Source organism: Vanessa tameamea, chromosome 16, assembly GCF_037043105.1.
Source record: "Vanessa tameamea isolate UH-Manoa-2023 chromosome 16, ilVanTame1 primary haplotype, whole genome shotgun sequence".
NCBI classification, from domain to species: domain Eukaryota; kingdom Metazoa; phylum Arthropoda; class Insecta; order Lepidoptera; family Nymphalidae; genus Vanessa; species Vanessa tameamea.
This window is the reverse complement of record NC_087324.1, coordinates 7,246,995-7,386,757: the sequence shown is the minus strand read 5'-3', so window position 1 is coordinate 7,386,757 and position 139,763 is coordinate 7,246,995. Positions and strand designations below refer to the sequence as shown.

Genomic DNA, 139,763 nt, shown 5'->3' with positions numbered 1-139,763 from the left:
ATTATTATAAGTGAAATATGACGTTCAACATTATTATTTCAGTACCTATGTTGGTAAGATTGACGGCTTAATGTTTTGCGATTGGCAATGGATTACTAGAATTGTTTTGACTTAGAAATATGTGATTTATTTCTGTTTATAAAAGTCCTCTCTTTTATCTCTTTAAACCAATAATAAATTGATTCTGTGGTCATTTGGGTCTTTGTATCTCTGTTTTGTGTTTGGGTTATCTGAGATTTTTTACGTAATCATTACAGTTAATATATACCTATGTTAGTTTTTTAAATCTGTCACTGGTATTTCATTTACTTTTATTTTCTCTTATTCCGTGTGAAATTTATACTTTTTGACGGTACCTACGTATAAATATTATTTCCATATTTGGTCATTTTCTATATTATTATTTTATTGCATGATAATTTATACTAATTATTTATGAATTAATAATATTAGAATGTAAAAAAAAAATCATTGACGCTTAAATTTAAGATATCGAATTAGATTGGTTACGTGCGAGTATGCAAAATCGGTAACATGTTTTAATTAGTAAATGATTACGTGAAATATATGTTACAGCCAAAGTAATAAATCCGGATATTATGATACTATCCAACCATAATAAAGAACAGTGACACGTTTAAAAAAAATAATTTTATAAATATTTTGGGTAGGTACGTTAAAAGGTACTTAAGTTAAAAAATATATACACGCTTCACTTTTATGTAGGTCAACAACAACAACAGTGAAGACGTAAACAAATAAAGGAAGTCGATTTATACTACTTTTAAATATCGTAAGATTTGAAAGTACTCAAATAAACGTAATTCAAATGACAGTATAATTAATAAGTTCTATCTAGCAGGCCTGAGGGAACTGGTAAAGGGGGTTATTAAAATACTTCAATGCATTTCTTAAGACTTCGAGTTTGGGCTCATTTGGTACGTTTTGCTGAGTCCAAGAACACAATTTATTATTTACCTATTTAACCATTGAAAATTTATTTTAACAAATCTGTTATAAATGGATTCCCTTTCATCGATTCTTTAAATTCAACACTAAGAAACACATAAAAGACTTTTTAAGATGTTTCGTAATTTCTGTAAAACATTGATTTAAAATATTTTTGTTACTTTCATTCTTTATTTCAGTAGTCTCATAAGATCAATTTTAAGTCTTCATGATACAGTATTGAATACAATACATATCTAATGGGAAATATGTAAGTCATATGTATTACATATGTAATTATGAAGTCGTATACATATATCCCCATAGTCCTTTCTCTCGTCCGTGCCATACTGACCCGACCGTGTTCTGCTAGTCACTATAATTCATTCCCAGAGTAGTATACTGCACATTTTTATTTTTCTTATATGTTAAATAGTACTAAATAACGTTATCTTAATAAGGTTAATTCATGTAATTAATTTAAGTACTTAACGCAATTTACATGTATAATAAAAACGGTATTTATAATACACATTTAACTCGGTAGCATAATGACTACGTGACTGATATCTTATAGAGATAAAACAGTTTGTATTACTTATAGAGATGCTCGCGGTATTGTAGAAACACCTATATTTGAAGTTTGACTTAGTTTTACATATTTACAAGGTCACTAGCGGCTTCTACTGGTAAAAAAAATCTTACCGCTTATGTAGCGAAACGATTATATAACACACACACACACTAACAAGGCCAAGATTAATAGTGATTTTGTTAATAATTGTACCCCTTCCCACATTTATTTTAGAACCAGTCCTTTGCCCAAAGGTTGTCTGGAAGAGATCGATGCTTTAGTGATAAGACCACATGTTGCACCTTATGCGACTTTTCTTTCAATCCAATTACAAATTTAGTTTTAAGTCTTTATCTGCAATAATAAGTAAATAAATAAATAGCCTATATATAATAAATTTTAAGCAAATGCATTCCATGTTAGACGGCGTCAGCACTTACCATAAGTTAAGATTACCATAAGTTCTAGTATCTAACCCTTCTGCAAATAATAAAAAAAATAACACAACGACCTTATTCCACGACAATTATACTCACAAATTAAGTATATTACAGTAGGTAATCCTCCCTCGCGTGCTTTGTTTTTGAAAGCGCAATCTTCTGTCAAGATTAACATGTTCTAACTACTGCGCATAGATATATCGATGTAGATGCATCGAACAAATTTGATTAAAACACTGATTATGTATTAATTGTAATGTAGTTCTGAGTACAATACAAATTAAAAATAATTATATTCAAATTGGACTGATGATGTGTATCCAATATTATATGTATTGGATCTTAAGGATTTCTAACGTCACTAGAATTATAATATGGTGGAAATGTGTTACATGACTTATATCTGGAGATAAAAAAATGACAACTTACAAGACTAGCATAGAAAACTATCTAAGCAATTAGCATTTCATCGTCAACAAAATAAAGGAGCACTATAAATTAAATATTTTTTTTTAATTTAATATACTGTAAAACGTATCTGATTTAATCATAATAATTACACACTCTTACCTTTTATGAAAATTACCGAAATAACTGTTTTGACCAGTAGCCTAGATAGATAGTATTAGATTCTTACAAAGAGCGTTCATGTAAGTAAGCCATTGTTATTTTTAAAGTATTATAATAGCTTATCTTTTCTATTTTATTACTATAAATATATTATGTCTGTTAAATTGTATAAATTAAATATTTTTGTAATTGACCAGACATATACCAAACAATCCAAACTTGCAATTGGATTCATTCATACCTAAATATTCCATATGCTAAGAGGATGATATTAGAATTTTTACTGTATCTTGTCGAAGATAATAGATAGAAGAACTGCTTAAGAACCGTGGTTACAGTTATTAACGCCTTGACTACGAAAAGCTTCGTATGAGATGCCTGTGTAGATGAGAAGCTGGTAAGGTACGTCTTATTTCAATCATATTGCTCAAAAGTAGGTAACTATGTATATAATTAAACAGCTTTTATTTCCTTAATAATAATGAAATAATCAAACAAAGAAACGATTTTCAACTGCCAATTAACAAGCGGCGGAATTTTTTATCGACACTATAATTATTATTGTATTCGAATATTACTGAGATATAACAATTTAATTATGACCTCTTTCATTTCTTTGTACAAAAATAGCAAAAGTGTATAACCGTTATGTATATTTTACGTTAAAGATAAGCGATACCGTAAGATTACATAGTATGGAATTATTTAAGAGGCGCAATTCATTATATTTAATTTATTTATTTCTGGAAAGCAGAAGAGCAAATCGACCACCTTATGGTAAGTATAGATCATTGCCGAGACTCTAGAACTGTGTATAAACAACACATAGTTACGATACCGTTAATGTGACGCGACTGTGGAAGAGGATGATTGATTTTAGGAAGATATGGAAAACAATTTAATATTTAAAGAAAGCTGATTTACACCTAACTGAAAAGACAATAGTTAACACTAAGCGGCGTATGATTTAACCACAAGTACCTTTTAAATTTTCCAATAATGTTTCATTTTATACATTATATTTCAAAATTTCTAACACAAAGCAATTATATGAAACAATATCAATAGCTTTAGTATGTAGGTCATTGCTGTGTAGTGGGCGTCAGGAAACTAGCCATAGGTATTACGTTAACTACCGGGTGAGTCCGTAAGAGTTAGACATTAGATCCCGCATGCTCCACTTGTAACACAATTAGCGGACTTGCCATTTGTGACAAATAGTGCAAAGATATTATGAGTATTGCCCTGTTATCTGACATATTATTGTAAAATATATGTATTATTATAAGTCACAACTCGAAGCCAGACAACTTTGCATTTAAGTATAGGTCGTAGCCGTGCTACGATATCATAAATTACGAACCTTAGTTTTACAAACCTTGGTGGTTTCAAAATAATAGTGGAAATACCAAATTTAAAATAAAATAAACAAAAAACAACTAGTACTGATTTTTTACGTGTACGTATATATAAAACACTTATTGTTGTTTTTGTAAACCATATTTTAGATTCGCCTTAATAACCGCTGGACAACAAGAATGAGAAAAAATTATGACATTAGTAAAACATCTCATCATGTTATTTTAAGCAGGAGTGTTATTTGAGATACGTTACAAGCTACTGTCACATTTTTTTCTCATAGCCAACGACGTCAGTGGAGACGCAGCCACCGTATCGTTAAAAGAACAAAATCCGCTAGATCGTCATTATTTAAATTTTCGCTGTACTAGTTATTCGTTTGTTCCGGTCTCCGCTTTTTGTCCCATTTCCATGTAGTTTGAAATTACGATTTGTTCGGTCAAAATTAGAGGCGTTCGTCCGTAGTGGATAACCGTGTGAACGGCCCGTTAAATAAACAGATCGAAACCAGCGGAGTCCAGGCGAACAAATATAATTATTTTAAATCGAAAATATCTATCTACTTCAATGGACGCAGATACAATTTAATCATTTTATATTATTTAGTAACTAAAACCTTACATAGGTATACCTACTAAGCTAAATAGTATTTAGGAGTGATTAGTTAAACGATACTATGATTTCCTCTTTCGAATGTCACAGAAATTCGAATTTAGTTAATAAACGTAATAGGTATATATCTATGAGATTATCTTAGTATCTTTTAAAAAATATTAAATATTCATATAGAGTATAAATACATAATAGAGACTGCAGTAAATAATGTTAATAAGTTAAGCCGAATTTATTACGTCTTTCGTTATTTAAAGATCAATGCATACTTAACTCTATATAATAGCGATCGGAACTAACAACTCATATGAGTGAAGCACGCGCCGTATCGAAGAATGATTTTCATGCACATCTTATATAGACGATTGTGTAACGGGCTCTCGACATTACTGTTTGTATCGATTTCGGTGGCCACGTCCAGTCGCGTCACGACAGCACGCGGAAGGTTTTAGATCATCAATCATAGGATTCGATTCGCGCGCCGTCGTAATGGCGGCAAAAACGCGTTGCCGGCACGCGCTAGTCGAACATTTCCCTAATGCTTTCAATGCTGCTCGTAAGCGAAGAATTCACAATAAATTGATCATTTTCTCTATTCCGGTATGCTATGACAAGCGGCATTGTACATATTATGTTGTTAAATGCAAACTTAAACTAAATAATATTGTTTGAATGATATACTTTTATGATGAAACTAGAGCCGAGATTAAGCCGATTTTAAACAAAGTTGGGTAGTTCAAATTTGGGCAGTCAACACATAAGTGATCATGTGCGTAATTTGTGTTAAATATTTGTATTGTGTTCGGGTATGGAAGAAAATATCGCAATATTACTGTAATGTATTCTTATGTACTAGAGAAAAAGGAAAAGTGTGAGAATAAGCTCCAAAGGATCGCAAATAGAACAGGTGAGGTATATTGCAAATAGCGGGATATTGACTAGCTTGTACCGGTATGAGTCGGACCCACTACCTGGGGGTACTATATTGAAAGTTGAAATAACCTGTAAAGAACTATATTTTGTTCGATTGGAAGTTTTACAGCAGCAAGACCTATGTGATAGAATTGTTATTTTAGCAAAAAAATTAAAACAGACCATAATTTTGCACGCATGCCTAAGAAAACTTTAAATGAGAAGTTTCTTGGAGCAATAGGTACAAATTGAACAATTATTGTTATTTAGAATATTGAATCAGCATGTATCAATATTGAATCAGCAATTTTTAAGTCTAAGGAAATTGTACGAAAATATACAAATAATTTTTAGGAAAATTAAAAAAATTATTTGATATTTTTTTAAATACTAGGTGAACCTGCGGCTTTACCTGTATGTACTGTACCGGTATGAGTCGGACCCACTACCTGGGGGTAATATATTGAAAGTTGACATAACCTGTAAAGAACTTTATTTTGTCTAATATGATTATGATTATGAATATGATTATGATGATTTTCATCTAAATCAGTTCAGCGGTATAAGCGTGCATAGGTAATAGTAGATAATAGTAATAATAGAGTAACTTTCACATTTTTAATATTAGTATAAAGATAGTAATGTATAGAATAATACAATTGATTTCCAGCGTCAAACGATCTCAACATCCGCACCAAGCCATTTACTCAATGCTAATATTAATATCAAAAGACTAATGCTTCTTTTCTTCTACAAAAAAAACACATATATTTTAGTATCTTTGTCTAAAATAACTTAGTTATTAAATAATCAAAATTACATTTTGCGTTTCATTTTGATACTAAAAAAATAGTTTAAATAAATTAAACAATATACCTACCAGTTATATCGTTTAAAAAAGCAATAAATTGAATAGTTATTATTGTTTTTGTTTGTATATCTATTCGTAATAATATTAAGAGAAAATAAAGAATTTACCAACAATTTTTTTAACACTGACATATAAAAATGAATCTATTCGCCCTTACTGTGCTAATGCTAAAATGCAATACAAAGTATCAAATTACATTTGTTAAATATATCATGTCATTATTGAAACTATTTTGCATTGATTCAAGATCAATTGTCCGGCTAGTAAATGGTATTTGACATAGAAAGTTGTATTTTATATCGAATCTAATGTGTTTTTGTTTCCAGTTTCTGTAGTACAACGAAACCTAGTTTGCGGTGAAAGCTCTAGCGTCGAATATTACTAGTAAGTAGGTAGTGCTCCTTAAACATCGAGAGTTTATCCATTGATCGATAATATAAATACCCAGTCGAGACTATCGGAAACGCACATTATCCATGATGTTAGAAAACTAGTTGTAAATAAACATTCCTTTAGTGAAATGTGTTAGGTTATACGTTGGTGCATCTCTGATAACAACTGTGTCCTATTTTAAAAAATGTACATTCTATTTATATAGGTATCCCAATATTCTTTATAATTTAAATTCTTAATACAATTTGTAATCGTTATTTTGTCTCAAATAATAAAAGCTATTCGTAGTATATAGTGGGTATTGTAGGCACATTATTTTTATATGGCTTTTTAAAAGTGTCAATTAAATTATTTCATACGTCAGTATTGACTTTTCCTTTACAACTTACAAACGAAGTATTCGTACTTTACGACAGTTACGATAAGTAGTATATTACATTAAATGCAATGTTTCGTTCAACATTAAACACACCATCATTATGTATCTTCACTTATAAATTAAATTAAGGCTTGATGTGCACACGCATTATTGATTTCTTTCTTCTCTCCGTGATTAATTTATTAGAATACTAATGACCGTTTGTCTGTTTCTTGTAATCATTTATATATTATAAAACAAAGTCTATCAGTCTATTTGATCGCACTAATCTTAAAAAACTTTAGACCGAATTATCATATAGTTTTCTCTAAAGATCGGAGTGATTGTAATGTAGGTAGGTAATATCACGATAATTGATGAAGATTTTTGAAAAAAAAAATATGCAGACTGGGAGCTTTACTAACGTGCGCCATGTACAATTGTACATCAATGCAATATGTATTACGATATATATAATATGCATTTTTTATTTAATTCGACGGATGTACATGGAAAAAAAAAAATATATCCCGCTGAGTTTCTTTCGCCGGTTCTTCTCAGGTCCGAGGTGCTAATGCTAATTCCGAACCGGTGGTAGATTTTTGACAGTCAATAAGCAAGTGTAAACACTTCTATATTGAATAAAGATTTTTGACTTTGACTTTGACTTTGATTTAATTTATATCGAATAAAAAGGTAGCCAAGTGACAAGGGAATTAATATTTCACAGGGACAAAGTTTAATATTTCCATAACTTTTACGCATGATAAATGCAATCTATAAGTATCATATTTAATATATACTTATTTTTAATATTATATATCATTAAAAAAAACAATTATGATTTATATTTTTTATGCATTCCATTATGATTACATCTAAAGAATTCCTACATATTTAATTCATACTATTACTACAAGAGCCAGCAGACCAAGTCATAATAGTCATAAACTCTTGCATAAGCTTTTCAAGGAATGAATAGTTAGTAAAGTAAAGAAAGGGCGTGACAGAAGCGGTCATCGCCATGGATCGCTGCTCTCAGCTGCCGTCTTGAGAAAGAAGACTTAACATCTTGATTAATATTCATTAAATATAGCCATTATGGATCTGACCAGCTAAAAAGCTTTTTACTGCTGAAAGTGCGTTTCATTTCCTATTATTAAAAAAGATTTATTCTTTTTGTAACTCATGTACAACTTCGTAGCTATAAAATTTATTTATTTATTTATTTAGTGTACAGGAAACAAATAGTGAAATAATTACAATAAAATAAAAAAATATAAAACAATTCTTAAACCAAAACAGTTTCCATTTATAAATTAATCATAAGTAATTACAAAACAAGATATTTTTTATATTTAATAGGTGCATGAAATTATATAATTCATATATATAATTTAATTTAATATAAATTTAATTTTTAAATCAAGAAAACATAATTTAATAATAAATAATCAAATTATAATTAATTAATTAAAAATGCATGAGTAAATTAAGGCTCTTCAGAGTATAATATTTCTTTTACTTGTAGTTTGAATTTTTTAAGGGAAATTTAAAATGTTATTTGTGTGTATTGAATAAAGTAAATACGAGTGCAGTCGAAAAATTTGGATTAAATTTTTTTATGAGATCCAAAATTAAGTTGTTAATAATTATACCAACATATACTTTAAGAAATTAGATATATTAAAGAAGTTAAAAATTAAACAAAGAAACTTATATATAAACGCATGCGTTCAGCTGTGGTACCTCTCGGAATATTATATGGGTTAATAAATCAAAAGCTTATCTGAGTTCATCTTTAAAAATGATTGACTTTCTATAGAGATTATAATTACAAATCAAATCGATAGTCTCCGTGAGTTCAGACAAATAGCATATTTAGTTATCTTATCGGGTGATCAGCGGCCTGCGATGGGCAGATTGCGCGCCGAACATAGCGTCCGCGACCCGTTGCCACTGTCACTCAATCAACGATGGCGCGATTTCTCCACGCAAATGCCAACGAATTTGCGGTTAACTATAAACTCTAATTCCTTATAATCCGAGCCCAATCAGTTATGTAGATCACTAGATTGCCGAATTGCAAGATTGTGTCGTGAGAACAGTAGACTACGGGACAGGTGGAGGCGCCCTCCCCGGGCTCAACGAAGGCTAACTGTTTGTCGAGCGGGCCGGGCGTAAGACGGCACAGTCCCGTGTCGAGACGTCGCAGGCGCACCACGCAACCTGCAGCCGCAGCACTAGTATCATTCCAGTCGTCGGTTGCGCGGGAAAGCTTTAAACTTTAAACGATTGTATGCGTTATTTCTCAGTCGCATCAAATCAAAACTGTGCCAGTGATTTATAATTTAATTTAAATCTAGTGATTTTTTCGTATTAGTAATAAATATCTTAGTTAGTTGAAGTTGTTTTTTGTGGTAGCATTAGGAAGGTAATCGGGGCAGAGAGCATTAACGGTTGGCTCCGCGCTCGAGTGTGGCAGACCGCAAGCATGACGAGCGCCAGCAACTGCGCTCTGGTGCTGCTCCTCCTGGTACGTTTGTTGACAACTGTCTTTTGGTATCTCCAATTTGAATGCTGTAAATATAAAAAATACAATTTTAAATTTTTAACGAGGGAACTTTTCTGGACAATTTTCATTCATGTAAAGTTACAAAGTAATCAAACTACTTATATTTTACTTGTACAACAATTTATGCAAATGTTACTACTAACATAACATAAATAAATCACATAATTATAACTGCTTCTTGTTTTGAATTAAAAACACATTCGATATGGTTCGAATTCAGGAGTGCTTCAAAGAAAATGTTTTATCCTAGGTAAGATGAGAGAGAGATGAAATATGTCTTCTCGCTCTAATTACATTTAAACTTATATGGAAAGGCATGATCGAGCATTGTTAAAACGTGATTGAAACCATTTACAATATTAAATTTCACGCTTCGGAGATTTGCGTTAAGCGCACAAAAAGCTCTTCGAGAAAATAATTTGAAATTGTGAGTAAAATAATTACCATGAAAAATGTTATGACCAAAAACGTAAACCAAAACTCTTTCAGCTACGTTAAGCTTAACATGAGTTTGAGTGTCTACACTTTTAGCCAATATTACACCGTAACAAATATTTCTCAATCTCTTTAGGTATATTAAAAAAAAAACACATTTAAAACGCTATACCGCTTGTAATTATAGTGCATTTAATTTAAAGATATATATTTTACCTATTATGTGTTTTTTTCTTATTTTTATTACTAAGCTGACCGTAATGATGCACATTCACTGATGCATGGATCTAAGCACGTGCGATACGTTGCACTTGATTCAATTTATCTGTACAGTAGAAGTTCGTTAGAAGAGGCATCTCTGCATCTCATACTTGCCTTGTCTAAACACATACTAAACTCAAAACTCAAACTATGTCTGTTAACACCAAATAATTAAATAATATTACGATAACTATTAAAATTAGGGAAAAAAGAGCAAAAACAATCTTACATATCATTCTTTTTTTATGCACAATTCGGCGACAGTTTTATCCATAATTATAGCTATAATTTATAACAGAGTAATATTATGGATAAGTAGTATCATATTCAATAACAAGTGCCTACGTGATTTTTGAGCATGGATAATGATTAAAATTAAAATGTCAAAAGGGGAGGTACATTCCTGAAATGTAGCAATTCCAATCTAATTCTGTGCTTTACATTTGAATGAGTACGTATCTTAAACGTCAATGATCCATCAGTCATCAGCGCGCGCGATGAAGCGTTATTCAACATAACGAGAATTATGTATGTATACATATATAGTAGCATTATCTTAAAAGCCGTTATTATGACTGTTTTTTTTTATTTACCTAGACACTGTATTTTTTTGGAATAATAAGATATATGCAATATAATAAATTGAGGATCGGCCAAAGCGAACTTTCTGCTTTGAGAAAAACGCTTTAAATGAATATTTTATTCATTTTGATAACGATAAATATTGTACAAATACGGTATGTTTGAATTGAAGCAGACTTTTCGCTTATTTTTTTTTCCAATTTTAAACATAAAAATGGTGACTGTGACATATTTTTTACAGATGTTAAGCCCTCTTAAGTAATCACACACTTTTCGGCAGATATTTTAGAAATATATATATTATGTTTCGTCGATGGTTGCGGCAGTTTACGCGTGAAAACTGCGCTATGCAATATCCTACCAATATGGCCTATTGGCAAAAAATGTACAACATAATTTTTCAACTACATATAAAAATAAATATTCGTAAGTAGATTAATAGCCTGTTAATATCAAAGGCCTCTCTCCCTTTATTAGGAGGTTAGAAGGTTACTCTACCACGCTGATCCGATGCGGATTGGTATATTTGGCAGATTCTTATCCATCCACAAGGATTTCCTCCACTGCCCAGCACAAATATATATTACAAATTAGATAAATACAAATTAATAATAAATACAAACCCAGGCAAGCACCACTGAATTTTCATGTGCTTAATTTGTGTTTATAATTCATCTCGTGCTCGGCGGTGAAGGAAAACATCGTGAGGAAACCTGCATGTGTCTAATTTCAACGAAATTCTGCCACATGTGTATTCCACCAACCCGCATTGGAGCAGCGTGGTGGAATATGCTCCAAACCTTCTCCTCAAAGGGATAGGAGGCCTTAGCCCAGCAGTGAAAAATTTACAGGCTGCTAATAATAAAAAAAAAAATACAAATGAAGCACGTATTTTCAGTGGTCCTTGCCCCGGGTTTGAACTCCAGTCATTGGTTATGATTCACGCCTTTAAAACATTTGCCCATCACAGTTCTTATAAATATTTGATTCATTGTGTTGTGAGCAAGTACAGAGTTAACTTTCATGAGAATAAAAAATGCGACCAGAATTAAATTTCAAATAAGCCCAAATAAGTAATGATTACATTTCTGGAACACTATATCGTTCTCTTGAAACCAAAAAGTACTTTAATAAAACGAATCGACAATTTAAGGTCTTAAAATGGCTTAGGATATACAAAACCGTTATCTTCACAGTAAAATTCCAGCTCGGATGCGAAAAAGCGGTCAATTTAGTGTAATATAATTTGCATACAAAATCTTTCGGCACTTAACCCAAATGTATCGAACATCGAAAACAAAATTATAATGAAACTGGTTCATAAATCGAATATTTCACAAGATTATGTAATAATTTCAAGTTTTATACCAAAATAATTTAGGGTTTTATTATAAATAAGGTGGACATACCACTGGGCCAAGGCGCCCTGACCCACCGGGTCAAAATACAATGACACGGTAGCTGTGGCTACCGTAGAGGACATGCCCGGGCAAGGAGGTTTGCCTCGAGGCCCGTACCCCGCTTGGCCTAGGTCAAGCAGGAGGAACCAACTCTCTATTAATAAGATTTAATCCGCGGTGTCTTTTTGACAAAAAGTCTTATACCGCTTTCACTTCATATGACGTGATAGTTAAACACTTAGAGATATAAAATAAGTATACTTATTGTATTTTGTTGTTAATTTAATAATATTATTTCAATGTGCTGGGAGCATAAGTGCAATTTTTAACGACCAAAGTCAAACCATCTGTTTTTTAATACTAATTTAAACCTATTTATAACGTATGTACATAAGTGATTATTTTAACTATGTATGTTACCGAAATACTACTCATCATGAGATCTCCGTAACTATAGGTCCGATTGACATGAAATTTACTCCGCCCGCTATATAGACGCTTACTGGAAAAGGACTTTTAGAATTTTAAAAATTAAGGGCATATAGGATTTGCAACTTTCTATGAAATTTATCCGTACCACGTCAAGACAAAAACCTCAGTTCATTATAAATGTTTTAATTTTGAGATGCCCACATAAAATACCTCTTTATAATCCTTATACTAAAATGATCCCAAAGCGTATTAACGATGATCCAGAACTGTAAATTAAGATTAAAACATTAGTTGATTTTGAGATCATATGATAATTAAAGAATTGTAGTATTGTAATATGTTATAAAAGCTATATATAACTGAATGAATAAAATGGCTTTAATCGAAACATATCTTGTATTCATTTACCTAATTATAATAATCAAACTTTCGAAGTGCGCATATTATTAGAAAATAATCAAAAATCTAGTAAAAATGTTAATTATCAAATAGAAGTTATATTCCGTTTCCGAATATAGGGTTTACCGAGAAGAAACTCAGTAATTATTCTTTTCCACAATTAAATTATAGAGTTTATGTCTGTCAAATGTCAAATTGATATACCTATATCTTCTTCAATAAATCATAAATAATATTGTAATAATTATAGTAATAAATTTTTAATAATCGGAATTCAAATTAAGAACTGAAACTTAATTATGTATAAATAATACGCAAATATTACGGTAAGAGTACTAAGAGTTCATAATAAATTATGCGAAACCGTAAAATTTATAGGAATGGCCTGACATTCTTGTGCTTAAAGCTGAAATTCCTTAGAGGCCCATTACCAGACAATATTAAGTGCAAGACATTTTATCTTAAAAGCATATACTGGCTCGACTTTCCTTTCTATTAGACACTCTTAATCACATTTATCGGCATTGAAGCGTATTTAGTCGGATCGTTTTGGGCACACTTATACTTACTCATCGGAAGTCAATAGCTGCTCGTATAGGTACTATAATGGACTTAAGATTGATAAAGCATCCAATTTTAAGTTTCAAACCGCAGTTGGTATTTGTAAACGAAATACACATGAATAGTAAACTCAGTTGTATAGCGTGTCTTCTGGAAGATAATATACAATATCAAAGACAACAAAATAATAAAATAATTAAACACCTAAATAACTTAAAAGGAGTGGGTGACTCAGAGTAAACCAGTTAGTATCACCCGTTCTGATGCACTCGATTCATTAAGCATCTTTTCATAAACGTGACGTTTGCAAGCATCCTTCAATTCGTAAAACGAAATGATAACTTAAACGCATTTCAATTTCAAAAATGCGTATCAAAATTTAAAATTATTAAATTTTATTAAATTTGCGAACTCGAAATAAGAACTCATTTTGTAATACACGCTTTTCTATTATATATTTTCTTTATACAAAGAAAATCTGTGTGTGTTCTAAGATATTTAGATTTTGAAGAATTTGAAAATGAATGGAAACGTATATACCAACTTTTTCATATGCAAGTTTTTTAGTTTGAGTTTTGTGACATAGGTTTTGAGTAAATAGCATATTTGACTCAAGCTGCAATATGAACCTGATTTACTTGATTATATTTCATTAATGATTATTTTTTTCAATTTTCATTATTATAATATTTTTTGAACTATTTATATTTCTCTTTTTTTAACTATTTATTTGAAATTTATTTCATCGATTCTCGTTCTCGCAAGAAAGAAATTTCTTATCTGTAACATGCTTAACTTAATTTCTAAATAATAAATAAACTATAGAAGCATAATTGTTAAATACGCTTATGTACTTAACATATGATAAATACTTAGTTGATTAGTTGATTCTAAGTGGGTTGTATGCTTTTATAAACAACAATAGCTGAATGCACGCGCCATAAATTCTAAGGTTTATACACGATTTACCAACAACGTTAATTAATATTCAAGATCAGGTAACATTGGTTACATTATGTAGTATGATTATAATTTGTTGAGTTTATGAACTGTTAAAAACTTTAAAAAAATCTTAAAGTAGTTAAGTACTGTACTAATAAGATTTTTTCATAAGAATTAACTCTCTTAATATTCATGAAGCCTAGTGTGTGTTAATTATTGTTGTTTATACAAAAGTTACTATGACACAAAGACTTTCTTTCTGTGTATGTAATGTTAAATTTAAAAATTCAATCTCGCTTACTAATTTTTCTTGAGGTTTTTTTACTATATACAGCATTCGATTTCAGGCCTCGCCCGCGTGTGTAGAGAGGAGTCAGATGAAAGGTGCCCTTTTCTGTACCCCTATCAATATATATAAAAATAATAATCTGTTGAGTAGTTAGGACGTAAAAGTGAATTAGTTACGGTATATTATAAGTAAGCAATAATGATGTATTGATCAAATAAAACATGTGTAATTTAGAATTACATACAAATATTAAAATTACGATTTAAAGTAATCCCAAAACTAATTATTCATAACTAGCACTACTACAACGAGTAGGGTAGGTACCTACTCAATTAACTATCCAGACGCAAACGTTCACGTTCACGTTAAAGCTAACGTTAACCGTAATAAATAATTAACGCGAATCGTAGTGCCATTGAAATATCATTTTATTTTTTATATTCTAAAATAAGAAATTATTTATTATGAGAATTGATAACATTAAGTGCTTAAATATATATACAAATATGAATTAAAAATAGTTACTGTATAAATCTTGACCGCATGGAATGTTGGCAAGAATGCTAACAGCATTTCCCCGTTGAATCGCAATTCCTCTGGGAAAAAAACGAACCATCTCTCCTGTCCCCAGTGGAGACAATGGCGTTGTTATTTTTTTTAATGATTTTTTAATTAGTATAATTTGATTAACAATAGTAATCATATTTTGCACTACTATTATTATGTTTACAAAAAATTAATAACTCAAACTCGAAACGGCGTGGTAATGCTCTGATATCAGTATAAAATAAAAATCGCGATTCACTCCTTTTTAATTATTCTAGCTATTACGAGTACTTACGAGTAGACAATAAACCACACTAATGGCAAGAGAACATTTCAATTAATAATTCTGACATTATAATAAGTTATTTTATCGATACTATTATCAAGAGAATATGTTTATTAAAATAAGATAACCGCGTAATTGAGACATTTTTTATGTATTTGCGCTAGATTTCTCCTTAGAAACGAAATTTTTACAAAATTAACGTCCAAAGCTATGCTGACAGCTGTACAAAATAATAATTAACCGTTCAATGACGCCAAATCGTCTGAGAAAGCGATAAGACATCGTGAGACAGACGGACAAAGCCGAGGAAGTAAATGTAACTTAATTATTATGCTTAATTGTACTTAATTGAGACATTTTGCTGTGCGATACGACCATATCAAAGTTGAGATATCAGAATACGCTATGTTATTTTAATTGAATGAAATTGAATTGTACGTAAATTCAAATTCATTTAGTTGTTGACAGCTTAAGGTAAAACTGTAATAAAATCAGGAGAAAAAACATCTAATTTTTTTTTGCTTAATATTCATCATACAAAAAATCTAATATTTTTATTTAGAAAACGAGGCCCTCTTTTCTATATTTTATGATTAAATAAGTTTATATTATCCTAAAAAAATAATGATTCACTGAGTTTACTCGACTACATAGAGTAGTATTGTGGTAATTAAAAATAGGCTCAACAAATTCCTAATTATTTAATTGTATAGATCAGCTCTGCTTTACTCTAATTGAAAAATCTCCCAAACAAATTATTTTTTTACTTGTAAGCACGACTGTATTATATATTTATATTATAAAACATTTTCATAACAATATAACGAACAAAGGCAAAGTTATTACACCATATTAAATATATCTAATAAGTTTGTGTTCTTTTAAATAAATATGAAGCATTCCAATTGTTTATTAATCCATTATTTAAATTTCAAATTGATGTCGCTGCTGATATTAATTGACAAAACAAAGGAGATTAAAAATGTACTTATTATACATTATATATTCGAGTGTATAATGTATACACCACATATACGTATACATTCTAAATGTATTGTAATATTTGAATGACGTTTGACACGTGTTCTTCTATATTTTTTCTCAAGCTAATTGCTTGCTTAATTTAAATTCACCGTCGATAATGTAATTATAATTTGCACTAAGTAACACATATTTAAAGATTGAAAGCACGCGCAGCGTAGGTATTACTCTAACTAGATCTTTTATTACCCCGACACTTAAACATTTAACTGTGAAGTAGAAAGTGCATACATTAAAATTCAATTCATATATTTATACGATTTGATATAGTATACACTTATTAAAAAAATAAGTAGAGTTCATGAATTTACTACTGTGAAAACTAATTTCATTTATGATGAAGAGCTATGGATCCATAGTAATATTATAAATGTGAAAGTAACTCTGTATGTTCGGTTTGATGAAATTTGGTATAAAGCAAGCCTGTACTTCAACGAACTGACGACCAAACCCTAAAATGCGAGCGAAACCGCGAGCGACAACTATGTTGTAAAAAAAATGTGTGAAACTTTTCTGTCGCTATTTATATAGACAAGTTTAGCAAAAAATGCTTCCACTGTTTTCATTGGACCATTTCGACTTTAAAGCTCGTTAACACAGACAGCAAAAAAATACCGTGACAAAAATTGCATATTTTAGTGGAATTTCTATAAAAAGACTTTTTTGTCTTGTTAGCTATTAACGAGATAGTCTTATCAATAAACAATCTAAATAATAGTAGAATAACAAGTTGGAAACGAGCAAATTTGGAGCACTAGGTGACCACTAGTCTATATAGACAGTCTTTTAAGGAAAATTACATGGGTTCGAGATGTTTCGGTCATTACCCAAACTAAATACCAACTTGATAAAATCGAATCGATTTTGTTTGGTGGTTTTAAATTAAGTTATGGTTAACTTTAACCGTAATACTGAAACTGTACCATACCGCACTTGAAGCGTAACGAGCAAGTATGACCTAAAAATAGAGCGGAAAATTGTGGCTTAAATTATGTATTACATAGATAGTCACAAAAATTTAATTTTGATTTCACAAACTGGAACCTAGACTTTAATAATAATAAATATTAATGTACCATAATTCGAATAATAATATTTTGGTTATCACATAACGTTTGATTTTTTAATTATTATATATCTCTTTTATTATTGCGTTTATGTTTTGTAATTATTTGCCCATACCTCGTTATTTTTTTCTGAAAAAAACGTCTGTCCGAGTTCCGTGCAAACTACACAATTATGAGTAATAAATTTTAACAAATAAAGTATTAATTTAATAATGTACTTCTTACGTGTAATATACTAAATATCATTGTTTAATATATTCCGAAAAGAGAAAGGGGACGTACTGTAAAGAGGATGATATTTTAATACAGCCAATCCATGGATAAAATCCAGATTTTACATTTTTTTATTATGTCCAAGAATAGCATTATGCAATGCAAAATCAGTGAGGGTCGTCGGTCGGTCGAATATGTAAAAGATCAATTAATATACCTCGTCTTGAACTTTTCACGCTCAATTATCAGAGCGGAACAGTTTTAGGAATAAACCGTTTAGTAGTCTGGCTGTTAATTTGCATACAAGCATTTAGTGATTGCGATCGATATTGTTACTTTTTTAAACAGCGAAAAACTGTTAACTTAATTTTAACTGTAAAAGGTTTTAGTAAGGAAATGATCTACCGGGTTTAATGCTATGTTAGTCTAATTAAATTATACATTTTACATTTGATATAACTGCATATAATAGCTTGACAACTGTCGAATTTATATTAAACTCGTCAATACAGTACAGTGACTAGCTAAAATAAAATTTAGTAAAATAAAAAAAGAATACTAACGATGCAGTTATTTTTAATTGTACATTTATCTGAACCACCTCCCCCCCCCCCCTCTACCTCTTTGGAGCCCAGTCGCCACGTCACCGTGTATAAGAAATAATTATTTCTTACATTGCCACTGTCTAGGTGATCACTACCACCAGATAAAGGCTCATTTATTTGTCGTCCAATTATAAATTAAATCTATACTAACATTATAAAGCGAAAGTATCTCTGTCTATTTCGCTTTCACAGCTAAACCACAGAATCAAATTTGATGAAATTTGGTATGAAGTAATTTTAATCCAAAGAAAAGACATAGGATACTTCTTTATACCAAAAACGTACGAACGCGCCGGCGAATATTAGTAAATAATATATAAATGTGTATGACTATATGTATGTGTATTTATTGAATTCGCGTGTGATTTTAACAGATCACGGTCGGCGATATTCTTCTTAGGAATAACGAACGGTATTTTCATATGTAATATCCATGAAAATAAACCACGCGAATCGCATTTTTGTTATTTATTGTAAATACAGTTAATGCTTTTAATGTTTTTAAAATGATAAAGCATTAATATAAAAACAAACATTAAATATAGAATCATTCTGATATTCATCTAATTTTTATTAAATAAATCAAATAACTTTACTATATTGTTAACGGAATATGACGCTGAAAGAAGGCGCGAAACAAGAAACAAACATGCCTAATTATTAAAAAACAGCGTTAAGTTAACGATAATAATGTACAAGTTTTGTATTTTAATAACGTGTTTAAAATTAAGATATCTTTTAAAATGTTTAACAATTTACCGGTACTAAAATATACTATAGTAAAGGCTCTTATAAAGATATTGAAACATCATTTTTGAGATACATTTCATGTAAAGCTGCAATAATAAAATTAGATATAATTGAGTTCGAGGAAAACTGTTAAGAATGGCCTAGTAGTCGACGAAGAATAAATTGTAAACAGGTTCCGAAACGATTTTAATAATCTTCTAAAATGAAAATCTTGTTATTTATTGATGGTATGGTCAGTACGTAATTGCCGGTATTAAATATTGCGGTTTCCATCGACCACGATTTATATAAACATTAAATGGACATCATAATTTTAATGCTTGAATTTAAAATAAAACAAATTACATTATGAAACCCACAATGGAAAGTTGTATGATTAAGTACAATTTCGCTAATATTTTAGGACAACAAAAATTATATATTATTACATGAAATATAAGATTATACTAATACGTGATGAATATAAATCCTATATATAATTTTATTTAAATATATTAATTGGGTTCCTTGTGCTGTTTGCAAAAGACTGAAAGTAAGATAAAACTACAATATGTATTTTTATTAAGTATATAAATGGACTTTCTGGCAGATGAACAATATCATTCAAAAAATATTTTCAAAAAATATATGTTAATGTATGATAATTATAGTAAAGACGAATATAGCACAAAATGCTTCCACTGTTTTAATTGGACCATTTGGACTTTAAAGATCTTTAACACAGATAATAAAAATATATATGTACTAATTAATTATGTAAATTTTATTTGTTTATCGGAAGAAACAACTAATCGATTTCGACAGATATGGTACAAAATTACATAGCCTAGATTCTTAACAGACGATCTTTACATTTATTTTATTCTCTTGGTATTTATTTAGTACTCTATAAAAATGCATAGGTAGCTGCTAATATTTTTTTCCTTAAAACGCAAAAAGATTTAAAATTATTTAGAATAATAAAGATGACTACTTTACAGTATCGTAAACTAATTTGAGGTTCAAGATTTAAATTATCTGCTTAACAATAAGTGAAACAAAGTATTTAATGCCCGCCTCAATCGTTTGAATGCTCATTGTTTCAGGTTCCGGCTGTGCTCTCTCAAGACTACGATGGTGAGTGGTACAATTGCAACCTACTTACAACATTCTTGTATTTAGAACAACTTTATTATATTTGTAGTTCTTCCTAACATCTGTTCCTAATAACTGTATCATGTACTCCTACTGTGTTTGTCGCTGATTACAACAGTAGAAGAATAAATATAAATAAATAAGTTTAATCTTAAATTAACTTGACATCCAAAGGATCAAAACAAAAAATAGTCTATGGTGTTAGTGAAAAATTGGCGTTTTGAATACTGACATTGGAATATATTATACTTATCATTATGTCTTTACATACGGCCTATGTTTTCCAGTAACAGACATACAGTGCACGTTTGCCAGCGGCGGTTCAGGTATCCGAGACTCCGTGTCAGCCCTCCTGAGAAAGCCGGAAGGCTTCCGCGGCGCCCCTCTATTCGCCGACGATCGGACCACTGATCCTATTGCAGATCCCATCTGTCAAATACGTCCCGAGTCTGAAGATCCAACGGGATTGCTATACAGATTGAGGATCAACGATTTCACAAAATGTGGAGTTTTAAAAAGAAATGTAAGTATTTATTTTACTTATGTTTAAAAACGTTTGGTTTATTAAAGAAAAAAAATTATGGCCGAGTTGGCCTAGTAATTAGAATGAGTACCTATATCTAAAACAAAACAATGAAGATTGCGGATTCATTACATGCCCAGCAAGGAAAACATCCGATCATGGGACAGGCTGATACTTTTTACTTTTCTGTACAAAAATAATACGAATAATACCGAATTTCTATAAAAATATATGTGTGTTCGTGAAAATATTACTGTATAAAAAATAATACCGAATGTCACAAAAGATAATGCTTTTTTCATTACACCTTGCGGAAACAATTGAATGATGTGAGTTTTTTATACAAAGATTCGTTTTGTCATCGAGTATTATTCTTGTAACATTGACATATAATGGATACACCGTTACAATAACAGTATGCAGTGCTTAGTGGGCTATATACAACGAGGCATTGCTCTACTCCGCTGATATACTAATAGTATACTAGCCGAAGACCGGTAACATGAGGGAAACTAAGAGACATGTAAACCTCTACACTTTAATGATAGACACAGTAATAAGTAACTTGTCAAACAAAAACATGTACTGATGCTAATATGTTCACAAAAACACGGACTTACGTATAGATATATTGATTGCACCGTTCTGTGCTCAAATTGTTATTGAAAGCAACTGTCTTATTTCTTATCTCAGCAGCGGCCACTTTTGTAGTATATAATATCTTCTTGATTAAATCTCCGTTACGAAAACACTTAGGTATATTACAATTGTTACTTTGATTTCAGTAAAAGTTAATAAAGATTACAGTTTTCCTTCGATATTTTAGAAATAAACACGTGTCAATAATTATTCACTGAGCTTTTATACATTATAATTTCGTCAATATATCTCGATAATTTGCTTACCTACTAGGGCTTCGTGCACGTCCGCATATGGTTCCCGCAGTTTCCGGGCGTGGTGATGCAGTCCGATCAGGAGCTAATTATCATGTGCAAGCCTCCAGAACCCACCATCATCGAAAACAAGGCCGCAGGTTTTGCCGGTAGCTTGTGAGTATTTATATAAGCCCTAAGCACTTGAATTTCAGTAATAACTTGTTTATTATAGTGTACAATTATACATTCAAAGTGTTTTTGTAGTACGTGAATAAACCCCTAAAGCAATACTGTCACACAATTAAAAAGCAATGACTGTTACCCATGGACCACCGCTCATTCATAACATTATTTCTTGGAATTTACACGAGAATTTAGATGAACTGAACTTAATATAATCCATTTACAGTCCGCATGGTGCTCGAGTCTCAGGAGTGGTCGAGGAAACACCAGGCCGTCTCGAGTACGAAGTAGCTTTGTACAAAGAAGCGCCACCATTATCTCGACATTCTAACCACTCCGTAGACATGCCTGTCGACCAGGTAAATACTGTACGTGACATTTGCACATATCTTAAAAGATATACGAGCTATAACCACCGTGGCTTTGGTGAACTAACTATACCTTTATAAATACTTACAGTGAATTCCCGCTAATTTGAATTTCGATTGTCCGTTTAAAATTGAGTGGATGCCAAAATCCTTATTAAAATTAAGAAAACTTTCAAACGGTATTTTGCAACGATATCTCTGTTTTTAAATCGAAAATTATATTAGGAAGCCTTAGAATTAAAATGTATTTGACGAAATATTATATACTAGTATATTATAAATTACTGGAATATTTATCTATAATTCCTTGGAATTTAAGTTTTCTTGGATCCGGTCCCACCTGAATTAACGGGATTTTAATGTTGGTACTTTCAATATTTTACGTTTCTTTTATCAAATATAAAATACAAATATTTCATTTTGTAATGTATCAAGAAGTCATTTTATGTCTGGATACTGGTTAATCTAAAATAGCAATATATTTGAAAATATAATTTGATTGAAACTCAAAAAATACTAATCCTATCCTTTGAATTCACTTTTTGTTTTTATTTTGAATCGCCCTGATTTGCTAATCTATATTTTCTTGTTTTCTAATTTACCCCTTTACATTTTTTTTATTGATTACAGTAAAAAACTTAATAACTCTACTTTTAAATTGATTTAGGCTGTTCCAATTGGAACAAAACTTCAACTTCGGGCGCGTATAAACCCTGACTCTGCTTGGCGACATATAAAACTGTTGGAAGTAGCCGTCTCTCCTGACCCAGATCGTCCTCATGCGCCAGGTGCTGTGCTCCTGGTCAAAGACGGGTTAGTAACAAAATATATCAACCTATGTGGTATATTTATATTAGAAAAAAGACGAAATGTGTCAGTGAATTGAAAAATTATAAAACTAAAGCGAAGGTTCCCTTGGTGTTGCGTTATTCAAATTGCTGATTTCAATCAAATAAAACTTGTTATTGTTAGTGTAAGAGCAAAAAGCGAGTAATTGTAAACGTTGATTCTATTACGTTTAATTAAAACCAAGAGGAAATGCTAGAAATATTGTACATAAATATTTATTTATTAATTAATTCACCTTTATTTCATCGTATACATTATAATTTATGATTTTCATGTATTATTTTATTTATTTTACAAATATGTACATACGTCTAGTACGCAGGTAGTAACCTCATTTAGAAGAATATACTTTTATAGATGCCGAAACAGAGACTTTGCCTCTATTATCCCACACCAACCAGCACGTTACCGGGAGCGTCACAACGAAGTGTTCCTGGACTTTGAAGCTTTCCTTCTAGCCTCTATGAAAGAACGTTCCACTCTCTGGATACATTCTCAGATTAAAGCGTGTATGGATGCTGCAGATTGTCAGCCAGATTATTGTCTTGACTTATTTGAGCCTTCAGGTGAGTTCCCTTACAGACACAGGACATGTATGATTATTTTAGTAAATATATTTCAATGAGACTCTAACTAAACAATGATTTGATAATAAACGTATTGTTTAATATATTCCTGAATCTTAATGATCATTCAGACAATGCACAAAGTAATTGCTGATAAAACAATTCCAGGCCATGGACGTCGGAAGAGATCGTTACCAGAAACGAGCCACTCTCACAATATAACAAGTTCATCGCTCGTCGCGGACAATGGTTCAACGCCCTTCACGAGGTTCAAAGAGAATCTCGAGTATACAGTAGTGATGCCTGGAGAGCTCTTCCATAGAACTCCATTAGAGGCGACTTGCGCGACGTCCATGATGATCGCAGTGGCGTTGGGTGCTCTATTGTTTATGTCAGCATTGTTGGTAAGTTGATACAAGCATACATATAGTTTCACGCTAAAGTTGTCTTATTCGTATTACTAAGCTGAGTAAACTTATCACAGATATATTTAATTATAAACTTTTTACAGATGTGCTATCTGGCAACTAAACTGAATTCGACAATGCTTAAGAACAGCAATTTTCAAGCACCCCCAGGTAAAGGATTTGAACAAATATTACGAGAATTGGCGCAGCATTCTCATTCTGACACCGGCTACACAGGTCGTCCCACCGTGCAATGATAATAAAAATAAAAATGTACAATATTCTGTAAATGTTAAAATTTTCATAAAATTTAAGTAGTATGTGTCTAAAAGGACACCAGAAAGTTTTAAATAATTGTACTGATGAACAGGCAATATTAGCCATGACAATAAGCCTCACGCTAGTGCGTTGCATGATTTAATAACCATGACGCTTGGTCCTACTCCAACTAGAAAGATTGTATTTAAATAATAGTCTCGGAATGAGAAACAGAAAAGGTACAATATAAAAAATATAAGAAGTTGAGGAAAAATGATTTATTATTATAAATATGTTTTATATCAACTGCATTGTAATAGTTATTTATTTTTGTAAGATCGTAAAAAAACAAAAGTAAATTTGAATGTCACCAGATTGTGTCCTAAGTAGTACAGCACTTTATGTATGTGATGTTGTCCAATATTTATTACTTTTATCTCGAACTCATACTCTACCCCTACATAAAGTACATTTACATACATATGTACGCTCAAACTAATTTCATCAATGCTTTATTTCATAACGAACACTAAAATGAACTACATAAATATGTATTTTTTTTTTTTCATTAAAAATATCAAATTTATAGTTATAGTGCGAATAGATTCACTAGATATCAACTGATTTTATTATTCCATTTCAAAGCACTTTTGGCGTATATATTTTACATACTTTCGAATAATTATTATAAATAATTCCCCGAATTCAAATGCTCAAAAGCTTTTACAAAATAAAGCAATCGTTATAATATATATTTAATTAAATTATTATTTTAATTATAATTTAGTATTATTTACAGAATTAATTTAATAAACAAATGTTTGTATTAATGTCGATAAATTTGATCTTATGACTGAAAAATTTAAAAAGTTAAGTTAATAAATTAACTTTAAACTTTTTCAGCCATGACCGTCACATGAAATTATTTTAAATAGTTAAGTAATTGAATGTAGTAAGTAAGCTTTTACGAATTGTAAGTTTGAAAATTTAATATATAATTATAAAACTAGATATATTTATAAGATTATTTTTGTGATTTCAATAAAAAAAAAAATAATAAATAGTATTATTTTAATTTTATTTTCCGCATACGTATTTTTACTTTGTTACACAGTGATCTCGATACTGAGACCACTAAATACATAATATTATGTATACCTAAAATAAAATGATAAAATCATTTAAATAACAGGAATCTTTGATAATGAATAATTAGAAGGGATAATATCTCTTTAATTATGTTATGACAAATGTTCCTATCCCATAACCCAGCAAAAAAAGGAATCCCATTTTCAAATTATGTTCTTTTAGAGCGGTCTCCATTCATCGGTTTTTCAAATTCAAGCATTACATATTATCCGTATGAGTGAGAATAACTGCACATTTCAGTTTGCCTGTAATGATTCGATGTCACTGATGTAATGTTACAAATATTACATCGGTGACCCAACAGAGAATGAGCGCCAACGCCGAAGTATCGTAGCTGATACTTTTTTTTTTAATCATTTTTTTTTTTTTAGGAGTTTTGTCACATAGTGATCACGTCACTCCTGTAGGAGCTAAAATTATTAAAATATAAGCTATTTGCTATTGCTATGGGTTTCTACGGTTTAAGCCTATTATTACAAGTTTGTACAGCATTCTTGCTGTTTCGGTCCCCGGAAAGGCAAGAATGCTGTTCCTGACCCCTATATTTAGGGGATTTACATCATTATTATGTACAAAAAAATCAAGGCGTTCAGCCTCATTCTGGGCGCACTCCGCCATTATATGAGTAACATCCTCAACTACGTTGCATTCAATGCAAGAAGGTGAGGAGACTTTGCCCATCATCGCTGCAGAACTGTTAAGTGGTATATGTCCGGAACGAAGCCTAGACGCTGTAATCACTTCGTTTCTGCTCATAAAGTAAATGGTAAAGACAAACCACGGTTTTTGGCACAAACTTGGTTGTATGGTTTTGTACCAGATTCCTTTAGTTAATGACCTTTCATCAAAGTGGTGCAAAGTCGTATGACATTAGCTTTAACAATATATAACAGTTCTGAATAAATTGGAAGGCAGCTAAATGGAATACCGTCCCCTGCCGCTTCTTTAGCTAATTTATCGACAGTTTCATTTTCTGTTATACCAACATGAAAGGGTATCCATTACAAGACTACTTTCTTATCACTCTTCAGCAATTTTGTAATACATTTAATAATGTCGTAAGCAATGGGTACTCCACGAAAACCAGGACTAGTGCATCGGGATAGATGTTGAAGTGCACTCCTTGAGTCTGTAAAAATTACAAAATTACTATAATTTCTATGATTTATATAAGATGTAGCTTCTAAGATTGCTATTAATTCCGCATGCATAATCGATCTTTTGGCTTCTATTTTCAGTTTAACATAATTTGCATTTTATGGATCAAAGAATGCAGATCCAACATTCTCCCGACTTTTTGACCCATCCGTAAACATATAATACTCGTTAGGAAATCTTAGTTTTATAAAATCATTACATATCTTATTGAGGGTTTGTGGTTTATACAATTTTTTAGCTTTCAATAAATTTCAATATACTGTGTCTAAATTAGTTCTAATTGTCGAGGATAACTCCACACTGCTCATCCAGGTGTCCAGATTGAACATATCTTGGTTTGATAACCAACTAGTTTTTATAGGTATTTGCTTAAGCGACTCGTGAACGAATACTAACAGAGGCTTTTTCTTTTTTCTTAAATGTGTTATGATAGGCCGATTTTAACTCCCCTATTATAGAATGGAATGATCTCACAAAAAGTATGCGAATTACATTTTAGCCAAAACTTTCCAGCCAAATAATGCCTCTGCATTGACAGTGGCTCAATGTGCAGCTCAGATTCCATCACATGGACTGCTGTGCTTTTAATAAAACCGCCAATAATTTGTAAACACTGATTTTGGATAACATCATTTTTTTTTAAATGAGTCTGAGCGCTATTGTCGTATAGAAAACAGCCGTAATCCATTTTACTTCTGACAATGGATATATAGAGACGTTTTAACTGGTACGGATGCATGCCCCAACCTGGAACTGACAAAATTTTTAAAATCTTTGTAAAGTTTATAATTTTATTCTTTAATTCATTTAAATGTTTGGTCCATCTTAATGATCGATCTAACCACAATCCTAAATATTTGAAATGTTAGAATAAAGCACCAAGTCGTCCGCGTATTGTGAAATATATACATTAGTTATGCTTTTATATATGTTTGCTGTTACAATATTAAATAACAATGGTGATAACGGGTCTCCTTGCGCTAATCCACGACTTGTGCATCTACCAATTTCAAAGATTTCCGTACGTATTTTGAAAAACCTGTCCGTTAGAAAGTTTTCTAAATATTTACAAATTCTTGATTCAACTCCTAATTCATCTAACGTGCGTAGTAGATAATTGATATCAACGTTATTATATGCATTATCTATGTCAACGAAGCAACATACTCTGCTACGTTTATTGGCAAACCCTAATTGAATCCTGGAAACTAAAGTTGAAAGGTTGTGCTGAGTGGAATGACCTTTTCTAAAACCTGTAACAAACTCGGGCAGAATATGATTTTTTTCAATAAACCATTCTATTCTTTTTAATAGAATGTTATGAAAAACCTTGCACAAGCACGAAATCATTGAAATTGGTCACTGAGACGAAGTGTGTTGAAGATCACGTCCAGGTTTGGGAATTTGCACAATAATAATATCTCGCCATTGCCGCGGTACGAAAGAATTTGATAAGAACTTATTAAAGAGTGCACATAGTAAAACTTTGCCATTTTCTGGTAGATTTTTGATCATTGTGTAAGCTATATTATCCATTCCAGGTGAGGTGACCTTTGACTTAATACATTTTTCTAATTCATGTAAAGTTATTTTTGATTCTAATTTGTCATTTCTGGAGATAAAATATTTCTTTTGAGTTGATGCGTAGTCTGGTGTTAGATTTCTTAACAATTCGCAAGCTGTATTCTCGTCAATATAATTTATTTGGGGCTTATAACCATTTAACCATTTCATTTTGTTCCACAACTCACTTTGGGTTGACGATTGATCGAAAGAAGAGCATAGATTCTGCCAAGACTGCGAACGTGCCTTCATCAGGCGTTGGGTTGCGGCGAAATTGTGAAAGTGTTAGGCGACGCTCAGCTACACATTTGGAAAGCGTTTGATTCCAATAGGGTCGTAGTATAAAATTATTACTAGGGTTTTTGCAAATTTTCGTGAATGGGATGTGAATGTCTGCAGCTATATTCGTGTAGTCTATAAATTTATTAAAATCGTATTTCAAATCATTAGATAAATTGACATCGTTGTATAAGTTGTCTAGTAGTTTCGTATAAGAAATTCAATCTGTTTTTATTTTTATTTCTACGCACCATATTTTTACATTGTATGTTAACGTTTGCGTCAATCTTAATAATACAGTGATCGCTACCTAACGTTTCGTTTAACATTTTCCAATAAAATTTGAGAGCTATATCCGAAGATGCGAACGAAATATCCGGTGCGGATTCACCGTTTTAATCCTAGTTACCTGATCATTATTGAGTGTAATAAAATTATTGTCTGACATTAATTTGTTTAAAATTTGATTCCCTCTAGAGTCAATTTTCATTTTCAAGCTGATACTTCTGAGGATATTACAGACGCGCTTCATTCATAGCCGTTTTTGGGGCATGGGGAGTTTTTGGGATTCAAATAATAATTATTAATTTAATTTACAACCGAATTTGCCGATTTTCGGACCTTTTTCGGATTTATGATACGATAATTGGATTCCCCGTTTTTTGGTACCAATTAAATCGAAGTGCATTTCGTTCTTCTTGTGATTTTAATTCGACGCAGGATATGAAACACTGAAGTCGCATTTGAAAAATAGCAGCACAAATGTTCAATACTCCAGCGCCTCTTTACATAATGAAATTATAAATATCTGCGAGAATGTCTTCAAGATATCCAGTGTGGGGAAATCAGATCTGATTGACCAAACAATAGACATTTCTAGAAATGTACCTTATTCTGTACAAATTTTTCCTTATTACTGATCTTACTGGCGTAGGCATCACATCGTGCATAATCAACCGATTAGAAATCAATGAAATAGATACTACAAGTTGTGGTGGTAAAGGCAATGAGGCTATGGTGCTTTAGCGATTGGATGGAGTGGAAGTTTCAGAAGTGCTCAAACTATAATAAGAAGAAAATTTCCACGAGCACTTTACTTGTATTGTAATACTCATTCGGTTAATTTGCAAAATGCGGAGCCTATTTAAGGGTTTAGGTATTAAAACTTGTGTCGTAATTTTTTTCACACATTAGCACTATGTTAGACTGTACTGACAGAATCAATTTCAAGTCTTATCCCAGATTCTTAACACAAGATATTAATAGCAATGTGCGGAACTCGATGGTTTGAAAGACACAACGGTGTGTGTGCTAAGGAATTTTGATGAAATTATTTTGCTTATAACGCATGCTTTTAGTTTTAACTGACTGCTGGTCACGTTTCAATATTAAGATTCTCGTCAATCTAAATAAAGCCAACAATTTCATTGATGTTTTTTTTTTCCAATAATAATCAATTTTTATAAATGCCACAGAAGTTAAGAGCCAGCACTTATGATCTGCATAGAGCAGTCTACTTTTACAGCAATAAATTTTGAAATGGAGGCTATAGTATGGCAAGCGAAGTGGTCAAAAATATTTACTGCGCAATGGCCCACTAAGCAAATACCACTAAAGCTCTGGAAAACTGTAACGTAGTAACGTTCCTTATGATTGACAAGATTCTTGTGAAAATGTAGCGCCGACAGCAACACTCGAGAGTACTTTTCCTCATTGAGGAGGCTGAAAACATTTTTGAGAAACAGATTTCATCGTGACGAACTCATCATCTACGTCGTCAGTAGTCTTTGGATTTAAATAGTTTTACGTAAAATTATGTATATGTATATATTTATAATGTCCTTATTTCAAAGTAAAAGTTATTACTCGACCAACCTATATCATTTCCTTCTATATTAAAACAATAAATATGATATTAAAATAATAAATAAAGAGAAATTAATTTTTAAAATTACTTTAATTCGTTGTACTTTTTTTTCGAGAGTACTCAAATAAAATTTAATTCATTAATATTTTTAGTTTATTGTCTTTTAGTTGTGCCAAATTCAATTTATCACAGACATGAAACTGTCAAATTATCAACTAAGTCAGTTTGACACATTGGTCATTATTAAACTGTGTTAAAATTTTAAAAGTTGCATTTTTGAAATTTAATTGTCTCAAAAATTCAAACGCAACCTTACAAGTTACACCTACAGATCAAATAATGTTGTTAGACCAATGCCAATCTGCTGATCTGATCTTTGGTCTAAACCCTATAAAGTCGTTAATTTGATGTTCTTCAACATATGTGACTTATACTAGTGTCAATTAAAGGCAGAATCGTAAGATTCTTTTTCATACATAAAATCAAATATTTATTTCAAGAGAATATAATTAAAATGAGTAAACGAGCCGTGGAAAATGTAGAAGATTGTTCTACAAAGCAAGCAGCCAAGCGAAATAAGCATTGGTCATTAGGTTTAGTAGAATCAATGAAAGATCCTGAAGTAATTTACAAAGAAACAAAATCAATAGTTGTTATAAAAGATAAGTACCCTAAAGCTATGATTCACTATCTTATTTTACCACATGAAGAAATCAGTAGTATTTATAAGTTGAATAAAACACATTTAAATCTTCTCAATGAATTTGGTTCCATGTTTAATTTAATAAAAGAAGAACATGACTCTGAGCTTCGAGCTGGTTTTCATGCAGTTCCAAGTATGCAAAGGCTACATATGCATGTAATTAGTACAGATATGAATTCACCAAGTCTTAAAACTAAAGTACATTGGAACAGCTTTACTACTAGCTTTTTTATATCTTATGAAGGTTTGTAAAATTTTAATTATGAATATTGTTAATGATTCATCCCTAACCTTCACATTTCATAATACTATTTAACATACCCATCAGAATTAATTGTAAAACTGGAAATTTTCAATGTTAAAATTTTATTTACTTGATCTTTTTTTGAGTAGTATTTACCCAGAATACAAACCATTCCTAGCAATTAATAAATAATTTAGGTTTATTTTCATTTTTTTTATTTCAGAATTGATTAAAAAGCTGACAGAAGATGGTTATATTCAAAAAATTTCAAATGACACACATAAAATACTGATGTCGTTGCCACTGAAATGCAACCAGTGCAGTTTTGAACCAAAAAATATGCCACAATTAAAACAACATTTACTAAGTCATATAAAATAATTAGTAACTGACAAATAAAACTCCATAGTTATATAAAACATGATTTTCCCTGGTTTTAATTTGTACAGAAAATGTGATTACAAAATGGTTGTCTATATTGAACTTAAAATAAAAGTATACAGAGTGTAAAGAAACATTCTTATATTTAAATTGAGCAGTAAAACCTATCATGCATAATAATTAAAGCTTTTGTTAAATTCAAACATGTTAAAATATTATATATACATTACTGTACATAAAATACTTTTTTTTTCATAAGTACCATGCTTGAAAATCATACAATCCAATAAAAGTCATAACTAAAATAGGTCATGATGTGTCTCTGGTATTATATTAAATCATTATCAGAAATTGCACTCAATCAATTGCCAAAGTTTTAAAAGAAATTATTTCCTATTATCTACTTAATGATATATTTATTAACATCTGAGTAGAATTATGGTATAAAAAATATTATCGCTTTTATTAAGAGTAACATCTCACTATCATGGGATGACCATTAGTTGGAAAAATAATTCTCATGAAAAGGAAGAAAAACTTGCAAACATAAAGTTATTTTAATCTTATTTAAAATTAGTTAGTCATATACAATTATTTTTTAGAATTTGAAATATGAAAAAAATATTGTTTATGTTACCTATCTAAAATTATTGATAGTTTCCAATTATGTTGCATTATACATTTGAGTAAAAAATTATATAGTATATCATATAGATTTATTTTTTATATTTCATTTCTTATGTTAAATTGATCTAAGTAGAAATTAGAATACCTACAAATTTATTTACTCTTATAATTCATTATATCTACATGGAAGTTTACTCGACCGTGGGCTACCTGAATCCATAGGTGATTTTGATGTTTCACTAACTTGCTCATTTTCTTCAGGAGTGTACAAGGCTAAATTACGTCTTTTAAAAATCTTTTTTGTGGCACTAGGTGGAGTTGTACAATCTGATGTATTATTGCCACTTTCAGATAGAAAACTGTTTTCAGGTGTGAAAACTGAATTTTCTTGTGATATTTCTTGACTATTATTTTCACTTGGAGTTACAGGCGCCGGTAAAGTGAGCTTTGCACATTTAATTGGAGTTACTTCTACTTCAACATTATTGCTATCTGCTACTATTGTTTTCATGGATCTCCCAGATCTAGCCATTACAACCTGAATGGGGTCATCTATGCCTAGATTTTCACACAGATATAATGTCTGTGGATTATTTATAGGCTCAGTGGGTATACGTTTTGGTGTACTAGGATTGTAAATTGGTGCCGTTTTTACGAACATGTCATTACTGATTGTTAATTTTTCAAATGTTTTTTCAATGGCTTGTTTTTCATCAAATGTTGGTGTAAAATCATACCTTTAAAGAAGTCAAGTTGTGAGTAATTTTATGTACAATCATAATACAAAGGGTCATTGTATCCTGTCATTTATAAAAAACAACTATTCATTTTGCAAATAACTTTTGTCCAAAATTATAAATTTTATTTCTGCACCAACTATAAACTGATTCTATATTTCTATTTTCTATTATAAATAATTTATGAGACAAGTAATTAACAAGCAATTTTCATTTCATTATATATTACTTGATTTTAATACCAAATTGGTTAAGCAAGGTTAGAGCTTTTATTTTTTATAATTTTTTTACAAAACAAAGAGCATTTTAAATGTAAAACATTTGCAAACTAAGTCTATGCCACCTAATACTTTCTGGAAAGTTGTAAAATGATGTGTTATCATATGTTTGGTATCAAACATTAGGGAACCCATAATAAATCGTTAATAATTTATAAATTAATCCTTACCTTTCATTCCCACCTGGTCCTGGCATGTGACAATTAATATTTTTCACTGATAGTAGATGGTTTGTGTTTTTTAATACGGCTAACCACTCCACATCGTATTTGAGAAGTTTATCACCATCATAATCCGATGGCAAATCTAATATTTGCAAATGTCTCCGCTTCGGCAAACATTTATCTAAAGCTAAAAACTTTGTTTCTTCATCATTTTCATGTTTTACAAGGGCTGCAAATTGGCAATGTAAATGTGCAGCAAACCAATATTGAGGCTTTAATGTGTTAAGAAGTTTCTCTGCTGGTGGACTACCTAATTGATTTGACTCAATATCTTCTCTAAAACACAAAACACATTTTTGTTATTACTATATTTTAACTGTTACATTTCAAATGACGATATTATGTCAACAGTTATATTAAAAAAATGGTAATATATCTACCGCAGAAAGGGTTTTCTTCTTAGAAGATTATTTTTATCCCCATAACTAGTTATCCCTCTTGGCCAATCATGTGACAGCATTACTTGGACTTTTTCTCTAATTTGGCTCAACCTATAAACATCAAGAGCCCGTATGTGATAAACTGATCTCAGAGAACTTTGTGTATAAGGGGGACATTCCCAAAGCCCTTGCAAATAGTCATGACCTTTGTAAATTCCTGAGAGCCCTGTAATACAGTTTTTATAAGCAAAGTTATTTAAATGAACACATATTAATATAGCTATAAGATGTGTTACTTACCACCAATTCTCAAATTACCAAATCTGACAACTCCTGCCCTGCCCAAATAGTAAATATTTGGTGCTACCCAGCCTCCATAAGGAAGTTCTTGTAAATAATTTGATGCTTCATGGTTTCCTCCAATAAATATTGTTAATACAGGTGCCATTTTCTCGCCACTATAATATCTAGATACAAACATTTTCATTTAATATAAATACTTTAATCCTAAATTTTTGTTTACACAAACTAATACTGACATCAAAAATCGCGCCGAAACTTACTTGTAAAAAGTACAAATATTCTGATATTTTTCAGGTACAGCCATAGCTCGGAGGTCGTCATTATTACGTACTGATTGAAAATCTCCACAACAAATTAACAAGTCAATTTTTATATTTTCTCTTTCTTGTAATGTTTCAACACATTCATAAATTTTGTCTAGTTCGCCATGTGCACATCCTTCTACAGCTATCTTCATTTTATTTGTTAGTAACTAGAAAGTAAATAACAAAGTTTTATTCCTATATTTAAGTTGTAACAGCTTCACCTATACTTATTGTTTAATTCTAATTGTTTCAAATCGCCTAAGTTACCTATATAAAACTTCAAAGCGACGCCAATGGCTTAGAGATCAATGTCAAATTGACAATGACTGCTGACTGATGTGTTCAGACAGTTTTTTTTTTTAATATGAAAATATCACTTAGCAAAGATGTTAATTCGATAGATTTGGAAAAGTCAAATGTTTATTCTATACAGCCATTATTAGATATTGCACCATCTGCCTGTTGATTTATTATTTTTTTAACTATCTATATATTATATAATATTTTCCATAAATAATTTCCATTTGATAAAGTAAGAGATTAAAATTTTATAAAAGTGTTTTTATCATCTAAGTTAGAAGTCGGAAACCTTCTAATAGGTGTTGGCCACATTGTAGTAAAACTTGTTCATAATTTTCATAACAGCTACCATCCATTAATTAAACATTTCTGTTGATATTTTTATTCGTAGATTATTAAACCTTATGACCAAATTTATATTAAATCAAATTTTCTTTCCTTGAATACCAAAGGCCTCATCGATATTATTTGTTTTTATAGGCCATCCCACAGTAACAGGCTTGAACAATTTACAAATTTTAAAACATTTTTGAATTTTTAATGACTATTACCTAATAACATCTTTCACACAGGCTCGTCTCACCGTCTCGCCTGTATTATCCTCGGAAGACCACAAAATAAGAACGAAAATAGCATCAAATATGATGCGGAATAATTTGACTAGTTCGGTAGTTAGGTCACAACTTACGAAAAGCGACTATGCGACTTTGCATACGCAAAAGGGGAAGTCACTTCGAGCAAGAACTTTAATTAGGCTAAATTATGAAAAGTCTTAATTGTAACTTAACTACTGAATTGTTTCTGTTTCTAAATATTATGTGACTGTTACTCTACTTAATAAACAAAAGACATTGTGTTTATTTATTTAATTTTGACTCACAGACTACATTTTAGCTTAAACCATAATCAAAGATGTTGCTATCTAGTTTAATTAAATTAAACACTACAGTTTATTTTTTAACTTTAATCTAGCCTTACTTACCTATATTTATTCTAATAATATATTACGTACTTTATTGTTGTATAATTCTACACGGAGAGGATGAACGAGTACTATAATACCTATATCAGCTGACCCATATTATTTCAACCATCCATCATTTTTTTACATTTAATAACGAAATTCCATGTAGTTGTTTGCAGTTTAATGTTTGGTTAATTATAAATAATTATAAAATTTTGCACTTTTTCTTAAATAAATAAAGTTTTATTTATTTTAGAAAAACGTTATACGTCTTCTATAATTTACATTATTATAGCCTATACATATTGCACTCATAGGGACCCCCAAGATCCCTGAATAATGATAAGAAAAGGTTAAATTCTATGCGTTTTGCTAATAGTTCTGACGTACTTACTTATCATAATATGAACTACAAACAGTTCTCGTTTGAAAATATATTTCTTTACACTACAATACTATTATCACTTAAGTACATATCAACTTTAATTTGTCTTCTAAAATTCCGATTACAACTTCGTGAACATTTAAAACGTGATTTTTTCACGAATTCATACACCATACCATAGATTATTATTCAAGATGAGTTTGCTTGTGTTAATTCAATGTCAAATTTGTTTACAGTTAATATTTCTTATGTTCATACAGCACAAACTAGTTACATAAAATGTGTAAATAAGTTGTAAGAATGGACAATTATACATAATTACTTACCACATATTCTATAAATCTAGGTTAGTTGGTACCTATACCCTTTTTAAATACTTGTTTCATATTTAATTAATTTATAATACTTAATACTTATCAAAATATACAATTATTTTGGAAACGAAGTGAACGACTTTAAATGTGACTGTTATGACTGTATTAGGCATCTATCGCGAAGGCAGTTGGTACAGTGTACCTTGACAGCTTAATTAGCGGTTTCTTGCGTGAATTGGGCACAAAATTAGATCGTGTTAATTGAACAACTCGAGGGTTTAATAAAAAGCAACTAATTTGTAAATTTCATGTAGTTACTTCGGAGTATATATATGTATACATTTGTATATATGTGTCATTAAAACCATTTTAGTAAATATGCCTCATTATTGAATACTCACATACAAGATTATAACTTCGTTTTTTATAATTTTTCATCTAATAAAAATACCTATTCGGTTACAATCTCGTTCCAACAACTCTCAAAAATTATCCACTCAAATGTTTTATTATATAGTACACTACTGTACCTACATTATTCTCATGATGCCCGTTGCAATCTCTCTGTAGGCACGAAGATAAAGTCGCACGCGCAGTGACGTCAGAGCGGCCGGTCCAATGGCGATGCGAGGCGGCGCTACCTCCCCAGCACCGCCCACTCGTAGTTTATGACTCGGAAAACCTCGGAAAACTGTTTAGTCAAATGGTGTAAAAATAATAATATATCCAAAAATATTTATGTATATTATGTAATTGAATTATGACGAAATATATATATTTTTTTGTAAAGGATTAGTTCAAGTGGGTGCCTAGGAGTGAGTATGTATTTAATACAAATATCTTACGTTAGAGGTTTTAGAGCTCTACTTTCTTAATTAAGTATAAAAATAAAATATAAATTCTTGTGTAATATTAAAATTAGATACCTAATAAAATTGTCTAGTAGAGTATGTACCTATTTTATTCTTTACAATATAATTTCCTCATAATTAATTTACTGCTAGAATTATATAAAAACAATTTTCCATAAATAAGAGGAATAAATGACTGAATCATAAAACTTATTAAATCGCGAAGTAAACAAAATAAGTGAGCTTGCGTATCGGCGCGCGCTATAACACATTTATACCTATGCGCCGAGCATAAGGAACTCTTTATAGTCCGTGCGCGCGAGTCGAACGCACGCGCATGTCCCGCGACGTCAGCTTTGTGTAACACAATAACTTCAGTTTATGGTGACCACGATGAGCTGGGATCAAGATCACAAGCCGACAGAAAAATTAGAGATCAACGAAGCGGTTGGGAAGCTTCTACTATCCTTTAACTATGATACAATTTTGCCACAACCGACCAAGTAAGTAACCAACACAATAATTTTGTAATTTATCACAAATTGATACAATCTTTGTAGAGCTTTCGTAGCGCTACGGTAATAAATATGAAAAAAATTTACGTTTTACTTTTCACTTGACATTTCTTTCTTTCATTTCTTTGTTTTTGTTTAAGTAAATGCCTATAAATGTCCCACTATTGAGTTAAGGATAAGGTTAGGAGCTTACACTTTTAATTTTTAATATTATATTTCATTTATTTTATTTTTCTAATTAATATCGTATAACTGTAAAAAAATTAAAAACGGTTACTTTGAAACTCTATAATCATTTTATCACAGTCATATTTTTAAAATAATATATTTAAAAATATTGAACATTTCTAATATTAAAAATAAGCAAAAAAAAACTATTCTTGTATGAAAACACTTGAGACTCAAGTGCGCAGTATCCGTCTGTAGGTATATACGGCTACACCGCCGTCGGTTCAGATTTACTCATGCCTTTCTCCTACTCATTATTATAATTAACGGGCTCTAGCATCACTACAGCTTTAGTACGCTTCAAAATATGTAGTTGGAAAACTACGCATCGTATATTGTGTATATACTCATATTGTCTTTATAATTGAAAGGTGGAGTTTTTATATACGTAGACCATTACATTAATAGTTATATCTGTGTATTTTTTATAAAAAGATTTTTTATTTGAAGAGGCCGTCCGAGAACAGTTATCGTTTGTTTTTTTTAATTGTTTGTATAAATGTTGTAGACAATAAGTTCGGCAGTATATAATATATTAATAAACAATACATACGCAGTACATGAAAATAAAAAAATAACTTTTTGCAAAGAGTGCTGCAAAATTTTCATTTTTGTTGTTCCTGTTTTTGATTAGGGTGTATTTTGTCATACCTATGTAGACAAAAGAAACAAATGGATAATCCATATCTAGCTAATGTAATGCGTAAAATTTGTTTGGAGTTAATATCTCAATTAATTCTATTTTTATATTATCAAATTAATTATAGTCGTATCACTAAGATCTCTCCGTTGAAAATATTTCAAATTTTAAATTCCGTCTTTGGGCTGACATCGTGTCATCGCAATGATCGGTTGTTCCTACTATACCTATTTGGGTTTCTCAGAGTAGTGAGGACCCTACATAATATACCAACCTACCTGACGTGATCTTATGTAGTATATATTTTATGATTATTTTCCTATTAAAGTTTATAAAACTACAAACAAAGCCTCGTCACTTTAAAAAGCTTATTCCACCACGATGTTCCAAAGCGCCTAGGTTGTTATAAATGTGTGGAAGGTTTGATCATGATAACATTGGTAATAATAATGATCAAGGTGAATTACAAAAATAAATTAAGCCTGTGAAAACTCAGAGGTGCTTGGATTACAGACAGGGACGGATTTAACTCCTTGGCTATCCTAGGACTATTGAAGATTACCTCCTCCTTTAGTAAAAGTTAAAACCTGTAAATGATAGGTACTGATGCTTTTTTTATTTCCGGAACTTTTTGCGAAATCCTGTGGGCAATTTTTTGATATTTTAAACGATGACGATCGGTTGAAAACTGAAAAAAATACCAAGTTCTGCCACCCTTGGTTCGGGCCAAATCGACCTATACGGAGAAAGTATTATATAACTTTCAACATCAAACTTCAGTTAAAATCCACGTGAACTTTATTGTAATTCTATATACATATGTACTTTTATTAAATTCGGTGCAATTTATTTGATCACTGAACAACTCTAGTTATCATTGCAGTCAACAATACAATTATGCTTTTTTATCATCTATGTAATCTTGTTCGGAGTAATATTACTATATAAATAATAAAATATATGATTTTAATTTATTGATTGGCGAAATATAAAATATAACAAAGGATTTATTTCTCCAAATAAAAATAAAAAAAACGTGGTAAATATCCTGTTCCAAATACTTATAGTAATAAAAATAACCAGGTTTTTTTATTTCCAAAGGAAGGATTATTTACGGATTAGGAAATTTGATGTTATCAATTTACCGTTAATTCTTGTGTTTATACCACGTTTGTGTCAGTGATTCTATCAGTATGATTGTAGATATGCATAATATTGTTGATAATACTCATATGTTACAACGCAATTAGAAGTATTACTATTATGTCTTAAAATCCCAATATATAATGCCTAATGTAATAAATAGCATTTCGGGCTCGGGAAATAATAAACAGCCCGTTTAACTGTCTTTTGTAGAATAAAAGTGGTTCCAATACCTATATCATTGCATCAAGGTATATACCATAAAAAACCACAAAATATATATACTAACCAAGCATTCATCATTTCCACCACCACAAGTTAAATAAAATCTTAAAACAGCCAAAATCTCATAATATTTTATAACAAAATATCTTTTCATAGATTAAAGATTAGTTTTTTAAATTATTTTGAGAAATAAATAAAAGTTAATCAAAAGCTTTTATATTGATCATTTGGAGGACTAACACTACCGAATAGGTCTTTATGTACTTATATTATCACATTTTGCTTATTAAATACCTTAAACATAGGCTGTTATGCTTCATTACTAGTTTTTAAAAGTAAAAGTTTTTTATTTTTTCACTAGGGCATAAACCAAGCCATGGATAAATATGGGTTAAAATACCTAGATCGGTTGACAATTCTACCGACGATATTGATAATATAAAATATTTTATACAATATACAATATACCTAACGGTATAACATTTATTTAGTTATTTATTTCGTAGGTATATTTCACTTACTATATATGTACATACTATATTATTTTAAGGATACACGCAATGATGTGTACAGTCAGAGTAAGAAAACCTTCGTCAGTTTTCAAATTCATTCCTTTATCAAGTCGTACACTCTTAGTACCTTTTGAATCTAAAGCACTAAACAGACAACTGCATATAAAATTAAACTAACATACTATGATAACTTGGTTCAAAATAGTGTAACATCTTTGGACTACGTCTAGTGTCATATCAACATAAAAAACTTTTTTATAGCCTAATTAGTCATTACAAGATTTAAATTAGATATGATATCTTCTACTGAATTGTCAAAGTCTGTCAGTGTCATATATTTAATTGCAATATCTTGCAATCTTAGAATAAAAACGCTTGTAATATTATTCGGCCGTTATTTTAAGGGACGATTAATGTAATGACGTGACGTGTGATGAGTGGTTCCATCGGCACCGGGAAGTGGTGGTGATTGCTTGGCTTGCAAAAGTGGCGGATATACCCTATCGAAAATCTATAGGGTTTGATGGTGCAGCGGTGGATAAATAATAACGATAGAACCAAAGCAGCTGTCGTAGAACATTGTCGAAGCGTCTGGGAAAGCTTCAGAGGAACCGACATATTCTCTCGCCTTGTTGGATCAATGCGACAGCGACTACAAGCTATGATTGATACGAATGATGGATATACTCGTTTTTAATAAAATAAATAAGATTTGTTTAAATGAATAAATTTTACCATACTAACTATTTATTTTTACTATTTTATTTACAACTTCCGTCCTGCGGTTTCATCCGCGTTCCCGAAGATTTTATGTTATCCCGGCATAAAAAGTATCCAATATGTTATTCCAGTATATATTCTATCTGTCTGCAAAATTTTATCCAAATCCGTTTAGTAAATTTTACGTGAAAGAGTAACAAACATCCATCCATAACTCACAGAATTCAGCCAGATCCATACACACAAACTTTCGCGTTTATAATATTCGTAGGAATCGCTGACCCTACTTCAAAACCAGCGCAGGCTTTATACAAATTAGTGGATGGTCTTCTTAAAAATAGATGTAATTAAGCATTTATTAAGTTGAATGTTTTGCAAGCACTATGACGGTGGCATTTTCTTAAAGAAAAAACCCTCTTTAAAATAAATGATAAAAAAGAAATATATATTAGTAGGAAGTAGGATTACTAATATGCACTCTCGTTTATAAGAGACAAGACAATGTCCTAATCTCCGATGTTACATGAGCATTCACGAAGGACTATGAGGTTTCGTGAAAAATTGATAATTATCATACCGATTGACGGCTTCTTCTTATTATTATTATAGCTTTTAAACGCTATTATACTCTTTGCTAGATGCGACTTATAACGACATTGCAACGCAATATGTCATACTCAATCGGTAAAGCAGGTTATCGCTCATACTGAGCACACGAAAATAAACCCCTTTCTTACCCCGACTGTACATCAATGACAAGCGCACACAACACATCAAATATAAGTAAACTATATTACTAAAGCAACGCAGAAAATATGTATCGGTAACTTAGAGTATCACCCACCTATCGATGAGTTTTAATCGTTATAATATAATACATATTTAAATATATAAATAGGTGAAAGTAAATCTATTTAGTAACTTAGCTTTTATGACCCCTTGTGCCTGTAGTTACACTGGCTCACTGACCCTTCATACCGGAACACCATAATGCTGATTACTGCTGTTTGCCGGTAGAATAACCTATGAGTGAGTGGTACCCACCCAAACGGGCTTGCGCAAAGCCCTACCACCAAGTAAAAGGTTGTTATACGCCTTTAAAACTTCTTTATAATAACGCCCTTAATTAAATATAAAACAATAAACCTCTAGAGAATTTTAATTTTACTTGAAATGTTAGTCAGAATAAAACTTAACTCCTTAAATTCAGATGAAATGGGATGGGATGGCTCTACTGGCAATACTTAACAGTAGATAAATGAATTATGCGGTATAACATAAATTAGTAATGGCTGTGACCTCGAATACTGAGAAATTATTCCGTAATTAGTTCATATCTTACAATTACAGTTTAAGATAGTACAGTCGACCCGAGGTCGGCATAGCGTCTTCATAAAACCGACACTTAATGTACAGCCTTATTGAATACGTTTATCGCTTATCAGCTCCTTGTTTATTAATTTTCTACCGACTGTCGGCTTTTTATATTAAATCTTTGGGTGATCATATTTGTTTCTTACTAAACAAAAAATAATGTATTTTAATATACTACATAATGTTACATAATTATTTATGAAATATATAGCATTTTTAATGTCCGAATATGTTTATTATTCTTACTTGTAAAATCTGAATTATCGAATAAGTACAATATTCGAACTGTGAAATATTATACTGTGTCATAAAAATCAAAGATTACTGAGTTCGCCTTAAGCGCATTACCCACTACGGAAGAACATAAGTTTGTTAGGGTGCCCTGACGTAGTTCGTGTGACAATTTTTATCATCTTCCTATTTTACCGATTTATTTCCGCGCGAAGCGATAATGCGCCTGAGCAAACATTCCCTTTGTGGGGTGCCGTTATCTTGCCGCCTGAAGGGAGTTCCCGACAAACCTTCATCCCGTTTAGAAGATTATAATTATCGTACAAATATATCATCAATGATAAAAACTTAGTTGTGGTGAGATAAAAATGAACTGATACGTCTAATTACGATTTCTACGTAAAAATTATGACGATTCAATTCTAAAGAAACGCAAGGACACACAGTATTTATTTGCTAAAAACATAAAAACGAGCAGCCTACCGTTAATTTCCGTTCGAAGTATGAATCATAAATATGAAGCGTCTATGGTAGATTAAGATTTCCTCACCTATACAGTGCCGGTGGAAGCAAACATTGCGTTTCTATTCTAGCCTGCCCTTTAAGTGGGGGTGCAAACACGTTCACAAGTGCCGCTTCCCCACCCAGCACCCTATTTACATTGGCCACTCCGGCAGTCGTACGACATTTGAACTTACACTTAACATTATTTGTTGTTGTTCCTTTTCAAGCTGAAATATTTTTATTTGCATTAATTAACTTTTATACCTTAATTAATTATTTTTATTTTAAATAGATACGACATCGTGCACTACAGAAATAGAATTTTTTAAAATAATATATGCTCAATAAGACCATTTTAACGCTGAATAGGTAAAGATCTCTCCCCTGCAATGTTCTAGGGCTTAAAATAAATTTATAATTTCAATGTAAAAAAATATCAAAACAATCTACTTTTTCGATACATGTTTAATATTATAGTTTTATTTCATATCTGCCATCATAGTTTCCGTATAGTAACAGAAAGTTAGAAGTATAATTGAAAATATTTCAAATATTTAATTAAAAAACCATAGAAAGTTGATAAATATTTAATAAGTAACTATATTTAGTTTTCAAAGGCTTTAATTAATAATGTGGCTTTATTTCCTTGCATTTTTCAACATACTTAATATTAACCATGTCCGGCCCCTGAGCACGTCTAGAGACCCTTTTACCTTAATATATCGTCCTAAAATATATATATATGCCATCACCTCCTAAGGAGCCCCTAGACTAGTCAACGTTATTCGGGACAGTTGCCTACTCATCCTACCTCCGTTGATGATCCAACACTGTACCCGCCCATAAACTATCTCTATGAAAAATCTAACGAAAATCAGTCACTACAAAAGGTGAAAAAGGTTAAACCAACGGATGGGTTTTCAATATTCACAATGGAAGAAATAAAGTTAAAATTATAAGATAATTGTTCAAGCTGATATCGTAGCTAAGCTTCGAAGCAGATACAACTTTTATAGAATGTAACAATGAACCTCCAGTTGATTTTACATTTAAAATAAAAATTGACATGGTCATTTGAGTTATTCCTTATATGGTAGCTCTAACTCTAATTTCCATTTCGAAGTCCGAACATATCAAATATTGACAGAGTGTAATCTGGCCGTGTGTTCTGGTGTGATGCGGCGGCGTGTGTGTTAGCAGGCGAGCGGTAATGCGTGCGGTTAACACCAGACGTTCTTCATTACCGCATATGTACTTATTTGAAATACTACCACTTGCTAAACATTATTCGCGATCAGTTACCACTTTAGCTTTACCTACATACGATACATATCTCACGGTAACTATTTCAATATTTAGGTACTTACCTAAGTATAGTAGTAATTCACGACGGAGATTTAATAAAAAATATGAAATATAAAGTCGTAATGTATTCGAGTAATAAAAATTTAACTAGATATTAAATATATGTACATCGTGTAGACTAAAGATAGTAACAATTTTTTTGTGACAATCGCCTGCAGAATGTGGTTTGGAGCGACATGCACGTGTGGAAATGGTGGAATAGAATTCAATGAAACACGACCAAATTATAGATTATATTCTGGAACAAAGTAGGTAGGAAATATAGGTTGTCATGTTGAATTGGAGTTCTCAGACTTTAATATAAAAAGTTATAGGCCAGTTCTGTAAGAAATTTAAACCATTCCTTAGCCACCAATGTGCCAACTTTGGGAGCTAAGATGATTCCGTGTACCTGTTACTCACACTAACTTCAACCCTTTAGAGTGAAACACAATAATTCTAAGTAGGTACTGTTGTTTGGCAGTATAATATCTGATGAGCGATTGGTACCTAAATTTAACAATTGGCTACCCAAACGTGCTTGCACAAAGCCCTAGCAAAATGTTTATACGTTCTAATAGCTTCGTTGGTTTAGGAATCTAACTGGTTAAGATGATTGGCTAAGATCCAAAAGTACTGGGCTCAAATCCCGGGACTGTTCAATAAAAAGTTATAGCATTTTTTGTCAATAATTTACCAGAGTTTATAATTAGTTGCGTCTAAATTCTCGTGCTTCAAAAACCACGTAAAATTCAATCATATAACCACTGAAATATCCAATATCGAAATTACATGAAAGAAGTAATTGAGAGCGCATCTATGGTTGAACATTTGTGCACAATACAATGTTCTGCGTGGTTGGCCTCCATCGAACGGGCGCCGTCATGGCCGGAATCGGTCAAGAGGACTCTATTATTTTAAAGAATAGAGAAAATATATATTTTTTTAATAAAAATTACACAAAAACAGCCGTAATATCCTTTTTTCTGATATTGAATGCGGAATACTAACACTTTATATTTGAAAAGAAAGATAATCGAACGAACATAAATACCTAAATAATATTATAATACATATAGTAATAATTGTAATACCAAATAAAATATTTGTTACAAAAATAAAATCGTGAGTATTACCATTTGTACTTTATTTGCGTTGATAAAATAACTTCTACGAATACCAAGCGATTGCCGATCCCGGTCCGGAAGAGCACATAAAATATATCTACTTATATACATACTGTTTGATCATCAATATCATAATATCTGATATAGAAATTTGGGTTAAACAATTTTTAGACTATAGATTAATAGACTTTGAGTAATATACTCTTCGCTGTAGCTATTATTAATTAGTAGTACTTCAGTTCAGTAATTTAATGATTAATACACATTTAATGATTTATTAAATGATTTATAAGTTACATTCAATCAAATGTAACGTGTACTAAGTTTTCTTTAATTGTATTGTAGGCACAGAGGTTACATACCAAACTTTTATTCTTTTGATTCAAAGGCGACTTCGTTTCAAATTTTGTCTGTAAAATCGATAAGTTTTGGTTAAACTAACTTGTGCTTAAGTTGTGTAAAAGTAAACATAAAAAATCCCTAAGACAATAGAAGCATTAAAGTAAAGGATCGATAATCAAAGTAAAATTAATACCGGCTCAGAAAATAAAATACCCTTGATAAGAACCGCAGAAGGTTCACATCAGTGGGGTGAAAATAATGAGTTTCATACTCGTCTTGAGAAAAAACAATTTTATCATAGTATGGACATTTAAATGGAAGGGATGAAAGTAATTTTACAAGAAGGTAAGTACTCATAATTGAAACCAAACCTCAACGTTTAAAGTAATGTATATTGATCAAGGCATTATTATATCTTACTAGCGGAATCTGCGGCTTTACCCTTACCAAATTTATAAAACTTAAATTATGGAACACAAATTGTCACACGTGAATTTACCCTCTCGAAGGGTTATAGAAAATTCCTATAAAATACCAAAATTCATCTAAATAGGTTCAGCAGTTTAAGCGTGAAGACGTAACAGACACAGTTATTTTCGCATTTATAATATTAGTAAAGAGTTAGATATAAACTAGGCACCAAATTATTAATTAAGTATATGTTTATTTTTTAAATTTTAATGAATCGTTTTAAATATTTGAATGTGTGTATTTGTATGATGGCTAATAACAAGTATCTAATGTATACAGTTGAATGAAAATAATTTGTTCTACATATTCTCTAGCTATGTCTAAGGGTGCATGCATGGGAAAACATCTGTGTCCACACTGCTACTGATAACGTCCAGTCCACTCAACCATATCAGAGTAAATACGATAGTCCAGTCCTTGATTGATTTCATTAGGAATTTCCATTGGCCAGACGATAAAAGGACATTTATATAAATGGAAAAGTATACATTTTCTGCTTAGAAATATCAGCAAAGCTTCGTAATGTAATATTATTATAGTACAAAAGATTCAAATTGAAATATGTAAAACCATATATATAAATATAAAAACAGCTTAATTATATTCTAAATTTATGTTAAATATGTGCTAAAATGTAACCATTATATCGATAGCATTAGATTTCAAATACTCTTCTTAACGATTGAAGGTATGCTATAATATATCTATTGACTTATTGTTTATTTGATGATAATACGTTCGAAAGGGGGATACCATTTTTAATTCATTTATATAAATGCACGAACGTCAAATTCCTGAAAAAGATAACATAAAGTATTAAAAGGGAGATTAATTCCGTTACAATAAATGTTCCCAGGGTAAAGCACTTGAACCAGGTGTTCATTGCTCATACACCTATACAAAATACGTTAGGATAAAATATCGTCGAGTGGCACAGTAATGATAGCAGAGGCATCAGCTACCGTCATGTTTTACAACGCCATTAATTGTTTTATGGTGGTTGTTAAATCGTCTGTAAAGATAACTGCGGTTCTGGGGGATGTTAAGGAGATTTTTGTAGTGGCGACAGAAGACTTTTACTGCCAACGTATTATAAGTTTACTTTCGTTTAACAGTATAAACAGTAAAATTATGTTATCATTTTAAAATATACGAGAAATATTCTTATCCTATTACTCGTGTTTCCTCCTTAAGGGATGAGTTTTTGATAGCGCTGTAACAGCCTTCTTTACTCATAAACAGAAGCGATTTCAATATCTTACTCTCAAAAATAACAAACTTCCTGATGTTCAACCTGTTTACTTTACATTAACATCAACATGAGCCTACCAATACCAATTTTCATATTTCTAACATTACAAATGACGAATTAAATTTCCGTTCAAACTATTATCTCCCATTTAACCCAATTAGGAGATGATTTTTCAAAAATCCTCTCCTAGTAGTCACCTACGTTCCATAAGGAATGTAAAATTTCATGCTCTTAAACCAACCGGTGTAGGTGTATACGTCATAAGTCAGACAGACATTTAAATACTTTATGAAGTAGATCTTAACTTTTTATTACGTACGTATGTATGTTAAAATATTACATAAATATATTGCTTTCTTCACATTTGACTAATTTATACGATCAACGGTAGTTAGACTCTCTACGAAAGACCTGAAACGTATTACTGACTTATCTCACTCGGTGCATTACTTCATGTTCAGCATCCTTTGCGATTTATATTGGTTTTGTATGATAATAAAGTTAAGAGAGCAGTGTCGGTGCTGGTGGATCGTTGGATGCAGAAATAGCGTGGGCGGGCTCGTCACAGATGACAGCTATCTGCATTCTGCACTGTTTATGACTTCCTCAGCCAATGGCCTCCACAATCGTGAACTTAGTTTCAGATTATCCTAACTTCAAGAATATTTAACATTATGGGTCGACATTTATATAACAAACAAAAAAATTGAAAAGTTTTAGGTTGACCCTAAACTGAAATTATTGTTACGACGTTCTAAATTTTAAAACAATAAATCAATATACTTTGATTATAATTAACAAATCATAACAAGACCGCTGTTTTACGAGCAACCCATCGACAAGCTTTGCAAAACAATGGCTCAAATTGTATATACTCTAGCACTATTAATTTTATTTCTGCGGCTGAAAACGACACACGTGTAAGAAATTTTGGTCACAATTTAACCTTGTACGTTATTATACTTATTACACAATGGCTGTTTTGAAATGTGTTCATTCCTAACAGAATTGTATTTACAATAAAGTTAATTTATTTGATTAATACAAAAAAAAGTTAAATGAAAAAAAGAGCTTAAATTTTCGCTTTGACGTCTATATACATAGGTTATATTATTAACTTAATACGCTTTTCTTCTTTGTTTGTCAACCATCTTCTTTGTTGATTGTAGCTATTTATGTTTTGCACAATGAAATACACAATAAGCTTCATACGAATGACCGGATCGGGTGATACATAACTAAACTCCTCTCAATACCTATTTACTTTTAAATAATTGAAAATGATTATGCGTGATGTCATTTTATCAGAATTAGATTAATGGTCTTTACATTTAGGAACACTTGACTAGTAAAATAAAGCAAAACTAAGGCGTACAATTTGTTAAGCTATTATATATTATGAATTAATATAAACATGTATCCATTCTTAATATTGGTAGTGGGTTTATATATTTACCGCGAGCTTTAAACCGCTTTGGGAGCTACAGCCAGCAGCGGATAGATAATATTTATATGTCAAATAATCAAAGATTAAACTCAGCGAAGACGAAATTATTTTTGAAGTTAGTAGCATTTAACGTTTATTATTGTAACATGTACGAAATTCATTCCTATTCAATTTTATATGTTATTTTATGTATGTAAGTTCGCACGTACTATATATTCCTATTAATTTAATTAATGATGTCTGAGAAGTGACTTGTGTTGAATTTATATTAAAATAAAATTATATAAATTAAAAATACTTTCTCTAGTATCAAATAATCTTTGAAACACAGTTTCAATATGGACAGATATAATTATATATTGTATATATTTAGAATTATTATATATATTACTAAATGAGCTTCAGCCAAGGGGGTAAAATGGTTGTTGGAAGTTTGTGTTTTATAAATTTGGCGCGAGTAAAGCCGCAGGTTCAGCTAGTGTATTATATGCGATACCAAATAGATGAGTAACAATAGTCCAATCGTACGCAATAAACACGTGCCTTTGATTGCCTTTTCTGTCGTATGTTAAAGCAAAACATGTTCATGTTGTATTCGTTGTAAACACAGATGTATGCGTAGACGACTATGAAATCTGGTGTAGTAAATCACTGTGTACAGCTATAAAACTTTTTGTCAAGACGCGGACACGTTCGGTAATTAATTTAAGCCTTCTAAATTAACTTACAATACATAATATTAAAAATATGTTTTTAACATTAAAAATTAATATAAATTAGGCCGTAGGGATTTATGCAATTTATTTATCTATTGTTATATAGTTCTATATGTATTTGAGTATATTATTTTATTAAGATTTATTGTTATTTTTAAGTACATAATCTTTATTCTCAATTAATCTTATTACCTTGTCAATATTTCCGAACATTACTCAATATAACTACGTAATATATTAAAAAACAAAACACATTATAAGCAATAGAAGAGTAGGCCACAAGTATCTGTGATTGTCAGAAGATGTTACTAACCAGATGGCGACGCGCGGTAGGTCTTTTGCGTCCCTACAAAAAGTAATCGAATGCTTTGAAAATGTGATTGTCTGTAAGGCAGTCTGCATTCGTAATATTAATATTTTTATACAATAGCAACTTCACGGTATTTATTATAATCGTAAGGCGTTTCTAGCTTTCATGTATAGGCAATAAAGTTTACTTAAGTTATTCCGTTGCCAGAACTCGTTTTAACTAATAAACAAGGAAACCGCTGGTAGTTCCCCGAAGCAGTAAGTAATTATTTCGTTTAATATTGGTTCCCGAGAGTGATCCGTTAGAAATCGATCGACTTTTAGTGGCGTGTCAGTGTTTGAAAAAGTATAATTTATTGTCAGCATTGAGATCGCGAGGAAACCCGAACGCGGCATTAGAAAATAAAAAAGTAATAAAATAAGAGATGTTTACGAGCGTAAAATGACGTGAGGGTCCGCCACTTGGGTCGTTTAGAAGTTTACTTGCGCCGGCGCGCCACTGTACGACCTATGAAATAAACAAAAACGAACATGAAGGGTTTTTCATAATAATTTAATTTCTTCGTCGCTTTATGGGTTTAGTCGCCTAGTAATTATCGGTCGCGCGCCGAAAGTTGAAACTCTTAAGTGGATGTACTCGAGTGGCTATTTTATTGGTTGTGTCAACATTAACTTTAGCTTTGTTAAGCGTTTGGCAAGATATTATCAAAGTAGGTTCGTACGTGCTTTCCTAATCGAGGATTGTAAAACATGAAACACAAATATGTGTGATCATTTAATACTAAAAATATATACGTCAAGGCTCACAACTATTTTGAAAATTATTTTATGTCCATTATCATCATAGAATAAAATGTCCTTTTATTATTTTTTATTTTATATACGTTGGCAGACTAGCAAATGGGCCACATGATGGTAAGTGGTCACCGCCAGTTATTAATATTGTTTACATCGACAATGCGCTAACAACCTTTAGAACTACGATGTTATGTCACTTATGCCTGTAATTACACTTCATCACTCATCCTTTAAGCAGGAACACAACACTAGAAAGTATTACTGTTAGGAGGTAGAATATGTGATTGGTTTGTAACTGCCTCTATATTAGAAATATAAGAAATACTGTAAGGGTAAATAGATCAAACATAAGGTGTATCTATCTTGGGTTCACTTAATAATTTATTCTAAAGACGAGTTATGAAAATACATGAACGTAGTTGATAATATAGATACTTTGACATTCTTATCATTTTCTTGTAATCCAGAGGTGGAGGGTGTATGCGTCGAGCGCACGTGAAACGCCCAATGAACGCGTTTATGGTGTTCGCACAAGCGATGCGCAGGCGCCTCTCTGAAGAACGTCCGTCGCTGCACAATGCGGAGCTTAGCAAATCACTCGGGTCTATGTGGAAGTGAGTATAAATTATATTTAAATAATCAGACTAACACTAAAACTACTTTATCAAAAATGTATGTGTTATTTATATTATACAGTTCACGGTGACATATGCATGAAATAATTGTAAGTAACAACAATTTGAAAATACCAATATAGTTAAAAATATACTATATAATATAATTGTTGAGTCATTGTTTTTGCCCAAACAAATTACATTTACAATATTGGTATATGGAGATTACGGGTACAAAAGATGTGAAAAAATAATCCGCTTTTGTTAGTGCTTACAAATTTACCAACAATAAAATATATTTTACTGTACATACTATAAATTCTTATTTTAGCATATAATTATAATCACTTTGGTTAACATATAGATTTTATACGATTTTATAAGATCGAAATAGCATTGCAATTTTAACGTCAACCCATTCTCCGGTTATCTTAATGAGCACATCGCGGCCGATGAGATGAGTAATGTCAAGTAATGCGTGGAGGGATGAGAAAGTAGGCAAGGGGGGTATCATACTAGTGAGAAATGATATGAAACCCTCGCTCATTGGTATAAGAACTATTTTGCTTTAAAATTCATTACTTCAATCTGTATACCGCAAGTGGAGTGCGGAGCGCGTGCGGCGCCCAACCGAGCGGCGTGCATCGATTGTTTACTCATTAAAATGCTATCGCCGCTAAGTGATACGATAACATCTCTAACTGTCTCGAGCCTTCCATTGCAGAGCTTTGGCAGTATTTGAAATGAAACATTAATATTTGGCGAAATATTTGTACATTATTGTTATTTCCGTTTATTTTTCGGTCCCTAAGGAATTTTAATTATAATCTTAACAATTACAATTACTGATTATTCTATAGATAAATAAACCAAGTTTAGAAACCTTTAAATGGATATATATGTATAATTATATTTTAAATATCAATTCGTTTAATTAGAAACGACGTAAGTATTTTTCGTGTACCATATTCATATAGTTTTCCGGAATAAGTTTTGTTATCTCTGACCACCCGCGAAGTACTGTTATGACACAAGAATGACATGCCTATTCGGAGCAAACTCTCGAATCATCAAAGAAAACAGTCGGTGAAATGATACTGATTGCTTTGTTGTTAAAGATGCACTCTAAACATGTGATGGTGAATGTCTAGATTAATAAAAATTAAAAAACATCTGAACGATATGAGTTTTAAATAATCCAATAAAGGTATATTCGAAATATTTAATATTAGTTATTGGCCTTATAAGTTAATAAAGTAATAAAGGTAATAATGTGAATATTAATTAATCAATTAAATTATATTAGAATTATATCATATTTGTAAAAACTAGTAATTTTATCTTGTCTTTGAATATAACTAATATTTGTCAGCACGCCAGGAGGATATGTTAATCTCGGAGGGATCATATAGTGTAAATAGTGAATTATAAAGTTATAGTTATAGTGTTAGTTAGTGTAATTTGTTTCGTAATCAAAATATAAATAAACTTTGTCATTCAAGTGCGTTGCCGTTTCTTCTCGATAGAATCTACATTCTGAACGGGCTGAACGGATTGAAATATAATTTTTCTTTAAAATTTAACACAATTCAACAGAGCTTGTAAAAACTTACTTGAACGATATGTGTCTAGGTTTTGAACAGAACTTTGCCTTCGTATCCTATTATAATGACGTTATCATCAACATATTCATTTAATTAAACTTATATATTTATTGGAAATTTAAATAACGTTATTAAAAAATTCAAATTCATTAAAAAGTTGTATTCATTAGTCAATAAAATTGTTATGCAAATATCTCATTTATCTTATCTTCATTTTACATAAAATGATCAAAATCGTAAAAACCAAATAATTTTATTTACCTACGTTTAATAAATTATTATTCCTAAAACGTGAGAGTAACTTAAAATTTAAAATTAACTTTTTATCAGTCCTTATTTGTTAAACGCTTTGTCGCAAAACTGAATCTTTCCTCATCGATTTATTAATTGTTTAGTATCGGAAATTCCTTACTTCCTCACCATTTTTGACTACTGATGTTTTTAAACTTGGTGGATTACTAATGGTAATAGAATTACACCATTCTTAAATAAAAATATTACTCAATAATTTATTTTAGCATGATTACGTACACGATATTTTTTGTCTGTATTTCGTTCAGGCTATTTAATGGTTCTTGTATTATTAATAAATGACATGAAAATTGCTTGTATTATGTTACCTATACTACTAATACTAAGTATCTCAATAAATTACCTAAATAATTAAAATGATTATAGGAGTATAATCATATACTATAATGTTTTCACAGAAGCCTGAGTGAAGATGAAAAGCTTCCCTTTGTGAAGGAAGCGGAAAAATTACGAACTCAGCACAAGCGGGAGCATCCCGACTACAAGTACCAGCCGCGACGGCGCAAACCACCACCGGCTTCCACAGCCAGACTAAAACAGGAACCCACGCCAGAACGCTACGCTCCACAAATCGACTTCTCACGGATTGAAGTAGATGGAGCTCTATTAGCTGATGGCCCGCCTGATGGTGCTGAGCTAGATCAGTATCTGAAGCCAGCTCCAATACCAGACTACCATGAAATGCAACCACGTTACTCTCATACTTTGACACACCATCCTCCGGGACTGTACACTCCTGTCCCGTCTCATTTACATCCGCCCTGTGGAGACTGGCAACACTACCCGGGACATCCTTAATATTTTTGTAAATTATCTTGAATTCTTCAAAGATCAATGTTTCTTTGGACTTTTATCACTACCCGAATGTAAAATTAAAATTAGGTCAAAATATAGTGTAGGTAGAGTAAGGAATAAATATCACATTACCACATGTATTCCGATCATATCGTTTCACGCACACGTGCATTTGATCATCGCAAAGCAAACATTTATTAGGAAAACATGATATCTTAGATCCACATATCTTTCCGGGTGTGATAAAGTGAGCTAAATATAAATATAATTAATGTAACTAATATTATTTCCAAAAATGTAAGGTACGTGTTCCTCAAATTTAAATTTCCAGAGTAATGTCATAATGTAAACGACGCCTTATGATTTAATATTATAAATTGAAAATCTCAAAATACAATTTTATTCACATTAATGTTAAATTAGAAATAATAAATATATAAAAAGATTATATTAATATTTTTTAAATAAACTATACTGACGTAATATATATAAATGTTCGTCATAAGCCTCAGGTTCCAAAGCTTAAAATTTAATTTCTAAATATGTAGAATATAGATAGATAGGTAGATATATATTTAAGCAACTTAGTTATTAAATTAATATTATGCTTTATGAACTCTTAAGTTATTATTGTGATTAATTAGAAATATAATGTTAATGTTATTTTTTTAAATAAAAGTTTTTGAATGAATTAACCATTTTGTTATTGTAAATATCCAAAATACATAATACTTACTTTTCATAAATAAACGAAAACATGAAATATAAATAGGCAATTTGTCGTCTGTTTGTCAACTGATTTAATTTTAGTTTTTGTTTTCTTGTTTGATTGCTTTTGACGAGCTTTGTGTTATCAGTAAAAGAATAAAAAAAAATAATTTTCAAAACATGCAAATTTATGTATGTATTCCTAAAATTGTCAATACTGATTACGGTCAAAATTCGACCACTAGTAAAAACGAAAAAGGTATGTAAATATGTATAATCTATCTATTTTCTTCAAATTAATTAATTAACATATTAAATGTTTCACAACATATAGATATATCATTTTATAATCGCTGTCTCAATTCTGAGAAGCGATGAAGGGTACATGAAACGATGTCGAGCGATACGAGCGACCCCTAACCGTCCCGCTTCCGGCCGGGTCGCGCCTGACCGACACAAAGCCTCCTTGTTCCTATATCTTATCACTCTCACATTTTCGCGACCGATTAATGAGAATTATAATATCGATGAATTACATAATAATAACGAATTAAAATAATTATCTCGGATACGTCTTAATTAGAGCTTTAAATTGACATAACATTAGACAATTATTGGATCACGTTCTTGGCTTATATTGTAACTAACTGTGCCCGCGACTTCGTGCGCGTTTTTTGAATTAGAGTTATTTGGATATTGTAGCGTGAATTTATTTTTATTCTATATATAATTCTAAAATAAAAGTAGCCTAAGTTACTCCTCATTACATCCGCTATCTGCCAGTGTAAGTACTCCCGTCGAAATCGGTTCAGCCGTTCCAGAGATTAACCGGAACAAACAGAGACAGACAGACAGACAAAAATAGTAAAAAATGACATTTTGGTATATGTACCGTGTATACATACATATGCATTTAGTAAAAATGGGTTATTTTAATATTACAAATAGACACTCCAATTTTATTATATGTCTAGATTATGTAAAATACTTATGTAATAGGACTCTGTGCAAGCCCGTGTGGACAAGTACCACCCGGCATCATATATTCTACCGCCAAGCAGAAATATTTAATATTGTTGTGTTCCGACTTAAAGTGTCAGTGAAACCACAGGCATAAGGAATATAAAATCCTTCCCAAGATTGATGGCGCATTGGCTATGACATAAGAAATTATTAAAATTTCATACGTGTCAATGTCTATGGAAAGTAGTGATCACCTACCTTAGTTGGCCCATTTGCCCGACCGCGTCTATGTACCATTGTAGAAATTTTAAAAACTTTCAATAAGTAATAGACTGAAATGTGTGATTTCAACATGAAGAAAATATAATATGCCCGATTTCCTTATAATGTTTTCCTTTACAAACACGAATTAAACACATGAAATTCAGTGGACATACCCTACACATAACAATTATGTCTACAATAGATATTAGGTATGTGTTATACAAATCAGCATCCAATATAAAATATATTGGTCTTATAGTACGTACACGTAAACATAGAGGACAATCCTGTATGTTTACGTTTTCTTAAAAAAATTATTCTCATTGTCCTTTACAAACCACGAATTGTATCTAAATAACGAAGACACAAAAACATGTTATGTGTATTTTAAACACCTGCAATCAGTTCTTGATCTTTGCACATATTTGAAGACATTAATTTTGAATAAATATATATAATATTATGGATAAAACTTTTTCTTTTAGTCTTGCTAAAATTGCTACGGAAAAGATGATTATCATGTGATAATAAAAATGTTTAACTAATTAACTTTATTATAATTCTAGAAATTAGACCCTTCGATACAAAAACAAAAACAAGAGACACTGTTATGAATAACTAATGGTGCATCTTAGAATATTAAGATTGAGTGCAAATGAGCCGGGAGTTAGAGGCGCGTGCGGCGGCGGCTCGCGTTACACAGACATACACATGCCGAAAGACATCCTATCCCACCGAGTTAACCAAGGTACTTTTTGCATCGGAACACATGATATATTAATTAAATGGGCGGAGGGTTGCACGCTCAATTTTACGCTTTAGTATCTGGTCTTTTTAACTTGTCTAAGCGATGTCTTATTTAATATCAAGGATTTTACTTAAAAAAGCTTTTTTAAAAAAATACGTATTAAGTAACACAAATCAAAAGTTATTTATTTGTTAAACGAAATTAGTATGATATAATTTTATTATTTTTTAATAGATATTATAAAAACATTAATGTGATTGTTTAAGAAATATATGATCCATATCGGAAATGATGGCTTTCGCTCGTCGTTGACGGCTGACCGTAAGTTCAAGTGGTTCATTCAACGACAGTTCGTGTGAAATTGGTCTCCAGATACCAGATACAAGTGTAAGACGATACCTCGGCGTCTGGTGAACATCGCTTAGAAATCAAATCCAACAATGTAAAAGTACCGAGCCAAGTGCCAACATGTGTACAATGCGGCTGAATCATTACGCACAGTTACATCAGAAATGCTTTGAGTTCATTGAACAAGATACAATATTAGGTAGATTATTACTAACTCTCAATTGTAAAAAGGTTTCATTAATAAATAAAGAATAAAAACTACTAAAAGTAACGCGTTAATTATTGCATTGATAATTATGCTTACTTTTAATTTTAGTTTGTTTTTAAAGCGTTATAAAAATGATCCCTAATATACAAAATGATTTAAACGTTCATTATAAAATACGACTAATAAATAAATTTATAATTTTAGTGTGTGAGGAATGATGGTGATGTCCTTGTGGATGATTTAGGCCTACCGTTTTCAACGATAACTATATTTACTTACAAGTTTTACATACGTAAATCTCATCTATATTCTATCACTTTTATAACCCAGCGGAATGGCAATCCAACACAACCGAACAAAGTTCAAGCCGACGACCAACAGCTTTACCTGCTTTCCGGGACACAGCGTATAAACTCAGTCTTCTCCCAAATTCCAGGCTCCGAACTGTACTGGTGATACAAATATTTGCATGGGTCTCCGAACTTCAGTCACTGGTAACTATTTGGTTTTTATGTGTTTTTAGAGCACGGATTTGTCGCGCCGTTATGATGCGGATAGCGCAAAACCGGCCATTGTGGTAAACCTTTGGGGAGGCCCTTGTCCAGCATTGGACGTCTTCCGACTGAGATGATGATGATGATACTTCATATTATCTTCATATATATTTTCTCAGAGACACCATTCATCATACGCCTAACTTTAAACTACGATTTTAAAATCAGCTGTTTGCACTGTGTCGTAAATAATATTAAAAAGAGTATTTTTTTTACCCTTAAGGGGAACTAGTGGCAGTCTGAATTTGATAGTAGTTCAGGTTGTGTAATTATAGAAAATATGGAAAACGCTATAGTTATGAGAAATTGATATATGCATTAATACATAGACAAAACGACATCTACGTATAAGTATATATTTTCTTGATTGAAATGCATTAAACACACCATCACATACGTATGTAATGATGTGTTCGTGGCTTAAAAAATTTAAACAAGTATGAAGTGTTTAAATATTAGCATCATAATTATACTAATATATTGGATAAATCTCAGAAGGCAAAATATTAGGATGTCTCGTTCCTTATATATATTTAGTGCCAGCTTGTGTTAGAGCGAAGAGGCTCTAGCTCTAGGCTAGTCGTCAGGTCTTAAGAGGTACCAAATTGTATGTGAGTATTTTTATTGAAATATTATTAGTTGATATGCAAAATGTAAATAAATAAAAAAAACACCGGTTGCCGAAGAACAATGCTCAACCCTATTATTTTTTTTCATAAAACTATGGACAGGCAAATGCGTTATCTAATATCATGGCAAGTACCAAAGCCCATACATCGGCGCCCATAAAAAAATTAATCATTCCATTTGCCAATGCGCCACTTATATTTGGAAGTAAGACGTTATGTCATTTGTGCCTGTAGTTGTGTGGCTCACTCACCTTTCAAACCAGAAACCCTTATTGGTAGTAAAATTTTATGAGTGGGTTGTACATACCCAAACGGGTCCATACGTTGGCGGGTGTGTAAAAGCCTCTCAAAAACAAAGACCTACCAAATAAACACCACCAGCTAACGTCATAGCATTCGCTGCAGCGAAAGTACGCGTGGATCGAACGATAAAGCGTATCGCGACTAAAACAAATGAATTTATAGAACTAGTATATACCAAACATACCACAGGCAATGGTGACCGAAAATTTGAATGCCAAATGTTGATGTGCAAATTGCACGAATATCAGGCGACTTGGTCCAAGTCGTCAGATCGTCACCGGTATGCACAGTATACTATACCTCTTATCAAAAAATGGTTTTTACCACTCCATCTGAAGATCTGATTAAATATATCTGCAGGTAACCTATTTCAATCAAAGAAGGAGTTACAAACAAACCGTAGATATTTCACAACAGGTACAACTTCACCAAATTTATTATTTTAATCGCCATTTTTTCACGAATCCATAATAAATATAATAGCTCATAGGTCATTCAAGATCTCGACCAATGATGTAACAAATTGCTCTTGTAGCCACTGAAGTCTATTTCAACTACAATAGGAGTAAGGCAAAATTACGGAATAAATTTCCAACCAGTGGAAGATTTAAATGAAATTTATCGTTTATAATGGCAAGTCACAAGTACCTTTTTTAATGTAGTATATCATAGGAGACTATTTGAATAGAATATTACCTAAAAATAATTCTAAGCCATATAATTCGTATAGATTACTGAAGATACTGGAGTGACTGAATTAAGTCATAACTTTAAAATATATCTTATAATATCAGTACGTATTCTAATTTGTATTAAATTTTTTATTCTCTTTATATTTTTTAAATAATAAATAATTGATCATTGCTACAAACACATCCGCAATGGCAATATTGAAACAACTGTCACTTTTATTATCATTAAAATGTCATTTCGTTATTTGGTTGTCAAACTTATAGTAATTATATTGTGAATTTGATATCACAGAATTTTCAGTGAATCATATCATAAGTTTACGGAAAACGATACGATTTTGAAATGATAACAAGATTAACATTGATGAGTATTTAGATGTCATTATTAATGGCCAGATTGCCGAATGGCTGGATTCAGCTGGTAAGTAATTAATTGTATTTAAAGCAAGTGATAAAACTACCAATCAATTCAATTTAATTAATGTATGAATTCATTCCATCCCTAATTGAAAGAATAGTTCTTTCGGTTGGACTTATTTAACCATTATTTTTTTTCGAGTTTGTTTTAGTAATAATGAATGAAAAAATGCAATTGTATAATATTTTCTGTAAAACGTATATACATAAATACATCATCATACTAATATTAAAACCAAATTATCAATAAATACAACTTCAAATCAATTATAGGTATCTGTCTGAAGGCTTCCAAGTAATAATTGAGAAGTCAAAAGAAGCAAAATGTTCTCTGAAAGATGTACAGTTGCGTTTCTTGTGCCCTGACGATCTGGAGGAGGTACTGTTTCCGATTTTTTTAAATATTTTTTTGACATAAACTAAAATATACTAATAACAATAATAACTAACTAAAATCAATTGATTAGTATTTAAATATGTATGTATTTAATCTTTTACATTGGCTGTACTGAATAAATATTTTAGTAAATTTTTATTAGAGTAAATGTTAATTGTGTCATAATGTATAGATGTGTTAGCTTGTAATTTATTGGAATTCATTTTCAGGTAAGATCTTTGTGCAGAGACTGGTTTCCAATAGAGTATCCACAATCATGGTATGAGGACATAACATCTTCTGAGAGATTCTTTGCCCTAGCTGCAATATATAAAACCCAGATAATTGGTCTTATAGTTGCCGAGATTAAACCTTATCTCAAACTCAATGCAGAAGACCGAGGAATACTCTCTAGATGGTTTGCCACCAAGGAAACACTGGTTGCATATATATTATCACTAGGTAAGGATTATATACATTAAATAATAATACAATAATGTTATATTCTAATTTAATCTAGGACAACTTTTTATTTACCATTAATATAAAAAAATATATATCTTATTTTGTATTTGCATTTAGCTAACTACAAGATAAATAATTATATTAAAATTAAAGAAAATACAGTCACATTCTTCATTATCCATATTTAAACAAGTTATACAAAGAATTCTTGACTTAATTGGATGTTAACAATTTTTAGGAGTGGTACGTTCATATCGTCGATCAGGAGTAGCTACAATGCTACTGGATGTACTAATCAACCATTTATCTGGACCAGTGCATCAGCCACCTCACGAACATCGTGTTAAAGCAATATTTCTCCATGTACTAACAACAAACAAAGAAGCTATTTTGTTTTATGAAAAAAGAAGGTAGCTATAATATATTATTATTATATAAATAAATTAATTGGGATATTAAATTTATACAATAATAAACGGTTACTAATAATGTGAGTGTCATATGTGAAAATTAATTTCCAATTTCACAATTATAAAGGGAAACAAAGAATTTCATTTTAATAAAATAGTCAATAAAAATAATTAATGTCTATGCTTTGCTGTAAAGTATACAAAATTGAACATATGACCTTTTGCAGAACAGTAAAAAAAAGGAGTTAAGTCACGTGTAACAAATAAGAATGCACTGTATTTGTTTTAAGAGCGTAGTTTGTAAGCGTGGGAATTTATTTTAGAACACACACATAGGTACTTTCCAATAATACACTTGCATTGTGCAGTGTATCGTACGCACCCCCTAGACAATTAGTTGCTTGTTTTCGTTGCAACGAATAAATTAAATTTTCATTGCGCGTTCATAACGTAGGATTTATAAAAATACAATTATTTATGAGTAATGTATTAGCTATAAGGTTGTCACTCGCAAACAAAATTATAAATTATTTGTTAGCATAGGGTGCGGTCAGAGTGCATTAAGATGCCTCATATACATTATGATTTTTATTATTTCTACTGCTCTCCTCTAACTAAATTATTATTTTCTGCATATTTTAAGGTTGGTAGGTATAACGAATTAGGGCGTTAAGACACATTAAATAATCACTTACTTAAATTTTATAAATAAAAATAATGGAGGTAAATATTAATCAGTTTTTTTTTAATTAACTAAAAACTAAAGACATAAATCTTCTTGGTTAAACAAGTCAATTAAAATTATTTTATATTACACAAAAATCAGGGGGGCGGCCTGCTGACGGTATCTGGTCATGAAAGGTACTAACTAAGTATAGCATCAGTACAAAATGGAATGTATATCAACCGTTTTTGCTTAGCACTATGCACTATTTTAATTAAGCATTTAAACAATTAGGAATTAAGCAGACGAACTAAACGACATGAGTTTGGGTATGAGTTGGCGTTTGTTTTAAATTTCGTATTAAGAGAAAAAAATAAGCAGGATAGTGCAAAAATTACATTACATTCAGGTTCATTCGGGTATTCACTATGTTCATCCTTACAATTTTGTACTTTTAATTCGACATTAGGGGAAAATAGTTACCCTTCGTACACTTTTCAGATTTTATTTTTTTACGATGTGATTAATTGTCGTATTTACCTAGTTTATGTGCTTAAGTGTAACAAATATATTATAGTTTGTTACAAAAAAAGTCCAAAACTATTATGACAAAAGGTTAAAGGGTTATAGGCTTTTTTCTACATAAAATAATTGTACGAATGTACCCCACGTATTGGTATGGTAGGGGTACGTTCGAACAGTAAAAGCGGTAAATTCGTACGCCATGGGGTAGATTCATACAGGGTAATTAAAAAGCCAATTAAAATCGTTAAATTTTTATTAATTATTACAAAAATATTTGTTTATCAAAGAACTAACTTAATAATATGTGACTTGACTAATAGTCGATAAATCTTGAAAAGTAAAAATTAACAATTGCATCCCACGACACTCGCGCCCCACCCTTATGCTAACTTGTCTATGTGTGCGTAGACGATTCGCGAAATTATAAGACTCGGCTCGAAATAAAAACTGACGTGCTCCCACCTTGAGATCTGGGGAGGGACTGAAAATTTATTGACAGCGATGTCGAATAATAAGTCAAAACCGTCAAATGATTTTCTCCATACTAAAAAGTATGGACGACGAATGCCAAAAAGTAAGCAATATTTAAATAAAAATTACTAAAATATTATGTGATATAATAGAAATTTAACACGGTGAACTTATTATTTACACTTTTGTGTCCCCATTTAACCAAAAATACATGTATAAACTAGCAGCTAAATAGCTTAAAAAATGTGAATAGAAAAGGTCGATTTCAGTGTTTGGAGTGACTTTGACGATGAATTTACTGAGTTATTAATACAAATTTTATAAATATCATGCGGTGAAACTTGAGATCTATCTATTAAGATACTGAATGTTTTTTTTCATCCATAATCAATGCTCCAGTTTTAAGATATTTCGAAAATAGTAAGCGCTATTTAGGCGTTCCGCAAGGACTGTCCTCTTAAGATAAAATTAAAACTCATATAATAACCGCTTCGAATTCCAAGTAAAATCGAATGAATGGACCACTTCAATCACATATTTTATAAAGAAATTACTTCTATAGTTTAAACAAAAATGTCTAAATACCAAATAAAATTTCTTCTAATAATATAAAATTAATTTAAATTAAAAACTTCATTTACTTGTCTGGCATTTATTCTTAATTGATGAGAAAAAGAGTCTTAAGACTGAACATACAAAACAAATAAAGCAAGCGAAGACCGCTTAGATACTTATTTATTTTACTTTACTTTAACCGATATAAGATAAGGTTTGGCTGGCCTAATGTAGCAAATATATAATAAGTATTACTTTCTTCAATATTGGCAACTTTTGTGTAACCATGTTAATCCAAGTCATCCAAATTTCAAAAGTAATGTGTTTTTATTTTCAGATTCAGACTGCACTCTTTCCTGCCGTATTACTACTCAATAAAAGGCCGGTGCAAAGATGGATTCACATATGTATACTATGTTAACGGAGGCCATGCACCTTGGGGGTTGTATGATTATGTGAAGTATGTAGCTCGAGCAGCATGGCGTGGAGGCGGCCTTTACCCCTGGCTGTGGGGCAAGCTCCGGACTGCTCTCACCATCGCTTGGCATAGGTAGTGTACATATAAAATCACTTTTTATTAGCCAACATAGTGATATTAAATACTCGGTACCTACAGGGTAATACAACATTGGTGTGCTAAGGATACTCATATGTGGTGCTCAATACATATTATTTCTTCTTAAATTTTAATACAATTCGTATGTAAATTTTGTTAACCCATGGTCCCTCGCTAACAAATTTTAGTGAGGTATTATAATATAAATTAAGTTTATATTTTATTTTTTGATTATATTCAAATTTTTTTTTCAACTGATTTCTAAAAAGGTATGTCCTAATTTGTTTGTACTTTCTTGTTGGTTACATCAGAACTCTGTCATTTATGAACTGATTTGAAAAATTATTTTTTTTATTTATGAGGGTAAACCATCACTATTAGGAAAAAATACCACCACTAACAGTGAAAAAAATCGGGATGCAAGCGTTGTGCTTTTTAAGCGCTGGAATATTATGTATAATTTATTTTTAAATCTCTATAAAATATTTAATTTACATAAAAAGTTTTTTTTGTTAAATTTGATGTTATTTACCAATAATATTTTATCAGTTATTTCGCTCTTTTACATGATTTCCTTCTTTATCACATGAAACATCGATACGAGCATGGATCGTCACTATAATGTTCCATAGAGCCCGTAATTTAATAATCTCTCTCTTATAATTAATAACCTATACCGGTAATTTAATAAACTCTACCGGTTAATTACCCTGCAGGCAGCGAGTCTTTAATACTACTATAACAAACTCCTAAATTAAGAACTTGTTGGTTCCGTATATGACAATAGGTTCGGTCATTGAACTTTGCCTGGATCAAAAATGATTTGGAACAATGTCCGCTGCACAGCTTCAGCAATAAGACTGAGTGCAACTTTATCTGCACATGATACTTTTATAATTGAAAATAAACTTTTCACCCAATACTAAAGGTGTGTTGCCGACATTGTTTTAAACGATATGGGTTTTTTTACATTATAAATGTTGGTGTAAGGCATAAAAACATCGTTAGATAATATATAAATGTAACATTGTTCATAGGCATTTCATTTCATATTGTGTCACTTTTACGACGTTTTTATAATGAATTCTAATCACATATGTGTTGTATTTGAATGTTTCGAAATCATCGCAACATACACGTATTTTAATCGACACATGTATACATTTTTAATAATATAAATCTCATTTTATATAAAAATTAAATTAAATCAATTAAGAGACAATTAATACGAATATGAAGGTACATACGAATTAACATATTCTAAGATAAATACGACATATAAGGTTTTCAAATAAATAATCGGGAATTGAGTATATTATAGCACTCTCCTTTACTAATATATTTTACTTGTATGCGGTTCATTGAATCACAAGTCCATTTAACAGATTCGAATTTAATATGACAATTATACATCTACATATAAAATAGATACATGATCTATATAATTATAATATTTAAGATAAATTTAACGCTTATCTGCGATATATACGTACAGACAAAGGGATTTAGAAGAAAAACATTTAATATTTTATCATTTGCAGTCTTCCACTGACCAAGCTAATTGCTTCCTGTTAGTCTTCGTGTTTCGTAGTCCGCTTATTCTTTATGTTTTGAAATATAATATTTCTCATTTAGAAATATATTATTACACAGTCTAAGTTTCTACGTCTATGTTACACTTTCGCTTTTTGCGTGTTTTCAAGTGCGTATATGTAGAATAATATATGTTGATGTGAATTAAAATATTGATTTCAATGAAAAGTAAAGAAGCTTGAATTGGTAAAATTTCAAGGGAATAATGTGTTCTGTTTGTGCAGATAGCGTTATGTTATTACAGATAACGAGAGATTGATATCTCGTTATTTTTCTGTAACCTATTTACTTTATCTATATAGGTTTTATTAAAAATAAAATTCACGTATGACTTGGCATTAGTGAAAGTATTATCTCTTATGATGTAACGTATTAATATTTGAATTAGATTTTATAAACCAATAAATATAAATAAAATACTGTGATTGGTCGAATTTTGAAATTCAAACAAATTAATCATCTTTAATTAATAATGAGCGGCATGCGCCATTTTCATGCAAATTTTGAAACTGCTTAATAAAAATAATATTTCTTTTTATTGCTTGAAAAACACTAAAACATAAAAATCCGATCATTTTTTCAGCTCAGTTTCGTTTAAATGTAATGAATTTCCACATTTAGAAAATAGTATAAAAACTCTTTTGTTGCTACTTTATATTGCATTTTATTCAACATTAATATTTCATCAAATCGCTTAAAAAATAATCAAATTCATAATTCTTCTCTTGATTCAAAATCTCATACCATGACATAATCTATGCATGTAAACAAATATTTAAAATTTATTTTAATTTTTGTTTTAAATGTTGCGGTCAAAATAATGTATTGCTGCGGTCTTGACACGAACCGTATAACTCGGATTCGTAACTACCGCCCTAATACACATACTATACATACCAATTTAATGCCCGAGTTAAAAAAATAAAATGCATCTTAGACGAGGGCATATAATGAATTATGATTAAAATTTCATCAAGATAAATCTTAAACTTACATCAAAGAGATTCTTATATAAAACAAATTTGAAATGGATTAGTTCTTGAAATACAAAACCCAATGTGTCGTCATTGATTTAACTGTCGGGTGTCGAATTTGTTTCGCAATGAATAGCCTTGGGGAATATTGAATTTGTTTAGTTAGTTCGGTGTACGTATCGGTAAACGAATTCACAGTTAATGACAACCGGAACAACCTCGGTATTAACATCTGAGAAATTCGTTTTATACTTTCGGTTTATAGTGCGAGCTCTTACAAATATTTATATGAATTCACGTAAAAAGTTATCTATATTAAACTAATTGACAGAACTAAAAAAAATCCTTCTCATTTCCGCACGTCCGTGCATTTTATTATAAATGTATCGTATTGCCCACAGACTTATGAGCTTTTGCTTTATAATTTTTGTTTCATTTATAGCATTATATTTGACTTTTTATGGCTTTACATTTCTATTATGAATTTATTATTATTGACGTATCTATGTGAAAATTATTTATTTATATCACCGTCATAACTAATACATTTCGTTACTGTTTGCGCAAAAGGTCGTATGTACAAAACTGTGCACTTTACAGTAGAGCGTAACAAAGGTTTGTTGTATTGTATTTTTTTGTCTCTCATCGTCTATTATAATTTATGTAGAACTTAATTTCTATAACATCAAATTTACTAAACATAGAAATAATTTTTAGTTACGGCCTTATGCATTGATAGTAACGATTTGCGTCTTTGTAATCAAATTATACGAAGACAAAATATTGTACGAAGGCACAGCAAATTTATTGTATATGATCAGTTCTATCTAAAGTCTGCCATGACCCTGAATATTACTATAATATATCGGCTTTTATTTAATGTCACAAGTAACTCGATTTTATCGTTTATTAAAATTTTATATATTATAAAGTTGAATTTTACAGTGATGTATAAGTTACAAATATTATGTTTTAGACAAAGATGAATATTATAAACTTTGCGTAGACTTCAGGTGAGCAGTTTATTGAAATGGACGAAAATTTTAAAAAATGATTTTTAAGGATTTGCCCCATACCGTTAATTTTAAATATTAGGCTTATAAAATTAGTGTCAAAATAGAGACTCTGGAGAACATACTCACCTAACCTAACAAACATTAAAATATTTATATATTTTAATGTATAAAGCCTACCAGCATCATCACCTTTTTATTATAACACAGTTGATATTTCATAGGGAACTGAATTAAATAACCATATGCCAACATACTTAACACCATATACACAACTTTATTGACATAAAAACCTTTTTTTGTGATATTTTTTGGTATTTAAAGCTTTAAAACGTGCTTCATCAAAATTATTTATTATTTCGACAATCTCTAAATTAAACACAATTATATCTTATTGAAATTATATTATAGGAAGAAAAAACTAAAGGCATCGAGTGATATTAAGTATGCAGTATAGTGCCATGATTTTATGCCAAGACATTTGAAGTAAGGTGCCTGTGTGTTCACTTGAAAGAAGTAATTTATAATTAACATAGAAAATAATTCTATCATAAAATTATTGTTATAAATATTAAACGCATTAATATAAATAATTTTACATGGTAACACTGTGCTTATGTAAGGATTTTATCACACTAGCGTACTTTACCGCTTGCTATTTGCAGACTTTCTATACGCTAAGGTTTATTGTTAAGGTGCTTTATGATTTTATTATGCTAACATTTTAACAATTTGTAGCCATCATTTCCCGAATATTGCGTTTGTTAAGAGATTGCATGACTAAAAGTCGTAACCAATCGTTTTCAATATGCATAGTTTTATAATATTTAACTAAATATCAAGTTAACTCTAATGTTTAAATATGAAATACTAATTAAAACTTACAAGTTATATTTTTTTAAATATATTAATATCTATCATTAATTTTACCTCAGTAGATTTTCTTATAAGCCGTGTATTCACGGCCGCACTATTAATCATACAAAAAACGCTAGTGTGAAAAGAATCTGTTATTATATTTTTAACTCATCAAGAACCAAAGTAATTTTATTATCTTAATATATTTTAGTGCTTGAAAGTATTAAAGAAATTATTTATAGCGTTATAAAAGTAGGTATTATTATTTCTCGGACCGTCTCAAATAAAATAATTTAAAAATAAAAAAAAACATGATGTTCCAAAACTGTTTAATTTATTTTTTCAAATTTAGTCCTATTTTTTTTTATTTGATGTATTTTTATAAAATGTGAATACAAAAACACATTAATTTGCACGTTCACGTTGGTCAACGTTATATGTTATATTTGTATTATTTTTAATTAAAAATTATAATTTAGCTTAAAAATAAATATCGTTGTTGACTACTACTGCATCTTTTATTTTTAATCCCATAAAATATTCCTAATTTTCCAAGAAAATGTAACCAAAAACAAAAGATTTTTGATATATAAACCATTAATATTCGTTTTTATTTAAAAAAAAAAAAAGTTTGAGATACTGTTCCTTGCAATTTCCTCCCACCATCTTTATAATAAATAAAAAATGACGTATTACAAGTCAGTATTTTGTTTAATAAAAATCTTTAAAATTGTTAAATTTAAAACAAAATAATTATATAAAAAAATATGTTTTTGAACTGGGTATTTGTAAATGAGACGCTCAGTAACAATTTCAGAAAATCTTTAATTTTAATAATTGCTTATTTTTTCTTCAACTATGCTGTACAAACTATATTCGCTTAAATTAGAATTAGCAATTAATAATTGCACGTAAAAAAACTTAACAAATAGGTACTTTCAACTTTTCGATTGGAATGAACGATTATTACATTACGTAATATAATATTTTTTTTACAATATTTATAATAAACTCTACAAAATGAAAATTATCTATCAACAAGCAGTCACAATCGCTCAATGATATGTTAAAATTATTTTTGTGTGTTTTTTATTATTGCATTCTAAGTATTAAATGTATGAAAGTATATTTTATTGAGTACGCAACTACATCTACGGGCGTGGCGCGACTGCTACGTCAGGGGCGGCTCGCGAGGCGTCATTGGGCGGCGTGCGGACTACAACTACGACACTAGGTTGCTCCTGTCCGTTACACCTTTATGGTTCTGGCCCTTAAAGTCTTTGAGACGAATAGGCGAAGACTCACTACCCGAGTCACCCTGAAATTATTAAGAGTATAATGACGGGTTAGACCAATTGTTGCAAGATTGTGTTTACACAAGCTAAGGAAATTATTAAAAATGCCAAATTTTAATGTATGTCATTGTTGAGAAGAATCAGATGATTGTCCTGAAGAAACACCATAACAGATATTCGAGTGTAAGACTTAATAAAAAAATAAAGTTAATAAGTACATACGTTGGCACCAAGGGAAGTGGTCTCTTGTAGGAGGAGTTCGCTGTCGGTACCCCGAGACTCTTTGTTTTTGAGAATGGAACGTGACCGCGAGTCACTATCATGAGGCCATCCGCCAGAACCGCGCTTGTTACCGTTCTTACCTGCATTTAAAAATACATACATGTCTCTAAGCAAGGTGTTAAGGCGATGGTAGCATTAAAAAAAATTGGTAGTTATATGTATGAACTTCAATTTCTCCGCCTCAATTAGTCAAGGACCGTAAAGTTTTCAGGGCATCAATTCTGGATATTAACTGTACTTCCTTTTAAAACAAAAGTGCAAATCATATTTTTAAAAAGATAAATAATTTGATTCTTGTATTGTTTTATGAATCTTAAAAGTGAATTCGTCGAATCCGATGTTTCAAATAAATAAAGACTTGCCGAACAAAATATGGTGATTAATAATCCTTGTTGCTATTCCTCTCGGCGGCCTCTTCTCCTCTTCCGACCACTCCTGTGTAACATGTTTAATATAAAGTATATCAAATAATTACTACTACAATCTACAAACAAAAGTCTATCTGTATCTAGTGATAATTTACAAACAATGGATGAGGTCCGTGCAAAAGGTAACATTCGGTTAATGTTCCATGAGGAGCTATCATGCAGGTATAGTGCAGAAAGAGATTTTAAATAGTCATTTTTATGTATTTTTGAAACGCGCTTGCAAAGGTTTTATCTTCAGACGAGTGGTGCCTAATGTCCAGACTGACCTGTTGAAAACGCGCTTTTCTGTGTTTGGGTTTTACATCGTCGACGGCGGCGAGCGATTCGTCTATCGGCTGCGGCAAACTCGTACGAGAGGCATCAAGCGGCCTGCCCAGCTCGGCACTAGCACACGCAGCCACGCCCGCTCCGACGCCCGACAAGCTGCCCCGAGAACCACGCGGCGAACCTTCGCCCTGCGAACCTTTCGCACACAAAACGCTTCCGTCTCCTGAGGCGCTTTTTCGAACACCGTTAAATTCCGCTGTCACCCCGCCCCCGCCCTCAACCGTGCCGCCACCGCCGCTACCGTCCAACGGATTCACATACAAGTTTGACGAGTCGTTCTCGCACGTGATGTCGCCCTCTGAAGGAAAAGGGTGCGTAAGGCATGATGCAAATGTATCTGCAACGTAAGACAGAGGCATATGGAGCCACGCACGCGTATGTCACTTGAACGGAACAGAAATAACTCAGGTGCTACTAGTTACTTATGATAACATTTGGTCAACCAGTATAAAAAATATATAAGAACGACTTAAAAGGGTTTAAAATTTGGTAAACGTATTACATACAAAAAAGAGTAAAAAAAATTTGTCCGTCAAAAATTCGGGTCACAGGGAGCAGTTAGGTAGAGCTAATAATCTTTCGACATTTTCATACATAGACGTTCGAGTTGTACGGATAAAATGCATAATAGTAGAGAGGAAGATTGAAATGAATTTAAATAAAGCAAGTACCGGGGCTGTCAAGACTGTTAGGCGTCGCCTCGGGCAGCGCGCGCGGCGCCGGGTGCCGCTGCAGGCACGCCAGCTCCACACACACCGGTTGTCGCAGGTCCGACGTCGGCATTGGCATCAGTTGTTCGGCGTCTATGAATTCTTTGTAACCCTACATGGAAATACACAATTAAAATGAGGTAAAAACTCAAAGTCTTGTATTGAGCCTAGACTTTCAAACAAAGTTTGTAAATATCAACGTGTAAAGGCAAAATAATAATTTAATATATATTGTCATGATTTATAAAATAAAAAATAGAAACGTGTTATATTAGGCAACAGATTAAAATTACATATTTATAAACCTTCTCTTTACCGTTTAATAACTATTAAAACTCTCAGTATGCAAAAATCAAACACTGAAAATTAAAAATAAAAGCCTGTACTTACTGGTAATGCTGATGGAAAAAATTAAATATGATTAAAAAAAGATTGTTAGCACCTGCTCGTCAAAGACAAAGAAAGAATACTCGAGTCATTATGCAAACACGCATACAAAAAATCTTGTGTTAGTGTTTAGTACCTTGAACGTGCAAAAACAACATTCAAATTCAGAAGGCAGCTGATCCAAGTCAAGCTGTTTTTCAGCCATCTTCTTTTCCTAGAAAAGAGAACATTTTAGTGGCAGATACATACATACACTATAAAAACGTAAATAATACGTATCGGTTAACGGCTAATGAAATAATTATTTATTAATGAGGCCAATGACGGTGTTTACGTGAATCTCGTAAATATTGGCAGTTGTATGTTCAACGGTCAGTTTAATTTTCTGAATTGAATATAATTATTTTAATTAAAAATGTTAAAACTAAGCAATAATTCTAAAAGCCTAAAATTAATGAGCGCTACGAGCAAAAGTGATTCGATGAAATGTCTTACTGGTGTCGGGTCAGGATTAATGAGCAAGCATTTCTCCGGCGTGCCCAAGCCTTCGCTTGAGAAGCGACGTTCCTTTTTAGGACTGCTCTGAAACTACATACTGGTGTTTTAATTACAAGCTTTATGTGTCGTACAAATATACTTTATGTACATATGCTAAGTTCAATATATTAACATATTACGCTGGCAATAGTGCTTAATTTTGTTTGAAGTGGTGGATATTTTTTGTCATTAAATGCATTGTGTCAATATCAAAAAAAGCTTAAGCTTTTAAGCTTTCAATTACATATTTGCTTGTACTGTATATATACGAGTTGTATGACATGTAACGCACTTAGATCCAATGCTTGTAGCTCTTACCTGAATATTATCAGCAGTTTGCGGTATCCTATTGCCAAGACCGTGTTCATATTGTTTGTAGCAGCCAGTGGTGGCCGGCGCTTCGCCCTCCAGACTAGTCGCGTCCGCTTGTGACAGGTTGTGTCCTGGAGGCACACACCATCTTAAGTAGCAACGCTTGCTATGTCAGCTTCCCATTATTTCCATTAAGCGTTCACATTACCTATTTTTATATTTATATAATAATTTGATACGAATAAAACGACATTTAGAACAATTAATGAAGCGGCGTGAACTACAAAACACACATTCCACACGAACAGTCTAAAAATCCAGCGTTCTCCGGATACACACAACGTACAGTCCACAGAAGAAATGAGTGTTAGTTTTATGAAGCGTTAGGCTTACGCTGACAATGTAATCGACCTTAGATAAAGTGTCTTCGTCGCACATCGCAAGCTACACGCGACGCGAACCCGACCCCGAGCTACGAACTTAATAATAAGGGGTCGAGTATGACGACTGTGCGATAGTAGCAAGTAGCTCATCGGGCGTCGTCTCTCGCCTCAATGAGGACGCATTTGTCACCTGAAGACAAGGAATAAAACACTCTGATACACCTCTTTGGAACCAACGAGTGAATATAGCTGTAGCTGCGATGTAACGTGATCTGTTTGATTTTGAGTATGCCTGCGAGTCCGGAGAGCTAAACGATGCGACGTGCACTCAACCAGCATCCTTCGCATTCATGAACACTGATACAAAATCGAGCACTGAACACATAAAGCATGCGTGCAGACGGTGTAAGTTACGATAACGAGCAAAGGACACATGACATGAACAAGCGAAAGGCATTACAATATTATGTTTCTCTGACCTGTGTCCACAATGACGTCGATGAGATCCATGCTTTTGGCGAACGCGTCCCGCAAGTTAATGTGGTGGAAGGAGACAATGGACCCCTCCCGCTTAGCGCGCTCGAGCGCCTCACGTCGCTTGAGGGCCTTTTCTCGCCGCATCTGATTCTTGTAAAACTCGGCGAAATTGTTGACAATAATGGGGATGGGTAACGCAATTACCAGCACGCCGCAAATACAGCAAACTGAGCCGATGACCTTGCCCAACGGTGTCGTGGGGTAAATGTCACCGTATCCGACTGTGGTCATGGTGATGCCGGCCCACCAGAACGTTTCCGGAATAGAAATAAATTTAGTCCCCGGTTCTTCTTTTTCGGCAAAGTATGCCAGCGAAGAAAATATAAGCACTCCCATCGCAAGAAACAACATGAGCAGTCCTAGCTCTTTGTAGGAATTTCTGAGCGTAAAACCGAGCGATTGTAAGCCGGTCGAGTGTCGAGCTAGTTTTAGAATGCGCAATATTCGCATGATACGAAAGATTTGTACAACGCGACGCACATCTTGAAACTGGTCTGTCGCGTTTTTATTAGTTTCAAGTAGAAAGAGAGACACGAAATAAGGCAATATAGCCAACAAATCGATAACGTTCAGTCCACCTTTGAAGAACTTCCATTTGTCCGGCGAGGCACTAAATCGCAGCACGTACTCAAGCGTGAACCACGTGATGCATACGGCTTCGACCATGGCCAGCTGTGGGTTGTCCATGGGTGTGCCCTTCTCGTCGTACACTTGCATTTGAGGAATGGTGTTGAGAGTGAGCCCTATTGTGGACAGCACGATGAAGAGGATCGAAATAACTGCGATCACCTGCAAGCATCCAACGATTGAGCGAAAGTCGCTCCCCACCACCGTACTGTCACACTTCAAAATCTAATTATGTAAGTATTGGTATGATATAAGTAGTAGTAATAGTATAGTAGTAGAAGTAGTACAATTCGTGTTAAATAATGCAAGTGTTTATACAGAAATAACAATATTTTTGTACATTGATATATCTTAACAGTGAAAGTATGTAGTACGTAAGAACAAATATGTAGGCATACATGTATTTACAGTTTTCAGCTTAATTGGAATAATACCAATGTCTGTAACATTAATGTCCTTAAGAATACGCGGTTTTGGTGTTAAAATAACATCTATTGGTGTTCTTGTTAGTAGTGTTGTGTGGTCGAGGTGTAGTAAATAGGTCAAAAATATACATGTACGGTAATGGACGGACATGCGTTTAGTCAAATCGGATGTCAGGAATCAAAGCTCAGGTACGATAACGCGCGTTCGTCCATTATTCGCGTCGATTAGTCGGATCAGTACGACGAAGCGGAAGCGCTGGTGGGTTTGAGGAACACGAGGTATAAAATATGGGAGCGCAAGGAGTGGAGAGGGTGCGAGACGCCGGCGGACGACACTCAGCCGTGGTGAGAGGCAGCGCGGGTTCGGTGCGCGCACTGCGGACACTGGTCCGCAGGGCGCCACGTGCCGTCCCGTGCGACCCCGCACATGGGCCGCGGAGCGTCGCCGGCAGCGGCTGGTCACATCGCGTAAGCCCATCCCATATTTGCAACTTTTGCAACAACAATTAAGCTTTGTTTTATTAAAAGTGCTCTCTTTTGGAGAACTACCCACGCAGCTGTGAACATTAAAAATATATGTAACAAGAAGTTGTATAAGGCACAAAAGTGCCATCATTAGAAGGCAATTACGAATATTGAGGAAAATAAAATAAATAAATACTTAATATTATTAAGCATACAAATAAATAAAGTAGCCTTGATTGGGAAAATGTATAAATTCGAAGAATTTCTAAGACATACCTACACATTTCAAAGCCACTTTGTCTCATATTTGAAAACCACTTCAAGTTATTGAAATAACGCAAAGCAATTCTACTATGACGCAAAATAATTTAATAAAAAATATATAAAAATAATAAATCACACAGTGCTTTCGGTATGAGGAAGAATGAACTAGTTTTTTCTATGGAATTGTTTTTGCATCATGGAAAAAGAGCCAACAATTAAATATCAACGAAATATTGGAAGTTCTATCATACGAGATATAAACTTATAATTACGTTATCTTCATTAAAATTATTATAAAAAGTTGTATACGAGTATATACACATTTATTTTCTAGCTTGTTAGGTACGTAATCATGTTGCTAATAACAAAAAAGGTAACATCCACATAAAGCGGATTTATTCTTTAATACCATTATAAATTTAGTAAATATGTCTACGTTGCAACATTTCAAAAAAATATATATTAACCAAAAATTTGTCTTATTACAACAAAAAAAAAACGAACATAGCTCGAAGAAAACAAATACCAAACCAATTGCATAAAAAACGGACGTAAATTCGTCATTATCTTGAAACAACCTAATCAAAAAACACGTCTTATTTATTAGAACCTGTAGATGTAATAGGTATTCATACTTACATACTTACATAGGCCTCTATACGTCGCTGTTGTCGAAAATCTTAAAGTATACAAACATTGTGACTTGCTTGTAAGTGGAAGATATTTGATAAAGGATGTTAGGTAAATTTCGACAAAAGCGATCAGGTCACGATACAACATCGGAACACAACACCACATTCCATTACACAAACAACAGTCTACTCGGAAGGTAAGTGTGATAGATGTTATTCATGCACCACAAGTACAACAACGACAGCTCACAGTACAATCCATCCGTTTCATGCTTATATCATTACCTACTTATAAGTCGGGAGACATTGGTGTACACAGTAAAACATACATGTAAACATAGTGAACATAATTAAGTTATTAACAAGTACAATTATATACAATATACTGTGCAACATTCATTTTTAGTAGTATTATATAATAAATCTTTTACAAATCATCGTGCACTCTCTTATGAAGTATATCCAACTTTTTATAGTGTGCAAGGCTGTGTATTGTGTACCTGCTCATGTGAATATGTAACATTATTACAGTATTGAATTATAAAATTGTGCAAATGTGTAGTATAGTCAATCTTAGCCCACAATATACAAAAGCATCTATTTCTACTTTATAAATTTGAAATATAAAAGAAACAATTTCCAATTTATAAGAAATAGGGTCCTTAATACCTTTCACTTATATAAGTAAATCCTGAGCAGCTTGCTGAAGTAGTGACATTAACTTGGATCATTAAACAATAATATTAAGAGAAGCATCAGTCAATACGTTACCCTAGCGGCGATGCTCGTAGTGGGTTTCTCGAGCAAATCCCACAGCCATTTCTGATACTGGGCACATGTACCTTGCCCAAACTCTTCTTCTTCTCGCTGTCGTAAGCTTTCAGCTTCTTTTCGCATTTCTTCGTGCACGTGCTCTTTTCGCTGGTGATATTTATGTTGACAACAAGACTCCAGGTATAATTCGTCTACACCCCAATACTCTAAATCATCACTGAATGCCAACACGCACATCTCATCTACCAAGTGTAACTTCCCAGTCCGATAAAAGTTTAAAATGGAACTAAAACTTTTCGGATGCCTGTAATCAAAAAAAAATTATAATTATAGCAAAAATTACCGATGTAAAATCATATTTACTGTACTTGTCTTTGTGTATTGATAAAACCTTATACTCAATATAAAATTAAAACAAAAGAAATAAAATCACCTATCAAAAAAATATTCATTATCCTGTAACGAGTAATCGTCGCACAGTTCTGTAATAGCTTCATGTGTGTTGCAATCTCGCAGGCGACCAAGTCGTGTGTGAGGCAGCCGTTCAAGCGTCCGCCATAGCACCTCATGGCGAACACCACCAACGTTGATTATAACGCGCTTGCTTAGAGCTTTCGCTCTAAGCATCATGAAGGGCTCCGGTGGTAAAGATGACATCGACCTTTAAGCAAACACAAATGACAATTTTTACTTATAGGAAACCTAAATATTTAAAAAACAAGATAAATTGTTTGATACCTGGAGTGCGCCCGCTGCAGAGCAGCTGCAGCAGCCGCGGCGGACTGCGCGGGCGCTGGCGCCGGCGCAAGACCGCGGTCGAGCTGCGCATCGTGCGCGGGCGCCGCGAAGCCCATGGGCGCACGCGGGGGCGAGTCGCCCACGTGCCAGCGCGCGGCGCCGCGGCCCGCCCCCTCGCCCCCCATGCCGCTAGCTCATCTTGTTACACGCTGCCGCCCCTTTCGGCTCGAAAACGCTATTTGTTAGCAACTTAAATCTGAAAATTTTAACAAATAACAATGTATTATAATACGTGTACGTAAGTTACTTATCAATCACGAAAGAAAAAAATATTTAAATAAGATAACTACAATTTATTAAATTTTAAGTCTCTTATTTACATTTGCTTTAATTGGTTCTAAAAAGACATTGATATAAAATTCTCATAAGACAGTGTCATAATCGATTAAAAATTTACAACTTTATCGACTGCCCCTAAGAATGTAACTTTTATTTATTCACGCGCCCCCTTCGTGTCCTACTAACACATTAACCCCTCCGGATCGCTACAACGTCAATCATCGACTGATACCTACGTAACAGGTAATTAATTGAAATAATTATGTAATTTTGAAAGCCTTTGCATATTTTTTATAAATCAAATGTATTTTTTTTCTTTGTCAATTGTATCTGCAAATATGTTTCATTGAAATTTTTATAAGGCTGCATTTACAGGTTATCGTTACTAATTTAATAAAGATTCTAAGCAATATTTGTAGCCATATAAAAAGCAAAATCCAGGCAAATACAATGACAGAATATTTTGTTAGGACAAGATCGAGAGCGGTGGGCGGACGCAATCGATTACCAGATCGCGTGGCGCGCCCTGGCAGTATCAAGCCTTCGGATCGACCCTAATCTAATAATAGCATTCACTGCATTCGCCCAACTTAAACAACTACTGTTTCAACTAACCTTTAAGCTACGTATATGCCTGTAACATAAGTTTATTTTTGGATTGTATTATAATATCTACTTTTCGACCAACAAGATTATCGAGCCGCAACGGATAATAAATTATTAACGGTTAAAAAATAATCTTCTTAATAGACATATATTCAATGGGGCATGCAATATTTACAATATACATAGTTACCTAATATAATACCTCGCTTGGTCTTAAGTGATGGTTCGTCATTCTGGGTATTGTTAGGTTTTTATTGCTGGTATGTAAAAATTACGACCTAACGGCTAACCTCTAATTTTTACAAGAATTAATATTAGTCGCTAAAGTTTCTTTAACGTTCTTCAAAAATGCGCATGTTCTTTATCGTATTGTTTCATAATGTTTGGAATTTCATATAATATATTTAACACAATTGGGACTTTGGGAAGTTAGTTGATGTTTTAATTATTTTATTTCGTGTTATTTAGCAACTTATTTGTCGTTTTTTTTTATTAATTGTTGTCTCTTATTTAAGGGAATTATAATTTGACATCGTAAACTGTTTGAGATATAATAAAACAAAATCAGAACTATTTTTTTTATATATATGACACTTTACAGGAAGAACTCCTATTTGAATTTAAAGAAATGTTAGAATTATGAAACTATAACTGTTTAACTCGAACTGTAGCTACAAAAAAAAAGAACATTGAGGTTCTTAAGATCTTGTTTAAAAGTTGTCTAGACTAGTCAAGAGACTCTTGATCCAGAATTTAGAGTAGCACTGAAGCGCTAATTCAAGTTTGAAATGTTATCTAGCAATTAACTATCATTTTGAGTTAGATAACACCTTCTTTTTTTTTTAATTCTTTTGATGTAAATAAATGAAATAGCCAATTGAATATAATCGTAATGAAATTGTTAAAACTAAGTGACGTGACGAAACAAAGAAAAAACATCCGACGAATTTCTGTGACTACAGTTCAACTTGTAACATCCAGTTTTTATATTGTACGATATGTACAACGACATGTAAGTAGAAATGTAGAAAAATAAATTAGATTGATTACCTAGTGACGCATCTATCGACGACTTCCCGATTAGATAATGTAACCTGAACAGCATTATTTTATTTGTACACGTGGAATACATAGTAAAGAAAGGGGGAGGAAGTAGAGCGTTTACTGTAGAGAGGTTAGAATTGGGAGGAGACAGCCTCCGTATTGATCTCGAGCTGTGAACGGGACAGGCGTGGAGGCGCCGCCGGTAGTAAATAATCTGATAGCAGCCTCCCAACTCAGTCAACTGCCATACCGACTTATTCAAATACCACATTATAACCAGACAATGTTACGTAAACGTTGCCCTTTAAATATCATGCTGAAAAAAATATCGGTCAAAACTATTTTAAATGTCATTTAAAAAGGTTTTAGCACGTGTAGAAAATATATAATGTCTAATTAAAAATAATATTTTAAAAAATATCCCATGTTTTGATAAATAAAATAGAAATTATCATAGATAAGTTACAAATTGCCGTTCGCTATCAGCACTCCTCTTTTGTTAAGTTGATTACAGTTTAACAATGCATGCCTGTTATCTCTTAACACTCGAGCGGTACTGCGACGTTTGAAATCTATTGAACTAAATACCCCATCCATATTTTCATCTGTTTCAAAGGTATTTTATTATATGAACCCCTTTCTAGTTATTTATTTATTCTATATTATACTCTAATTTACCAAAAATAGAAATATTAAAATAACATTTAACTTGTGTTTCTCATTTAACCTTACAAATATTGTTATTAAACCTCTTGGTCGTTATAACAAGCTTAAAATTCTCTTATCTTCTCACCAGATCTCACCAGGCGTGGGGCGCAAAAGGCCGAGACGCCTCAAGAGGCCACAAGCACCTTTATACGTCATGGGCATGAAACTCGGGTTAAGTATTTTATTTTAAATGTTAAAGTATGTAATGAATTTTTCACAAAGTTAAACAGTATTTTACTATTGTTATTATTTTACGAATATATAATATTTTAACAGATATATTACTTTTAAAGGCTTTCTAATCTAACTTAATCAGGAAATTAAGGAACTGCTTCTTACGGTTGATCATCATAAAGTTTCAGTGTATCTGTTCCAAATAAGTGCGCAATTAAATTTGCCCGGCTGTAATGATAGAAATGAGTTCATGATTCAGCGTCAAAGTGGCATTTGACTCTGAGAGTTTATTTGTATCGACTTCAAAGGAAAAAATTTAGTTGATTTGTACGAAAACCTTTTTGACGAATTTCAATTAATATAACGTCAAGAATATTACTATACTAAATGCTTATTCTTCTTAGCTATATTTATAAATATGCTCCTAGAAGTTTTTCATACTATTCATGTTTTCGAAACATGAGGGTGCGTTTATGCAATCTGAGATTCGAAACACATAAATATTATACTCATAACAAGTTGATCACTAACTTTCTTCGAACAAAGTTCGACAGGATCAAATTAATAATAGTATAATTTCATAGTAATGCATCTTTCATGAACATTTCGTTATGTATTTAAATACCTACTATATACCTAAGTAATACATAGGATAATATTGAAAGAAATACTCGACGAAACAATTCGCCTTGGGCCTCCCGGTCTATTTCACTAAGCCTGATAATGTGCAAAAAAGATACCCTTATAGTAAAAAGAAAAGCAAATATTACGGGAATTGTCAATATTTCAGCTTCTTATAAAGTTAGTTTAAAAAGCATTTTAAGTCAAATAAAACGCGGGTATAACACGGTCTAATATACGTTCTAAAATTAAAATTGTAATTAAAAAATCGGATATCATGTATTCGTACCACGGTTTTAAGTGACTAAAAGGTATATGACTTCCATATTTAAATATGTGATAATTATATAAATATACGACTCATAATAAAACAATATTACTTAAAAATGAACTAAATAAGATATTTTTCAAAATATATGCGTTAGGCTGTAAGTTAACAATGTATAGATATTTAACATTTGTCCGCCGTCTCAATAGACAGTGTGACGTCTAAGATCCGTTGAACCGAGCTAATCTATAAATCTTGACGCTATATCCGACGCGACTTAAGAATCCTTGACCTTACAACCTAAATATATGGCTGCCAACATTGATTTGAATAATATATATTGGCAGAGTGTCCGATTATTATATAATTATAATTGCCTCGTGGATCTAAGGGCTAATAATAAGGCTACAGATTCGGAAATCCTAGGTTCACAGTCTATCAACTGTTATGAAACTCTCAGTAGCAGGCCGTGGTTTCGAAATTGTCCCGTGCCTCGAAAGGCACAGGAAGCCGTTGTTTCGTATGGACGCATTCCCGTCGTGTCAGTTGAAGTCCCATCCGATTATGACAGTAATAGAATAAAGAGTGCACTGGATTTTCCACACTTGTGCACTACAATATGTCCCACACTGTCTCTAAAAATAAATCTAAATTTCATACATTGCTCAAAATTATTGATTAATTATACATTAAAATCATATAATCCTCTTGGTGTTCTGCCTTGCTTCTTCGGGCGGTTGGGGATGTTCTTGAAACGAAAATTGACTATTTTTATTAAATAATGCAAGAAAGGTGTGCATCTTAGGTTCGCAGGGTGCAGATTAGCTCCAAGAAAATTCTACACATCATCACTAACAGAAAAGATTGTAAATTCTGTTATAAAGCGCTCCTGTAATGTTTCAGCTTTTGTATATTCTAGTAATATACTTACTATTACTAAAATATACTAAATTATACAAATATTCCAAGTAGAAGTATAATATTCCATTTTCTAATGTTAATTTATCTGTTTATGTTTTTTTTTATTATAAACATAAGCCCGTTTATTACTTTAATTTAGTCTCTGTTACTTGAATAAATAGATTATTACTTTTATTTTAAAGTTAAGCTTAATTTCACCACTCTGACTACTAATAATAGATTGTAAACTAACAACTCAACATTTGGTCGATTTCATTTATTTATAAAAAAATAAAGTAAATATAAGCGTGTTTATTTAAAATATGAAGTCGGAATATTTAGTACAGTATAAGTAACTTCAATAGTACATAAGTTTACGCACCAACCTTGCGATGAAATATATCAATCATTTCGATTGATTACTGGCATCACGCCATGCTTACTTACTGTTTCCATGATGAGAAATTTGCTTGATGAAAGTTGTGATTTAGTAAAACATATTTGCATTATATGTATACATTATATACTTCATTTAAATATTTTATTAAATAAAATCACACAATGAATTAAACTGCATTTTTTTATTTGTGAAAGAATTGAAGGACTTCAACAAAGCTAAGAAACAGGCAGAGGAAATTTGAACTTCAGGATGCTACAATAAATATGTAAAGGTATTTATTAAAAATTATAGGCAGCTTCAGGGCCTTCAAATATTTTATGGATGGGCGTATATTATAGAGCCAAGTCGATATGAATCAACAAAATTTAATAAATTTTGGCTTATTAAATTGGCAAATACCCAACATACAAATTTTATGATCAAAAAAGTTGAAAAATCGGCGATACATATTTTGATTTAGATTTCCGTTAACCTTTAGTGTAATATTTTTACTGTAATAAAAATACTTCTTTGAAATACCATCTTAACAAATGAAATATAGGGAGCTATAGAATGATAGTACGTTCTACGATCCGTAGAGGTCTTGTAGCTGCCGTCTACGACACTATCTTTGACCTTTCAGCGTTCTAGTTAATGTAACCTATTCAACTCATGGTAATTGAATTCACCGTGTGTGCATGAATAAGCTATGTCACTAACTCACTAGCAATGATTCAATGGAACCAACTGAAGCCAATTTACTTTTGGACGAATGCGCTGACTCATAATTTTTACTTACTGACTCAGCGTTACGTACTTAAGACGGTCTTTGAATAGAGCTCTTTCGTGACTGAAAGTCTATGTCATTGAATGATTTTGTATTGTATTAATAATAGTAATATAATATTTAATACGAACACTAAAATTAATGAGGCGTAATTAATAGAACGAACCATAGTTCAACTATGTTTTAAATCGAATTTATATTTTTTATTAGATACAATTATTTCGAATGATACGATGTAACGCTCCTCTTTTGTGCTCGTAATGTATACTAGGAAAATGTACATTAGTTTTCCATGTTCACTTATTTATATAGACTAGCAATGTTTCGTTTGTTTTTTCCTTATTCATTAAACACAAATACTACTCTTTAAGTAATGTTAGAAAAAGGGAACGGTTAGTGTAGGCCAATGGTCATAAAACCAAATCAATCCCAAAAACGGCACATGGCTAGTACAAGTATAATAGCCACGTGCCGTATTGGATTTCCCGTCGCCAATACCTCAGGAAATATCCAACTTTTTTCAAATGAATTTTGGGTAACCAGGTTTTCCTTTGCTTTTTTACCTTTTGATCGCGATGAGTTATTATTAATGCGAAAATGTATAATAATTAAAGAACCACGTTACAAACACATCTTAAATTATAATTATTTCATTGACATTTCCATACTAAAAATCGTCCATTATGGGAAGAATTGCCAAAAACGCTATTATTATTAGCTTTAATTATTAAACTAGAATTAAAAAACATAACATAATTACTTATTTAAAATACAATTAATCAATTTAATACTATTCACTTCAACGCTATGTAACTCTCTCAATTATATTTATATCTCCAACATAAACTTTCACGCATTCCAGAGTTTTATAGAGTTTAAAAGTCCCATAAGTTTAAGTTGTGTATTGTCTAGAAGTCAGTAAATATTGTCAAGGTAAGATTAACACGAAGTTAACGTTTCGTAAGCTATTATATAATATTCTCGGGAAATTAAAAATAAATTACGAAAACATTGTATGGAAAATTTTGTAGATGACACGATATTCACAACAATGTTCGAACCCGTAATAAATTATATAGTAACTGCAAACATTTTAATAAATAACTACGTTCAAATTTTTAAATACCACCACCAGCAACTTTTCCGGTGATATTTAAACTTAAAAAGACCAAAAACGAAAGGCATTCAGTAAGATCATCAATTCACAAACCCCACTTATGTGTCACAATAAAAACAGAAAAAAAATACAGTTTACAATAAAACACACAATAAAACAAAGTAGTTATTAACATAAAACATTGTTACACGTTTAATGAGATGATATCGAACGCCAATTACTACGCCATATATCAGTTGGTAAATCAAGCCGACATTTAAAGAGATGGTCCCCTGTGGGTTTACCAACATTCAATTTAACCCTTATTAATTTACGGGCATGCGTGCTTCATTATAGGCTCATCTATACTTACCTAATATATTCATGTTATCTATTCTATAATATTATAAAGTTTCACTTGGTTTACTCAATGGCATTTTGGCTGAAGCGTCGATTGTACTGACTATATTCTATTGATTATATAAATATAATATACAATAAAAATAAAGCCTTTTTAAATTGTCATACCTTTATAAGCATATTATTATTACCGATATCGTAAATAGCAAACAATACTACACTTAATAAAGGTAAAAATAATACTGTATACAAATTTTCCGTTTCCTAAAATTTTCATAAACATCAAATTCGTTATTAGCCTAATGATTTTTTAACTCAGGCGATAAAAATAAAAATAGAATAAATTTTCTAAGTCATCAAACAAATGGAAATTATAGCAAGTGGTTCGCGGCTAACGACAGCAATCAGGGTGTTGTTTATCTGTGACTTTACGGCGCTATTGACATAAAATAAATTATGATATAATCTACAGATATGATAATTACCAATAATAGTGTAATTATCTATCAATTGTTTGGAAAATATGTAAGATTATCACAAAACAAATTCTCATTTTTACAAGGTGTTCAAACTAAAATGAACTTAAGAACTGAAAGAAGACATAAAATGTTTTATGTGGTTGTTGATCAGTTTATTTGGTTTTAGCTCAGCATAAAAAGAGGTCAGCCGTTTCCTTGTCATTACATCTTGTTTGTTTTGTTAAATACAGAACGTAAACAGCTATTTATGTTGATTTATTCATTTAATTTCTTCTATGTTATAATTAACAATAAATTGTAACTAATTTTAATATGTGTTATATTATATGTATATTTTTTAGTTCAAAGAAGACCTGTATCAAGAGAAGGTGAGGTTATGTTTATTTTGGGATATTTATAGATATATCCTGATTATTTTTAAATCTTTAAAATAATAAATGCATCTATTAACGTTAATTTGTCAGTCGATTAATTAATCAATTAAAATTCCACTCTATTTGTCATCGCAAATACATGTTGCATTTCACAAACAGCATTAATGACTGACATACGCGAACAATGATACATAAATATGGCAGTAATTAGAATAGTGCGGGGGCGGACCGTGGTGGTACCTCTTGCTTCGACACACATTGCTTCGTGACAGATCGCGAGTACGTGACGTGTTCGTCCGCTTTTAGCCTGACAAGTGTTCTTGGCATGCCTCCCGGGCTCTTCCCGTTTTCTTTCACGCTACAAATCCCCAATTTTCATCGACATCGTACAATTTTGGGACGGTCATTTCCTCGAACGATAATAATTGTTATACTGAATAACAAATAACGATGACCACTTAAATTGATTTTCATGTCTTATTTAAATAGTAGATAACATTACAATATTGTCAATTGTTTCTATATTTAGGAATGTTAATTTTAAGAGAAAAATATTTTTAAAAAAGTGATAATGTTTGTATGTAGCAACAATGTCCCTCGAGATGTATGAATACGGCATTATTGTCGATTACGGAATGTAATAGCTTTTAACACTGACATTCCGCGGTGTACTTTTGACTCGCGTTTTGCATTTATAATAACGGTCGCATATATCATTTTCATGGTGTTTCAAAAATTATTATTAAATAAAAGTAATATACCTATTTTATTTATTTTATTGCTTTATTTTACAATAACATTATTTCAATTGCCTTTATAATACTAATTATTACATTGTATTTAAAAAAGTTGCAATGCTGTCATAGAACTCCTAAGAAACGTGTAATTTTAAGTAATATTAGAAAGATATTTGCATATAGCTCTGATATCTTTAATTTTAATACAGTACTATTTTACTTAACTACTTACACTTACTTTAATTGTACTTCCTTAGTTGCGATAATAACATCGCCGATACTAAGAATGACGTTATTTAAAACGAATACATAATATTCAATCTCAACCAATGATATCTCGTCGAGTCATTGTCAAAGTTGTTTATTTGGCTTTACTCCTCCTATTGATTATGCTATACTTGATTTATCATCATAGACAGATACAATTTCTAATTTGAATCAAACGTATATATAGAAATGATAAAAACATTAATTATTTGTTTTTTTAAATTCAATTATATAAAATGTTCCAGATAAAAAAAAATCCACAAATGTAGAGTTAGAATCGTTTATGGCATTCAAAATACTATATATATATATATGTTAATTATCTTTATTACTTTTGATGAAATTATAAATTCAAAACACGAATGCCATCTTTTATAATATTACAGTTAAAAATAGTCAATTAACATATAACTAGTTTTAATTGTCATATTATTATCGTTTTATGTCTTTACACAAGAAACTCAATTAAGGGCAGCTTTCATACGCAGCGCAGAATTAATTAAATCCGTACCATCCCATCATCTCGTAATAAAGTATGTGAGGCACGTGTGCAGCAACCTCTATTTATGTAAAGTAAGCCCTTACGCGAGTCGCATTATTTATAATTATGAGTTTTATATGAAGGTTAGGTAAATAAGTGATCTTTATAATAATCTTTAAAATATAAAACTTAATCCAAACGATTTTGCTCAAAAATGTTCTTGATTAATAATAAGTAGTACCTACAACATAGATTTGTTTGACTAAATATAACATTACAGAAACAACTAATACAACAGAACAGAAGTATTCTCACAGAGTCAAAATAATGTGTAGATATTGAAATGAACAGACAGCATACATACAAACGTTATGATTGACATGATCTAAAAAACAATTTCTCAATGAATAACAAATTAAATTATTGAAATATATTTATATTTAAAAAAATCTAGTAGGTATGTAATGTTAATGGATCTAAAAACAACTATGATGAAGATCTTAGAGGCCATCGACATGGCTAAAACATTCATTGGGATTAACGGTGACAAGGAAGCAACTGTTTGGTATCTCTAAAATAATATGAATAGTCGACGTAGGTCAAGATGAGTATTTTTGTCTTCTCCTTGATACAGGGCTACCGCATATCATATGCGATAGTTTAATATTAACTCTTCCGTCAGGCCCCACGAATGTCGATTTCGTTCACAGTGATCTAACAGCTCTAGCCAAATAGTATTCCGTGACTAACAACATAATATGACTTATATTAACATCTGTTATGCATAGCCAGATGTTATTCTAGATTAAAAAGTTTTGACTTTAGTATACAGAGTTACACCTAAAGTTCAGTCCAAGCGAGGGATCAATATATGCGCAAAGTTTGTTCACCTACACTGAGCTAGTTACGTGACTAAATACGATTTGAAGTTTAAAAAAATATGTTTAACAAGATTGCTTCTAATGATTTCAGATAAATTAAACTTACTTTTTCTATTACTGTTACAAACCAAAGTAATAACGTAATAACGTTTTTGTTTCAACTTAAAAACCTAGTAACGATTTTTAATCGTGAAATACTTAATAAAATGTTTATTTGGTATTAATTTTCTTTAATTAATTAAAAAATACACCAAATTTTGACGTCACGAGGTTTATAAGAGTAATAAAAGATCAGAACGCGCTCAATCTAGTCCAAGACATTGACCTATCTAGTTGTCCGCCGGTTTTAGAAGCCCACAACGAACTGCGCTTCGAATAGGAGTACGCAAATATATGCCGAGTGGAGGTATTTTTGCCGACGCAGCTGCAGATTATGTACGCAGAGGGGTCACGGCCTAATTGCACCTGCGATTATCTAATATATTACGTATCAAATGGTTACTATGTTAACCACAAAACACGACATTCTACTTATACAGTACCTACTCGTGTGTTATATTTGAGCAGTTTATATAAAATATTTTGCAAGGACTAGATTTCACTAAAGATTTAATTCCTAATAATCATTATTATTACTTACACAAAAGACATTACTAAAACCTTAAACCATATCGTTTAACGGGTAAATTATTCGTTTTACTTCTTGGCGTGGTAAAATAATAAAGTTATATTTGTTATTATAATAAATACATTGAAACGTGTAAAGCGCTAAATTTGTTTTATGTCATCCGGTAATAAATGGTTATTTAAGCTCGATGCTACCACAAATTGACTTCTTTGGGAACTCATCATTAATAATAATTTGTCTAAAATATTCTTAATAACAGTTACGAAGTCCGTGAGTAAGAACTAACTATATTGAGACATCAATTTAAAACAGATGTTGATATCGACAGTACTACAAGTAACTACAACATATTCATCATTCCCTGGTTCTAATAAATTTGGGGTACGTGCAGTGTGTTTAAGCAAGAAAACGGATTTGGCAGACTTTTACTGCCGTCCGCCTGTTTGACGCCAACCCTCCTAGGAAATGCTTTTGCTGATGGTTTGGTTTCGCGCCACTACACTTACGAATTTTTGAATTTCTTTTGGTGTTCAGATATGATAATTATACATGATAAATGTACGCAAACAAAAGCAAGCTCATAAACCATCACACTAAATTCCCACATAACACGTAGTGTTTTAAATAATAAATAATGATGATCCCTAATGATGTCAAAAGAGAAGCCGCCAGTATCTATGAAATCGCAGCTAGTAATTTTTTTAGATATACCATTTAAAAAATTATGATAAGATTATCGACCTCAGAAGTGTTAAGGGTTACAGGACGTGACGGACACCGCTTTTGGGACGCGCGACCTATAAAGTGTCTAATTTAATGGCTATCAATAATGGTCCAATTTACGAGCCATTCTACTATTTTACGATACATTGGCAAGCGGCCGATCCTGCATCGATGATCATGAGACTGTTCGAATCTGCATGATGCGGAAAGTGAGCGTTTCGATTATGAATAATTCAGTTTTAAATTAATAATATTTTATTGCAGATGAGAAGCGTCGGAACAGACACTGACTTTTAATGGATTTTTTTTTTATTGATGGCAATGTTCGTTATTTTGGCATCAAAACCTGACCAGAAATACACTGATCCAAACATAAACCGACTACTATTCATTCAATACATTCGATCGTTATTTGGTAAATACAATTAATACACTGAATACTAAATACACATAATATTAGGACTCATTCAAATTTTAATATAATATTTAGGCGAATTCTATTCTTCGACAGAATAACGTTAATGTCAGTATTCTTATTTAATTACATCAAATGCCAATAGACAGACAAAAAATACTGTTTACTATTTTATATGCAACGTAATATTAAAGCCAACATAATAAAGTATATCCAGACAGGCACCACTAAGTTCGCATGTGCCTTATTAATGTTTATGATTCATTATTGTTATATTCTTAAATAAATACATTTAAGATTGATATAAAATACTTGTATTTAAATAAAACATAAATACTATTGATGCAAATATAGGAAAACGATATTTGTAATTACATAATCATTTTAATTACCGTCATAGTACAGTTTACATGAATAATTACAGAGTGATATGATTTAATGTAACATAATCTTTGGTGTGAACGTCTCCTTGCAGTTTTAGAACAGTTTTAGAAACAAATCTACCTGAAAATCGCTAATTCAGTACCGGGATGTAGCAATTGTAAATATACGCAGACTTCACGTGGGGCTAATCTTAATACTGTTCGCTTCGGAGAACACTAGTTCTATTGAGTTATTCTCCTTTCCGCTCACTCGTAAAACAAACGTAACGCCAGTATGATTTACTCCGTGCTTCGGTCTGACAGAAATGTGCTTAATAAATTACAAACATATACTAATAACGTTTTTTCAAAATGTTCTACTCCACAAACATTTAATTTATAATGTTTTGACGTAAACAATGTACACTTTTATGATATTTTAAAATGTTGTGTTTTTATATTATATCAACGCATAAAACATTAATGCATTACATTTTGCTCTAAAACATTACTATAATTATTATGATTTAGCCTTACCGCCTGGCAAAAGGACGATATAGATCGTAATATATAAATAAATTAGCAAATTTATATCTTATTTTTTTACTTACTTATACCACATCTCGATAAAGATCACGGTAGGTGTAATATTCATATGGCCAAAATTATAAATCGTCTAAAAGCAACTATAACGTATAAAATAAAAGGTTTCGTATCACCGAGCTACCATAAAAAAATAACAAACTTTATCTCCTTTTCCGAAATGGCGGAGAACGCTCTTTGGAAATCTTGATTGACAATTTCAATTCAGCTTTACTAAGCCTCCTACTGACGTTGATGTCGTCCCGACCGATTTCTGCGGCCAATCTCAAGGCAGACTAGCCAACTACACAAGATACATTATATTGCAGAGATATAAGCTCTTATAATCCGATGGAACGGCAGATCCGTCACGACCGAAAACAGTGCAGCCGCAGGACTGTTTTACGTGCTTTCCGAGGTAAGGGAGTGTACAGCTGCTACTGAGAATGTTTTCGACAGAAAAATCAAACAACGTTATATCGGCAAAACCTGGGTTTTCAACCTCGGGACCTTCGGCCTATATATATATATATAATACCTACTTCTATACAATATCAAAAAATCTGCCTTTTTGATTCACATGTATTTTAAAACGTATAAAATGACTCGACTTATCGTAATAGTTTAGTCCTTAATTGACCACTCGATATTTAGCCTCCTACCTTATGTACGCATCAGTTTATGGTTTAGGTACATGCCCCAATCTTTCATCAATAATTAAATATCATCCCATAATCATAATGATCTAAGTCATCATCGAATATATGTTCTTTTTAGGAAGCTCTACTGTTACCTTTCTAAACCATATTCGAGATCTTCATGAATGAAATAACAAATAAAACAATTTGACATTAGGCGTCAAAAAACAGAAAAACTATATTAAAGGTATGCAGGTAACCCCCTGTATATATTCAACTAACGTAAAGGCAGGGAACTTTTGACATTCATCGCATTAATAAGCTTATATCATAAAGTAGGAACTAAAGCAAGAAGCGTCAAGATTATTCCTTAAACATTCTTTAAATTGTCTAGTGAGTTATAATTGTATAATTAGTTGTTTAGTTATGTCAGATATAACGTTTTTTTCATTATTGTTTAGTATTATGAAATAATCACTCCATTAATATATACGCCTGCGAGGGAACCGAACGACCTGACGGACGTGAGTCGTTAATGAGAATTTATCGCCTTAACCACAACAGTAACACTAGTAACTCAAATTAGCAACATTTATTGTTATAGATATCGTAGCTGTTCCGTATTATGAAAACATATACTAACTCGATTTCAGATCTAAAATTTCAATTACTTTAACTTTAAGAAATTCAAAATAATATTATTTATTATTATAATTTAAAATATTTGATTGACAAAAAATCTATTTTAAACTAACGCTACGCGTCGCGGTTTCGCCCACGGAAATTTAAAATAAATGTAGCGGGTTGAGAATGTGCGACCTTAAATCAAAATTTCGCAAACGTTAAATTCAAATTTCATATCTCTAATCATTAAATTTACAGCTATGCATTAATAGAATCGGTTTAGACATTGAATTGTATATATAAAAATAATAGAACACGAACATTGACATATATATATATATACATAATATTACCATTATATGTCTAATAATACTGGGCTTAAATACACATACATTTTATATAAAACTATTTATTTTTTAATGAATTCGTTAGGTAAAAAGTAACGGCATTTATAAGTAACTACACTTAAAAAAGTATATAATGTTTTAAAAACTGTTAGATATAATTGCGAGCAATTAGTTTCGCGTTCTGTGACTGTGCCAAATATCAGACCGCTAGCAATAGAAGTAAGTAAGATAATCAACTGTGGCACACGAATGAATTGATAGAAGAACGATTATACATTAAGGTCCATGGAGCGGATATGAATAAATATACATAGTTAAACGTAACATTTTAAATACTACGTAAACAATTTTCTACTGTAAACTCTATATCTAATTTTATCGTGAATGCGAACGATTCAGAATGCGAATTTCACAAGCAATAAATCGAAGAGCGACCACTAGCCTCTAAAGAAATGCGTATAGAATGATGGGTGTAAATATAGAAATGAGAAAACACTTGTAAACATTAAGGCTAACACAAATTTTAACGCATATGTTTTCGATTACACGTCATATTAAATGAATGTTTTCTAAACGTAATGCACCATAATTTTGATAAAAATAATATTACTTATACAATAAGCATAATAAGATAAGAATTAACACATTTCGTATTAATATAGTTATGTTGGAAAGATTAAATAAATTAAATTTTTAATTTAACTTTTGCTTGAAAATAATTCAATTTTTATGTACAAAATCTTATATTATTAACGAATTTATAATTTGCGATGGTCATAAAATTAAAACAAATAACACATATAAAAACTATTATACGGTATAAAAACAGACTCCAAGAAAACGTACAAACGGCCTCTTTTACTAAATTAAAGAAAAAAATTAAGAGACATTTGTGAGCAAAAGGTTATTTAAAGGTCATAAAGTTAGCAATTTCATGAATGATACACACCTTGGGAATGAAACGATCCCCTCTTGGGTATTATTTTTTTAATAGAATAATGTAAATAATAACAAAACTTGACAAAAAAATGCTCTTTCGCTCTTTCTTGTGATTTCTAGGTATTTTCCAAACCAATAATAGTTTTTACTTTGACTATCGTTAAGAATGTGATATGTTTCGATGTTGTATAAAAAAATCACGAAATAATAATAACAACTTAATTTTGAATTAAAATTTGAATCTGAACCTGAAATTAAGTTTGGTTCCTGATGTGAATTTGAATTCGTCTTTTAAGAAAGACTTTCTTGATTGTGTAACACAAAACTCTTGAGACAAGACAAGTTCTGACAGATAGACAAGATAAGTTTCGGCTTCCATATTTTTTAAAAGCTTATATTTTATTGCTTAATTTACTTTTATATTCCTGTTAATCTTCAACACTATATTATTTCCAATATTTTTGTCTGATTCTTATTATTAATGCTCGTAGTAGGTCTAGGTAAAGAAAATCATCAGAAGTAACTCTGCATTCGTAGCAGCCAGGCCCAAAGCGTTTTCTGATAAAGATACTATATGTAAAAACGTTTACTATTTCGACAAACCAACAATGACCTCTATTTATTTATGATTATTATCGTAATTAACTTCTAGTTATTATTTTACAGCAAAAAATAGTTTAATATTCCATATATTTTTCTATATATTTTCCAGGTATTTTTTCAGTTAACACCTTATAGTCAGTACACCTCGACCATTATATTATATCATTAAATACTTTGTGTCCTTCATAATTGTATATATTTTATTTAAGGCGAAGGAGAAATAAAAGCAACAAAGCAGTTCGTGTTTACAAAAGTAAATTGTTTCGAGTGAGTGTTTCCGAATACTTAATTATTCCTTGAATCCAAAATTAAATCAGACCAAATTCACAAAAAGATATAGAATCACAAAGTCTTGCTAAAATAATATGTTATGTACATTTGCGAGACTTGATTCCTTTGTTACACACCAAACAAAATATTTCGTTTCGTTTTGAATAAAGCGCTCTTGAGGGTTTTTCTTTGTACAATGTTTTATAATGACATATATGAACACCTAAATTTTCCAAAAAATCAATCTTTATTCCTTTAAATTAATTAATATTCATTGTAAAATAAACAATAATGATCAATTAAATTGATTAATGATAAAAAAAATGGTATTATAAATATTTTAAATTTAACGGTACGCAAATAAACGGTCCAAAAATATAATTTATCAGAGCTACTATAAATAGTCGCTCGTAATTTATATGATAGAATACGCTTTGACGACTTGGATGAAGCTAAATATATCTTACGAACTTCCGAGTACTCACTAGAAAGTTTAATTAGCGCTGTGACAGTCATTAGTATTGCAACATAACGCGCTGAGAGCCAAGTGTACGCATCTGCATCACTATTATAGCACGGAGCAGGTGACGCCACAGAAATATACAGGGGGCACGGACGTGGGCGCCTGGGGGGCTGCCAGACCCACATGCCAAATGGGTGAACAGGGACATACACGACACTATCATTTTAAATGCTGACTTTTATTTATCATACATTTATTTATTATATAAATACGTTATAATTGCATCTAAATCTATAAATCGTATAAATCTGCATCTCCGTTTACTTCTTTTAAACCTTTACTAATAGAAAGAGGAACGACAAATAAGGAAGGTTTGTATATATAAATTGTAAATATTTTGCACAAAAAGGCTGAACTACGACGTATTATTTAAAAAAATTTTCATTTTCATTTTCATACATACTTACATCGCTAACATTTTATTTATCTCACTAGAGAAACGTGTTTACGTGTTTCGCTGAAGTGGGAGGGACGGATATGTGCTATAGGCTCGCCTGTGTCAGCTGCGCCGGAATAGCCACTAAAAAACCAGTGGTACCCATTCCATCTCTTCGGAGGACGTCACGGGATTGCTTGCTCTTGCTTGCTTACCGTGCCGCCCTGCCTGGGAGCGCCTCCATTCCTAGAGGTGTTCCCGGAATACAGAGAACTAGTCCCTAGTCCAGGAGGTCTGCCTACAACAATTTCCTGAGATAGGAATGCACTCCATGGTATCATAATACCCAAGGGGGGTAGATGTATAATTTAACTGGTATAATATTTAGAACATAAATTATTTAAGAGATTGTTAAATATATAATAATAAAAATAAATATAATTAATAACAATTACTTATTTATGTAAGGATATTCGTATAAGTATTAATAGGATAATTATTTCATCAAACAAATGGCACGATATTTTACATCTGTCCTGCCATGCAGTCATGTCTCGTTATGACTTAGATTGCGAATATTTTTCATTATGTTAATACAATGTGGTAAGTATAAAATTCATCTTAAGAAGATAAGCAACATCGTCTAAAGTTTCTCGTTATAGACCGTAGAACTATTCTATAAAAATAAACTCGAAAGTCAACCTAGAAGGCGATTTTTAAATATCAGAAAGTGATATGTGATGACTATCATAATGGATTTAGAGCATAAACGTATCAAAACAGTGATTAACCGTAAGTCGATTTTTATTATTACACGAGCGAAATACAAAGTGAATTCTTACAGAATAGCTATTCTGGTAGGTAATCCTGCTTTGGGCGTATAAAGAGAACATTTCTATCTGATGTATACGGGCGACCCGACCTTGCTCCACGATGTTATTTTGAGCTCTCAGCAATATTTTATTCATTACTGTAGCTTTCGCCGGCCGACAATGTCTGTTTCACACAGACTTTTAGATATTAACGCTTTCCAATTTCTTCTCAATGAGAGCACTAATTTCGCAGAATCACCAATTAGTTGACAAGAAAACATAACATTCGTTTCAACCAAGATTAGACGCCATAGGATAATTTTTTGTAAAATATTTTTGGCCACTTAATCTCTAAAATTGTTAGGTTGTTTCACAACTACATGAAACTGTATGGAATGTTAACGCCATGGTCAGAAAATTATATCAATAATAAAATAATTAAACTTATATTAAATTCTTTCTTTTAGAAAAATTGGCATTTCTTGTATGGAAGCGAAAAGGCAATAAATTATACTTTTGGGCCCTGGCCATAAGAGAGACTAAACCAACCCCTTTGAAATAGGTCATGGCTGGCACATGAGAAGTAACAATATAGAGGAATTGCCAATATTGCGACCCTGATATTATATACATAGTTGATAACAACTGAGCTCTATATATCGTTTTTAGTGTTTCAGAAAATCGTGCCGCATAATTTCCTTGTATAAAACTAAATTAGAAATTACCAAAAAATGACGTACATGGTTAATAAATCCTAAACAAAATGCATTCGACGATATATTTATTTTAATTTATTAAAATTTTAAAACATCGTCTTATTCGTCTCCATTGGTCGGAATTGCAATTTAACGGGGAAATTCTGCTAGCATTCTTGCCTCCATTCCACGTGGTCATGATGTATACAGTAACTATTTTAAATTTTTATTTGTATATAATAAAGGTATTCCTGTAAATATTTGCAATTTCAAACATGGCTGTCAATTGATCGGAAGATAGGTAGTGTCTAAAGATTGATAGTTTAAAATAAACAAATATCAATTGTTAGTGACGAAAGTAACTTTTCTACAAAGGATCACAAGGGCTCGGCGTAAATCGACGTCTAAACCATCTGGCATTGTTTACCCTTACCCTATATGTATGTATGTACATGTACTATATGATTAAAGTAGTTGGAAGTTATAGTTTAAAATAAACTCAATTACAACAAACATAAACGATGTTTGTTATAATTGAGTTTGGGAAATGTTTTTAAACACACGAGAACAGCTTGTCGTTAGTTAGAGAGGCGTTCGAAATTCCATCGATCATGTGGTAGCATATGATTGTATAATAACAATGTACAAGGTATCTACGTATTATGTTCATACATGTAGGTTGTATCTCGAAAGCAATAAAATATTATATATCTGTATATTGAGGTAAAATCGATTAACAGTTTAACATGCAACCTTTACACTGTGATTGTTCTCTTATCTGTTTTAATAGCCTGATAACTACTGATAGCTCTTATATATTTTAACATTGCTACGTTATCGACACTTACTAATAACATTTAATGTGAAGCACATCATATCTGCATCACAATGTTCGTCACTGAGTATAAATAAACACATTAAAATGTATCTAAAGTCAATAATTAAACTTTTTAAAAATTGAGACTCATTAACTATATTACATTATTAATAGCAAAAACATTTGGGTATGCGAAACTTTTAAATAAGCAAATAAATTGATTTTATGGGAAGGATGTCTTTCAACAAACGCAAATATTTACAACAACCGCTATGAAATGTTATGATTTGTAATGATGACTGAAAATAACCGCATCTAATAGCCCTTTTCGGAACGTGTGCGTTATTATGAAATAATAATATAAACGAATTTATTTTTTCCTAAATATATAATTGCTCCGCTTGCAGTTGAGACACTTGGATCTTGGAGTAATGGTACAAAAACTTTTTTTAAAAGATATAAACACCTCGCTCAGAGGATCGAAATTGCGATTTATTGACAAAATAGCAATTTTTTTATTTTGATTTCAGTTCTAGTATAAATAAATAATTGTTGTGAATATAAAAATGCTTTTAACGCCTTAGCCAAAAATAAGGGACGTGTTGTTCGCGGGGCGTAATTTCAAATCTAGCCCTCATCATAAACTTTATGTAGTAAACGACGCTGACTTGGCAAGCCGTCTCCATGTGGAATGCTAACGAGATTGGTCCATTCTGCGCCCGCAACCCGCATCTGCGCTCATTCGCCAGTTTGATGAAGGCATTTACAACTATAATTATGACGCGCTTCAACGCATTTTACTGTATTACTGGTAGAGGGGAAAGATTAACAGTCATTCTATTCTTGTCTACAGTTGAATAAGTCAATTGATTATAATAATTGTTTAGTGAGATGATTATAAAAATTATCAAATTACACCTTTTATAAAAAAAGTTAGTGTAGAACTAAAATATGCTATATTTTGGATCAATAGTACCTATCGGTGAAGTAATTTTTTTTTCAAATTAGCTAGCCAGATTTGACGAAAACATTTTAACAGCTACTTGTTTAGTAATTCTTTTTTAAACATTCGTCCTATCTAATATGTAATCATTTGAAATCTCAAACATAATATTATTATTATTTTTGTTTTTTTTTTATGAAAGCAGAGGAACAAAGACGAACAACGCAAAAAATTCAAGTCCTTGTTCTTATAATTACACAGGCGGACTCACCCTTTGAACCAGCACATTAAAATTTGTAAGCGAGATAATAATTAACAAGACAGGCTTGCAGAAAGCCCTTCACCATCGATAACATAAGACATAGATAAATATAAAAAGTCTTCAATGTTTATATAAATTTATCATATCATGACATAATTATTTTAGAAACCCATAACAAACAAGAAATTGTAAGCAATATGTTAAAATTATATCGAGCAAAGCGAAGTCGCGGATTGCCAGAACTTTAATAAAATGTTACGGAAGTAAAAAATAATATAATAATACTACAAAAATTGTATGTAGGTAACTTCCAAGTAAACTATAACAATTAACTGCACCAAGTAGTCGTACAATTCAATTAACGATGTAAAAAGCTACTTTTATGATAGTTTCATGCCTCATTGTATAGTAATAAAGTATTAGAAAAATATACAAACATCGTATCGTGTAAACATTGCGCTACGCGAGGGACGCCTGACGCAAAGAAACTTTACACGTTTAAAGATTAAAGACCTCCTCGACCAAACACAATCGCCTCCCCTGTCTACTTATATTACACATTATTGGTTATTTATCTCCTTATACTTAACGAACTCGGTAATAATTGCCATGAACTAAATTTGTAGTTTATGAAATCCTTAATCAGTATTTTTTATAGTGCATCTAAGTATGATATATAACGGTATTAATTTTAACTCTATAACCTTCAGAAATGTACAGAATTTGAGATTTTTTGTGTGGTAAATTACAACACATTAATATTGTTATCAAATGTATAGAATATATAATATATATATCATTCAATATAATTCATTAGATAATTATCCAATAGTTTATCATCGCAAGACAGTTGTCAACATTTCACTTACATAATCGCACTGCTAAAATGAAAACGGCTCTGGGATTTTAATTGTAAAAAATAAAGTTGGTAAAAAAACCGCTAATTTTGCTATGTCAACTCTTGTCAGATATTTGCAAACTGGTCAATTTTAACAGTTAATAAGCAAGTGTTAAAGTCCGTATTGAATATCATCATCATCCTCCTGCCCTTATCCCAATTTACTTGGAGTCGGCGCAACATGTCTTCTTCTTCCGAACTTCCCTATTTGACATCATCTCACAAGTAACATTCTTTCCAGCCATATCATCTTTCACACAATCCATCCATCTTTTCATTGGTCGTCCCCTTCCTCTATATCTAACTACGTTCATGCTCAAGTCCGTATTGAATATAGACTTGTGAATTCGACTTTGAAAAAATCGGTTAAAGATATCTGCTTCAAAATTGAGTAGCAAGATTCCACCCGAACAACATGCAGTTCAAGTTAAATAAAAGCTTTTAAAAACACGGTTATTTTGTTCGACTGTGCTATTCCACAAAATCAAAAATAGAAATTAGAGGTTAATATGATTGTTGAGCTTTGTGCAGAATGATAACTTATTGCTTATAACGTTTTTTTATCTTAATTATCTTATTTTACATTGTCTGCAATCTGATACTCTGTGAAATCATATAGAGTAGGCTGTTTTAAAACACTGATTGTTTAATGCTTATTTACAAATAAAGAATATTTAGAAAAACTACACTTACATTATTGTTATTTTTCATACCAAAAAACAAACAACCACTGTTGGATTTACACAAGAGGCACTTGGGGCTAGTGCGAAAAATTGCAGGAGTGGTAAAATTAGGAGAATGAAAAACTAATCTTAGCGTTAAATAATTATAATTTTAAAAATTAATAATATTTTTTCTACTATGAATGAGTAACTTTATGTTTTAATATTTTTCAAAAAATGCGGTCGAAAAATAGCGGCGCTAAGAATGTACTCGGCACTGAAAACAACTATTTATATATTCTATCGATATAGATTAATTCATTTGTAAAAAAAGTATTTAGTTTTTACCCTATTTTTAAATATTTGAATTCCAATAAAGTTACGTCAGCAAAATAAAAAAATGCACGATAATAGGGTATCAGCGCTGGGTAATAGAGATGGGTATAAGCTATGAGATTGCCTGGCGCGGGATTGCTACGATTTTATATAACGTATTTTGTAAATTGTATACATATTTATATTATAACTTAACTTACATGATTATGCATTTGTAGAATATTATTGCTTTTTTATTTATTTATTTTCTGCTACAGGTTTTTTATAATTTACTAGGAGGTACTCAACCTCGTAAATTAGAATATAAGAAATATGATCATTTGGTATATTATTAATATGAATTGAATAAATTATCACTAACCCCTCTACTCACTGTGGGATAGAAGATACTAATTTGATTCAATTAAACATACATACCAAATAATAAAGAACAAATTTATTCATTCAAATATTTATTTAATTAATTTATCGTCTGCATGAAAACACTAATATGATAAAAATATATACATAGTGTAGGTTTTACACTATTTTATTGCTTAATTTGAAAATTTTTAAAGAGTTAAAAAGCAAGAGATTTTATGCTCGCTCCGTTTCAATTAATTTACTTTCAGTGATTTTTTCGAAACGACTTGATCACTTCGAATGATTTAATTGTATTACATATAAAAAAACCCTTTGACAAAAAGTTTCTCATTTAAGTTAATTTTGAGTTTTTGAGAAATTCTTTGTATTTGGTTCATTTTTTTATGTTTTATTTTTATGACTCACGACTCTCGTTAAGGGAAAAGGGTATTTGTATTTCTAAAACAATATTTCTTTTACTCGCAACTCCTCCACGCCTACACAGAAGCACTATTACATGTATGTATATTTTGGCACCTTTGTGCATCTACGTCAAAGTTTTCGTACAATAAAACAGTAACAAGCAACGGTACCAATTAAAAAGAATATTTTTTTTATTTTTACTGTAGCACAAGTAACAAAATAGCATTTAAAAAAAACGACGCGTTTATCTTATGAATACACCTATCCTGAAAACGTAAAATAATCATTTACAAAATCACGTATATGCATTTTATGGGTACATAAGGTAATACATATTTACCGCGAGTTTCAACGTCTTAAATGAATAATAATCAAACATATTGGCACTTGTGCATTGTTTGAAAGTTATTTGCTTCATTAACTGAGCACTTTTATAAAACTCGCCATATTACCTGTTACGTCAAACCTGTTGCCCCAACCGCTGTACAGCCAGTAGCAGTAGGTACAGGAAAAGCGCTCCCTTTGTTCTCGCCGACGCACGATCAATATCCGCTTTACGAAAACCTTATCCATGCTGACGCTTATCAATGAAAAAAATGACATACTAAAACGAATCCTTTACTTTACGCGAAACATTATTTGATTAAAACGAAACACGTAGTCTATGAAAATATTAGATTAACGAATATAATACAGCAATATGTTCGACTGCACAATGAGTATAATGTCCTGAGTGTAATTAAGCCTGTCCTCTTTAATAATAATATGGTTAAGCATTAGGAAAACTATGCTTATATACTTTAGACTTTCTGTATATTGTTAATATTTATGTTACTAGATGTCGCCCGGGTTGGTCGTCAGATTTTAGGTATAAAAAAGTAGCCTCTGTCCTTCCTTGAGCTTCAAGCTTACTTCCAAATATAATTTCAAGAGTAATAGATTCAATATAGATGGACAGTTTTACTTTCGTATTTAAAAAAAATGTATAGATTACGTTATTTATTTTTATTACATATTTTATTATTATTATACAGAGTCGATAGCCCATAAAGCCGAGAGCCCATAAGTCCTGTGGTTAGAAGACGTAACGTAAAATGAAGATTGTGGGTTTAACCCTGGCCAAGTACTACCGAATTTTCTCATGCTAGAGTAAGACATCGTAAGGAAACTAGCATGTGCCAGATAAAATTCCGCAACGTCCGTACCAATCTGCAAGCCCATCCTCTGCCCAGCAGAAAGACATTTACAGGACGTTGTTACATTTTCTTATTTTATAAGAATTTAAGTAAAAATATGGTAAGTTCAATTTACGCAGAAAGACTCATCTCTAATTTTTATTTTATAATATATGTAGGCGGACGGGCAAACGGGCCGCTGTAAGGAATATTAACCATTCCTTACTTTGCCAATGCGCCATCAACCTTGGGAGCTAGGGTATTATGTTCTTTGTGCCTTTAATTACACTAGCTCACTCGCCCTACCAACCGGAACTAAACAATACGTATTGCTTAGATTATAAGCTTCAAAAACCATTTTAAGGACTAAATACTTATAACATCATTTTTGACACTTTATACGTGTGAAAGGTGAAAACGGAATATAGGTACAACCTTGTTTCAGAACTTTTATTAAAAATATTACTTAGTAAAAAAAAATGTTTAAAGGGGAAACTTATTGAATTATTTTACAACATTTCATGACTTACGTAACTTATTACTTATTATTTTAATTGTTTTTATTTAGAATGTTACTTGTGAGATGACGTCCGACCGAGAAGTATTGAAGAGGAAGACATGCTGCGCCGATCCCAAGTAAAATTGGGATAAGGGCAGAAAGATGATGATTTTAATTGTTTTTATTTTTGGACTGATTAAATTGTTTTATATGTATAATTTTAGATATACGCAGAATTACTACAAATACGTTTAAAATAACATCGATAATTCCTACTGGTTGACTTTATTTAGTTCATATTTCTTCATAGAAACAGGATTTAGATAAACAAATTAAATGACGATAATGTTAAAGTTAATTTTTATATTTCGCTTCTGGTATAAGTCAGTATGGCCATTTCTCGTAAAATGTATGTAACAAATAAAATAAAACTCGTTTATAAAATCTTTCTGTTAAAGTTTAATAATACTTATAATCATATGCCATATAAGACAAATAAGATACTATAAAAAGATGAAAATTACTTATATTTAGACGCATACACAAAAATCTATCCGAATTCAAATCAATATTATGAGTATTAAAAAGGCTCTACTGGTGTGGCAGCAGACAAGACGTTCGATCAATATTTGAACTAGTTATGCCGCTTTTATGAGTTAGAAAAAGCAGATAATTACGAGTAAGTATTAACTTTAAATAACAAGTCCATGATACTGTGTTCGTAGTAAGAAGAATATCATGATAAATACTCAGTTCCTTAAACCTTGATTTTTAAACTTAGAAATTAGATTTAGTCCTATTTTTCTCTTAATTTATTATTATTTCTATTTTATATAGTTGGTCGTGGTAAACAGAAAAAGCACGACAGCAAGCTACCAAAAATATGAGGCCGTTTCAATCAAAATATTGGGAAAATTTATAACGTATTTTAATCCAACCCTTTTTAGTTAGCGGGTACGCTACGTTTTGAATATCTCTTCAATAGATATAATAAATGTGGATACACACAAATGTAAAACACACTTTCACAAAGCACAAATAATTACCTACCACATTACTGATATTGCAAAGCATGATACTAGTTACCACAAAAAAACATTCATATTTCACAATCTATACAAAATTATAAATATTATAAATGCAAAAGTAATTTACTCATTTACAACCAAACCATTAAGCCGAATAAGATGAATTTTGGTATAAAGCAAGCTTGAACTTCAAGGATATAGGCATTTTTATGCCTAATACTTGTTAACCGATCCCAAAACGTAAGTGCAGCCACGAATGACAACTGACTTTGAGGGTTAATACAATCGGGACGGACGAAATTCCTTCAATATCTTCTTAAAGGGCCTACTTTTGTTCGAGGACAGAGTACATAAATCAAATCAGAACTACCGCTTATCATCGTGAACATCTCCTTCAAGATTCCTATTGGACGACGTGCTTTTTTAGGTAAATCTCCAAATACGTTGTCCGTGCCTTTGGAGCATGTTTTCTATAATTTTGATTTACTTTATTTGAATACGCGGGCATGTTTCTTTTACCATGCATCGTCGTAACCTCAATTTTAGAATGATTGATGACAATACAGTACTAAAATCAATCAATTAATAAAAATCATAAACATCTTGCTTGATTTAAAAGCCTAAAAAAAGCCGTATAAGCTGTTGTTTCTTTTGGACAGCTAATTTATAAGAAAAGCAAAATTCACCGTAGAAGACGATCGTGGAATGTGACATGCGACATTATTGTTATATCTTATACAATATTACTGCAGTGCATAACAAATGATTATCTACGAGTATCTTTATTGTAATTAATAAAATAATTCCGAATAAATAAAATATATTTTAAGATAAAATTTTTCCTTATTCTTCAGTTTTGCTACGCTGACGTTTTATAACGTATTGCATATTTAAATAATGTTACGGCACCTTTAAGTGTGTCCCAACCAAGACGTCTAAGGTACGTCTACTTTTAAGTTATAAAAAGTTGTTTTTAAACTATATTTATAATAAATATTATAAAGAACACAATATAGAAACTGAAAAATAATTTGAATATATAAACGTATCGCTAATCTTTTTTCTTTCCTTTCCTCCTCCCTAATTCTCATTCTTTTTATTAATATATTACATAATTTTTACATCAAATTACCAAAATTATGTATTTTTACACGCCATAAATACATTCGATTATGTCGTATGTACATCGAAGACGCCGGCGGAAACTAGATAATCTGTCAAATAACGATTCAAAGGTGTAAAAGCTTACTCGAATAAAGTAAGTATATTTGAATATGACTTTTTTATCCATTATATTAGTTTATCATGAATTATATGTCTATTAATTTCGAGTTCAATTTATAAAAAAACTTGTGCAATAAATACATCCGGCACTATGATACAGAAATTCTGTTCATTTTCATAATCGCAGACAGTAAAAAGAAGTTTTATAACAGACCTATTTTTGCTTTCTTCGTAAAGCCGTGAATTACTTTTTTCAAAAAACTTAATTACAGAGGTAAATAAATTCATTTTCAAATACTGATTATTAAAAAAACTGTACACTTTTATAACATTGCCTAACTGTCCTGTTTTATAAATAAAAAAATTAAAGGACACGAAAAACAGTCGGCAACGCATAACATAGCGACTAAATACATTATCTATGAAAAGAATGTACTAGTGTTTCGAATTATTTTCGTAATCTTTGTGATACATTATACTTTACTTTTCTTAAAATATATGCAAGCAGACTATACCAGCCAAATTGGTTACACATATCTATTGCCAAACGTTGAGTTTTCGAGTGTCTTAGCTGAGAAAATGGGTCACAAACTGTCATGCACTTAACCAATCGATGCATATCCAGTGACCAGATACAATGTTATATACTATACAATGTTATATTCCATAACGAATCCTTCAAATATGAGCTTTTCCAACAGAATTTGAATCACAGATTTTTTTCATCTTTTTCACAAATGTCTGTAAAAATAAAATAAATTACTTATTTAAATTGTAGTTATTATAATGTTTACCTCCTCTGATGACCTGAAGACCGAACTTCGAATGAGGAATTAAGATATTCCTATGTGTTCTTTGTCGAAAACCAGGAAACTAGTTCCCTAATGACGATTGAACGGTTTTCATCATGAGTTACGGTTGCACTACACGATCACTGTAAACGAGACACACGAGACGTGGAAAAATGAGCAAATGAGGTTTTTGAACAGATTCCAAGCTTTGAGCTTATAAAGCCCCAGTTCGCTCGCGATCAACAATTCACGTAGGGTACGCGGCACACGACCGGTTATGCGCTGAAAGCGCCGACGGCACGCGGTTGTGAACTGGCCGATAGCTGGCCGACTGTGCGCTGTCGCTATTTACGCCCGCTTTCCGCCCGCCCCGCACGCAGCCGCCCAGAGCTTTCTCTGCGCAACGCAACAACAAAACATTTTTTTCTTTAAAAACGCTTTATCGCCGAAGTTGCTATTTCATTAAAGGTTTCTAATGTAAGATATAATAATTACTTTATTTTTATTTTTATTCATATGCATTAAGGTGATATACTTTCACGCATAGGTACATAAAATCATATTATACTAAAACAATATTTGGTTATAATAACAATAGCAATAAAGCTGTTTTGGCAAATTTGCAAGACATACATTTTGATTATATTTAGGTTTATTTTCAAATATATTTTTGTTTTGTAGTATATTAAAAAATACTTTCGCGTATAATTTTCTTCAATAAATTAGTTATGAATGCCATCATAGCCTAAGCAGGATTAATTACAATTTTACTCTATCTAAAAGAAATAGGTAACATATAAGCACTCATCGAGTTCTCCGAGCTCGAAAGTGCAATTTTCATATACCTAAAAATATTCCCCATCTTTGTTTCTACAAAATTTCAGAAAATAAAACTACTAATAGTCAAATTTGTGGAATGAATTTTACTGATATGAACTATCACCTACTACCCGGAAAGGGTAAGCTGGAACAGTAGATAAACCGTGTGAAGAAAAAGAAGAAAAGAACTGATTAATTGCCGGGAAAAAACCTTAAGTATTGTAATCTTTATTTATAATAATTTCTCTGATTCGTAGATGAAACTTCGCCAATTGTATGTTTCAGCTGGTGTAAGAAACAAATAAAGACAATAAATAAATAATACATACCTACTCACATTACATTTTTACAGTATGTACACAAAGCTTTTTAATACAACTTTCTGTATACAGAAAATTAAAAAGCATAAATCTGGACAAGATACAAAGAACAATATATCATCTGCCCATATACCACCATAGCCCGGCAAAAATCATCGACATAAACTAATTTTACTAAATTATGGCTTTAATATATTAATTATACTATCCCTTTACAAAATAAACTTACTACCTTTATATTTATTAAAATAAAAAAGATAAAATGATATATTAGAATTCATTTTTAATGTTTCCGGAAGCACGCAAAGATAAAACACAAACATCCATAAACGGCCCATATAAACATTTGTAAAGAGCAAGAATCGAACCATCGACCAAACATAACGCGGTTAACAAATATTTATTTCAAATTTAACGAGTAATATTTTAACGAGTCTTAATTTTAGAAATAAAATTTAATTCAAATGTCTTGCAATTTTAAATTAGATACTTTCTACTTTATGTTGTCTTCACGCAAGGGTGAAACTCTCCTCCAATATTAAAAAAGACACACTAATCCGCTGTGTCTCAATGCTACATGCTATTTATAGTAGAAAACATGATTATTAAATTCATTTCGTGCCTTTAGACCAAAATTAGACAGACCAGATATGTTTTTCCGTTTACTAATAGTGGATGCCATCAAGGATCAATAATGGTATATTTAGTTCTTATTTCAATATTTGTGGTAGGCCTTTGTTCAAGCCCATCAAGATACGTACCACCCACTTACCAGATATTCTAACGCCAAGCAACAATACTTAATACTGTTGCGTATGAGTGAGCCAGTGTTACTATAAGCAACGGGGACATTACATCATAGTTCCCAAGGTTTATGAAGCATTAGTGACATTAGGAATGATTAATATTTTTACGGTATCAATATTAATGGGCAGTGGTGACAACTTACCATAAGAGGGGTAATTTACCCGTCCGCCATTTTAAAAAATAAACTAAAACCATAGCTACCCTGCTCGTCTTCTCTAGTCGTAAGGTCATGATATTTATAATGTTAGATATCTAATATTATTAAAGTTTTTTTTTTATTTTCTACAATATGGTATGTTTACAAATTGTAAGGATAAGGGATACTTTGTTGGTTCATAAAACAAAACAAGTAAGGTTAGTTTTTGCAATATCCACTGTTTAAAAATATCATAAAAAAACTTCTTCTCTACTCGTAACTCCCTCGTGATTGGCTTTCAGGATTTAATTTAAATACAGGAGATGGAACCAAGTAGCGCCATCTCTTAACATACTGTACAGCGAACTAGACAGACAGTCTCACCAAATCGTAGAATAATGAAACACTGTCTAGCTAATAATTGTTTACATTTCATATATCTTTAGATATATGTTTTTATTGTATGGTGGATAAACTACTTATGGAACTTTTATATTAAATATATATTAGGGCTAAAATTGATTCACGCTCTCGCTAGCTTTAAAAATGATATGCGAAGTATCCTTACATCAATTCCTTATTTCAATCGAAAAGAAGTATTTCTTAAATTTTTCATACAACGTCTAGGTACTTATTTTTTATTCGAACAAGAAGTTTAAGCAATGTAAAGTATTATTAATAAAGTCGAAATAATACGAGGAGAAACAAAAGGAAATATCGAATAATCTATAGCACTAACTCTATATCACTCAAGGTTATGTAAGGATTTTATCGATTAAAAAAATATATATCGTTATAACGAACAAAATCTGTTTGAGCATTTAAAAGGTTTGCTAGAATAAAGGAACCCATATATACACGATCTCTGTAAACATTACATTCTAAGATAAGAATAATAATTAAAGGAAATTTCTGAACGAACCCGGTCAATGTCAACTGTAAGAGACAAATAATTTCACTGACAGTTTATTTTCAAAAGTTGTATTAGAAAGAGCGGTTCGTATGACTGTAATGTTTTAAGTGCATTGTGTATGCATAACATAAAAGCAACAATTATCACAGTTAGAAAATAAAATGAATTGTTAAATTTATTGTTAAATTGTGGGCTAGGGATTTTTATATAGTTGCATTAAAATTGATTATATAGTTATGGCTAAGTGGAAGTTATGCCGTCAACAATTTGGAGATGAGCAATTTGAATTCACTGAAGGTGATGAAGTTAGGATTGGCAGAGGATTGGATAACACAATTACACTTTCAAGTATAGTAATATCAAGAAATCACTGCTTAATAAATGTCAAAAGAGATGAAGTTACAATCACAGATCTTAAGGTTAAAAAGAATTTATATTATTTTTTTTACAATATGTTTAAAATAATGAGCTCTACTTTTTACATAAAAAAAAAATAAAAATAGGTAGTCCTCTTAAAATACGCAACACTGCGGTAAACTAAAATCCATCACATAAATTCTAAGTAAACAAAAAAATGGAAAAATAAAATTGTGGATGTAATGTGTATATATTGCTTATAATTATCCTTAAAGTTATTTCATTGTAGATGATGAAAAGAACAAAGGTAAAAATATATATAATACAATAAATTATAAACTAAATTTCAACAACGTAAATAAATAAATACTACACTGTACATGCTGAGAGAGTTTTTAAGTTAGTTTTTATTGTTAAATATGTGTTAAATATATTATTGACAAATATGTGCTTAAATTTTATTTAAATAGCCCATTATGAACATGGTGTTCAAATAAAAGAGTATAATTGAGAGAAACTTCTAACACATGTGTTAATTTTTATCATTCAGTATTAATATTTTTTTTCTTAAAGTTAAATTGGGACTACCCTAGTGGTATAATCTATTGGATAAGAACAAATTATCCAAATTGACAAATATATATACAAACCTGAAAAAATGTTTAAATTAATTCTTTGTTTTCAATTTGATCATTATTATTTCTTTCAGAGTTCTAATGGCATATATGTTGGGCTTAAAAGGATACCACCGAACATTCCATATACATTATCTGAAGATGACCTGATAGGTTTTGGATGGACAATTGGAGCTCCATTGGTAAAAATCATGGATTCAGAAAAATTTGTTTTTAAGTTGATTAAGACTGTAGCTTCTATTGTTAGTCGTATTCATTTTCAAAGTAACAGCGAAGAAGACATAGAAGTTGATAGTTTCATATCAGATACAAAAGAATATAAACCTGTAATAAAGAATGAGGAATCACCAAATACCAAAACATTGTTACAATTAAAACGTAAATTAAATGGTGACAGCAAGAATGATGATATAATTAACATTATATCTGACAGTGATAATGAACCAAAAGCACAAGAGTGTTTCAGTAAAAAAATTAAACTTGATCCTATAATAGAGGACTTAACTAAAGACAATATAAAAACTGAAAATGAAGACTTACAGTATGAAGCATTTAATGTTAAACAAGAATACTTGGGATATGATGATGATGAACCGATTCAGATTGATAGTGATAGTGACAGTGAATCTGAACAGTGGTTTTTAAGGTTATCACAGAGTTCACCTGGAAAACCATTTACAAAAATTGAGCAAAATAGAACAGATAAATTGGATACGAGCATTGAAGATAGTTCATATAGTCAATTGGATGACATTATATTTAATAATATTGATAAAGATAATGATGAAGAAGACTTTATTGATGATATCATTACAATACCACCTCAGCTTCCAGAAATACAACCTATCACTGAAACAAAAGAAGTAGAAAAAATCATTGAAATAGACATAATTGATGGAGTGAGCATTGAAGATAATACTCATGAACTAGAAGAAGCAGTTGTTCCTATACAACAATGTCCTCATACAACAATAAAAAAGGCTCAAATGATAGAACCTATGGTTAAACCAATAAGAAGAAAATCACATTATCATTCTACAGAAAGTATGTTTTTTACTCTATTTAATAATTTAATATTTAAAGTATCAGCAATGTCACATTGTCTTTTGTTTTAATATAATAATGAAACAAGGAATGTCCCAAAAATATGTATTTTTATAAAATAGAATATAATTAGCACAAGCTAAGTTGCCCAATCTAAAGTTGGCATGTTGGCAGTTGAGCATCTTAGTCTTGTGGGTTGGTAGGGGGTGACAGATTTAAATTGAGATGTGCTATTTTATATTAGTTCCAAAAAAAATGGTTTGATTTATATTACTGTACGTTTTAACTAAGTTATGTAGAATTATTTAATGAATCCTTTTAGAAAGTAATGAATTGCTATCTTAATAAGAGTGTGTTTATATGTATTACTCAAATGCAATCTGTAACCAGCTTTGCATGTATAATACAAGGATTTCATCACATGCAATTTTTTAGCCAGTAAGATGCATTTACATTCGATGTCAAAGCTCAAATATAAAAAAGATAATTCAATGATTGACAATTTTTGTCCCACCTATGTTTATAAGACTCATGATTATGAGAAAAACCAATACTTTGACCTTTGTCTTTTAATATTTTTTGATATAAGATTTCTAATACATAAGATCTGTACCAATTTTGAGCTCTATGCGAATTATAAAAAGTATTTGTAATTTTTTGTCATATGTTATAGGTAAATCAAAAAGCAAATCAAATGATAAGAAAAAATCCAATAAACATTCATCATCATCTTCTTCGAAAAAATCCATATCCAACTCACAAAAAGAAGAACGAAAAAAGAAACTCAAAGAAATTGCAGACAAAGAGAAAGAAGCAGACGATAATAACAAAAAAATTACAAATAACACAAATAAGGTTGTAAGTAATGTTAAAGTTACTACGTCTAACCGAGGCGCGTTTTTAACAGATGTCATTAAGGCCACAGTAAAACCTATGAAAAGAAGAAATAGCCAAGAAAAAGAGAAGATTAAGTCACCAACACAAGAATCGAAAATAATAAATGAACCCTTGCATTCTCAAAAACTTGTAGACAAAAATGATGGCAATGAAAAATCTGATACAAATGAATCAATAACTTCAACTAAAACACCCAAAGAAAAACCTAAAGAGAGCAAGAAGAGTAAATCACAATCTAGTACTAAAACATCCCCAAAAAGCAGTGAATCAGACTACAGGATTCCCGCTAGAAGCTTAAAACCTTTAAATGATAGTAAAGAATCACAGTCTGGAAAGCCAGTATCTAAGGTTGAGCCTCTTCCTCCTAAGAAGCCTGCAAAGCGTGTTCGTTTCTCGAACGCTGAACCTGTAGTACACTTGTTTCAAATTGAACCTGGAAATAAAATGAATAAAACAAAATTAGTTAAAACGAGATTGCTAGACGTTAGACAGAAGCCTATATTCTCTTTAGAAAAAATAACTCTTATGAAAATCCTTCGTTGGAATCCTCAATGGTTATATGAACAAATAAACACAGCAGATCCACCTCCAATTCTGGGTCACAATAATCCTCCTATGGCCATATTTCACTCTTTTGACAGCCACAGACAATATATAGGGTATGCTATATTTCAAAATAATTATTTCTACCATTTAAAGAACCTGCGATTATGTAATTGATATTTTAATTTTACAGACTTGTCGGAGATTTACTTCTGATGGAAATTTGGGAATGTATAACACAGGCATATATGAGAATACGAAATCAAAACAATGGACTCCCATTAAGAATTGAGTCATTGCCGCCCGTACCTCCCCAAGAACGATACTTTGATTTATTTAATTTGAGTGTAAACAGTGCGTTTGAGTTTTTACATAATATGACATTATGTGATTTCAATATTTCAAAATTTTATTAATAATAAGATTGTATCATTTTCAGTTTCACTGCCAAATTCAGAAATGAAACATTTACCGAGAGCGGGTGAAATCATGATGGTCGAATTTGGACCAGAAAATGCAAAAATATGCAGATTTTTTTTCGTTCATAACGTACGATGTCTGCCGTCTCCGAAAAGTAATATATATATTTATGGACAACTTTTTCTTATTTATTGTTGTTATATAAAATTTTTACAAACTAACTTTTTCATTTCAGATAGCAAAACTTTCAGCTTATCTCTTTATGCAACATTTACTGATAAAATGATGTACTTAAAATCCGGTGAACTTGTGATAGGGCGGAATTTAGCGTATATTAATAATGAATTAACGCTATTTGAAGCTATGGAATATTTAGCTGGCTCTCCGCTTAGTCAAGCAATTCTTAGACCTCAAACCTGTCACTACCCTGCATATGACACTATGATGAATATGAATACACAGGTAATTTTTATTAATATTAATTATCGCTTCCTGCTTCACATTTTTAAGCTATACTTATAAAATCGTTTGTCGCACAACTAAAACTACTGAGTCCAGAAAGTTGAAATTTGGATCTTGAGTTTGTTTTTTAACTTGTTCTAAAAAAAGGATTTTTTGAAATTTCAACTTCCATTCATAATGGAAGCACTTTTTTTTTGTTAGAAATTTTACCCGTGAGAAGCCATTAAATACAGTATTCATTATAATTCGAATTTGGTTGAAACCCACACGATACATAATTTTAATTTTTAGTTTTATTGTTAGATAACATTTTTTATAAGTTAGCAAGTAATTCAGCAATAATCATCAGTCAGTCAAAGTGACTGAGTATTTATCACCCTACTTCCTCTTCAATGAACCGATATATCCGGTGGATATTACACGCGGTCCTAGACTATTATATCGTTATAAACACAAATTAATCACATTAAAATTCAGAAGTAATACTTCCTTCTTTTATAAAAAATACATCTAAACTCTAGTCCTGTTATATAATAATATAATCATCATTACATAATATAAAATAAAGTGCTTTCCACTGTCTGTCCCTGTGTATGCTTAGATCTTAAATTTAACAACGGATTTTGATGCGCTTTTTGTTAAACAGATAGATTAATTAAAGAGGAACGGTTATATGTATAATAAATACACATTCATTCTGTAGTATATTTAGTGGTAGTATTGCACCCGTGCGAAGCCGGGGGGGGGGGGGGTCGCTAGTATTAAATAATCGGAGTATTTATTAAAACCAACTGAAACGTCGAGAATGTACAGACGTGATGTACTAAATAATTTATTTCGTTATAACTATATTTCTAATTCTATAATACATTTTAACCCACAATGATTATTTTATATATTTCTTCTTTGATACACCTTATCAATACACATTTTTTTGTATTATTTTAACATTTTACTGTATAGCTATTTATCGTGCTATATATATGTTGAATGACTATTTAATTTAATTATGTTAAGCTCAAAGAAAGGAAACGCACATTGAACGTAAAAATAGGTCTCAACGCTCTGTGGTCACTATAAAACATTCAAATTGCGAAATTCGTGTTATGACTCTTATAGACACACCATTGATGACTGATGAAAATCATTCTGTTATTAAAGCACTTCGACCTACAACGAACATAGCAATCCTTTATCCACAAAAAATACAGCCATCAGTCTTTGTCGTAATAAATGTTCCTTCTTCGACACCCTGCCATACCTATAAGAAAGTTTTTAGCTATCTAGCTCGTGCAACAGGAATATATGAAATATATGAATAGAAAGGAAGCTTCGAAAGAAGATATTTCTGCCATACCCGATCGAAAGCCTTCGCTATACCCAAACTGACCGCTAATGCCTCCCCCTTGGTCTCAAATTCTTCCGTCCATCTATGTGTAAATTAAACTAGAAGATCACCGGCTGAGCGACCCCGCCGGAACCCGTACTGGCGGTTGCTAATGTGCTGGTGCTCCTCTAGGTACCGCAGGAATTGGCAGTTTATAATGGACCCCATTATCTTAAAGAAAAAGGAAATAATTACTATAGATCTATAATTGAACGGGTCTGAGCGGTTACCTTTTTAAGGATCGGGTGCACCAAAGCAGGAATTCGGGACGACGCCTAATGCGTACGCTGGATTGCCTGAAAAGACGCGTTACAACCGTTGCCAACTCGGGAGCATATGTCCGTAGCAGGATCGGAAGGATGCCATCGGGTCCACTCGACTTATGAATATCCAAGAAAAGAAGTGCTTAAGGAACTATACTTTACCGGAATTTAATCTCCGGCATCGTGGTATCACACCGCTTCATACCGCGTAACTTTCCTCGGTCATCCAGAGTTGAATTAGACGCAAAGAGAGCGCCTACATCACCATCCCTGTGCAGAGATGGAAAAGAAGGCTGTCAGAAATTCCTTAAGACAGCTTTTGTGAGAGACTAGAACGCACGTGTTCCTAAAGACAGGCGCACTAGTCTTTCGCCAATTCTATCAATGTGCTCCATCTTTGTCTTAGGAATGACGTTTTTGAAGGATCTAAAGGCAGAGTTACATATATTCCTTTCTGAATGCGCTAGTATTTACATCGCAAAACGCCGATGCGTTAGCGCAGACTTGGTTGCTTTCTCGCTTTCGGCATGACTCGGTTTTGCAGAAGCGATCAAACGAATGCTGGGACTTGCCACCGATGGGCACTGCAGAACACAGAATGAACAGTTCCATGCCCTGAAGCACCACACCGGCGACAGAGACAGTAACAACGTCCGGATCATCCAGCGAGAAACAAATCTGCGAGACAGTGATCCGACGATCCCAGTAATCGACGGGTAACCTGGTGACCGTCCGGATAATAAGTCAGCAGAAAGTCCAACAGCAAAGGTGTATGATCCTCCACATCCGGTATTAGCTTATGGCGAGGTGACCAGTTATGTCAAATATGCTAAGGCAAAGTCAAGAACAGATCAACCCGCATGCTCGATGAGTGCGTGCCATTTGGCGTGGTGTAAAAAAAATCTGTAAGAGCAAGGCCAGTTCATAATGATAGTGAACGGTGTTCAAGTTGGAGATCAGTCCCCTTATGTTTCAGATGTCCACAGTGATGGTGAAAGTGGTTGCCTTACGACGCCTGCCCCGCTTGCCACGAACTGTGGCGAGCGCAAAAGTGCGCAAGTAATGTGATAAAATATATTTTTCAAAGAAGAGTATAATGCAAACAGCTGTTACAAAAGATCCTTAAGAGCTTTCCTCGCTTTAACAATTATAATGCATTAGACAATATGAACTATGCAGCCCCAAATCCTTGATATATATCTATGTTATCTATAGCAATTGCAAATTTGTATGATCCGTCCAAAGCGTAAATTGTCCAATGAGATACTTGTGAACTATCCCAAGCAATTCACGTCGCGCAACACGATCATTTCTCTCTAGTTTTGAAAGGATCTAAGTTATGACAACGTGTTTAGTACCTTGTATTTTAGATTTCATAGAAACGTTTTTTCAATTCACAGAAAGCATCTCTACAATCTGATTCCCAGATGAAATGTTTCTCGTTTCTCTTCTGTTTAACGATGTAATGGTTATGCTATATATGTATACAGTTCAAGAAATGAACATAATTTCCCATAGTTCTTCCGGGTAGGCCATTGCAGTAGGGCCTTTATTCACACACAGAGTCCGTTTTTTTGGACTCATTTTCTATTTGGCGTCACAGATCCGATTAAAAACTTTCTGCTTATTTGCCTGATTTTCTTTAAAGCATTGACTATTAACCCCATAACATTGCATTCCAAAATTGCGGTGGTAAATAGCATGACGTTAAACTGCCCTAATCCATTTCTAATTCTCGTATTAACGTTGTCTTTTCCTTATCTTTTGGTACTTTGGTACTAACCACATTTTAAATTAATCGTGAAAAAGCATTTCATACCAACCATATCAACCATTTCTAAAGTTTCATCTATTCGAATCAGGAAATAACTGTCTTTCTTGTTTTGTTCAACATCCGGTCGTCCACCAAGAATTTTGTGTTATCATTATTTTTTCTTTACAAGGACTACCGGTGATGACCACGGGCTCGTAGACGGTTCGATTATTCCGATGTTAACCATATGCTTGATAATTTTTTTTAATTCTATGTCCTTGGACCATGGTAGACGGCAAGGTCTTCTTCCGCCATTACTATATGTTGCAAAGATATCTCCAAATTTTATTAAATAATTAATGTATGTGTTTAACCTCTGTGAGTAATAAGTTTTCCTTAAATGTATCAATTAGAATGAAAGATGACCTTTAGCTATCGAGTCGACTGGTTTTGGCGTAGATTTATTTAACCATTTCACGTAGTTCACTGCCTGACACCTACTTGCGCAGACTTTTGTTCTTTAAGCGGTTTTCTTCTGTACAACTCATTAATTACTCTTGTGCGTTGCTTATTTCGTCATTAACGATGTCCTTTCGGTATGATTACAGCACAAGTGCCTGCTGTGCTAGAATTATATATGTCAAATAACAAACTTTATCGGCCATAGGGTACTGTCATTTAATTTTAATTATATACTTTTTATTACAGTGGACAAATACTTTAAACCCGAGTCAAAAATTAGCAGTTAGTCGTTCTGTATCCGCAGCACTCGGTGATGAACCCAGCTTACAAATGGTACAAGGACCACCAGGAACAGGTGCATTTATTTAACAATACTATAATATAGTGATCATAATAGAATAGTAAAATATAATAATACTCTATTCCCGTATGTATAATAAAATTAATGTACAAAGGAAAATATGTACATATATAACAATAATTTGTAAGTTCGACAATAGTTGAGAAATTTAATTATACTATTTTTTTATTATTATTTAAGTTTATAGCTTTGCATTTATATATGAAATAATATAGTTTTTAACTGATATATTAATTTAAATTTTCTATATTACAGGGAAATCGAGCGTTATATGTGCCATCGTCATGACTTACTTCTACAATGCTGTGAACAAAAGACATCAGGACCGCGGCAAAATATTAATCTGTGCAACGAGTAACGCCGCCGTGGACGAACTTGTAATCAGGTTGCTCAACATTAGGCAAAGTTTACCAAAAGGTAATTTTATTTCTAGAGTAACGACCTACCGAATTACTTTTCGGTGCTTCGCGATAGATGCTACATTCTGAACCAGTGGTAGATTTACATTGAATATAATTCTATAAAATGACGATTCAAAATTGCTCGTAAAAGCATACCCGAATAAAGTATTTTTGATAAACTATAAATTTTTAATGCGTTCAACGTCAGTCTAGTTGATATCTTATAAAACCAAGTGGATCCGGTCAAAATACAGTTTTGGATTTTACTTCACTGGAGTGAAGTGATCGAGGTGCCCTTTAACGCCATTGTGCGTGAAAATACGTCTCGCGCAGTTTTCTAGTTTCTCTCGATAAGGAGTAAAATATTTTTATTAACCATCAATAGTCAATTCCCCTGAAATCTGGCATCGTCCCATATAATAATATTGTTCAATCGGACGTCAATGAATCAATCGTACATTCATAAAAGACTAAACGAATACATTTAACGGGATATATCGTCGTAAAATGAAAAAATACTTATATACGGGTCGTGCGTGGCAGAGGAGCGGTTCCGCATGGTGCGCGTGGGCCGGCTGGAGTCCATGCACGCGCGCGCGCGTGACGTCAGCTCGCAGCAGCTCGCGCAGCGCGACGCCGCGCGCGCGCGCGCCGACTGCGCGCCGCCCGGGCGCGACGAGGAGGTAACGATAATCGGTGCCGTAAGTAGAGAGTTCAATCGCGCCATTATGTGGTTCATAGGGGTTGCATAGAAGAAAGATTGATTTTGTAATTTTTTAAGCCTACATTAAACTTTTCGTCTGGAAGCATTTTTAATGTGACCCAGTGTTCGAGGTGTCCTGCGTGGAAGACGGAGTTTTGTTCAAGGTGCGACCGCTGTACTGCGGGCTGTACACATAGACTCCGTTCTATGCATGCAAGAATAATTACAACTCTCAACAAAAAATAAACTTATGTTCTTGTCTACGATGTATCCGAACCACGTTGGAGTTGTTATTAATTATACAATAATTTATTGAAATAATTTTATATGCTCGTAATACTTACTCTCGACAATAAATATAAATCATATTTTACTGTATTACCGGACACGTATAAATTGTCCAAAACGTTTTGCCACTAGATTTCGCACCTAGAAGCGAAGATAAATATGTGGAAAACGCAAGCCCGAGACGCGAAGGACCCCGTGCGAGTAGCCTACTGCCAGGGAAAGGTGGCAAATCTAGCTGAGAGGATAAATTTGGTATGTCACTACTCCGTTTATTATCAAATCACATGCCTTGTAAATAACGCGGCAAAGCAAGCAAATTATATCTTAGATTTTCTCGCATTATTTAACAACTTGCAGGGTGACGCCTGCTCTCTTTGTTTTATTACCCTAAGGATAATCTGTGAATGTATTTCTTTTGCCGGTTCTTCTCAGATCCGAGGTTCTTACTCTTCTTACTTCCGAACCGGTGATAGATTTTTGACAATATAACTCGTCTATACTGAATAAAGATTTGTCTTTAACGACTGTAGGATACGCTGCGGTGCATCACTCTAGCCTAATATAAATAATAGTGTACCATATGCGCGGGCAGTTGCGCGGCGGCGGCGGGGCGGACGGGGAGGAGCTGCGGCCCGAGCGCCTGCTGCACGCCGAGCGCCGCATCATAGACTGCGCGCACATCATCGTCACCACGCTCGCCAGCGCGCACAACTACAAGATGAAAGGGTATCGCCGCCTTACTACTATGATGATACTACGATGTACTAATACTTGTGATCGAGGGGTCGTTGATTGTTCGTCTGCTAGAATTAAAAGATAGGTAATCCAATTCCAATTGCGACATTGGAATTATTAAAAGCAATTGTTTGTTACAATATATTCGGTAGATATAAGTTACGTACAAGAAAGTAGTATAGCGTGTACTTTTTATAAAACGGTATCGATTAATAAGTTTGTTTTATATTTCAGTTTGAAAGGTCGCATAGCCCTGTGCATAGTGGATGAAGCGGGGCAAGCGATCGAACCGGAAACGCTCATTCCGCTGACGCTGGACGTAACTCGACTCACGCTTATCGGAGACCCGCAGCAGTTGCCCGGTTTTATCTGCTCACAGGTGAGAATCCGCTCGCTACGACTTAATCCAAAATACTTTATAACGTCATTTTTAAATAGTCTTGACCGTTGGTAAGGCTTTGTGCAGTCCTGGATGGGAACGACATGACTCGCCAGTCATATTACTGGCAGATAAACTGTGTACTGCAGACTTCTAGGATATATGAGCACTAATATCGGCACAAGGCATAACATCTTGTATCCCACTGTTTAATTGTTCGAAAGAACGAACCGTGCCTCTCCTGCCTGCTGTCCGTACGACAACTGTTGCCGTTCCCGCCAGCGCGCCAAGCAGCACGGCCTGGGCGAGAGCCTGTTCTCGCGCCTGTCGTCGGGCAGCGCGGACACGCGCGACGGGCCCGTGGTGCTGCTGGACCAGCAGTACCGCATGCACCCCGCCATCGCGGACTACCCCAACCGCGCCTTCTACGGCGGCCGAGTGCGCAGCGTGGCGCCGCCCCCGGCCAGCCTCGACCTGGCGCCCTACACCATGCTCGCCATCTCCAGCGGCGACAAGGGGCAGGGTTTGTGTCATCATACTGATATTATGCGCACAAGCTTTTTTAATTGTTTTTTCCTGATCCACGCACAATCTACTAATTATATCGATATATATTATTTTAACTTTAATTTTAAATGTTTTGTGGACATGAAAACTACCGTTAGAGCGTTTTATTTTGGAAGAGTTTAATACGACTACGATATCGAAAAAAATATATACACGTATACCCAAATACGACTCTAAATGTAACGTAAGATTTGCTTGTCTTATTATTTGAAAAGCTAACATGAAGCTAAATCTTAATTTTTCACCTGAGAAGCCTGAACTATTATAAAGTTTAAAATCAATTAACGAATTTATGAATAGATTTTATCTTATGTAACTAAAAGTTACAAGAGTAGTGAAAGTGACAATGTACTTTAAATGAAACCATTTTCCTAATATAGCTCGCCGTCGATAAAGCCCACACATCTGCTCCCTCCACAGTTCAGTCGGGCGCGAATGAGATGGAGGCGTGGGGCGTGGCGCGAGTGGCGGCGGCGCTGGCGGGCGGCGTGCGCGCGCGCAGGCTGTCGCTCGCAGTCATCACCCCCTACAGCGCGCACCGCGACCTGCTGCGCTCCTGTCTGCGCGCGCTGCAGGACCCGTGCGTACCGCCGCCGACCTCACCACCCGCGGAACCCACGGAACCTAATGTCGAGTAACGCAGACGACTTATCTCGCGACAGGTCGGAGAGCCCAGTGGAGGTGAACACGGTGGACAGCTTCCAGGGCCAGGAGCGCGACGTGGTGGTGGTGTCGCTGGCGCGCAGCCACGGCGTCGGGTTCCTCACCGACACGGGCCGCATGAACGTCATGCTGACGCGCGCAAGGCACGCGCTGCTCGTGTGTCTCAACCCGCTCGCCCTCGTGGTACGTTGCTACTCTTTTGATATTCACTCTCTATACCCAAGACAGCGACGTTACGATGTTATCGATTTTACGGTGATCATGCAAAAAATGGAAAAATACCCCAATTCGACATCGTACATATTCATTGTTGTACATATAAATGTCTTATGTAATTTTAACTTTCGAACAATGTTTCGTTATTTTATTAAAATTTTAGTCAAATTTTTACACCACTTGCCATGTCAATGTTAAGTTATTTAAAATGTTGCGTTGGAAAAATATTTAAGAATTTTCAACGAAATTCTGCAACATTTGTATCCACTAATCCGCAATGAAGCAGCGTGTGGAATAAGCTTGACACCTTCTCCTCAAAGGGAGAGGAGATCTTTGCCCAGAAGTAGGAAATTTACAGATTGTTACTGTTTTCCTATTACATTATTTATCCCGAATACATCTTCTATGGGTTTTATTTTCAATTGTATAGAAAATAAAATGACATACGAATCGTAATAAATTACTGAAATAATTATAATGTATTGGATACACACACAGTTCATATAAAAATAAAAACTTTTAGTAAAATACTAATATCGATTGTCATTCATAGTAGCCATAAATTTGACGGTGCTTACGATTTCTTGAGTAATTTTACAATCAAATTTTGCCGTCAAAGCTTGTAGTCCAACTGTAGCATGATACAAAAATTCTACATAAACATTAACCTAACCTTTAAGGACACTAGGAGTCTAATTATAAATGGTAACTAAATTATGAGTTTCTAATGAATACACTTAGGATTTTTTTTTCAATTTAATTTAATTGGTAAGTACCTAATAAATGCGTGTCACCTGGTTCTGGGGAAACAATGATACAAAATAAATTGAATTGAGAAACTCCTTTTTTAAAAGTCCTTAAAACGTAGTCATATTTTTTTTATATTCGAAAAAATTTAATATAATATAAAATAAAAACAAAAACTCAAAACTTTTAAGCCGATCTATACGTGTACCTATAAGCAGTTTACTTAGAAAATAGCTATGTGTAATACATAAGCCATGTGTAGGTAGAACAATTTTGTTATCAATACATTCTAGACGGCAATCTGCTTGTGTATGTAGTGTTTACAGAAATTAACTTACAACTATTTTTTTATGGGTTCAATTCCACTGAAATGTCGAAGTTAGGGTATTACATATCTGCACAATTTAAAATCACGAATAGTATTATTTATTGAAATATTTTTTATAAATTTACAGTGATCGTTTTCTGTTTCAGAGAAATAATCAATGGCAGACTCTAGTTGATGACGCACGAAACAGAAGAGTTTACAAAACACTTCCAAACAAAATATGCCTACACGCGTCGGCTCGGTCAATTTCCAGTGCAGAAGTTCTGAATTATGTTACAAGTCCGTAAATACTTTACTTACATTACCCGTAAATAAGGGACACGCCTCTTTACTAAAATTTTGTGATTTCTAATCAACTAAATTAGTTTTATGGCATTTATCATATACATCGTGCCACCATAGCTTTACATTTAATTTTAGTACTCGTCAGTAATTGTAAGGTAATACATAATAATACGTCAACAATACCTTCCAGTAAGTTAGTAGTAATGTAATATTTGAACATACCATTTAAAATGCTTAACTAATTCAGAATAATAATATAACCATACTTGTTTACAAAAAATGAATACCAAGTTAGACTCTATGTATATTTTATTAAAAACGAACCAGTACTGCCTCAAGCAATTCCAATAACATTTAGTTCTTCTCATCTAGAAATAACAATAATGATGCTCTCGTTCCACTTCCCCTAAAATTCCTACAGTATAGCCTATTTCAATCGAAGACAGAGTAAACATAACAAAACTTGGATTGATATATACCATGCGATTTACTGATAGTTCTGCTACATCCTAAACTACAATTAGTTCTTCATTCAAAACATTCCTTAATGAATGCTACAGATAATTCAAGATCTCGACACATGCACGTCAATGAATGAAACCTCAATTCTATATAAAAGTTTTTCTACTTCTGTTGTGATTGGAATAGGCTTTACAAGTGCTTTGAATGTGCACCTGAGCTCAAGCAGGCCAGTTATACAGGCTAGCATTTAACAATTACATTATTTTTAATTCATATACAAATATTTGTTTAAGTATGTATGTAGTTAACTAGTATGTAACCACCAGTGAAAAAAATACAATTTTAGCGTAACAAGACAATAAAGTACATTTACATATGATACATGTAACGCGAATATCCAAAAAGTATCCTATAACGACTAGAGTTAATTTTATATTTTGTATAAATATGTACTTTTTTTACAAACGTTTGAAAAAATTGGATTTTCGTAAGAAATAAATTGTTACTTACGTATATCGAGTAAGTAATGTAATGGCGATTTAATATAAATAATATAAGATGTAATCTATGAAGTCTTCTTATGTATATATATAAATATAAGTTTTGGTGTTAGATAGTGTCTAACGTTGTCGTTGTTATTTTACAATAAAATTAAAAAAAAAACCGAATAAATTCATTTAAAATCAAGTATTAGATCTTTGTGTATTTTATTTATGTTCAATGTTACAATCTTACCAGAAATATTTTTAGACGAGTTTCCATTTACGGTCCATCACGATACTTACGCAACATTACATATACAGTTCAGTACGTATTTGTCGAAGCTCAAAGGCGCCTCAATAAGTTTGCCGAACGCATTTAGGATAGGATCCAGCCTTGATCTTTTGTTGTCTTAAATTAATAATTTCAGATATCTTTTTCATCTAAAAACATTTAAATTTCTGGTGAATTATTATAAAGGCAGGGCGATAGTTTTCCGGATGTGAGGCGTCATCAGTCTTGAGCAAAACGGACTCGGTCTTGATCGCGACCACCACTGCTGCTTGGCCAGTCAGTACGTGGCTAATTATTAACTGGACTAAATCAATTCGTATTTAATTGATATTAAACATGAGCAAATCATATATCAAAATGGTCGCCAGCTATTTCAAGCAGAGAAAAATGACTAATTTTAGGAGTCTATTCTGGCCAAACTATCAAGGAACTCAGTACTGGGATTATAAATAAAACAAAATATTACAGCAGGATTTCTTTTGTAGCAAAAAATCCGTTGCAGAAAATTATTTTCATAACCACTTATAAATGTCAAATTACAATATTACACAATGGATGTCCACTCATCTATTATGGACAAACTTTGTATTAACAAAATTAACATTAGCTAAGGTAACAAACTAAGACCTACGTAAGTTAAGTTTAATCCTAAATAAGTTCTTAAAACAGTATCGAGTACGAAGATCGACAACATAAGTTTTAAAAAATAAAAAAATAAATGCTAAATAATTAAATAAACATAACAGTTATCACGATTTGTGTTTCTGAAAGATAACAAGTAATATTGACTCGAACTAATACTTCAGCGAAAATTAGCTCCATCTGCTACACCTCACCTATTTTTACCATAATTTAATTTGATTAAGGGAATTTTGTTAAATATGTAACAAAAAGAAGCTCATTCCATATACAAAAAATTTGTAAGCGTACATAGAGATATTAAAATTTCTTGAAAGATCTCTTTTGTATTTTTTTATAATGTCCTGTTTTGCTACAATTTCAATTATTAACGAACGAATTTTTCGGTACAAGTAGTTTAAGGTGCACTTTATATCTTGATAGCTGACAAAGAATATTTTGAGTTGAAAAATTAATATTTTTAACATTTAAGTGACCTAACAAAATTTACTTTTATTATTAAAACCCACGTTATATTCCGATATACTTATTATTGGACTGTTGATCTGTTACTTTGCTACTACTAAATTTATTTTTTCAATTAATTTCATTTAATAAACATTAAAGTTTCATCGAAGTCCACAAGTTACGTAGATTTATTTTACAAAAATATAAGCCCATGTTGATATTTACATAATATTTCGAACTTACTATATTTACAAAAAAGATTAATTGCGAAAGAATTACACTATATTTAAAAGTAGTATGTAGTAAATAAAAATTGAATTCATAACTACGCGCTATGGACATCGTGTTATATAATATTTCTATCTATTAGATAATATCTTTCGAAGTAGATAATCTACTACAATCGCAACTTTAATCATAAAAGTTAAGACTACTTGAATTTTTGTCTGTTTAAACATTTTTTTACTAAAATAAATGAATACGAACACAAGTCAATATGAATATTAAACATTTTAAATTCAGTTACCATTTTTAATCAATATTTAATTTAACTCCAATTGCAATGTCTTTTTAATGTGTAGCAAGTCATCATCGTAATTGCTCTTCAAAAGTCCTTATTTAGTTTTGCCATTAAACGGCTCATTCCAAGTGTCAGTAATAGTATAGTGTAGTTTTAGACTTGTTTTTCAATTTAAAATTGTTTCTCTAATTAGTTATATTTTTTTACTTAAATGCAAAAAGCAGAATTATTACATTATTTCGCGATCATTAAAAAAAGTTATTTTCTATACGTAAGATAATCTTACACACAGACATGTCCAATCATTCATCATCATTTTAAATAAATATTTACTTTATGAAATAAATTCTATCGATTGCTAACTAAAATAGTTATAAGTTTATTTATATTTATATTTTAAAGTAGTCTTAGTTATGCTTAAAAATAAAGAAGCCATTATTATATCTAATTAAAAATTTAACTATATATGTACATTACACAAAGTTACATTTTGTATGTTACTAAAATTTATTATACATGTACAAAAAACACATTGTTCAAATATAAGAATATCTGCTTCATTTTTCATTACTAATATTAATATGTTATCATATATAACACTTAAAGTGAAACCAACAATATTCTTATTTTGAATTGACTCATAAACACTACCTCATATCAATTTCATTTTGACTAACTGTTACACTGATTATTATGTAAGATTAAAAAATGAATGAAAAATTTTATATAAGAATGAAAAAATAATGGGTTAATTAGTGCTATGCACTATTATTATATATAATAACAATTAACTGCTTAGCCATCGTTTTTATTTCTTGAGTGAATATTCTTAGAACTTTTCCCAAAAAAATAAAAAAAAAAGTCAAGGACCTTTACATTTAAGTTAGCAATCGATAATGATCGTGAATACTTGTACATCACATTAAGTATTATATTTGCAGTCTATACTTAAAATAGGTCAATTTATAAGATATTACACAGCAATTGAATAATAAATTTAAATGTTGATAAATACAACCACAACATTTTCGCTTTGTTGCATTTGGCTATAACAATTTTCGGACTTTATGGCGGTAGTGAATAAATACGTCACTATTGTAATTATCTTATCTATAATTCACTTATATAATATTTTATTTAACTATTTAAGTCCATTCATCTATACACACCAAAATAGTGGCAATGACCGGCCAGGGTCAATGGTGCCTCGGATAGTGATGCCCATTGCTGTACCTATAAACAGACATTTATGACTTAATGAATTTTTATTACATGCAACTTTGATTTTCCACGACATGCCTTCGCAACATTGCATGATGCCGCAACGGTCCTCATCAAGACGTCAGGACGTGTGTATTTGTATTAGCTCATAGATAATATAAAGGGATCTTACCTGTTGAATCGCTTATACTTGTTGCTTTGTTGTTTGTTGAAATTATGTCCGGGACGCCGTTCACTTCGGTATTTAAAATTATTGCCCCAGTGTAGTTTGTTTTGTTTGTCCTAAATATTAGAGTATAATATATTAATACTTTTAAAACTAAACATACTAATTACAATTTTTTTAACTTTTGAAAAAAGTGCTCATTTAACTTGTGTATTCTTAATGGACCACCAAATTAAAAGGAATAGCGAGAAATTCCACAACTCTCGGATGAAACATCATATATGTATTTAAAAATATTTTTTTAATCATCTATTTTGTAATAAAAACTGTTTTTTTGTATGTTTCATAAATAAGAATTAAATTTTAAGGAGTAATGTTCAACAGCAAAATAGGTATTGTGCTCTTTAACGGACATTTTATTGATGATTAATTTTCATCACATCTCATCATAAGAATAGATGCAATCGATATTTATGTTATTTAATCCTATATATATGTATAGATATCAATTTACCTGGAAAGGATTATATGCATTCCTATTGTTATTAAAACGGTTGTAATGGTGAAACTTCTTTATTTTCTTGGTGCGACCACGATCCATTTCGTCAGTCGCTTCGTGAACGCGTTTACGATCATCCCGTCTCTCTTCGAAAACCTGGGGATATAAACTTTCATATATAACAGCACGAAACGAGTTACAATGACTCTGCCTCTACTTGGTGAGTATAGGCTCTAATAACACATTAGAATATGTGACCTGTCGCGACATGGCGCTGTGCGTGCCGTTCCACGAGGAGACGGGCGCGCCGTAGCCGCGCAGCGACGAGCTCTGCAGGTGGCGCGCCGTGTCCAGCGCGGCGACGGGCGCGGGCGCGGGCGCGGGCGCGGGCGGCGCGGGCTCGCTGCGGTCGCTCAGGGGGGACATGCTGCTCAAGCTCGTGTGAGGACTTTCCTCCTTTTCCTTGGCCCTTAGTAAAAAACTAATGAGTATCATCATTTCCAACAGATATCAAATTTAAAATTGAATATAAATTTTAGACTTACTTTTTAATAGTATCGCCGTTGAGGCTGGGGCTTAACAGAGGGCCACTTTTTTCTTTCGATACCGTCCATGCGTGATGCATTGCTTTGGTGGTGACTATGAGACCCTGCGGTGATTCACATCTACTTGGCTTTGTTTTACGAATCTGCTCTTTTGGTTCTTCTTTCTTAATTTTATCATCAATAACTCTGTCACAGCGCTCATCACTACTAGACTCTGAATCATATGGTACCAACTTAGAGGAAGAGTTCCCATTTCTTTGAACAGGACTCAAGGTGTTGCTTTTATTCATTTGTTCTTCTAATTTTTCTAGGGGCGATTTTAACGGTTTGACTAACTTACTCATTGATGACGATTTTTCGAGAGGCTTAATTGCTATGTTAATGCTAGATCTAATGTCTGAATCACTCTTTGAAATTTTAGGTTTGTTATGGCATTCTTCGCTTTGCTTTTTTATAATAAAACTAATCTTTTTGTCTTCTTCAGGTTTGTGAGATGAATTCTCAATACCATTTAATATTTTTGGTCCTACTGTGACCTTTTCAACTTCACCATTTTGCTTTACCACCCATGGTTCACTAATAGTATTACTTGACTCAAGTGACTTACTTAAGGTTGAATTTAATATAATAGGTTTAACTTCAGATTTAGGTGCTTCAGTGCTAGTACTGCTGTTGAGAACAATAGATTTTTTTTCATCATTTCTATAGAATGTTAATTTTAATGGACTTTTCTCTCTGTTAAGGATATTATCAGAAAGCTGTGGTCCATACACAACATTTGAGGTAGAGGCACTGGGAAGAGTTGAATCTTCTATCGAATTATCTTTTTCAAAGAACATTATATAAGCATTGGTGCCCAAAACAGCTGACAGAGGTAATGGCCGCACACAGCTATCATCAAACTGATAATAGTTGCTGTTTGGAGCTTGACCTATTGCAGTATAGTGTCCACAATTTTGTGTTGGGCCCAAATGAGTCACCAAACTTACTAATTTATAAGACTGAAAAGAGGAATACCATTATAATTATTTACAAGCCCAAAATGAAATTGAAATATTGTGAATGTTTAAACATTTATGATACTCACTAGCTGTTGTGGATTATTCTTATTGTACATATATTTGTTCAGGTTAATTTTTTTTCTGAATTGAACATGTTTCGAAAGCTTTCCACCAGCCAGAGAAAATCTCTTTAATGCAATACATATCACCATTGGTGCTCGTTCTATAAAAAACTGTTTAGTTGCGGATACCTGCAGATAAATAAAAAGTTTTATTATTAATATTAATAATTAACGAACTATTTTAATAACCAAGTGAAGTTCAAACTACTTGATTTATTTTCCCATATTTTACCTTTTTGTTACAAGCTTCACATTTATAACCAAGATCTTCTAATCTTTCTCTTGAAAAAAATGAATCTAAGGCTTCATCTAAAGTTGAGTGTTTTCTGATATCTAATAAAAGATCCTGAAACAATGTTGATAACAGGCACACTTATCAATAATAAGTTAAAAAACTGCAACACTTAATAGAAAGACTTTTAAAAATAACAATGATTTTTAATTTAAATATATATATACATATATTGGAATTCGATTAGAGACTAATTTCAATCACAACTGCTAATCTTTAGGATAAGCCAACTACACTGGCAATATTATTGTACATTCTAATTTCTCACTCTTCCAATAAGAAAGCAAATAGTCTGCAAAACATGTCCAGAGTGATCAGATGTAAGACCATGCAAATGTAATTTGTCAACCTCCTAATTATGAACTCCCCTCAAGAAACTAAAGGCTCATGAATGTGACTTAGACTATACAGGTGTGAACAATATGTATCCCATGGTGACTTTGTTTTTCGACAGTTATTACAGTGTGAGATATAAACAGATTGATATTTGAAATTACCTCAAAGTGCTGATATGTAGTAGATAAATGGTGACAGGCAAGACATCGGACTGTGGATCTTAAATAACCTCCTAAAATCTGGTTCAAAGGAGTTGTTTCTTTGCTGTACTGATCTAGTTTATCTGAATTTATAAAACGGGCAAGATAAGATTTTTCCATTGCTTCAACAAGGTACCTGAAAATTTAAAAACCTGCTAAACAGTGCAATGTCCTTATCTATATAATTGCAGTGACTTCAAAAAATTATCTATTTGTTGCTAAGTCCCAATTAAAATTGCTACTAAATTAAACAGAAGAAAAAATAAATATATGGATAAATCATAACTAATTAAAAATCCTCAATACTCTAGCTCTCTTATTATTTAATATAATTTATTAATGCTTAAAAATGTCACACTTTTACCTTAGGAACTCATGTGCATCTTCTTGTCGCCCCAGAGTTAAATGTCTGCAAATAAGGCGTAACTTGGAGTAAACTTGCCAAGGCTTTATTGGCACCCCACCACTCTTCTGAGTTGCCAATAAGGTGGCACGCATTCCACAAATAACACATGCTTCTGAAAATCAGAGAACATAAATATACTATTACATTTACAAAATAATGAAATCAATATACTTATCTAATTAGTTCCTAGTTATTATAGTTACTATTTACTTCAATTTTATTTTAAACTTGCAGTTAATTAAAGAATGTTTCCCTTGGCAACCCTAATTGATTACAATAAAAAAAATATCATTTGGCTCTAATATTTATACAATATATATTATATCAGTATAGATTGTACATTTTTATCAACAATAACTAATACTTCAAGTTATTGTTTTATTTCTTGTTTTGTTAGTAACATTGTACTTTTCTTTTAGTATTTCTTATTTTATTAAACATAATATAAAGTAGATATTATAAAGCACTATAATTCATCAGTTGATATTAAAACATTCTTGAATGATTAATATTACTTAAGTCTTGATTTCTTACCTTGTTGATTACATTTTTCTGCATGAGCTGATTCTGAAGCAAGCCAGTTAGCAAATGCAGGAACGTGAAAAAGAGCTTGTAATGTAGAATTAAGATAACAAGTGTTTCCTACATTCTGTATTCCAGATCCAGCAGCCCATGCAGTCTGCCAGCCTAATTGTACCTTCTCAACGGGAAAGAATACCCTCTTAGGTTTAGGTAAGCCCTCTTCAATATTTTTAGTGTTTTCTGAAAACCATTTTTATTTAAAATTAACTATTTTTTGGGTAGCTTAAATTTACTATAAATTTTTCTTAAATACTTATTGTAATGATTTTCTTTAATTTTTAATAAAAGGATTCACCAGGTTTTAGTTTTACTATTTTTTCTAACATGGTGAATCAAAAATCGAATAAAAACATTATACAAGCTCATCATATAAACGAGTTAGTTTTTAAAGTAAGAAAGATGTTTTACACGGAAGTAAATATTGACATCGTGAAAAGATAACCTCTTGATCACTTTGTCAAAAAAAGACTATAAAATCTGTAAATTAAACATATTAAACGAAATAATTACTTACCTATACATTGATTGCCTGAATTTACTTCTTTTTTAAGCAGTTTTGTGTCGAGTACAGGTTTTTTGGGTCTAATAACCACGTACTTAGATTTTAAACCATCGAGTACATTGCTCTGATAATCACCAGATTCTTCGAATTCAATCTTAGACAATAAAACGCTTTTAGCTGATGAATATAGTCTACTATCTAACAATGATGAACTTTGAGATTCTTCAGGCGTTAGTGATAAACGCAATGCGCTTGATACTGGGTCACAAATTGAAGCGGGCATTTTACCTCCAAAATTGCACTATCACGTCACAATATTTATCAAATTAAAAAATAACACATGATATTTTTCACAAACATGTACACATATTACATGAAAATGAAAAAAAATGTTTGATTTTTTTTAAAAGCATGTGTATATCTCAAAATAATGAGTTCACAGCACGGAAAAGAGAAAACGCACACAATCCAACCATACGCGGTGATGAACCATAAACAATATAGTTTTTAGCGAATTGTCTATGAACAAGATGTTAAGAACAGGAAGGGACCGAAAAAGTAGTGTTATGCTCTCACTATTGATTAACAAGTTACTTATAAAATTAGACAGGCTGAAATCCATGGTGACATATCATTATCTTAATTGAATGCTCTTTAAATTTTTAAGATTAAAATTAAGCACTATCAATAATGTAATTATACACTTTTATTATGTATAAAGAATTTTGGAGTTATATATATATATAATATATAATAATTTTCAACTAAAAAAAATAATTAAGCAAATTTGATCACACAGTATAAAAATAATTATAAGTTTTTATTGCATAAATCGAATGTGTATATGTAAATAACATGTAATGTGAATAATCAAAAACTAGAAACTGGAAATTGGTCCAGGTGACATTTGTCAAAGTCAGCATAAAAATTGCTAACCTGCTCTTTGAGCAGTTTGAGTGGAGGTTTTTTTATAGAATAAATGAAAATATATTGCATCGCTAGAAATACATATAAATAATTCAAAGATCTCATGAAATATATTTACATTTCAAGTGTATATTTAAGATCGGCATAAGTTAATTTTTGGGTAGGTAGTGAGCACCGGTGAAATTGTGATCATGGCGAACCCGTCATCAGGCGTTGGTAAGATCTTTATTTTACATAAATGACGATATTTTTATTGTAAATAACATCTTTTATTTTAAATTTTGGTTTATTTAATTTTTTAAGCGTACATTTGCTTTTGTAATTGCAGTGGTTCCTAGAAATTTTCGACTTCTAGAAGAACTTGAGCAAGGTCAGAAGGGAGTGGGCGACGGCACAATTTCTTGGGGTCTCGAAAGCGATGATGATATGACCCTGACTCACTGGACTGGCATGATAATTGGTCCTCCAAGGGTAATGTCTTTTGTCTATATGCATTTAAATTATATTTTACTTCTGTTTATGTGTGGTTAAGAAGAGTACATACTGACTTATTCACGTAAAACTCAAGATTCGTTGTTATCATTTTTCACATATAGTGCATTATAGTGCTGAGGCAATAATTGTCATAAGTAAATTAGATTATGTTCAGAACATATTATTGATCTTTTTGTTAGGCATCTGTAAAAGTGCCTAGTTTAATATCATAATACCCTATCATCATATAAAAGATAAAAATTTATGTTAAATAGCAATTATTTAATTTTTATTTTAATGTTGTTCTAGACTCCTTATGAAAATAGGATGTATTCTCTTAAAATTGAATGTGGAACTCGATACCCAGATGAACCTCCTACTGCTCGATTCATTTCTAGAATCAACATGAACTGTGTCAACAGCCAGACTGGTCTTGTAAGTACAACATTTTTCTTCTCAAAGTTTCTAATTTTTTATCTATATCCTTGTTATATATTTATTTAATTACTTCACTAATAACTTATTTATATAGGTACTTTTCAATAACTATAAATCACATCAACAATATATATAAATATTTAACATAATTGTTTATTTAGGTGGATAACAGGCAAGTTCCAATTCTCGCAAGATGGCAACGTGACTATACTATCAAGACAGTTCTTCAAGAACTGAGACGTCTTATGACTCTTAAAGAAAATATGAAGCTTTCTCAGCCCCCAGAGGGAAGCACTTTTTAGTTATTCACATAATAAACATGTTTTAATAACCCAATCTGCTCCTACTTTGCTAAATTTTAGGATATTATATTACATTCATTTTTATAAGTCCAATAATATTATAGTTATTAATATGTGGCATAGTTTTCAGTAATGTTAAATATGCTAGTATGTGTAATATTTGTCTTCATGCATTTATTGTAATTTTTTTTATTTTAAATAATTCATAAAGCAACTTGTTTGCTTCTAAGTCTATTGTACTTGCAGTGGGTTGGGTGGAAAGTTTCTTGTATTCACTTAAAAATAGCTTTTAATTACCCATATAGAGGGTAATACCTGTTTATTTAACTCTACCTAAATTATTGTGGCCTTTTTAAAAGTCAAACTTGCTTTCTATGATTAAGACTAGATTTACTGATATCAAGATTTTTGGTAAATGATTTTAATGACTGTAGTTATGAACAAAGGAATATTCTAAATGAAAATCTTTTGTTTATAAATAGAGCCATAAATCTATAATAATTAATACACATACACTTTATTCAAGTTATGTTTATCAAAGTATAATCTCACAATATGAATATTTTTTTTTTCTTAGTTAACATGAAGTGTAAAATATTTTAGGAAATTTCTTAGAGGCATAAGATGAAGTACTACTGTTTCACTATATAAGGCTTTTCATTATATGGATGTTCCACATAACTACCACAATAAGTAATAGAGTCAAATCATTATCCATATAGCTTGGCAAATTATCAATATAATTGCGTGATTTCGTTGTTACAAACCAGAAGGCTAAGTCAAATTGATTCATAGCATTAATATTTTTACCAATGTATAACTAGCAAAGGTAAATAAAATCAAATGATACTGTAATTGCATCTATTTTTTTTCAATGTTTTAAGACCTGATTATGAGGAGTAGTCCTTTTAAAATATTAATATAAAAACATTGGCAGATTTCACATTTATTAAGACAAGACAATATTATTATTGATAACACATTTGAATCATTTAAATGATAAATCATTGCTACAGTTAAAACAACATAGAATAAATATGATTCAAAATACCGCAAATAATTATTAACATTTTATTTACAAGATATATTAATGATTTAAAAAAAATAAAGCATACAAGTCATCTAATGATCATAATTATATTATTTATGCACATGTAGATTTTAGTATTTAATTCACTACTATATTTATGGACATTTCAAACAAGCATATTTTTGCCAAATATACATAAATGGCCACCAGGTACACATTTATTAATACATGAGTTTTACAATTAATGCTAACACTAAAGATTTACAATTATTTAGATTTATAAAATTATACCTATCTATATTAAAATAAGAGGTTTTCCAATATCTGATATATTATTTAGTACTTTTATGTAGCCTTTCATTCTTAGTATACTTCTAACTGGATCAAAAATAATAAGTCAACCTAAGTTAATATTTATCACAGCTGACTGCTAAAATATTAAGTAATGCATATATTACTAATATAGGAGAGACCTGATATAAATTAAAATACATAGTTATTTTAACATTTATTACTTAATATGGCTTACATCACAAGTTTTAATAACTGTACATAGTAAGAAAATATACAAAAATATGAAATGAGATGCATTTAAATTATTAACAAAAGATTATTTTATAGGATGGAAGAGATAAGTATACAAACATTTTGTTGTATTGATTTTGCTAATATAATAGTCAGGACTTTCAGAGGGGTTTACCCTCTTGTATTTACTGTGAACATATTCACTTTTAAAGGCAAATACCAAGACGATAGGCAAAATCACCCCAAGAGATGCCGCATAGAAGACGACAAATGCCGATGTCACCACCACATATCGATTCGTTTACACGTTTGTTATATCAATAACTCATTGTTGGAAGTCATCTCCTCGGTGCCGACCAAACTTTAGAGCCCTCGTGACAAAATCTGTTTCGAGTTTTAATGCTTTAGCAAAAATATTATATTGTTATACAATATATTTTGGTAAAAGGTACTGCTTATGCAGGTAAAGGTTTAGAAAATCACCCAGGACCTCACGCTATGAAAAAAGGTGGGATAACATTGCACTGGTAATAAACAATTGTCATTCGTAATTAAATTTGTCATTTTTTTTATAAGAGCCCAGTTTTATTTTATTATGAGAGATTATTTTTTTGCTCTTAAATCAAATAAAATACCTTTGTTTGCGGTAACTTAAAATAATTTTTTTTATGGCACTGTAGGGAAAAACATACGCGTATCTAAGTTGTACAGGATTATTGGTAATTCAACATATTCACGTTAGGGGGTGATAGGGGTGACTATTTGCGATAATTATAACTTAGGAAAATAATGCGAACTTGCGTACGCAATAGGGGACTTCGCCACTTCTAGCAAGAACTTAGGCTAAATTACAAAATGTCTTAATTATTGTTTTAATATTGATAAATAACCGTATTTAATTGTTTTTATAAATCAGAAGAAAAAAGTGAGGTTTAAATTAATACTTTTTTTTAAATAAATTTTTGACTTATTTTGAAAAAAAACTAAAAAAATTTTTAACTAAAAAATGTTAACTTTTGGGTTATAATTATCGCAAATAGTCACCCCTATCACCTAACGGGAATACGTCGAATTACCAATAGGCCTGTATATTAAACGTTACGCATTTGATGTATATATTTTATACCTATTTTTTTAACTATATATTTTTTGAAGCAGTGTTATTATTTTATATATAAATATATATTTAAAGCCCCGTCTCTTTAAGAATCAAGAATATTAGAAAGCAATCACACTATTAAGACTGTTATTAATAAATATCATTATAACATCAAATCAATAGTCGATTCTAAACAAAAAAGTTACACTCAGATTAATCCTTATATCACCCTTTAATTTAACTTTGTTTCAATAAGTTTTATTTATCATTAAAATGTGAACATTATTATTTTATTCATACATTATAAAAAGTTACTGTAAAGTTAAAAAAAAAATAACATCAGTATCGAATTTTAAGATTATTGTCCCATCATTCCAAGTTCATGATCAGATGTGACCTTCGAATACCCAATGGAATTGTACTTGTTTTTCCCCGCGCAACCCGTAATCTCCGCTAACTTCGTTAACTTCCAAACAATACAAAATGTTTGCCGTATCTATTGGGGTGACCAAAATTAACTACTAAAATAATTATTTAATATACAAATATGAACTTTTGAGTCATTTTCAATGATTGAACATAACGGACGCTATGCTTGCTACATTTTCCATCCTATAATTTTGTTTATATTCGTAGGTACGTATTCTATTATGGCGGAGGGCAAAGAGTATTAAACTTGGAAGCTCTGATTAAAGGTCCGAGCTCGTTTAATATCGAAATCGAAGTTTATATTCTTAAAATCAGATTATAAATCTGTCTATGTAATCTATAATCTAAGATAACGAAGCTTTTACTGTACAAAATATAATCTAAACTTTTGTTTAATTTAGCTATGTGAAAAATATATTTAAAAAAAAAACAATATTGAACCTTTGAAATAAAATCGTGCTTGTTGACATAATATATAAGAAATATATAATATAAATATGTTATATAATAATGGAAATAATCATATTCATTAATCCAAAATGGTTATGCTAGTGATAGTTCAAGAGTAATTAAATTACATAGAACAATTTCACTAACTTCTTTTTATTAAAATTGCTGCTTTTTTAAAATCCCATTAAAAAAATCTATATTTGATAGATGATAAATTTTAATAATAAATTCTATGAAAAGTAAATGATATTTTAATCGGTGCAGTCAGGTATAAATTCTTAATAACCAGAAAATGAATGAACTGCATCAGGAGGATGCTATTATTCAGGAAGGATTAAAAAGCTACATTTAACGACACTACCATTTTGACTAACCGACCATGTCATGGTGTGACATTGTCTGTCATTTATATGATATGAATACATTGGACGCATAAAATGAGAAATACTATCTCTGGTTTCTATACAGCTTTGAAATTTTACATTACAAAAACAGTACGAAAAAACAATGATTTTAAAATTTGGGACCCTAAGCGAATACATGGAAAAAAACATAATTCTATAACACCCATCCAAAGTTTGCCAAATGTTTAACTCCTGCACCCTCCACTGCAGCGTCTGCAGCCCAGCGCGGTATACTAAATGGAACGGATCCGCGGTATACTAAATGTGCAGTTCCAGGTGAATATTTCATTTAATAATGCTGTTCTCTAGGACAAGAACATCACCTTCCAAAATAAATAATCGTTAAAGTTCATACAATTATTTATTATAGTGATATCGAATCTAAATTTTTTTATTTGGAAGCTAGGATAACCGTGAAATTCCTAATTAGTTATTCAAAATAATAAAACTGAGTAGAAAAATAGTGACGAATTTCAAGGATAGGGCTCTAGTGTATCACCTCATCTTCTTATTATACCTATAGTATAATAATATACATAATTATTAATATTAATTATGAGTTTTGAATACTCCTATTAAGCAAAATTCCCAATGCTTTAAATTATATTATGGAAATTTACACGTCAGGGACGGAAATACAAAATATATATAATATATATATTTTAAATGAAATCATGTACTTAGTCGTCGGACGACACGTTAAATAAGTTCTGAGTGAAACTGATTATTCTTTTAAGTCATCACCTGTTCAATTTTATTTAGAACTAAAACCCAATATTTTAGGATTATTTTGTAACTAATTTTTCTTTATAATAGGAGCACCTAGTAGTACAAAAAAATTGTGTATAAAAACAGCGGTTGATTCTCATACATATTGGCACATTTATAAAACTGTATAACAATTTTCAATCTTTGGTATAAGACTTTACCATTGTTAGATTTGCACAAATATTTTAATTCCAAAGAAGTTTGAAATATACACAACACAAAGTTTTAAAATCAACTTAATATAAGAGAAGAAAATTGAAGATAAACTATTTATTTACAACAATTTAAATAGGTATGTACATATATATTTTAATACACAACATTAAACTTTTATAACAATACGTTTATGTATTTATTACACAAATTATAATATATATAAAAATAAGAGTTACATAAATATAAGGCTAATGAGTTTAAAGTGATAACCACTATGAAGTTTACATGCCTATAAAGTTATGTAATGCTCTATTTAATATAATGCGATTACAATATAACCATATAAGTTCATTTCAGAAAATCATAAATTCATTCATTCATTTTAAACATTCATATAATATTCACTGATGAGTTTTGCTTTATATTGTAATTGCAAATAATGTATTATAATTCTATTCTAGACAACATTATTCGGCGCTGAT

The 139,763-nt window shown here is 31.6% G+C and overlaps 10 protein-coding genes across 21 annotated transcripts; 7 read left to right on the top strand and 3 right to left on the bottom strand.

Moving 5' to 3' along the window:
• Positions 1-9,172: 9,172 nt before the first annotated feature.
• LOC113402976 (uncharacterized) lies at positions 9,173-24,760 on the top strand. 2 transcript variants are annotated; one of them, XM_026643378.2, is made up of 9 exons: positions 9,173-9,573; positions 20,507-20,537; positions 20,843-21,078; positions 21,991-22,127; positions 22,363-22,495; positions 23,172-23,317; positions 23,711-23,919; positions 24,088-24,323; positions 24,431-24,760. In XM_026643378.2, exons 1-9 carry the CDS (start codon positions 9,532-9,534, stop codon positions 24,581-24,583), a joined length of 1,323 nt encoding a protein of 440 aa, XP_026499163.1. In that variant the 5' UTR covers positions 9,173-9,531; the 3' UTR covers positions 24,584-24,760. The 2 variants fall into 2 exon arrangements, with proteins under 2 accessions (XP_026499163.1, XP_026499161.1); XM_026643376.2 differs by having other exon boundaries at positions 22,363-22,504.
• Positions 24,761-30,849: 6,089 nt separating this feature from the next.
• Positions 30,850-31,968, top strand: LOC113403009 (aprataxin). The gene is made up of 2 exons (XM_026643423.2): positions 30,850-31,547; positions 31,771-31,968. The coding sequence occupies exons 1-2, from the start codon at positions 31,115-31,117 to the stop codon at positions 31,926-31,928; spliced, it is 591 nt and encodes a 196-aa protein (XP_026499208.2). The 5' UTR covers positions 30,850-31,114; the 3' UTR covers positions 31,929-31,968.
• LOC113402973 (lariat debranching enzyme) lies at positions 31,958-35,116 on the bottom strand. Of its 3 annotated transcripts, none has more exons than XM_064217296.1 (6): positions 35,046-35,116; positions 34,738-34,941; positions 34,475-34,641; positions 34,175-34,400; positions 33,741-34,070; positions 31,958-33,292 (listed from the first exon to the last, which is right to left on the bottom strand). In XM_064217296.1, the coding sequence occupies exons 2-6, from the start codon at positions 34,932-34,934 to the stop codon at positions 32,719-32,721; spliced, it is 1,494 nt and encodes a 497-aa protein (XP_064073366.1). In that variant the 5' UTR covers positions 34,935-34,941; positions 35,046-35,116; the 3' UTR covers positions 31,958-32,718. The 3 variants fall into 3 exon arrangements, with proteins under 3 accessions (XP_064073366.1, XP_026499156.2, XP_026499155.2); XM_026643371.2 differs by having other exon boundaries at positions 34,738-34,949; positions 35,050-35,068; XM_026643370.2 differs by lacking the exon at positions 35,046-35,116 and having other exon boundaries at positions 34,738-35,030.
• Positions 35,117-37,896: 2,780 nt separating this feature from the next.
• On the top strand, positions 37,897-55,445 carry LOC113403003 (sex-determining region Y protein-like). The gene is made up of 3 exons (XM_026643415.2): positions 37,897-38,099; positions 51,962-52,108; positions 54,423-55,445. The coding sequence occupies exons 1-3, from the start codon at positions 37,978-37,980 to the stop codon at positions 54,820-54,822; spliced, it is 669 nt and encodes a 222-aa protein (XP_026499200.1). The 5' UTR covers positions 37,897-37,977; the 3' UTR covers positions 54,823-55,445.
• A 5,031-nt stretch (positions 55,446-60,476) lies between these two features.
• On the top strand, positions 60,477-69,622 carry LOC113402995 (N-alpha-acetyltransferase 60). 2 transcript variants are annotated; one of them, XM_026643401.2, is made up of 6 exons: positions 60,477-60,657; positions 60,927-61,032; positions 61,260-61,491; positions 61,733-61,904; positions 64,457-64,669; positions 68,667-69,622. In XM_026643401.2, exons 1-6 carry the CDS (start codon positions 60,641-60,643, stop codon positions 68,710-68,712), a joined length of 786 nt encoding a protein of 261 aa, XP_026499186.1. In that variant the 5' UTR covers positions 60,477-60,640; the 3' UTR covers positions 68,713-69,622. The 2 variants fall into 2 exon arrangements, with proteins under 2 accessions (XP_026499186.1, XP_064073365.1); XM_064217295.1 differs by having other exon boundaries at positions 64,457-64,674; positions 68,671-69,622.
• Positions 69,623-69,918: 296 nt separating this feature from the next.
• Shab (Shaker cognate b) lies at positions 69,919-107,016 on the bottom strand. Of its 8 annotated transcripts, none has more exons than XM_026643339.2 (13): positions 106,678-107,016; positions 78,237-78,492; positions 77,932-78,159; positions 77,496-77,802; positions 74,254-75,100; positions 73,398-73,522; positions 73,038-73,130; positions 72,679-72,756; positions 72,117-72,267; positions 71,385-71,782; positions 71,053-71,125; positions 70,631-70,770; positions 69,919-70,431 (listed from the first exon to the last, which is right to left on the bottom strand). In XM_026643339.2, exons 2-13 carry the CDS (start codon positions 78,419-78,421, stop codon positions 70,336-70,338), a joined length of 2,721 nt encoding a protein of 906 aa, XP_026499124.2. In that variant the 5' UTR covers positions 78,422-78,492; positions 106,678-107,016; the 3' UTR covers positions 69,919-70,335. The 8 variants fall into 8 exon arrangements, with proteins under 8 accessions (XP_026499124.2, XP_026499125.2, XP_064073350.1 ...); XM_026643340.2 differs by having other exon boundaries at positions 71,385-71,743; XM_064217280.1 differs by lacking the exon at positions 72,679-72,756.
• A 2,710-nt stretch (positions 107,017-109,726) lies between these two features.
• LOC135193704 (uncharacterized) lies at positions 109,727-111,636 on the top strand. Its single transcript, XM_064217384.1, has 3 exons — positions 109,727-110,088; positions 110,736-111,560; positions 111,592-111,636. Exons 1-3 carry the CDS (start codon positions 109,906-109,908, stop codon positions 111,634-111,636), a joined length of 1,053 nt encoding a protein of 350 aa, XP_064073454.1. The 5' UTR covers positions 109,727-109,905.
• Positions 111,529-124,578, top strand: LOC113402949 (uncharacterized). The gene is made up of 15 exons (XM_026643330.2): positions 111,529-111,705; positions 112,379-113,261; positions 113,339-113,499; positions 113,585-113,719; positions 113,801-114,027; positions 118,139-118,247; positions 118,509-118,670; positions 119,198-119,337; positions 119,778-119,897; positions 120,238-120,371; positions 120,615-120,759; positions 121,042-121,282; positions 121,747-121,906; positions 121,989-122,172; positions 123,427-124,578. The coding sequence occupies exons 1-15, from the start codon at positions 111,648-111,650 to the stop codon at positions 123,565-123,567; spliced, it is 3,000 nt and encodes a 999-aa protein (XP_026499115.2). The 5' UTR covers positions 111,529-111,647; the 3' UTR covers positions 123,568-124,578.
• A 685-nt stretch (positions 124,579-125,263) lies between these two features.
• Scny (scrawny) lies at positions 125,264-132,782 on the bottom strand. Its single transcript, XM_026643348.2, has 11 exons — positions 132,292-132,782; positions 131,730-131,957; positions 131,154-131,307; positions 130,751-130,925; positions 130,194-130,307; positions 129,926-130,090; positions 128,839-129,839; positions 128,552-128,762; positions 128,309-128,449; positions 127,801-127,910; positions 125,264-127,640 (listed from the first exon to the last, which is right to left on the bottom strand). Exons 1-11 carry the CDS (start codon positions 132,560-132,562, stop codon positions 127,604-127,606), a joined length of 2,607 nt encoding a protein of 868 aa, XP_026499133.2. The 5' UTR covers positions 132,563-132,782; the 3' UTR covers positions 125,264-127,603.
• Positions 132,783-133,166: 384 nt separating this feature from the next.
• On the top strand, positions 133,167-134,609 carry LOC113403014 (ubiquitin-conjugating enzyme E2 variant 2). Its single transcript, XM_026643429.2, has 4 exons — positions 133,167-133,422; positions 133,535-133,677; positions 133,990-134,115; positions 134,280-134,609. The coding sequence occupies exons 1-4, from the start codon at positions 133,398-133,400 to the stop codon at positions 134,418-134,420; spliced, it is 435 nt and encodes a 144-aa protein (XP_026499214.1). The 5' UTR covers positions 133,167-133,397; the 3' UTR covers positions 134,421-134,609.
• Positions 134,610-139,763: the final 5,154 nt, after the last annotated feature.

Bases quoted from the DNA above. Each gene is read 5' to 3' on its own strand.
- LOC113402976 (XM_026643376.2), top strand. From the start codon at position 9,532: ATGACGAGCGCCAGCAACTGCGCTCTGGTGCTGCTCCTCCTG. The intron at 22,128-22,362 runs GTGAGTATTTAT...ATCCATTTACAG, and splicing joins GCAGGTTTTGCCGGTAGCTT to TCCGCATGGTGCTCGAGTCT. The intron at 23,318-23,710 runs GTTAGTAACAAA...ATACTTTTATAG, and splicing joins GTGCTCCTGGTCAAAGACGG to ATGCCGAAACAGAGACTTTG.
- LOC113403009 (XM_026643423.2), top strand. From the start codon at position 31,115: ATGAGTAAACGAGCCGTGGAAAATGTAGAAGATTGTTCTACAAAGCAA. The intron at 31,548-31,770 runs GTTTGTAAAATT...TTTTTATTTCAG, and splicing joins CTTTTTTATATCTTATGAAG to AATTGATTAAAAAGCTGACA.
- LOC113402973 (XM_064217296.1), bottom strand. From the start codon at position 34,934: ATGAAGATAGCTGTAGAAGGATGTGCACATGGCGAACTAGACAAAATT. The intron at 34,642-34,737 runs GTAAGTTTCGGC...GTTTGTATCTAG, and splicing joins AATATTTGTACTTTTTACAA to ATATTATAGTGGCGAGAAAA. The intron at 34,401-34,474 runs GTAAGTAACACA...ACTGTATTACAG, and splicing joins TGGTAATTTGAGAATTGGTG to GGCTCTCAGGAATTTACAAA.
- LOC113403003 (XM_026643415.2), top strand. From the start codon at position 37,978: ATGGTGACCACGATGAGCTGGGATCAAGATCACAAGCCGACAGAAAAA. The intron at 38,100-51,961 runs GTAAGTAACCAA...CTTGTAATCCAG, and splicing joins ATTTTGCCACAACCGACCAA to AGGTGGAGGGTGTATGCGTC. The intron at 52,109-54,422 runs GTGAGTATAAAT...ATGTTTTCACAG, and splicing joins TCACTCGGGTCTATGTGGAA to AAGCCTGAGTGAAGATGAAA.
- LOC113402995 (XM_026643401.2), top strand. The intron at 61,033-61,259 runs GTACTGTTTCCG...ATTCATTTTCAG, and splicing joins GCCCTGACGATCTGGAGGAG to GTAAGATCTTTGTGCAGAGA. The intron at 61,905-64,456 runs GTAGCTATAATA...TTTTATTTTCAG, and splicing joins TTGTTTTATGAAAAAAGAAG to ATTCAGACTGCACTCTTTCC.
- Shab (XM_026643339.2), bottom strand. From the start codon at position 78,421: ATGGGGGGCGAGGGGGCGGGCCGCGGCGCCGCGCGCTGGCACGTGGGC. The intron at 78,160-78,236 runs GTATCAAACAAT...GTTTGCTTAAAG, and splicing joins CTGCAGCGGGCGCACTCCAG to GTCGATGTCATCTTTACCAC. The intron at 72,757-73,037 runs GTAAGACATTTC...TCTCTTTTCTAG, and splicing joins TTAATCCTGACCCGACACCA to GAAAAGAAGATGGCTGAAAA.
- LOC135193704 (XM_064217384.1), top strand. From the start codon at position 109,906: ATGGCTAAGTGGAAGTTATGCCGTCAACAATTTGGAGATGAGCAATTT. The intron at 110,089-110,735 runs GTTAAAAAGAAT...TATTTCTTTCAG, and splicing joins TTACAATCACAGATCTTAAG to AGTTCTAATGGCATATATGT. The intron at 111,561-111,591 runs GTGAGCATTGAA...CTCATGAACTAG, and splicing joins AAATAGACATAATTGATGGA to AAGAAGCAGTTGTTCCTATA.
- LOC113402949 (XM_026643330.2), top strand. From the start codon at position 111,648: ATGATAGAACCTATGGTTAAACCAATAAGAAGAAAATCACATTATCAT. The intron at 113,262-113,338 runs GTATGCTATATT...TTAATTTTACAG, and splicing joins AGCCACAGACAATATATAGG to ACTTGTCGGAGATTTACTTC. The intron at 113,500-113,584 runs GTGCGTTTGAGT...TATCATTTTCAG, and splicing joins ATTTAATTTGAGTGTAAACA to TTTCACTGCCAAATTCAGAA.
- Scny (XM_026643348.2), bottom strand. From the start codon at position 132,562: ATGCCCGCTTCAATTTGTGACCCAGTATCAAGCGCATTGCGTTTATCA. The intron at 131,958-132,291 runs GTAAGTAATTAT...AATGGTTTTCAG, and splicing joins TTCAGGCAATCAATGTATAG to AAAACACTAAAAATATTGAA. The intron at 131,308-131,729 runs GTAAGAAATCAA...TCTGATTTTCAG, and splicing joins AGAAAAATGTAATCAACAAG to AAGCATGTGTTATTTGTGGA.
- LOC113403014 (XM_026643429.2), top strand. From the start codon at position 133,398: ATGGCGAACCCGTCATCAGGCGTTG. The intron at 133,423-133,534 runs GTAAGATCTTTA...TTGTAATTGCAG, and splicing joins GAACCCGTCATCAGGCGTTG to TGGTTCCTAGAAATTTTCGA. The intron at 134,116-134,279 runs GTAAGTACAACA...TTGTTTATTTAG, and splicing joins TCAACAGCCAGACTGGTCTT to GTGGATAACAGGCAAGTTCC.